At 47.0% G+C, this 140,685-nt stretch overlaps 10 protein-coding genes and 5 long non-coding RNA genes across 19 annotated transcripts; 8 read left to right on the top strand and 7 right to left on the bottom strand.

Moving 5' to 3' along the window:
• Positions 1–27,525: 27,525 nt before the first annotated feature.
• LOC135391771 (uncharacterized) lies at positions 27,526–36,938 on the bottom strand. Its single transcript, XR_010422096.1, has 4 exons — positions 36,890–36,938; positions 35,390–35,521; positions 30,674–30,870; positions 27,526–27,566 (listed from the first exon to the last, which is right to left on the bottom strand). It is a non-coding gene; the product is annotated as an uncharacterized LOC135391771 (long non-coding RNA).
• A 4,595-nt stretch (positions 36,939–41,533) lies between these two features.
• On the bottom strand, positions 41,534–43,514 carry LOC135392535 (uncharacterized). The gene is made up of 2 exons (XM_064623243.1): positions 43,488–43,514; positions 41,534–42,706 (listed from the first exon to the last, which is right to left on the bottom strand). The coding sequence occupies exons 1-2, from the start codon at positions 43,512–43,514 to the stop codon at positions 41,534–41,536; spliced, it is 1,200 nt and encodes a 399-aa protein (XP_064479313.1).
• A 1,094-nt stretch (positions 43,515–44,608) lies between these two features.
• Positions 44,609–52,666, bottom strand: LOC135391773 (uncharacterized). The gene is made up of 3 exons (XR_010422097.1): positions 52,124–52,666; positions 48,240–48,364; positions 44,609–44,775 (listed from the first exon to the last, which is right to left on the bottom strand). It is a non-coding gene; the product is annotated as an uncharacterized LOC135391773 (long non-coding RNA).
• On the top strand, positions 51,425–58,379 carry LOC135391770 (uncharacterized). 4 transcript variants are annotated; one of them, XM_064622202.1, is made up of 8 exons: positions 51,429–51,644; positions 51,761–51,929; positions 52,010–52,081; positions 53,015–53,062; positions 53,183–53,209; positions 53,312–53,347; positions 53,479–53,728; positions 58,317–58,379. In XM_064622202.1, the coding sequence occupies exons 1-7, from the start codon at positions 51,500–51,502 to the stop codon at positions 53,705–53,707; spliced, it is 726 nt and encodes a 241-aa protein (XP_064478272.1). In that variant the 5' UTR covers positions 51,429–51,499; the 3' UTR covers positions 53,708–53,728; positions 58,317–58,379. The 4 variants fall into 4 exon arrangements, with proteins under 4 accessions (XP_064478273.1, XP_064478272.1, XP_064478271.1 ...); XM_064622201.1 differs by lacking the exon at positions 58,317–58,379 and adding an exon at positions 57,054–57,147 and having other exon boundaries at positions 51,430–51,644; XM_064622200.1 differs by lacking the exon at positions 58,317–58,379 and having other exon boundaries at positions 51,430–51,644; positions 53,479–53,966.
• Positions 56,101–59,501, top strand: LOC135392534 (B9 domain-containing protein 1-like). The gene is made up of 4 exons (XM_064623242.1): positions 56,101–56,197; positions 57,054–57,150; positions 58,317–58,447; positions 59,365–59,501. The coding sequence occupies exons 1-4, from the start codon at positions 56,101–56,103 to the stop codon at positions 59,499–59,501; spliced, it is 462 nt and encodes a 153-aa protein (XP_064479312.1).
• Positions 59,502–60,328: 827 nt separating this feature from the next.
• LOC135391769 (trans-1,2-dihydrobenzene-1,2-diol dehydrogenase-like) lies at positions 60,329–66,160 on the bottom strand. Its single transcript, XM_064622199.1, has 8 exons — positions 66,005–66,160; positions 65,416–65,514; positions 65,199–65,313; positions 64,413–64,576; positions 64,085–64,337; positions 61,009–61,133; positions 60,780–60,933; positions 60,329–60,693 (listed from the first exon to the last, which is right to left on the bottom strand). Exons 2-8 carry the CDS (start codon positions 65,497–65,499, stop codon positions 60,587–60,589), a joined length of 1,002 nt encoding a protein of 333 aa, XP_064478269.1. The 5' UTR covers positions 65,500–65,514; positions 66,005–66,160; the 3' UTR covers positions 60,329–60,586.
• Positions 66,161–67,458: 1,298 nt separating this feature from the next.
• Positions 67,459–73,361, bottom strand: LOC135391768 (peroxynitrite isomerase THAP4-like). Of its 2 annotated transcripts, none has more exons than XM_064622198.1 (3): positions 72,228–72,947; positions 71,456–72,025; positions 67,459–71,281 (listed from the first exon to the last, which is right to left on the bottom strand). In XM_064622198.1, the coding sequence occupies exons 2-3, from the start codon at positions 71,990–71,992 to the stop codon at positions 71,087–71,089; spliced, it is 732 nt and encodes a 243-aa protein (XP_064478268.1). In that variant the 5' UTR covers positions 71,993–72,025; positions 72,228–72,947; the 3' UTR covers positions 67,459–71,086. The 2 variants fall into 2 exon arrangements, with proteins under 2 accessions (XP_064478268.1, XP_064478266.1); XM_064622196.1 differs by lacking the exon at positions 72,228–72,947 and adding an exon at positions 73,136–73,361 and having other exon boundaries at positions 67,466–71,281.
• Positions 73,362–74,015: 654 nt separating this feature from the next.
• On the bottom strand, positions 74,016–79,592 carry LOC135391767 (calcineurin-binding protein cabin-1-like). The gene has a single exon (XM_064622195.1). It carries the CDS (start codon positions 79,479–79,481, stop codon positions 74,199–74,201), a length of 5,283 nt encoding a protein of 1,760 aa, XP_064478265.1. The 5' UTR covers positions 79,482–79,592; the 3' UTR covers positions 74,016–74,198.
• A 258-nt stretch (positions 79,593–79,850) lies between these two features.
• Positions 79,851–81,632, top strand: LOC135393384 (uncharacterized). The gene is made up of 4 exons (XM_064623839.1): positions 79,851–80,032; positions 80,125–80,195; positions 80,259–80,328; positions 80,424–81,632. Exons 1-4 carry the CDS (start codon positions 79,904–79,906, stop codon positions 80,538–80,540), a joined length of 387 nt encoding a protein of 128 aa, XP_064479909.1. The 5' UTR covers positions 79,851–79,903; the 3' UTR covers positions 80,541–81,632.
• A 3,493-nt stretch (positions 81,633–85,125) lies between these two features.
• Positions 85,126–88,069, top strand: LOC135393383 (uncharacterized). The gene is made up of 3 exons (XR_010422604.1): positions 85,126–85,219; positions 86,302–86,427; positions 87,790–88,069. It is a non-coding gene; the product is annotated as an uncharacterized LOC135393383 (long non-coding RNA).
• Positions 88,070–89,087: 1,018 nt separating this feature from the next.
• On the top strand, positions 89,088–92,529 carry LOC135393382 (uncharacterized). The gene is made up of 3 exons (XR_010422603.1): positions 89,088–89,196; positions 90,247–90,393; positions 92,229–92,529. It is a non-coding gene; the product is annotated as an uncharacterized LOC135393382 (long non-coding RNA).
• A 7,068-nt stretch (positions 92,530–99,597) lies between these two features.
• Positions 99,598–104,469, top strand: LOC135393381 (neprilysin-1-like). The gene is made up of 3 exons (XM_064623838.1): positions 99,598–99,756; positions 100,527–100,929; positions 102,624–104,469. Exons 2-3 carry the CDS (start codon positions 100,528–100,530, stop codon positions 104,451–104,453), a joined length of 2,232 nt encoding a protein of 743 aa, XP_064479908.1. The 5' UTR covers positions 99,598–99,756; position 100,527; the 3' UTR covers positions 104,454–104,469.
• Positions 104,470–106,156: 1,687 nt separating this feature from the next.
• On the top strand, positions 106,157–112,317 carry LOC135393380 (uncharacterized). Its single transcript, XR_010422602.1, has 3 exons — positions 106,157–106,314; positions 110,148–110,288; positions 112,071–112,317. It is a non-coding gene; the product is annotated as an uncharacterized LOC135393380 (long non-coding RNA).
• Positions 112,318–120,435: 8,118 nt separating this feature from the next.
• On the top strand, positions 120,436–122,638 carry LOC135393379 (uncharacterized). Its single transcript, XM_064623837.1, has 4 exons — positions 120,436–120,451; positions 120,521–120,608; positions 122,004–122,122; positions 122,363–122,638. The coding sequence occupies exons 1-4, from the start codon at positions 120,439–120,441 to the stop codon at positions 122,554–122,556; spliced, it is 414 nt and encodes a 137-aa protein (XP_064479907.1). The 5' UTR covers positions 120,436–120,438; the 3' UTR covers positions 122,557–122,638.
• A 1,229-nt stretch (positions 122,639–123,867) lies between these two features.
• Positions 123,868–135,390, bottom strand: LOC135393378 (trypsin-1-like). The gene is made up of 8 exons (XM_064623836.1): positions 134,880–135,390; positions 133,508–133,605; positions 130,943–131,057; positions 130,092–130,162; positions 129,389–129,483; positions 127,408–127,667; positions 125,840–125,979; positions 123,868–124,188 (listed from the first exon to the last, which is right to left on the bottom strand). The coding sequence occupies exons 1-8, from the start codon at positions 134,959–134,961 to the stop codon at positions 124,027–124,029; spliced, it is 1,023 nt and encodes a 340-aa protein (XP_064479906.1). The 5' UTR covers positions 134,962–135,390; the 3' UTR covers positions 123,868–124,026.
• Between the last annotated feature and the right edge of the window lie 5,295 nt (positions 135,391–140,685).

Raw genomic sequence — 140,685 nt, 5'->3', positions numbered from 1 at the left:
TGTCCACATCTGTACGCCGCTCATAGCCACAGTTGCTTCGCGGCGCTAACACAGAATTTAAAAAAAGAGTGTAGATGAAGGGCGACGACTCCGTTTTGGATGCGAAAGAAGTATACTTGCGGGACTTTTAGCAGATCGGCAACACTCTACGGAAACGACGCGATAAAGGAAGCTGTCAAATCAAAGATCAGCAACGTGATGTAAGCCGACTGACTTATCATATTTTCCCAAGCATCATCGCTGAGAGCTTCCGATCTTCTAAAACTCGGTATTCGTTCTGGAACCGGAACGTGCCACCGTACACGGTCACCCGGACGATTCCTCATCGTCTGTGGGATCTTCAATTATAGCGATACAGATAATGGGTTTATGGATAATGTAGTAGGACATGTAGTCCACCTAGCGCACACAAACATGCACTTCTCGCGAACGCAGTCTACCGTTGTTGTTTTTTTTTATTCCGTGTTAGCGGTGCGAAGCAACTGTGGCTATGAGCGGCGTACAGACGTGGACAGATGGAGAGAGGACAGCAGGGAAGAGTGGGAGACAGGGGTGTTAGTATGCGTCCTGGGACGCCTTCAGGGGGAACAGTGCCGACATTCGTCTGGAAAGTCTTCGTAAAACCCAGGGAAAACCTCAGACAGCACAGCCTGTGGTATAGGATTCGAACCCACCACCTCCCAGTCTTCAGCACGACCTTGACTAGCACCAATGAGCGGGAGTCTACCGCCGTGCCGTGGCGTGTGGTCGGCACGTTCACATCACCCAGGATGTCCAAATTGAACGGCTCCTTCATATTGTCGACAACCAACCCATTGTTGCCGCACCTGGCGTTAATGTTAATGTCTCCACACACAAAGAGCGACACGTCGGTACAGTGCGCCGTTTTTACTTCGGGAAACTTTAGTTGCGTTTTAGGAGTTCACGATAGGAGATTCCAAGTTTGATGTCGTCTCGTTTAACATTTTGCGAGACAGCGACAATGGCGATTCTGCGACCATTGATAGTGCTGTCGATTGCCGCACATGTCTCCCGCTTCTCACCTCGTTTTGATGGCCAGATGCCATGGAAGACCGCGCCTTTCCCTTGCTTGGCGTAAAGTGCGACACCAGCACCGACACCAGCAACGACATGCGCCCGCACCCGCCTTAACCACACAGATCATCAGTCCACGTTTCCGTCAGCCAGAGCACGTGCGCCTTCGTAAGAACAGGTCCATTCTGCGTGCTCGAGAGGTCAAGTGTATGTCCGCTATGGCTATGCTCAGAGTTATACGATCATGCAAGGAGCGCTTGTTTTCGTCATTTGCGACTGACTCGAGAAATTTCTCTGCGCGTCGAGCGGTATCGAGCCTCTTGCGGTCGTGTCTTCAAAACTCTTCGTGTACATGTTTGTCTGCGTTGCACTTGGTGTGATAGAACATCAATTCTCCATCGACGGAAGTGATATACGGGCCCTGGGGGCCAGCCGCTCGCGACATGGCAACATAGACGAGGTTTTATGGTTGTGAACTGCGATAGGAGTACGCACCTTGCAATTTATGAATTGTCACGGCCAGAGGCGAGAGTTTTCATTTTCCCGGGGGGGGGGGGGGGGGGGGGGCAAGGGCGCACCGCGAAGTAAGTACTCTGGCGGGGGGAGGGGGTATGTTTATTAAGGAAAAAAAAAAGAAAGGAAAGGTACGCCAGATGGATGTCGGCTTGTTATTAAAAACAAACAAAGGTGAAAGGGGAAGACAAAAAAAAGGCAAAGAAAAGAAGAAAGCAAAAGAAAACAAAAAGAGGAAAGAAAAGGAAAATAAAAAAGAACACAAACCTAAAGCTGAAGAATCACACACTCTGGCGGGATCCTATGATGTATGCAGAACTGGTATAGAAAGAAGAGGAAGGAAAAACAGAAAAGAAAAGAACAAAATGCAGAGAGAAGGTAAACAGTGAACATGTGCACAACTGAAGGCATTACGCCTTTGAAAACTGAGTGCAAAATGCATTGAACCCTCGGTGTTTGACCCGAAATGCGCGCAATATAATGAATATGGTTAATGAAATGGAGCAGCGGGAGTTGAACCCGCTCCCAATATACCAATACCCGGATATGCGTTCCGAAGATCCTACCGTTACACCTCGCAGCTGCTGGTACCTTTTCGACTGCCTCGTTTCATTGATCTGATTGCATTGGGCGAAATTCAGGCAATGCGTTGTGTCATCCTCTGTGTTTCATCGCCTCACCTTCTACTGTGATTTCGTTTCGTTTCGTTTCGTTTTATTACCTTAAGGGCCGTAAGGCATTAAATAAGGGGGGAGGGTTACACCAAAAGAGGGCAATTGCACAGTAACAAAGGTCACTAAGAGAACAAAAAACGAACATTCTTTCATACTTACAACCTATTTCGAGAAACAACACAGCATACTTAATTATTTGTACGCACATGCGTAAATACATTAAAAGAGATACAGCTCCTCGCACATGTTAACAAATCGTGCTTGTCCGCCGCCTTGGAAAACGTCTGACGGAAGCATGTTCCAATCCCGTACACCTGACAACAGGGGCGAGTTTTTATGATACTCCGTCCGTGATAGGGGAACAAACAATGTATGGGGATGTCGTGTACGTTCAGAATAGGGCGGTGCCGCAGAAAGATAATCAGAATTTGTATCGTAAAGATTGTAAATTATTTGTAGACGATGAATCTTTCTCCTATTTGCTAGCAAGGGAATTTCTTTTTGTCGTTTAAACTCTGTTATACTGGATTCGCGATCGTATTTATTAAATATAAAGCGGACCGCCTTCGATTGCACAGATTCCAACTTTTGAACAAGATAATTTTGCCATGGGCTCCAAATCGACGAGGCATACTCTAATTTTGATCGTACAAATGAGGTATATGCCAAAAATTTGACTTCGGAAGATGCAAGATATAGTGTGGAACGCAAAAAACCAAGCGTCCTTAAGGCGGCACAACAAGTCTGTTCAATATGATATTTCCAAGAAAGATCATTACATATATGCACACCTAAGTATTTATACACAGTAACCCGATCTAGCTGTATACCGTCAACGGTATAATCACTTGCTATGATTCTTTTCGACCTTGTAAGGCTCATACATTTAGTTTTAGATACATTTATCTCCATTTGCCATCTGTTGGTAACCCTGGACACCAGTGCCGTGCACTTGGCGCTCTTCTTTCCTTCCCTCGTCATCCTTTCATGTGAACCTTTTTGGAATGGGGTAGGGTCCTGCACTCAACGCAGGGAAACATCCCACATCATCATCATCCATTCATCTATGTTGTTGTTGTTGTTGCCATCTGTTGCACCAATCGCACAAAGAAAGCAAGTCATTTTGAAGAATAACAGAATCTTCTAAACAAGTGATTTGCAGATACAATACCATGTCGTCAGCATAAAGCCGCACAGTACTATGAATGTTTAAATGAATGTCATTGACATAAATGAGAAACAAAAGAGGGCCCACGACAGATCCCTGTGGGACACCTGACAAAACCTTCGAGACGGGGGATAGTGTGCCATTCCATTTAACACATTGTGTTCTATCAGTTAGAAAACATGAAAACCACTCTGCGATATTTTTGTCGATGCCCTGATGTCTTATCTTACTTAAAAGTCGTTTATGCGGGACTCTGTCAAACGCTTTTTTAAAATCGATAAAAACTGCGTCAACTTGTTTCCCGTTATTCATACATTCAAAGACATCAGTGACGAACTCGAACAACTGTGATTCACATGAACGATATTTTCTAAACCCGTGTTGATTTCTAAACAGAATTTCATTTATGTCTAAGAACTTTCTGACATGTGAGCATATAATATGCTCCATAACTTTGCAACAAATACACGTTAACGAAATGGGCCTATATTGAGAGATGTCAGTGGGTTTCTCAGTTTTCGGAATAGGAGTAACAATTGCATGCTTCCAGTCTGAGGGCAATTCTACATAGTCCAGTGATTGTTGAAATCTTATCTGGAGTATCTTTGACGACGAGTTTTTAGTAATTTTTAATAGTTTAGAAGAAATGTGGTCACAACCAGGAGAACTAGATAGAGGCAAGAAATCTATTACTTTAGAGATGCCCTCAGCTGTAAAGACAATTGGTCCGTAGTCATTCACATGTGTAACATTTTCATCATTCAATATCAGTACACGTGGGAGAATGTCCGATTCTTGAACAAACACAGAGGAAAAATAATTATTCAAGGCAACAGAGCACTCCTCGTCGGACATAACTTCCCCATTATCGTGAAACAAGGGTCTATTTGCATTTTGCCCAGCTTGGCACCTAACTGTGTTCCAAAATCTTTTAGGGTTGTTTCGTAGCATTTCCGACAGGTCATCCCTGTAGAATTTCTTTTTTGAAATTTTTAATTTCTGTTTATACTCTGAAGCAAGAAAATGATAACGTTCCCACGCATCATGTGCGTTACTATTTCGGGCCTGCCGGTAAAGTCTTTTCTTTTTTCTTGACAAGCGTCTCAGCTCGCAACTGTACCAAGGACAATTATAACGATCATTGATTGTGATACAAGGGACATACATGTCCGCGCAGCATAAGATCGTATTTTTAAACGACAACCAATTTGAATTTACAGATCGGTCACGCCATGAAGATGCAAACTCTGAAGCATAGTTTTGCATAAACGACTGAATGCCAGACAAGTCCGCATTTTTATAATCAAAAATACGTTTAGCCGTTTTACTCTGTGGCACATAATTAATGTCCATTGAAATCGAAACCGCCTTATGATCACTGATCTCGTCAAGATAATCAACCTGCAGGACACGTTCAGGTCTATTAGTTAACAACAGATCTAAGACAGCACTTCCACGCGTGGGACAAATGACTACCTGCTGTAACAGAAATTCGCTGCAAATATCAAGAAATCCGACTAACTCTGCTCTATTCCGACTGTCATGGGCTACCTCAACTAAACTCCAGTTTATACCAGGGTAATTGAAGTCACCGCCTAACGTCAACATTTTATTTGGATATTTTGCACAGATTGTAGAAATACAGGCATGAAGCTTGTCATTAAAATCTGATGCAGCATCTGGTGGCCGATAACATACTCCGGCAATAACACTGAACGAACCACCGTCAATTTTTACAAACAGTACTTCAAGGTCAGTCTCGATATCAATAGAATATGAATTTAGCCGTTTGTGAACAGCGATCATTACACCACCACCCCGTCTCCCCAGTCTATCTTTCCTATGAATAGTAAAAGTTGAACACATGGAAAGATGACAATCATCTATATCACTTGTAAGCCATGTTTCGGTGCCTAGGATAACGTTGGCATTACACATTTCTGTTACCTCATAAACTGAGTCTTGAACAGACATAAAACTACGAAAGTTAATAACAAGCACTACAAAAGGAGAACGAGAAGCATACGAGGTCTGATTTCGTCATATACCAGTATTTGCGGGGGGAGCATTTCCCTCTGCACTGGTGAAACGGGAAGAACTACGTTTATCTTCTACAACTTTCCTCATATCTTCATCGAAGACGTATGTCAGATTGTCGACTCTTAGTTTGTCAAATGAAAGTTGGACACGCTTCCCGGCCACTCGAAACTGTTTCCCGAACTCCCACAGACATTTGCGATGTGTTCTTACTCGTGATGAAAAGTCTTCGTGTATATAAACATTCACTTCACGAGCGTCTTTCAGCTTGAAAGCACTCCTTAGAATTAAATCTTTCTGCTTAAAGTTCACAAACTTGACAATAATTGGCCTGTGATGCTGTGCATCTCGTTTGCGACCAAGCCTATGTGCCCGTTCAATCTCTTTAAGTGTTACATCAAGCTATTTGCTAACAAAGTCATTTACAGTCTTTTCAGTATCAGCCCAGGTTTCATTAGGAAGCTCAGGAATGCCCCTGAAGATCAGATTATTTCTTCGCATACGATTCTCCAAATCATCAACACTAACGACGTAATTCCTCAGTTCTCTCTCAATTCCTGGTATGTGTAATTGGACACTATTCACCTGCTCTTTTAGGGCGTCAAGATCAGTCTGAAGCTGGGACACTTTTTTCATGTCAGATTCTATATTAGCTACCCTGTCGGTCAATTCAGTTAGGCCCTTCGCTATATCACGAAGTCTGACAGAGTTTTCTTTCTGGTATTTTGTAACAGATGAGGTCAATGATTCTATTGCCGACTGTATCTTATCCAAGCGATCATGATCACTTGGGCCGGGGTTCATCTCAATATCACAAGACAGAATCAATAGCAAAAACAAGAAAGCACCAATACATCTATCATAATTGCCAGTCTTAGCAGAGGCTACAAACGATAACAACAGAAAATCGAAAACGCACACTTCACATTGTCACAAGTACAAAACGGTGAGAAAAAGCAAGCGCTGAACATTTACGTTCTTATTTGGCGACTTGTAATCGTTTCGCGATCGGGGTGGAGTAGGCAGGTACAAGAACCAACGAGGCTTTAAGGAAGGCAGCGGTATAGTACTGACCTGTATAACAAGAAGGGCGTTGAGTAACATGTCGCTGTTCGTGCCTACTCCAACTCCCGCCGGTGCGTTGACGACGGTTGACTTAAGTAGTGGAAACTGGTCATGTGATGTGTAGTGTCGTGGGACTTGAAAAGCAGCAGACGACGATAAGGAGCACGTGTCATCCAGATAGTTGTCGAGCCACAAACGTGAACTGTTTTCCCTCGAAGACATCGGACTCGCACTAGGCAGGATAAGCACCTGTATAACAAGAAGGGCGTTGAGTAACATGTCGCTGTTCGTGCCTACTCCAACTCCCCTGATAATGAGCATGGTGGGCGGATACATATTTTACAAATTGCAAGATGCATTTTTGGGGTTGGTGCCTCTTCGCTCTTTTGACCCGGGCGAGCCGAGCCCCAAAGGTTGGTGTCAGTCTCTTAGCGGGACTTCCCAGGGGAGGCGGCGCCCCCCTCCCGCCTAGTTCATGTTCCGGGGGGGGGGGGCAAGCCCCCCCCCCCCCCTGCAGTCGGCTCCTATGGTCACAGCGTTAGTAGACGAATAATTTGCAGGCGGCATCCCTTTCTTTGGGCATCATGGTGGTGACCATTCTCAGGTTGATGGGAACCCTGTCTTGACTGAGACAAGACTTGATGGCACGTAGCAAGGCGCCATATATATGGATTTTAGCGGTGCGACCCGTTACTTCACCAAGAAACCGGAGCGATTGACGGACGATGCGACCTACCCCATCGTTATCGATGAATTTAAGAGTCCCCATCGAACCGATAACGATGCCGTCGTGCACAGAGACATTTGCCCTTGATCACGTCATTTACACTGTAACTCTGTGGTGTCGAATATTGACGACATGAGGAAATCACGCAGTCACTAGACGGTTTCAGGCAGGTTGCGAGCGCTCCACGAAAATGATTCAATAAAAGAAGCCGTGAAAAGAAAGATCCGTCACATGATGCCAGCCACTTCAAAGAAATAAGGGTTTATCGTACTTTAGGAAGCGCCATCATGAAGAATTTCCAATCTGCTCAATCCCCGCCCGTCGAAACGTTTCTTATCAACCAAGGCGCCCAATAAAGAAAGGCACGACCCAGGCAGCACCATGTACTGAAAGTCGAGTGCAACAGGGGTGGACGGGTAGGTGGAAGGCCTTGAAGACACTCGTGAAACTAAAGGACATTTGAAAATGAAAGAAATTTGAAATGAAAGAAAGGGTGACATTACGCATCGCGAGAGTGAAAGTACTCTTCTCCACTGACGCTACGCTCCGAAGACCAAAAGTGTATTAAAGAAATGGAATCGTACTAAAAAAAGCAATACAAAATATGAAAAAGTAGGTAGCATTGATGCGAGCAGCTATTCCATGACGCCTGATGTGTGAAAGCATTGAGTGATTTAAAAGACTACTTCAGCACGTATTTCCTTGAAGTCTTTAGCCAGGGCACAGTTGCGCACGTTGCTGGTGCTGCTTTGGCCAGCTCCCCCAGTACCTTCTCAACACTAAAAGCTCGGTTGTCAAGTTTAGCAAGGGCGTTCTTCAACTGCTTCCCAAGCTCCCCCAATTGCTCCCAATTGCCATTGGAATTCAACATAAGACTCCTTTATTTGGAATTATTCTCCAATTCTGTGGTCGAGTCTTCTTGAGCGACACCACGCGCTCGTCGCACGGAGCCTCTGCAATGGAAAGCAAGCCGGGTACTATAAATCTTTACCGTTTCTGTCATTAGCGCAGAGAGACAAGAGAGCACTATTTGTTGATCCAGAACTAAACGGTGGAGATAGAGTGTAATCAACAATAACAATAAATGATGGAAAAGTGATTATGACATATATGGGATGTTTTCCTGTAGTAGCCAGCTTTTCAGCTTATATGATCTCCACTGCAAGTCGTTGCATAACATGTAAAGTGGCGAAACGTCACCTTGCTTTACTTTGATTATGTTCGATAAGATAATGTGCATTAACGGACCCGTCGAAAGAGAGCGAGACATATGTGTTTGTTTTTACGGGGTTTTCGACAAATCCACCTGCATGAACTGGACATACCTCGACATAGCTGGACGAATAAACTTGACATCCACAAGCGATCTTTGAGCATCATGAGTGAATCATAGCCATGAAGGCGTACCCAGTGAAGAACGACGGCGTGCGGGCCATTAGGTAGGTTTGATTCTGTTAGCATTCGATTTTGTTTTGATGATATGGACGTTATACACTCTTTAAAAAAAAAAGAGAGTGTACAGTGACTCCTTTTTGGGGAGTACACCCTTGCCACATACAGGGAGTCCCAGCTAACTGCGAACAGATTTAAAAAAAAATATATATATCACTTTTTCGAGATGAAATCAATTTCAATATAGCATATGCTGAAGGGCACTCCTTTGGAGGGCACCAGCAAACTTCTAAGGCAATGTCTTAATTAACTTTCAATAATTAACTTTTTAATTATAAAAGCTACGAAGCTGTCCCAGTGAGAACATCTGGTCCCTTCGGTCACCTGCTACCATAACCGTTTACAGAACAAAAATCCGATCGATAGATCGTCCGCAAAAAATTCGTGAAGCAACACCATTTTTTTCTTTATTTTGTTGATTGCGCATCTTCGGAGACGCGCATCATTTTTCTTTCTTTCATTCACCTCCATTGTGAGAGGGTGAAAGAGCACACTATCGACTCTTGCGTCCTGGAAAAAGATTAAAAGAAAACAGAAAATGCTACCCAAGATAAGGGCAGCTCCGATAGAGTCACCCGATACATTTGTTTTTGTTTTGTTTCTGCAAGTTAAAACTCATCTTCATGAGGCGGCACAGTGCTCCTTCACCCTCTCCTATTGAAAGTAAAGGGAAGACGCGTCTCTAGAGATGCGGAGTGAACAAAATAAAGAAAAAAAAATGGCGTTCCTTCACGAATTTCTTGTCGGCGATCTATCAAACGGATTTTTGTACTGAAAACGACAGCGGTATCAGGGGACCGAGGAGACCAGATGTTCTCATTGGGACATCCTCGTAGCTTTTACAATTAAAAAGTTAATTGTTAAAAGTTAATTAGGACATTGCCTTAGGAGTTTGCTGGTTCCCTCTTAAGGAGCGCCCTTCAGCATATGCTATATTGCAATAGATTTCATCTCGGAAAAAGTGACATACATATATATATATATTTTTTTTTTCTAAAATATCTGTTCGCATTTAGCTGGGACACCCTGTGTATCACTCCCTTCGAAGTGTACAATTACTCTCCCTGAATGGAGTGAGGAGACTCGTTTTTGAGAGTAATTGTACTCTCCAAAAGGGAGTGATCTATGTGGTGGCAGGGCAGGGAAAAGGAGTTAAAGTACACCATTTTCTTAAGAGTGATATCGCATAACAACCTTGATGCATGTTAGGGGTGCTTTTTTCTTGTTTTGCTGCCAGTTGTATAGTACTAATTAACTAGTGCCTAATTAGTACAAACTAATCTTGGAACCTTCTGTTCTGATCAGCGAAAACAGAAAGACGAATGACTCTAGTCAGAGCGGGCGGCGGACCGTCCGTTATGAAGTCATGGTTACGCCACGAATATTCAATTAGGAAGTCCCGTGCATTTCACCTCTGTGTGTATTGACACGATAATAATTGATACGTGTGGGTTGTTATAGCTCTTCTTTAACAGTGTTGCGATATGAAGAAGTTACGTTTCGATACAAATTATGAAGATAAGAGAGCGCCATGTTTTTGTGCTGCGTGTAACTTCCGTGCGCAAGTAAACGGGCACATGAAGCCTGAAAGTACATAATCTGACCAGATTAGTGGCAGATCATTAATTTCCCTAAATAGGGAAATCCCTCAGGCAGGTTTTATTGGCAAGAACAACAACTTTATTTTAAGATGATGAATGGGGAGTTTCATTGCCAGAGGCGATACTCTATACCACATTGCTGGTGGTGATGTGTATTGCAAGAGACGTCTATGTAACGCTTCAATGTTACCGTTAGCGTGGAAAGTCGCGAGTGGGGGTATTATGACATTGTGGTACCTGTATTATGTGTAATTTTTGCCGCGGAAAAGCGCGAAATTTCCGACATTTTAGCACGAAATTTAGATACTTCTAGCACGGTACGCTAGCATCAGAAAACTTACCGTGACGATGCGATGTTAGCTCTGGCATGTTGCTCTGCATTCCCTGTTACTTAAAAATTTGTTTCCAGTTTTTATCCTGGAGCAGACCAGGACGGGTTCGCAACGTCCCTTGCGACCATGAATCCCTTTATGGAAAGTCCACGTCCAGCCAGTGGTTTGTGTACACGACCTCCGTTTCACAGGCCGGTCGTTGCAACGCGCTGCATGGAGAGAAGACACGCACAGAAACGTATCAGTTTGTCTGCATTATTTTTAGTCCGTCCAACTCCAGAAATTTCGTCCTCTTCAGCTAAAAATGAGAAAACCTGGAAGGGGCGCAACTAGGTACTAACAAAAAATGAAGAATGCAGCATCACGTTTTTCTCTGTTGTCAAGCAGAGCTCGGTGTTTTGGGGCTTCGAAACTCACAATCACAGTCACCTGATAAGGCGTGAGTTCGGGCCCTGCTACGAACTCACGTGAAGGTTGAAACGGCGTATCGGTGAGCACGATCATGCCGCATATTAGTGCACTCACCAGAAAACATCCCACCTGCTCTGTTTACTGATGTTTTCCGGTGAGTGCACTAATACCCAGGCAGCACAATGTACTGAAAGTCGAGTGCAATAGGGGTGGACGGGTAGGTGGAAGGCCTTGAACACACTCGTGAAACTAAAGAACATTGATAAGACACATACCGTCCACCCCTATTGCACTCGACTTCCAGTACATTGTGCTGCTTGGGTATGCGGCATGATCGAACTCACCGATACGCCAAGGTCGGCCCTCACGTGAGCTCGTAGCAGGGCACGAACTTACGCCGTATCAGATGATCGTGATCGTGAGTTTCGAAGGCCCGAAACGCCGAGCTATGGTGTCAAGTAATTTTCTTGCTATTAGTTGCTATACTTAATTTTAATTTATTTATCTCTTCATTTCTGCTTATCATTCAAACGTAAGCAACATTCAAAAGAAAAGTGCGAATGAGCCAAAGAGAGGATAAAGGGGGAAGTGCATTGAGACATACATGCCTATGCGACAAGGCGAGAAGATAACAGGGCGAGGGAGCGGTCATTTGGGTCTTCCTCGCTGTCGCAACGAAAGGAGCTGTCATGTATTATATTTAAAATCATCAAATGGTCACAGGCCGACCTGCCGAATCCCAGTTCACCGAACGCAGCTATGCAGATTAGCTGCGTGGGTGAAGGTCGAACCCTTTCGACAGGCTGTGAAGGGAAGTAGGGCAGCAGCTTTTTGGTGAGTTGGGTATGGCGGACCGGAAACCAATCTAATATACTGGGTGTGTTTTTTTTTCTGTTCGTTACAGAATTTTTATTAAAGAAAACTAGCAGAGAAAAATAGGTGCTTCTTTTGTAGTTGAGCTATATGGCCATACGAACATTCTCTCAGTGAAGGTGTAACTGCGAGATCACTAATTACCTAAATTCATTAATTAACTCTTTAACCAGAGGATTTCGCGCAAAGGTGTGGTAACAGTACGCGAGATATTCCTCGTTGAAGGCCATTCCATGTTTGAAAAACCTTTAAACGCGCACATGTGTCGAAATAAATCGAACAACGACAATATCCATCGCTGAATTTCGCTATGCAAATTATATATATATATATATATATATACATGATGACAATGATAAGGGGGCTATGCAAATTAGCCAAAACAGGAACTACGCATTTTTCGAGCACAGAAAGAGCGAAAGAGCGACAGGCAATCCATGTGAGAGGGCCATGTGCTTTGGAGCGATGGAGCTGATTGGTGCAGGAGCTAATCTGTTGGCCAGATAGACCGCTCTCCGACCCAGATAAGGCGAAGGTGGTGTCGTTTCTGCGCTCGAACAGTGCGTACTGCTTGTTTCGGCTCATTTGTATGGCGGAATTCACACACATTGCAAGGACGTGAACATGTACGCATCTTCTAGGTTCACAACGAATTAAACTATCGCAATGCAGGATTACGAGTGCCAAAATGGAAGCTGGATTGGATGGGATTGAAAAGAAACAAAAATGTGGAGGGGTTAGTCCCGACCCAGTCAGAACTGGCTACTCCAAAACGCGTTTGTGGGTGAGAAAAAAAAAGGTGAGCTAGGAAAAAGAGATGAACAAACAAACAAACAAACAAAAACACGAAACAGGAAAGGGGTAGAGTAGGTGTAGCGGGACAGTCGACGCAGGTTTCTTCGAGGAAACTCCAGGTACGTCGACACGGACAGAGGGTGTTGGCAGGGCCCAGAGTGGGTCAGGGTGCTTCGGCAGAGGTTTGTGCTTGGGGATGATGCTTCGGTGGGCAAGAACGGCTTGGCTGTACCCAGACGCTGGACGACGAATCAAAGCGCGCACTAAGGGGTGTCGATGGTGGCAAGTAGCCAGCCTCATATAGTGGCTAAGAGTCTGATCGAGCCTCATGATGGGTACAGGTGGCTCTTTGGCTTCCGCGAAGACAAGAGCAGTTGATGCGGACTTGTGGACGCCAAGGCACGTCTTGATGCTCTTCGCAAGAATGGTCTCCAGCAGTTGCTCAGATGTGGGCAGAGATGATGAAGTACTGGAAGGTGGTAAGCCAACACATGACGTACAAGGGACCGGTGAAATACGAAAAGAGCCCTAGAAGTGAGCCCCCACCGGGTACCACAGAGGTAGCGCAGAACATTCAGTCGGGACTCTGCTCTGTCTTTCAAGCAGCGAACTTCTGCTCTCCACGATAAGCTGCGGTCGAGGATGAGACCAAGGAGCCGGTGGTGCGTAACGCTCCTCAATGGGTGCCCCACTTATGTAGAGCTGAAGGTTTCTCAAATGACGGCGTGTGAAGGGCAGAAACACAGTCTTTTCATGGGACAGGTCCATGCCTCTCTCTGCTGGAAGATGTTCGCAAGCAATTGCGCATTTGGCACTATACTCGTATGCTTGATGTGTTTTATTTGTGTGTGTGTGTGCGTGCGTGTGTGTGTGTGTGCGGGCATTGCTGTGTAACCTCCTTACCACCGCTTTCACTACCACGAAACAACACACTCATCATGAACAGCACCCGGGTTTTACCCCCCTCCCCCAAATTTGTGAAAGGCAACTAAACCCTATTTTTTTCCCGTTGGTAGCGTGCCTCGCGGGAAGTTTTTTTTTTTTTTTTTTTTGTCTACGGCTTCCAGGTAATTTTTTCTGGATTTTATCTTTCGGAAACATTGTACCCGGTTGCCTTGGCAACCGGTATGATTATACCGGCACCGAGAGTGATCCAAAATCACAAGTTTCCATCATTCATGTCTGTACTCTTTAGTTCGCGATACATATTAGGCACAACAGTATCAAAGGCAGGTGTCAGACTCTTTAGTCCTATAACTTGAGGACTTTTAGAACCCGCTCTCCTCGACGTATTTTCTTTTTCGGTGTTGTCAGACACATGTTCGAAAGGACACACAGCGTTCTGTGCAGTCGCCAGTAACGTCTTCGAATGGGCACGAAAGAGTCCACACTGCATGCCATTCGTTCCTGCACCTTTCTGTGTGTTGTGTTGATTACGCGAACAATTGTTGGGATGAAACACCTCATCCCATTGTTATTCATGTAGTAGTAGTAGTTGTTGTTGCGAACATCTGGGACAAGCTCCGGTCAAATGTACAGGCAGTGATTTCCCCAGAAATTCACTGCTGGGGGGGTGCCGAACTTTCAAAGGGGGGGGGGGGGGGTATGCTTGGTGAAGGTTCCACTTACGGAATTTTTCTTAGACACGGAAAGAATCGTGGCACAATGGTGACATATCTGCACAGCTTTCCGGTTTTATCTGTACGTGTTATTACGTTAGAACACAGAATATAGATTCATTATTAACGGCATTTCAACATTAAGGTGCATAATTGCATGACCGACAAAGAAAAGACTAGCACATTGTCTCACGAAGCTCAATGAATACCTAGCAACCAAGGGTGGAAACCTTAGACGAAAAAAGCAGAATACCTTGCTTGATTTAATTGGGATGCAAATGGTTCTTGATGATCCATGAGTTTGCGTGCCTGCACGCATTTTTGCTCGTATATGCGCGCAATATATGCGTTGAACAGTGACTTTCAAATGATTTTGGACAAATGAGTGGTACGATCATCTGCATGACTGTGGTCCTACAACATAAGTTTGACAGTATAGGATGTAATTCGCTGCGCCGGACTCACTACTAGAACGTGTTGGTGGCCGAGCTGGGTGGGGTCACCTGAGAAATTTCAGGGAGGTGTTGCAAAAATGCAGGGAGTGTGTACGCCCCCCCCCCCCCTGGGGAGGGGGTGTAGGGAAATTCCTGTGTACAGGCACCGGTGGGGACGGCGGGGGTGATGACAAACAGAAACATCAATTACTCCTCTAGCTATCTTTTTCCTTCTTGCGTACATTCTTTCTTTCTTATTGGGTGAGCCTTTTGAAAGTATCCTATATATTTATTTATTTATTTATTAAAGCTATTATTTATTACTATTTATTACTATTTATTAAAGCTATATATGCTTGATGTTATAACCTATAAAGTACTGTACAACAGATATACTCACGGTCCCTAGCTTCGTGTACGTGGATCGCGCTCACAAGAAGCAGGAAAGCGAAGAGAAGGATCGTTGACTGCATGGCTGGGACGAATGGACACCTTCGATGAAGAACGAAAAAAAAACTGACCGTTCGTCCACAGCGGTAGGCTTAAGGCTAAAGGCACGGAAACAAAACGCTGTGCTTACGCGAGTTCCACACAATTGCGTAATTAACAGTTTACGGAACCTTACGCGAGTATTTGTTAGTCTGTACAGATGTCATGTTTCCTGCTCTATAAACAATGATGCTTTTATAGCAGGTTCCTCGAAAACAGTAAGTTTCCGGTTTCCGGTTGCATGGTGAATGAGCTATTGCTTTTGGGATGATTAGTGAGACGGGTACTTGATGTTTACCACCGATCGATCAGCATTGTGCATGATCAAATTGTTAGCGGAAAAAAAGCTGTCCGTTTTGCGAGGCGAAGTAATTAACTGTGCATTACCGGAACCAATGGACCTTCTTCGCACTCGCATCGTATCCTAGCGGGTGTCAAAGCGAAACACGATCGGCGCGCGCCAAAGCAAAGCGAATATAAAGGGATCCTTCTTCGGCGCCGTCAGGGTCACAGAGCATGCGCAGAAGCGTTGTGAAAAAAGTCCATTGCCGTTTATTCGCACGCCACTTTCTGGGTTATTATTGCTATTGCGCTATTTATGAATTCACCAAATAAGGCATCCGGACAAAAGCATTTCATTGGAAATGACTCAGATTCAACATAGAACCACTGATCTCTATAGTAATAGGCTGGATAGCGGACTGAGGGTGCAACCGTACGGTCACCGGCCGCCATCTTCCGAAGCTCAAAATATTGCCGTCCGCGACTCAGCTGCATATTCTGCATACGCCTTTGCGTAGCATTTTTGTGGTGTCATGCCCGCCTGCTGTGGTTATGGGTGCGCTGCCCGTACTGGCAAGGCACCGGGGACGACATTTCACAAGTAAGTGACTTAGTTTTACAAATAAATGTTATCTATTAGTCCAGGAGCGGGGCGACAAAACGTTGCTGTTGAAGCACGTGCGCGGCACTTTGTGACTCGTATCTCAAGATCTAAACGTTAAACTTTAAGCAGTACGTTATCTGGATAGAGTCATTGTAATAGTCCAGACTTCCTGCAGTTCACGCATATGGTCTCGGCACGCAGCAGGCGTTGAAGTGCGCTTGTCAGGTGTGGGATCTACCGCTGAGTTTGTTGGTCAAGGTATCGCCGATTGCTTGCCTGGATCAGCCTTGTCATCCCTGCCGTAATTCATGGCATAAATTATTCAAAGCAGGTTCCCTCACAGCCGCCCAGAACTTTTAAAAAAGTGGGTGGTCAATGTCAGGCGAAAGGACTGGACGCCGTCGAGGACATATCAGTGGTTTGCAGCAAACATTTTAAAAACAGGTGCTTCGGCAGAACGTGGCAGACCGTTCGTTTGAGGCCTGACGCTGTGCCCACCAAGTTCGACTTCCCAGAGCACCTCCAGAAAGTAATAATGTGTAGCGGCCGCAGCGCCATTGCGCCGACCTCCCAGCGCGCGCCCCGCGGAATTTAATAACCGGCCTCCGTGCCGGTATTCTTCAGTTCGTAGCCAGACGGCTTCAAATAAATATGTTGGTTTCCGACTCCACTTTGCCCTGGCAGGAATCACCAGCCAGCTGACCCAGTTCCGCCACGTCGTCAGCGTTCTGCCTCACGACATCGCCTCCCAGATAATCGACGTACTTTCCGCTCCGCCGCCGAGCAACCCGTACGATACTGTCAAGAAGGCCATTCTTGACCGTACAACCGCGTCGGAGCGCCAAAAACTGCAGCAGCTGCTTACTGCAGAAGAGTTGGGAGACGGGCGCCCTAGCCAGCTGCTGCGTCACATGCAGAATCTTCTTGGCGAGCGAGCCTCTACGTTCGACCCTGCTCTCCTTAAGGAATTATTCCTACAACGGCTACCCTCCAGCGTGCAAATGATCCTCGCCACGGCTGCCACTCTACCGCTCCAAGATTTAGCAGCGCACGCAGACAAAATTATGGGGGTATCGTCACCTACTCCCGTCGTTTCCGCGATTCCTACCGTGACCCCGCCTCCTGCCCTTCCCGTCTGCACCGCCCCTCTTCCGCAGATGCCTGCTCCCAACACTCTTGGGCAATTGCTTGAAAGCGTCTGTCCACCATGGTGGCGTCAGCACTCGCTCCTCGAAATCCCCGACCCCGACGTTGCGATCCATCTCCACGTCGTTCCCCAGCCTACGGCGCTCCCCTCAGCGTTCTCGCGAGGCACCTCCAGGAGACCGTACAGGTTATTGTCGCTACCACAGGCGGTATGGCGTTGAAGCGCAGCACTGTATACTCCTGTGCAGCTGGCGGGGAAACCTTCCCGGAGGCCGGCAACGGGTGCGTCCGGTTCCACTCCTGACAGCAGCCGACTCTATAGATACCGGCGCAGAAGTCAGTATCCTACCAGCCGCGGCTGCCGATCGCCGCCGTAAAGCCATGTTCCATCTAACCGCTGTGAATAATACCGGCATCCCCGTCTATCGACAACAGTCCCTTACCATCGATCTGGGGCTTCGCCGATCCCTGGCTGTTTTTAGTCGCCGCCGTGGACAGACCTATCTTGGGAGCCGACTTCTTGCTGCATTTTCGTTTCCTGGTTGACGTAGGCCGCAAGCGCCTAGTCCTAGTCGACTCTTGCACCCAGCTGTCCGTCCAGGCGTTCACGGTTACCGACGCCTCGCCCGCCACAGGCACAACCTCTCCGCTTTGCTCCCCCCATATGCAGCGATATTGAAGCAATTCCCTTCCCTTACCCAGCCACCCGACTGGTCGCAACCGGTGGCCCACGACGTCGTGCATTACATCAACACGACGGGAGCCCCTGTTTTCGCCCGCCCTCGTCGACTGGCCCCAGAAAAGCTCAAGATCGCGCGTAGCGAATTCGATCACATGCTCGCGATGGGCGTCACACGGCCTTCCTCCAGCGACAGGTCATCTGCATTGCATATGGTGCCGAAGAAGACGGGGGACTGGCGCCCATGCGGCGACTACCGCGCCCTGAACCTCGTCACAGTCCCCGACCGGTACCCTCTCCCCCGTCTTCAGGATTTCATCGTCAACCTGCACGGCTCTACCATCTTCAGCAAGATAGACCTCATGAAAGCATACCATCGATTCCGGTCGCACCTGAGGATGTCAAGAAAACCGCCACCACCACCCCGTTCGGTTTGTTTGAGTTCCCGCGCATGCCCTTTGGGCTGCGCAATGCGGCTCAGACATTCCAGCGGTTCATTGACTCGGTCGTTCGCGGGCTCCGATTCGTCTTCGCCTATATAGACGACCTACTTGTTGCCAGCCCTTCCCCTGAACTGCACGAGCAACACCTGCGCCTGCTTTTCCAGCGCCTCGCAGCCCACGGTATCGTGGCTAACGTGCAAAAGTGCGAATTTGGAGTTTCCGCCACCGAGTTCCTCGGACATCAGGTCACGGCCGAGGGTATAGCTCCACTCCCCACCAAAGTGGACGCAGTTACCAACTATCCCCAGCCTCAGTCTCTGCGTCAACTGCGCCGTTTTCTCGGCCTTGTTAATTTTTATCGGAGCTTTATTCCTCACTGCGCCGAAACCCTTCACCCTCTCGAAGAACTCCTCCGTGGGAATACGGCTGCTTCGTCGGTGCTACCGTGGAACCCTGAAGCTCACGCCGCGTTCCTTCAGATCAAGGAGGACTTGTCACGGTCGACCATGCTCTACCATCTCAAGCACGACCCTCATGATCGATGCATCCGGAATAGTCGGCGGCGGTGTTCTCCAGCAGAGGGTAGACGGCGCTTGGCGACCAGTTGCTTTTTTCTCCAAAGGCCTCAAGCCTCCAGAGAAGTACAGTACCTTCGGCAGCGAACTGCTGGCCGCCTATCTCGCCGTGCGTCACTTCCGCCACTTTCTGGAGGGCCGCAGATTCACGATCCTAACGGATCATAAGCCCCTCACGTACGCGTTCACCTCGGCCAGCACACGCTACTCTCCCAGCCGAGAGATACGTCACCTATCGTTTCTTGCTGAGTTTTCCACCGACGTGCAGCATGTCAACGGCACCGAGAACGGCCCTACCGACGCTCTCAGCCGTGTGGAAGCTGTATCCGCCTCCCCACTGTCTCCCGAGGCCCTCGCCGCCGCCAAAGCCGCTGACCACGAGCTACAGCGCTTGCGTGAGCGGGGCAACTCATCTCTGAAGTTCACGGACATTCCGATTCCTGGATGTGACTTCCTACTTTGCTGTGACTCCTCGACAGCGCAGCCGAGGCCTTTTGTTCCCGAAGCGTACCGCTGACCGGTCTTTGCGGCCTTGCACGACCTGGCGCACCCAGGGATACGCGCCACCAAACGCCTTGTTGCTGAGCGCTATGTTTGGCCATCCATGCACAGAGACATTACAACTTGGGTCCGCACATGCATTCCGTGCCAACGGTCCACCGCCATACCGTGTCACCTCATGGCGAGTTCGACCTCCCGGACGCACGTTTCGACGTCGTGCACGTTGATTGTCGGCCCCCTCCCTGTCTCAGCCGGGTGTCGCTTCATCTTAACAGCCGTGGACAGGTACACCAGGTGGCCTGAGGCCACGCACATCCCTGACTCCACCGCCGAGACTGTGGCTTCAGCTTTCCTCGCTACATGGGTCGCACGTGTCGGCGTTCCTAGTCAAGTAACCACAGACCGCGGCCGCCAATTCGAGAGCAATCTCTTTTCATCCTTCACGCGGCTCATCCGCACGTCCCGCATACGTACGACGTCTTACCACCCTGCGTCCAACGGCCTTGTCGAGCGGCTGCACCGCACCCTTAAGGCTGCTCTAACGGCGTTCGAAGACGGAGCTCATTGGACAGACCATCTTCCACTCGCCCTCCTCGGCATTCGTACCTCCCTCAAGTCCGACCTCGGGTGCAGCTCGGCGGAACTGCTCTACGGACGTACCCTCCATCTGCCTGGAGAATTTGTTCCCCAGCAGTCCTGACGCGACCCGTGTCACGGCTCCGGACTTCCTACAACGCCTGCGACACAGCTTTGACCTCATCCGCCCCGTTCCGCCCCGTACCGCGTCGTCCCAGAAGCCATACGTCTCCCAAGCCCTGGACGACGCTACCCACGTTTTCATCCGTACAGACGCCGTACGCAAGCCACTCACGCCCTTCTACACCGGTCCCCACCTCGTTCTGGGCCGCGCCGGCAAGAACATTCGCGTCAGCGTGCACGGCAAGGCTCACACAGTAAGCGTCGATCGTGTGAAGCCCGCCCTCATAGAGAACCGGTCCGTCGCCGACCAGCCTGAAGTTTCCTTTTACATGTCACCCAGCAACACCACCCCGCAACCCCCCCCCCCCCCCAGCGAAAACCAGAGACAGTCACCTGGTCAGTCAGCACCAAGCTGCCTCTAGCGGGGGAGGCAATGTAGCGGCCGCAGTGCCATCGCGCCGACCTCCCAGCGCGCGGCCCGCGGAATTTAACACCCGGCTTCCGTGCCGGTATTCTTCAGTTCGTAGCCATCAAATAAACATCTTGGTTTCCGACTCGCTGTCTGCTACAAATGCATGAGTCATATGTAGAGGCCGGATTTATATGCACGAAAAGCTGGTTGAACATACATGTATGAAAAATTCACTAAACTTGCTGCAAGTATGCACCTCTAAGAATACACTTTTAACACACAAAACAAATTCGCTCGGGCAACAGTATGTTACGTTACGCAGTGTACAAAAAGCATGCAGAGTTGAAAGTAATATGTATTTGCATGGCCTCTATGAATCGTGTTCCCTAGTTTCAAGCGATGGTTGCTGATTGTACTGCATGAAGGGCACCTTAATGCTGCAGCTAGTCCAATATATGAAAACACTCCTGAATTATGCATTCATATGCAGTTAAAAGCCACTCCATATTGCATAGGACAATACTAAGATGGGCAAAGCATATAAAGAAAAAAAGGTATTGCATGAAAGTTTTGCCTTACAAACTCATATTAGTGGGATATACGAACACACCAGCCACATGTCTTTTTGCTGCGTTCCAGCATGTTTACTTAGAGACAATAAATAATTTTTCAACCTCGAATGTCTACTCTTTATTCTTCCTGCTTAAGTTTGCGACAACATATGTTTGAATGCAGCCCAAATGAAAACCATGTGATCCGTCTGATCAAAGAAGTTTCCCAGTGCTGCAGCAGGATCTGACTGTACCACCTTGCCAAAGAATATACAGAGAAGGTGACAGCCAGGCCTCACCTGCGAAAGAAATTGTCAAGGTTGCTCATATTCAACAACCAGTAATGCACTCTGCTCACTTTCCTGGTTGACTGCTTCAAACTTGCCTTTCCAACTGGACTTGTGATGCTTTGGTGTTGGAGCTTTGACCACGAGACCTCATTTTATGACATATTCACTCTACCCCTAGTCATTTTGAACTGTCGTTACCGCCATTTACCTTCGTAGTGCACATTTTTCTAGTCGATATGTTATTACCGTCATATGGCCTTTATATCACATACTTAATCTCATTCTAGTCCTTTGGAAGTGCTTTACTGCCGTTCGGCCCTTTCATGTCATACCTAGTCATATCTGAATTTCCTGTGCAAAGCATAAGGTTTATGCCCAAGCATTCATAGGCATATTAAGGTAGTTTCATAAACAAACGTGCCAAACATTGCTGAATACCACGACTAGTAGTAGTAGTAGTAATTAACTGAAAAAAAAAAATCAGGGGAAAGACTTGGAGCAGGGTGGCTGCCCTAAGGGCGCCTGCAGCTCCATCTCATTTAGGTAGTTTTGAGGGTTATGATATGTGTTCCTGTTAGTAGCGGCAGTGTATACCGCTTTCTTTTAGGTAGACACACAATGCCTTGAGTGCCTTCATGTCTTGTTCCCTTGTAGGCCATCTTCCCATTACTTTGCAGTAAGAGAATGGTCTTTTGTCCAGTGTTTGAAGTGCATGGGACAGTCTTTCCCTTGCGTCTGCTTGTTCTGGGCACTGTATAAGTACGTGTAACGTGTCCTGGGGCACTTTGCAGATGTCGCACAGTCTTGAGGCCACAATACCGAGTTGGAATTGGACTCAATCATGAGAATGCCAGCACTACCTAGCATTCCAGACCCCCGAGCAGAAAGGAAATGGGAGAAACAGAGAAGCAACACGCGCACACGCTGACAGACCACAAAGGAAACGTAACACAACAAATGCAACACCACACAAAACCAGCAAATCACATAACAGAAGTTCAAAGTACAAAATTGGAACGACACGCGCTCACACGAGTACAAAATAGAGAGGAAATAACATGTACGTGAGAGTACTTCACACAAAAAACGTAAGGAACCCAATCACGAGGGATTTCTGCAGCGACCCGTGGCAAAATTTTAGCGAAGCAGCAAGGGAAGCGCTCACAAATAGCAAAACATGTCACAGCTTACATGCATTCCTATGGGCTGTAATCGCTCTTTTGAGCACCGCAATATGGCGGCCGGTTGGCGTACCCTTTCCCGCGATTACCCTCACCCATCCACTATCCAGTGCATAGAACAAGCCGCCATCGTTACCCTGGGAACGAGGCCAACCGGAAGCTGCGCGCAGAGGTCGGAACCGTTATTTCTTTCGGTTCGGGTTCCGGTTCAGGCTTATTTGTTTGGTTCGGGTTCAGCTCCGCGGCACGGCAAAACGGTTCCAACTGGTCTAATGACATAATTTTGGGCAGATTGCCGTGGATTAAAAAGCAAGCACATCTTTACGATTCTCACATAAAATTTTTTGGTCGAAAACAGGAATTACAGTCAAAGCAGCGAGCAAATTGCGAGTTCGGCTTTGTTCCTCCTCAATTCGGGGTACTCATGAACTTTCACGACTCCCTCAAGATTCACATCCGTCCTTCGACGCTGCAATGGATGGTGACGTTTTCTTCGCAGGAGTTAATGATGCGTCAAATGTCTCCGCCGTACTTTCTGTTGGTGCACAGCTTATAGTTTGCATAAATCTACATTTGTATAGATAAATAGAATGCTAACTTACTTTGACGTGTGGCGAATTCGAGAAGTCATTTCGTGGCAACTTTTTTTTTCTTTCTCTTTTTTTGCCAGATCCCGCATGTTCTTGGCAGTTTTGTCGGATATCGCATGTTCGCGTGGCGCTTTCCGAGCGCCAGGAATTTGCCAGCCAACACTTCTTCCGCCCCGTACGGGGACACGTAGACAAAACGGAGAAATGTTCTTCATGTTGTCTATACGTGTCCCGTGTCTCTCGGTTATTCCTTCTTTTAATCATCATGCACCAGTTAGTCTGCGCTCTCTCCCTTTTGCATATCCGGTGTCGTTGAACTGCAACAAGCGAAGACTAAAGGCAACGTCACCGGTGCAGTTTTTCTCGACGTATGTAGAGAAAGTGTATGACAACGTGTTTCACAGTGCCATCGTAGCGACGCTACAAGGAGCGGAAGTATAGGAGGTTGCGCAGTCTCATGGATCTAAGACTTTCTCTCTGACCGACGCATCTTCGTCAACACCACGGAAGGTGACACCGCTTTCCACCCCGTCCGTCGATCGTGATGTTCCACAAGGAAGTGTATTGAGCCCTCTCCTCTTAAATGTTATAATGGCTTCGCTTGCCGCCCATCTTCGTGATCATACAAGCATCACTCTGTACGCAGACGACATCTGCATACGGACCTTCGCCACCCGTCGAGACGCTGTCCAACGCCGGTTACAATGCTCCTTGGATTCTATTGTAGAATATACTACCTTGCCGATCGAGGCTTATCGGTCTCCCATCTTAAAACCGTTGCCATGGCATTCACACGGTGCTCATTCCGAAAGTATCCATGGTTCGTCAGTGGGGCACCGTTGGACTTTGTGCCTCGTCGCAAGTACCTTGGCGCGACATGAGGTATGACGTGGTCCCGGCACGTAAAAGAATAGCCGCCAATACAAAGCGGTTTTGTAAATGGTCTACGTTGCATTGCTGGATCGTCGTGGGGCCCTTCATGCGCTGACCTCCGTCACGTGCACACAGCGTTGATTCTGGCCACATAGCGGTATACAGCCTGCCTATTCTACACGGCCTCAGCGTATCCGGAGAGCGTGCGAACTTCTCAATATTCAGGTCCGAAGACTCCGCGTTCGTTTGGGAGTTCACAGAACGACAGGGGACCTACTTTGTCCTGGCAGAGGCACGCGAAACGCCGGCAGGCGTCCTACGAGACGTGGAAACACTCCGGATTTATGCGCGGTATCTCACACAGCACCTCTACCATTATCTTCGGTTCATCGATATTGATTGTCCGGACTCTAGCTTTGGTATTGCTGTTGACCCGCTGAAAGGGTGCCTCCCCGCCACACCGTCAGTACGCTCCTACGCCCCGCCAATGTGGACTCTTCGCAGGCCTCCTATGTGTGACCACGTTCCTGGTCTTCTCAAGAAAAACTCTGTACCTCCCGTTGTTGCTCATCAACTTACGCTGGAGCACCTCAGCTCAACTTACTCTCTCACTGTGTACACAGGCGGATCAGTGCCTCAAGGCGGATCAACGGCAGCCTTTTATATCCCACATGCAAACCTTGAAGTGGCGCAGAAACTCCCCTACGAAACATAATCTACCGAGTCCGAGCTCTTCGCCATACTAACTGCGTTGAGCCACATTGCGGGATCAGTGCCTGGCGCGTGGACGGTGTTCACGGACAGTAAGGCGGCTCTAGAAGTTCAGGCAAATTATTGCACCAGAACAATCGGCGACCTAGACACCGTGATGCACGCAACATACAACTGACTTCTATCCTCAGGTCATAGCCTGTGTTTCCAATGGGTACCCAATCACAGCCGGGCTTGCACGGAAACACCCGCGCAGACGCCTCAGCACGTCGGGCACATGGGGACATCACCTTCGATAATTGTTTACTACCACTTTCAGCCTCAGCGTGTCCATTACAGATCCGCCGGATCCGCCACAGCGGCACTCGACAGTTTCAAGAGGACGCTGTCCGATTGAACGACCATCTCCGGTTCATCGACCCGTCGATGGATTTCGTTGCCACACACCACTGCTCGCGTCGAGAAGCGTCCAATCTACACCGACTACGGCTTAATGTCGCCAGGACACCTCCGCTTCTCCATAAAATGAGTCTTCTCCACTCGCCCATATGCCCCACTTGAGCTGTTGAAGCTGATATTCCACATCTTCGATTCGACACCCCTCGGGCCACGCTCAGACGACGCCTACTCGAGCTGCGGTGCACGGGGCTTTCATCTAGCCACTGTGCGCGGCCAAGTACGAGATCACACACAGCGGTCTGTTGCACCGGCGAAAAACTACCCATAACAACCCTTTTGCGAATCTTCTCTTTTTTTTTTTTTTTTCCGCGATGGTGTTGACACCGTGTTACCGTGTTTGTTTCAGATTCAATTTCAACTGAATACAAATTGTCAACTCCCAAGGTTCCCTTGAAGACGTATACAACGGTCAGTGACAGGACACATAGGCATGGGGGGGAGTCCCGCTAAGAGAATGACACGGCCCTTATTCTGCCAAAAATGCATTTTGCTCTTCTTCTATATTCTTTATTTCAGCAGTTCCTCATACATCAGAGTATTCCAGCCACCCTAAAATGTTGCTCTGGCCGCATTGTTCGCCAATCCCGCCGGAGTACGTTATTCCACCCCACCCCCCACCCCCACCCACTGGAAAACGAAAACACTTTTCGCCCCTATTAAGGAATGTACAAGTCCAAACAGCACAATAAATGTTGTTCTGAGGCTGTACCGAAAGTGAGAGTGCGTAGGGGTGGACGGGTGCATCACGGTCGTCGTCTTCCTGCAATGTCAAGCACTGCAATTGGTAAGCCACCCACCGACCTCCCCCATGCACCTAAACTTTCCATACATCGTGATCCTTGGGCGTTGCAAAATACCCTACTGGAAATAAATGTTATCCGACTATATAAAACGCCCAGTCGCGCGCATGAAAATGCCACTGCGAACTTGGACAAACCTGGATACAAAAATGTGAACACCGAAGTTGGACTAACCTAATAATAAACTAACCAACACGCTGCTCAGTCGTGTCCGCCCTGCTAAGCCTAACGACCGTGAGGCTCTTGTTCACTAACACGACTTGGACAGCAATCGAAAACCCATGAATTTTGGTGGTTATCTTATACGAAGCAATCAAACATTTTCATTGTTTCGAGATCGTAAAATCGGGAGCTCCGGAATTTAAAGTCGCCGTGAGGATATGAACTCGATCTGACGGGGAGCGAAAATGTTTAGTACGAACAAAAAGCACACAAAAGGGAATAGTCAGTAGTACGCAAAAAAGAAAAAAAAAACTGTCCACCAAGACTGTTCTCCTGAAATACGGCTCTGTGCAATGAGGTCATACGAGAAGGGCATTTCGAGGGAGGTAGATCCGATACGGGATAAAACCAGAAAGTCCTTTTGATCAAGGTCATTTGAAGAAGGACATTGCGAGAAGGGAGAATTGAGAACGGGTAGTTTCGATAACCACCCCTCCAGGCAGGAACTGAATTTTCTCTCTCTCTCTCTCTCTCTCATGGTATGGGCCACTCACGCAAATTCCAAAATCAAATAGATCGAACGCGTAGAGACACCTCTCGGTAAAGTGTGGTGTTCATCTGGCCGTGCGTTTCTGAAACGCGTGTCATCAAAACGACACAAGTCTCATTCAATCTTGTTACTAGTATTTTACTCATTTCAATGTAGCACGCCGACATACCGTTTGGATGACCTTTCTTCCCTTTTTTTTTGCTTTGTTCCAATAAATATGCCCCCCCCCCCCCCCCCCCCGAAATCACCATCAGACTCTGCCCAAGCAGCAAAATGTACTGAAAGTCGAGTGCAATAAGGGTGGACGGTATGTGTCTTATTAATGTTCCTTCGTTTCACGAGGTTGTTAAAGGAATTCCACATACCCGTCCACCCCTATTGCACTCGACTTTCAGTACATTGTGCTGCTCGGGTGCTCCCGGTCTGCCAATACAACAGAATTGCTCCAGGCAGAACGGCAGGACTCGTTCCGGATTAGATTAGATTAGATGTAGAAAGAAAAAAAAATGGTAACGTATCTGTCCCATGACGCTCTATGTATGTAAGCATGCAGTGATATAAAAGATTACTACGGAACTTTGAGGTATTCACTGCAGTCCTTTAGGTATTTCGCAGGGCACACATCTCAGGTTGTTAATGCTCCTTGGGCCAAGTCCCCAGTACCTCTTAACACTAAGAGGTCGGTTTTCAAGCTTAGCGAGGGCGTTCTTCAACTTGCTCCGGAAGTGCTCCGTATTGCCATTTGAGTTCAACATAAGACTACTTTATTCGGAATTATTCTTCAATTCTGTGGTCGAGTCTTCTTAGCCGACCGCGCTTGTCGCACGGAGCCTCTGCAATGGAAAGGAAGTCGAGTACTATAAATCTTTACCATTCCTGTCATTAGCGCAAAGAGATAAGAGAGCACTATTTGTTGTTCCAGAACTAAACGGCGGAGATAGATTGTTGTCAACAATAACAATAACTGCTGAAAAAATGATGATATGGGATGTTTTCCCGTGGTACCCAGCTTTTCAGCTTATATGGTCTCCAATGCAAGACGTTGCATAACATGTAAAGTGGCGAATCGTCACCTTGTTTTAGCTCGATTCTGTTAGGTATGATAATGCATATTAACGTTATAGCTGTGTCTGATGCACTAGGCATTCGTACACTGCCACCCGTCGAAAGAGAGCGAAACATGTGTCTGATTTTACGGGGTTTTCGACAAATCCACCTGCATGAACCGGACATACGTCAACATAGCTTAACAAAACTGGACATCCCCAAACGATCTTTGAGCATCATGAGTGAATCAGAGCCACGAAGGCGTACCCAATGAAGAACGACTGTGTGCGGGCTATTAGTTAGGTTTGATTCTGTTAGCATTCGCTTTTGTTTTGATGATATAGACGTTATACACTCTTTAAAACGGGGAGTATATTCTATATACAGTAACTTCTTCACATATATCACTCCGTTTGGAGTGTACAAGGGAGTTAAAAGGTTTCCTCACTCCCTGAATGGTCTGAGGAGACTCCTTTTTGAGAGTAATTGCACTCTCCAAAAGGGAGTGATCTATGCGGTGGCGAAGAAAACGAGTCAAAGTACACCCTTGTTTTTAAGAGTGATATTGCATGACAACCTTGATCCATGTTGTGGGTACTTTTTCTTATTTTGCTACAAGTTCTATAATACTTACTTAATTAATACTAACTAGTCTTAGAACCTACTGTCCTGATCAGAGAAAACAGAAAGACGAATGACTGTGCTCTGAGACTAGAACCGTCAGTTATGAAGTCATTGTTATGCCACAAATATTCAGTTATGAAGGCCCGTGCATTTCACCTCTATGTGTATCGACACGGGGATAATTGACACTTGTGGGTTTTTATAGCTCTTCTTTAGCAGTGTTGCGATATGGAGAAGTGACGTTTCGATACAAATTGTGAGAACAAGAGAGCGCCATCTTTTTGTGCTGTGTGTCCGTGCGCAAGTAAACGGAAACATGGAGCCTGAAAATATACTCTGACATACTCTGACCGAATTCGTGGCAGTTTAGTAATTTCGCTTAAAGGTACTGTAAGGCAGCAGGCATACAATCTTATATTGTTGACTCATTTGACAGCCTAGGTGCTCAGCATACACAAACGCCACAAATTTCGTTCAAATCCACCCCATAGTTTTTTAGAAAATGAAGTTTCAATATTACGGGCAACTCTGTGTCTAAGCTAAAACCCGACACGAACTCCACAGTTCCCGTCATGTAGGGCGGCTGACATAAACATGCAAATAACAATGGAGTGTACAGCGACATGTGTTGACCGCTACCATCACCACAGCGGCTTGCCGGACGTGGTGCATTTTTGCGTAGGCGGCTTTCATGGTGATTCTGCTGGCAGGTTGTTACTCATTTACACGATGTACCAATGTTCTTGCATTTTGAAAGACAGCAACTACCTGAACAAGCTTATAAAAGAAAGTTCATGAAGCCGGCTACTTGGCCTATGACTTAGCCGACAGAGGGTTGGATACATGTAACACTGTTGCTCGATGAATAGGCGATTGTTTCCCACCAGGCGTCGCACCGCGTCCTTTCACCGCAATAGACCTCTACCTGTTTGAAAACAAATGACGTCATAATGTTCGACAGCGCCACGAGTTTGGTAGAGTTGAACTACGTTCAATGCTACTGGCGAACAAGGTCGCGCCCGAAAGCCACGGTCTTGAGGGGATTACGATGGGTCTCTGAAAAGGACTCAACCTTCGGTCCTACTTTTCTTTCAATAGGAGGCAGCGAACAAATGCCAATTCGTGGAAGCCAGCTCTCCCCTTCCGATCTGTTTTGGTTTCGGTGTGTCTACCAACGTCATGATGACGTTTCTCGGGTAGAGGTTTATTTCGAAAGTGATAAAAAAATATTTAGGATTCTCTGTCGCACATAAAATTTGCACTGTGGGTTTCTTTCGGCATAAGGTTTCAAATGCCGCTGCCAATATTAACACCTTGCCTGCTTGATTGATTAACACCTTGCCTGCTTGAAGATTCACCACTGTTGGTGAAGAGTGCAAATAAGTCTGGCCATCTAAGGCTGTAAGGCATTTGGTCATTCCATGAGTTGCCCTCGAACATTGTTTTTGCCGATTATCATAATTGATTATGTAAAGCGCAGTCACTCACGGCCATTGATGTTCTGTGCGCATTGCCAGTGCCACTGATTGTGATCACTGTTGTTTCGCGAATCATAAAATGTATAACACAATCATAAAATGTAGTTAATTAAAACCCCCATGGTGTGGGAAACACGTTGCAATAGAAGTATTGTGGAGTTCTGCCACCCAAAATAGTAAATGTGCAATAAATGATTATTGGTTTCATTGCTGTAGCGCAGGTGAAGTCTCCATTTTTTCAGACATCAAACGCGATTGAAACACTTACAGTAAAGCGTGTCGATGAGATAACTGCCTACACACAGCGTTTTTAAGTGACAAAGCGCAACTCCAAATTTGCGATCAGTCCCATTTGGACGTCGGTATGTGAAAGCCATTTCTCGCTGAAAGTTCTCCTGCGTCCGCAGCCGATTATACTGCTCAGAGAGCTATATATCGCTGCACACCCGTGCACGTGTAAAATAAAACAAAATTCAAATACGTTGAACAATCTTATTTGGTTTGTTGCGCTCAAAACCACCCAAAACGGCCAGCTCAGCCCACGCGCCAACATACGGATACCATGCGCCAGACGCGACTGTCACGGCTCTGCTGCAGCTTATGCACGCGCCGCCGCACGGCAGCGCCGGTCCCTAGGCTAACTTTCCGGCGGAGTTTCGTGACCAGAGAGTATCAAAGGACCGTGCCTGTGTTATGTGTAATTTTTGTCCTGGACAAGCGCGAGATTTCCGACACTTTTATCACTGAATTTCGATGCTTTCGGCGCGTAAGCTAGCCGTCAGATAACTTACCGTGACGATGCGAAATTATTAGCGTATGCATGCTTTGACGCATTCATTCGAACTTGAGAATCTGTTTCCAGTGTTCACCCCGGGGCAGTCCGGGACGTAACTGCAACGTCTACCACCGTCTCTCACATTACGGAAGGTCCACACCTTGGTGGTTCCTGCACACGGGGTCCTCCATGGAGGCGGTTGGTTGCAACGCGCTGCATGGAGAAAAGACGCACACACACACACATTTCAGTTTGTTTGATGCCGTAGAAATTTCGTCCACACTCGCTAAACATGAGACAACCCAAAAGTGACGCAACTAGATATTAAAGAGAAAAAAAAAAAAAAAACACGGAAAACAACATCACGTTTTTTCCCGTGCCAAGAAATTGTGGGTTTTATTGCGCCATGTTCAACTTAAGCAGGAAAAGAAATCTACGTGTCTTTGTATGTCCTGCTCAACCACACCCCCTCCTCTTTTCCAAAGAAGTGAAACTAGCCGCCTGATCAGAGCAGGCTGACCTCACTTCTCTACTTCTCTTCCCTTGTACTTTATCCCCCCTCCCCTGTACTATACTCTTTTATAGCTTAACTATAACTTCTAACTACCTCTTGCGATTGTAGTTTAACTACTAGTGTAACTACATCGTAGCACCAATAGTTAAAACTACTTTGTAACTACTCTGACGTAGTTTCACTACTTTTTAAACTACCTTTTTGCGTTTTTGTGCACATCGAAAGCTTTTAGCCTCGTCTCCTCCCATCTTTCTGATGGAAATAAAGACGTATGTATGTACGTACGACGTATGTATCGTTATACAGAGAAGGCAGGGTTAAGCGTAACTACCGGGTATAGCATTCAGAGCCCTGTATTTTAGTAACAATTTTTTTTCTCTCTCTCTCGTTTAATTACGCAGGCATTTTTATTGCTTCATATACTTACATTGCAAGCTTTTCTTATTTACCCGAGGTGTAAATTATAAATTTGTAAAGCGTGCCAGGAAACAGCAACTACATACGCCGTTGTAGGTATAAGGGGAAGCAATACCGTGATAGGAGGGGGGGGATGGAGGTGAAAGGCCGTTGTCGGCCTCACAGAGGTGAGCCTCACTGACGCCCTGGGGAAAGTGCGTCCTGGGCCGACTTCTAAGTGAACGGTGCCGACATATGTCTGAAAGCGTCTGAGGAAAACCAAGGAAAAACCTCAGACAGCATAGCCGGCACCGGGTTTCGAACACGGGTACCCCCCAGTCCCGACGTGACATGGCCAGCACGCTAACCAGGTGAAACTGTGCAGCGCCAACACGCAGTGTATAGTGTCACGTGGCCAATCTTGACAGCCAATACGGAATCAGAGTGACTATGATGGACTACGTTATCTGGCGGAGGAACCAGCGTGACCTCTCTGTGTCCAGCATCCCATTTGCAGTGAAGTAATAGTATGAGAGCTGACGGACTATATTTCTTTTCCTTCTTAAGTCGAACACGAGTATAGTTGCTATTCTTAATTTTAATTAAGTATTTTTTATATCATTTCATCTCCTGGTTTGTTTTTATCATTCAAACGTAAGCAACATTTCGATGTAAAAGTGTGAATGAGCTGAAGAGCATGTGAATGAGCATGAAGAAAGGATAACGGGGAAATGAGTGCACTGAGAGTCTCAGACATACCAGGGATGGGCATAAATACATTTTTTTTAAATTTAAATATGAGTACAAATTTAAATATAAATACTTTTTTGAATTGCGTATTTAAATACTCACCATAAACACTTTTCAATATGAGTATTTAAATACAAACTATAAATACAGTATTTAAATACCGTAAGTACTACTAGTGTATAAATACTGTGAGGACCATGTCATCTGGAATTAGAGATGACCATGAGAACAAATCAGCAAGGAATGATAGCATTTATTTGTTAGATTATCATGGCAAGTTTAATATTAGAAGTTTCTGGAAGACTGCGTCTTTAGGCGTCTTCTGTTCGGCTGTACAATCAGATTCGCAAAGGAGAACAGCATCCCCACAGGTGCCGATGAACACAGCTGCGACCATTGTCCGCAACAACATTGAAAAACTCGCCGTGTAAAATGGTTTGTTGCATGCATGCTAGATCAACAACTGCGCCCCAAACTAGCCCATCTTCCCGAAAGGTAAAATGAGTCAGTATATTCTGTATCGCGTTGTAATAATAACGAGGGGCCTTTACAGAGGACCTCCATTGGCAGCAAACCGTGCCCCAGAAAAATGGTCACAAAGTAAGGATGTCATACTAACGAGTGTCATATTAACGCGGGTTCACTGTATTTAGTGACTCTAGTAATATTATATTCAAGACCATCAACTTGTCACAGCACGGACTGCCGAGTCCCAGTTCGTCGAACACAGGTAAGCGGATTAGCTGCGAAAGGTCTAACCCTTTCGGCAAGCTTTCGGTAAGACAACAGCTTTTTGGGAATTTCGGTATGGCGGAAACCAATCTACTATACAGGGTATTTTTTTATTCGTTACAGAATTTTTATTTAAAAAACTAGCAGAGAAAAATTGATTTTTTTGTAGTTGAGTTATATGGCCAAGCGAACATTCACTCGGTGAAAGTATGTAACTGCGAGGTCACTAATTACCTAAAATTCATTATTGAACTTTTTAATCGGGGGATTTCGCGCGAAAGTGAGGTAACAGAACGCGAGATATTCCTTGTTGAAAGCCATTCGATGTTTTAAAAGCCCTTAAACGTGTGTTGAAATATCCATTGCTGAATTTCGCTATGCAAATTCGCCGAAACAAGAACTACGCACTTTTCCAGCGCAGAAAGAGCAATGGGCAACCCATGTGAACCCAAGCAGCACAATGTACTGAAAGTGGAGTGCAATAGGGGTGGACGGGTAGCTGGAAGACCTTGAGCAGACTCATGAAGCTAAAGAACATTGATAACACACATACCGTCCACCCCTATTGCACTCGACTTTCAGTACATTGTGCTGCTTGGGAAAGGGCCCCGTGCTTTGGAGCGATGAAGCTGATTGGTGTAGGAGCTAATCTGTTGGCCAGATAGACCGCTCTCCGACCCGACTCGAACAGTGCGTACTTCTTGTTTCGGAGCGAAATTCACACACATTGTAAGGACGTGCTCTCAAGCGGTGAATCACCCCAGGCCATAGTCACGATTTATTTGTTGTTGTTTGAACGCATCTTGTAGGTTCACAACAAATCAAACTATCGCAATGCAGGACTACGAGTGCCAAGTGGAAGCTGTTCGCAAAACAACTGTGCATTTGGCACTACATACTCGTATGCTATACGTTTCTTTTGTGTGTGTGTGTGTGTGTGCTCCTTACCACAGATATCTCCACCACGAAAGAACACATTCATTATGAGCAACCCTTGGGTTACCCCTCCCCGTTCCCCCAAATTTGTGAAAGGCATTTAACATGTATCAACTATGCCCTATTTTTGTTCCGTTGGTAGCGTGCTTCGCGGGAACATTTTGCCCACCTATGGCTTATGGGTAATTTTTTTTCTGGGAATGTTTTTCTCTTTCTTTTTTAGAAACATTGTATCCGGTTGCCCTGGCTGTCGGCATGATTTTACCAGCACCAAGAGTGATTGAAAATCACGTTTCCCTCACTCATCTCTGTTCACTTCAGTTCGCCACACATGTCACCCATTCATTAGACATAGCAGTATCAAAGCCAGGACCACACTCTTCAGTCCTATAACTTGAGGACCTTTAAAGTCAGCTGTCATTGACGTACTTTTGTTTTTACGTTTTGTGAGACACATTTTCGAAAAGACACGCAGCGTTCTGTGCAGTGGCCACTAACGTCTTCGAATGGGCACCGCCATTCGTTCCTTCACATCAGGGGTGACACAAGCATGCCATTGTTGTAACTACCCCCAAGCGGGTGCTTTTGGCAAAACTGCCATCATGTCCTGGTGGCACGTCAAGGATAACGTCATTTTGAGGTCATGTGACTTTGTTTACATGTCGTTTTGCCGCTTACCGATATATTTCCGTCGTCATAACGCCAAAAGATGGACGTATTTTGCCAGAGTAAACTATGCGGTGCTTCTTCCGCAACATGGTAGCCCATTTCCCATTAGTTTAAGTACATCGCATCGGCCCAGTGAGTCTTAACGCGTGCTCGCTCGTCATCACATCCTTGGAAGTCGTCAACAGTAGGAGGCCTTATGCGCAAAGCTGCGCGTTTTACCGCGAGATTATCGCATAAAAATAATTACCGTGATCGAAAGACATCCAAAAACGTTGCGCAGCGACAACAACCGCATTGTTTACAAACGGTTTGGCCGCCGATCACGGGCGCCGCCATCTTTAAAGTCACGTGCGCCTTGACGTTTGTTGAGACGTGCGACCAGGACCCGTCCATGATGCATTGCGTTCGCCCAACACGCTTTCGTCTACGGAGCAATACATTGGATGCCACCCCTTATTCCTTCATCTCCCTGTGTGTTGTGTTGATTGCGCGAACAATCGTTGAAACACCTCATCTCATCGTAATTCGTGTAGTTGTTGTTGTTGTTGTTGCGAACATCTGGGACAAGCTCCGGTCAAATGTATAGCCACCGGTGGGGACGGTGGGGTTGATGACAAACCAAAACATCCATTTCTCCTCTAGCTATTTCTGTCTTTCTTACTGGGCGAGGCTTGGAAAGTATCCTGTGTGCCTAATCTTATAATTTATAAAGTACTGTACAGCAGATATACTCACGATCCTTAGCTTCGTGTACGTGGATCGCGCACACAAGAAGCAGAAAAGCGAAGAGAAGGATCTTTGACTGCATGGCTGGGACGAATGGACACCTTCGATGAAGAACGAAAAAGAACTGACGGCTGAAAAGAACTGATGGCGATAAGGTTAAGGCGCGGAAACAAAACGCTCTGCTAACGCGAGTTCTACAATACTGCGTAACTGACAGTTCACAGAACTTCACGTGAGCATTTGTTAGATTACTGCACAGATGTCATGTTTCCTGTTCTATGAACAATGATGCTTTTATAGCATGTTCCTTGAAAACTACGTTTCCGGATGCATGGTGAATGAGCTATTGCTTTTGGGATGATTAGTGAGAAGGGCACTTGATGTTTACCACCGATCGATCAACATTGTGTACCTTCAAATAGTTAGCGGAAGAAAGGTTTTCGTTTTGCGAGGCGAAGTAATCAACTGAGCTTTACCGGAAACAATTGACCTTTTTCACACCCGCGTCGTATCCTAGCGGCTGTCCAGCGAAACACAATCGGCGCGCGCCAAAGCACAGCCGGAGCCATATTGAGAACGCCGAAGAAGGACCCCTATATATTGAATAGATGGCGCCATATATTCGATATATAGGGGTCCTTCTTCGGCGCCGTCAGGGTCACAGAGCATGCGCAGGAGCGTTGTGAAAAAAATCCATTGCCGTTTATTCGCACGCTACTTTCTGGGTTATTATTGCTATTGCGCTATTTATGAATTAACCAAATTAGGCACCGGGACAAAAACGTTTAATTGGAAATGACTCTGAATCAACATAGAACAAGCCGCCATATTGACACTGGGAACGAGGCCAACCGGGAGTCGCGCGCAGGGATCGGAACCATTATTTCTTTCGGTTCGGGTTCAGGTTCAGGCTTATTGGTTTAGTTCGGGTTCAGCTCCGCAGCAGCGCAAAATGTCGGTTCGAACCGGTCTAGGGACGTGAATTTTGAGCAGACTGCCGTGAGTGAAAAGCAAGCACATCCTTACGCTTCTCAAAGTTTTGTCGGGTCGAAAACAGGAATTCCAGTTAAATCAGCCAGCAGATTGCAGAGTTCGGCTTTGTTCCTCTTCAATAAACCTCTACCTGAGAAACGTCATCACGACGTTGGTAGACAGATTGAAACCGAAACAAATCGGAAGGGGAGGGCTGGGTTCCTCAAGACCGTGGCTTTCGTGCGCGACCTTGTTCGCTTCTAGCTTCCAGCGTAGTTCGACTCTACCAAATTGGTGGCGCTATCGAATACTATGACGTCATTTGTTTACAAACAGGGAGAGGTCTATTGGGGATTATCACGAATTTTCACGACTTCCTCATGATTCAGATCCATCCTTCGACGCTGCGATGGATGGTGACGTGTTCTTCGCAGGAGTTAATGATGCGCCAAATGTATCCGCCGTACTTTCTGTTGGTGCACAGCTTATAGTTTGCATAAATCTAGGTTTGTACAGATAAATAGAATGCTAACTTACTTTGACATATGGCGAATTCGGGGGGTCATTTCGTAGCAACTTTTTTGCTTTTTGCCAGATCCCGCATGTCCTTGCCAGCTTTGTCGGATCTCGCATGTTCGCGTCGCTGCACTTTCCGAGCGCCAGGAATTTGCCAGCTAGCACTTTTTCCGCCCCGTTTCGAAGCGACTGTGCAGCGGATTGCCCAACTATATCCCGCGATTAAAAGAACGAATAACCGAGAGGCACGGGATATATAGACTTCGTGTTGTCTACGTGTCCCGTGTCTCTCGGTTATTCGTTCTTTTAATCATCATGCACCAGTCAGTCTGCGCCCTCTCCCTTTTGTATATCCGGTGTCGCTGAAGTGCAACAAGCGAATGCTGAAGGTTTCGGTGCAGTTTTTCTCAACGTGTATAGAGAAAGCGAATGACAACGTGTTGCACAGTGCCATCGTCGCGACGCTACAAGAAGCTGAAATAGGAGGATCGTTCGTGTTCGTCCGGCAACGGTCACGTGATCCAGCGCGGACGCCGACCTACCAATGCCCGAGCGCTAGGCCGTGTTCAGGCGAAATGACCTCCCGAATTCGCCCATAGTAAACTCGCGCGCCTTTTTGGTGAGTGATGATCACCTCCAGGCAGGAACAGAATTTGCTTTATTCTCTCTCTCTCACGGCATGCACCATGGCATACGCCAGTTTCAAAATCAAATAGAGGGAACACGTAAAGACACCTCTCAGTAAAATGTGCTGTTCATCAGGCTGTGCGCTTCTGAAACGCGTGGCATCACAGGGAAAGAAGTCTCATTCTATCTTGTTACTAGTGTTTTACCCATTGAAATGTTAGCTTGTTCGAATCTACACCAGCTTGCTTGCATTCTACTTTTACGTTCAGCAAAAATAAACCGCGTCACCCGAACTTACCGCTTGGGTTCTGAGCACAAGAAAAAGTGCTAAAAGTTTATTTTATTTCTTTTTTTTTTCCTTTCTTCCTGTTTCCCGTGTTTGTCAGCAAGAATAGACCGCCGACATACCGTCTGGATGACCTTTCTTCCCTTTTTTGCTTCCTTCTAATAAATATATCCCCCCTCCCCGAAATCACCATCAGACTCTGCTCCCAGTCTGCCAATAGAACAGAATTGCTCCAGGTAAAGCGGCCAGACTCGTTCCGGAGTAGATTAGATTAGATGTAGAAAGAAAGAAAAAAAAATGGTAACCTATCTGTTCCATGACGCTCGATGTGTGAAAGCATCCAGTGGTATAAAAGATTACTTCAGGACTTTGAGGTATTCACAGCAGTCCTCGAGGTATTTCGCCAGGGCACACAGCGCTGGTTGTTGGTGCTGCTTTGGCCAAGTCCCCCAGTACCTTCTCAACACTAAGATGTCGGTTGTCAAGCTTCGCAAGGGCGTTCTTCAACTTGCTCCGGAAGTGCTCCGAATTGCCGTTTGAGTTCAACATAAGACTCCTTTATTCGGAATTATGCTCCAATTCTGTGGTCGAATCTTCTTAGCCGACCGCGCTTGTAGTCCCCAGTACCTTCTCAATGCTAAGAGGTCGGTTGTCAAGCTTAGCAAGGGCGATGAAAGGTGAAAGTCACTGAAAAGATTAGCCAGCTAAGCTAACACACCTCCCCAGCGACTTTCAAAGGTGCGTCATCTGAAAGGACAAACCAGCCACTCTCTCTCACTCATCCTCCTTGAACTCTTACATTTTTGATCACTCATACACACATTCATACGACGGCAAGAGGACGAGAGTGGCGCAGGCAGAGACGCAAGTGGCAACTGTTGAACATGAGAGAACTGATGTTCTGAGGCTGGAACAACATAGAAAGGACAAGCACATACAAAGCCTCGAATTGCCTAAGAAATTAACGAAAGTGTCAATTTCTTAGGCAATTCGAGGCTTTGTACGTGTTTGTCCTTTTCATGTTGTTCCAGCCTCAGAACATCAGTTCTCTCATGTTAGCAAGGGCGTTCTTCAACTTGCTCCGGAAGGGCTCCGAATTGCCATTGGAATTCAACATAAGGCTCCTTTATTCGGAATAATCCTCCGATTCCGTGGACGAGTCTTCTTGACTGATCGGGCTTATTGTGGTACGGCGCCTCTGCAATGGGAAGCAAATCGATTACTATAAATCTTTACCATTCCTGTCATTAGCGTAAAAAGGGTAAGAGAGCAGTATTTGTTGTTCCAGAACTAAACGGTGTAGTCAACAATAACAATAAATTGAAGGAAACAGGCGACAACCTTCACGTTACGTGATATCGAAGAAGTGATTTATTCCAGCGGAGATCGCGCCGGCAACGACTCGGCACGAGGGGATAGCGATGGCGCTGTATGCCGATGGTGCTGGATCCGCTACAGCTGCCCCCCTCCTAGTGAATGGGCGAAGTTCATGAATGGTGCGTGCAGAGTACCGGCGTACCGGCGCACAGGACACCGGCGGCGCGGCGGGAGCTGGCGGGCGGAGGCTGTAAGGCAGTGACTTGCGGGCGCTTGGAGTTGAGTAATTGTGTAGCCTTCCCGCAGCTAGGCTACACAATTGAGGCTTGAGCCGGTCAATAGAAACTTTGTCGTCCTTCCCGTTGATGCGCAGCGTGAAGTGCTTCGGTGTACGGCTGATGACGGGGTAGGGTCCGTTGTAGGGCGGTTGAAGGGGCTTGCGTACAACGTCGATACGCACAAAAACCTGTGTGCACGTGAGCAGGTCCCGATGAGCGTAGAACTCCGCGCCAGAGGTGCGACGCGGGGGCGTCGGACGCAGGTCGGCGAAAACGGCTCGCAGCCGAGAAACGTGGCCTGCGGGGTCGGGAACGGTGTTGGCGGACGTAGGCGCGAAGTACTCGCCCGGAAGGCGATAGGGTCGTGCCGTACACCAGCTGCGCGGTAGTGCATCTCAAGTTTGGCTTGAAAACCGACCACAGGCCGAGAAGGATGATTGGTAAGGCTTTAGTCCAGACTGAGGGGTTGGAGTGGGCTCGCAAGGCAGCTTTAAGGTGACGATGAAACCGCTCCACCAGGCCGTTAGATGCGGGGTGGTAGGCGGTGGTGCGAGTGCGGTGGGTGCCAAGGAGCGCAGTAAGCGCGGCAAAGATGGACGATTCAAATTGCCGTCCCCGGTCGGTAGTCATGGTGGAGGGGACCCCGAAACGGAACACCTATGTCAATACCAACGTTTATAGATAGGGTCAGTTGGGAAAGCGCGCGGCCTCCCCGTAGAGACGCGGCGGCCCGTTGCTATTGGCTCCCGTTGGATGGCGCTGCCATAGCTTCAGGATCGACTCTCCGCATGTCGTCTGCTCGCTCCGTGTGTTCGAATGGCGCGGATCGCGACATTTCCGAATGCAAAGTACACGCATAGCGAGCAATTATTGCCGGAGTAGGCCTTTTCAAGCAATACATTGCTCGGATGGAATACGTACCAGATCGCGGTCATGAAATTTTCATTAAATTATAGCGGGAATGAAGCGCTCGTACCTCCCGGAAGATGGCAAGTGCGCATATGCTCCTGTGCGTGCGCACGCATAGAGAGCGAACATCTGCCGCTCATGCCTGCTCCTACCAAGTAATAGTTCGCAAACATTTTAATTTTCCTTCTTTCTTACATGAGTTTTACCTTCTTTCTCACAGACGAAACCTTTCCGGGCGCGCTCAACTTTTTTGTGGCATCCTTTGCTGCAAAGTGCATTCTCAGCATAACATACGACTGCAGCAGCTCTGATCTGAGCATATCGCTGTGCTCACTGCATCCTACGCGACGTATATTGCAGTCCCTTATCGCGTCCAAAAGAGTCCAAAAGGTATCCCCACAGAGGCTTCTCTCGTCCAGCAATGTTGACACATTATTCTCAATAGTTCTGAACATTGTGAAGAGCGCCCAAGAGGGATGCGTTAGGCTTCCACGTTCAAACTCCCTCTCCAACGTGAGGAATGCCTCAGGGCACTGCGGACTATCAGACTGAATGTCAGTTGTGCACAGTGAGCACGCCACGTGCTTCAAGAAGGTGTGAACAAGGTAGCCGCACCGGTAGTACACCACACAATCTTGGGCAGCTGGGAGGGCGTATGCGTGTTCTGGTCCACGTGCATGTGCTACTCCTGTACCTTCTTTTTCATTGCATGTTGTAGCACAGAGCTCGGCCATTTTTACGCGTAAATTCTCCTGGATTCTCCTTTCTACCCAATTTCATTGTGTTCTGCACGGCGGCAAGGACCGTTGTCGGCTGTGCTTCAACATTGCCTGTGATGGAGGCCTTTATGGGAGTGTACAAGCTAAGAAGCCTGTATATGTGGGTCAGCCAAGACGTACATCACAGATGTACGTCTTGGCTGTAACCTTCAAATTCTTGCGTGGAATGGCACATTCCCACGCTTTGAGAACGTCGGGCTCGCTTGTGCCGTGGCATAGAAGTTTCCCCTGCTGACTTGTAGCCGCTTTTGCAACCGGGAGCACAGCATGTCGGCATGGTACTTCACCACCGTTACCTTAATACAGGAAGAAATCTCAACTGCCGAAACAAAACTCGCTCCATACGACGCAGCTCCGTAAGCAGCGAATACGATAAGCCGGCGACCTCGATCTCAAAGCGCTGTCAGCGCCATCCCGCGGAGAGCCAATGAAAAGGGGCCGCCGCGGGCGCCGAGTTTCCCAACTGACTCTATCTATAAACGTTGGTCAATACGAAGGCAGCGGCGACAGTGCTGGCGGTGATGTCAGGAATAGGGGCGGCCTCGGGCCATCTCGTGAACCTGTCAATGAAAGTAAGCAGGTAGCGGTGCCCTTGCGAAGGCGGCAGAGGGCCCACGATGTCGAGGTGCACCTTGTCAAAACGCTGATCTGGCGGAAGGAAACTTGCGACAGGTGCGGAAGTGTGGCGGTGTATTTTGGCCCGTTGGCATGCAGTGCAAGCAGGAACGTGTCCACTGCTTGATCTGGGCATGCATGCGAGGCCAGACGTATCGCGAGGCGAGCAACTTCTGCGTTGCCCGTATGCCAGGATGAGACAACGCGTGGAGGGTGTTGAAAACTTGCCGGCGGAGAGCGACCGGTACGAAAGGCCGAGGGTTGCCAAGAGAGGTGTCACAAAAGATAGTCGACGTGGCTCCTGGGAGTAGCAGGTCCTCAAAACGGAGCGCCGAATTGGGATCCGCGCGGAGCGTGGCCAATTCTTCGTCTGAAGCCTGGTGACTGGCCAACATTTCGAGGGAGAAAGGTTGTCGGGGACAAGACGCGGGTCTCGTGACAAGGCGTTGATACGGCTGAGGGTATCCGCTACAGTATTGTCCGTGACGCTGATATGTCTGATATCAGTGGAGAATTCAGAAACGAATGAGAGTTGGCGGATTTCTCGAGGGGTGTAGTTGGTGCCGGATGACACGAAGGCGTAGGTTAGCGGCTTGTGATCGGTGTAGATGGTGAAAAGCCGACCCTCGAGAAAATGGCGAAAGTGTTTCACGGCTAGGAAGACGGCGAGGAGTTCACGCGAAAACGTGCTATAGCGCACCTCCCTGTCCTTGAGCTTGCGCGAAAAGAAAGATAGGAGCTGCCATTGGTTGGAAACTTGCTGCTGCAGGACAGCGCCGACGGCCGAGGCGGACGCATCTACCATGAGGACAGTGGGCGCATCGGGTACCGGATGCGCCAGAAGAGTGGTCGACTGCGGCCAGTTGATAGTGGCAGAGCGACTCTTGGCTGAGGCGAGTAATGCTTCTAAAGGCTGAAGAGTTGATGCGCAGCCGGGTATGAACCGGCGATAAAAGTTGACAAGGCCCAGAAATTCCCGCAGCTTGCGTGCCAAAGGCGGCTGGGGAAAGTCTCGGATGGCTTGAACCTTGAATTGATGAGTACCATCAGATTCCGGTCGCGCCCGAGGATGTCGTCAAAACGGCAATCACCACGCCGTTCGGATTGTTTGAGTTTCTGCGGATGCCGTTTGGCCTGCAAAACGCAGCACAAACCTTCCAACGGTTCGTCGACTCAGTCATCAGAGGCCTCCCGTTTGTGTTTGCATACATCGACGATCTACTCATCGCAAGTTCTACGCCGCAGGAGCATGTCGAACATCTCCATGCACTTTTCACCCGGCTCAGCGACTTCGGCATTGTAATCAATGCCGCTAAGTCCGAATTTGGCGTAGAGCGGCTCGAATTCCTTGGCCACCTTATCACGTCCGGGTCACCAAATGAAGGAAACAGGCGAGACAACCTTCATGCTGCGTGATATTGAAGGAGTGATTTATACCAGCGGAGATCGCGCCGGCAATGACTCGGTACGAGAGGATAGCGATGACGCTGTATGGCGACGGTGCTGGAACCGCTACAAGATGATGAAAAAGTGATGATGACATATGGGATGTTTTCCCGTGGTTGTCAGCTTTTCAGCTTATATGGTCTCCAATGCAAGACGTTGCATAACATGTAAAGTGGCGAAACGTCACCTTGCTTTACTTCGATTCTGTTAGATAAGATAATGCGCATTAACGATATATATAACTGTGTCTGATGCACTTTCTTTGACGAAGGCATTCGCACACTCACACGCGTCGAAAGAGAGCGAAACATGTGTTTCTTTTTACGGGGTTTTCGACAAATTCGACAAATCCACCTGCATACCTGCATGAACTGGACATACGTCGACATAGCAGAACAAAACTTGACATCCCCAAGCGGTCTTTGAACGTCACAGCACCATTGCATAACAGAGCCATGAAGGCGTACCCAATGAAGAACCACGGTGTGCGGGCCATTAGTTAGATTTGATTCTGTTAGCATTCGCTTTTGTTTTGATGATATGGACGTTATACCCTCTTTAAAAAGGGGTGTACTATACAGTAACTTCTTTTTGGGGAGTACAACCTTGTCACAGATATCACTCCCTTTGGAGTGCACAATAACTCTCCAGTAGGCAGTTAAAGGGTCTCCTCACTCCCTGAATGGAGTAAGGAGACTCTTTTTTTAGAGTAATTGCACTCTCCAAAAGGGAGTGAAATAGATATGATGATAGATCACTCCCCAAAAGGGAGCGATCGATGTGGTGGCGAAGAAAAGTAGTTAAAGTACACCCTTGTTTTTAAGAGTGATATTGCACAACAACCTTGATCCATGTTAGGGGTGCTTTTTCTTGTTGCTAGCAGTTCTATAATACTTACTTAATGAATTAATACGAACTAATCTTGGAACCTTCTGTCCTGATCAGCGAAAACAGAAAGACGACGGCGGCAAACCGTCAGTTATGAAGTCATTGTACGCCACAAATATTCAATTATGAAGTTCCGTGCATTTCACCTCTATGTGTATTGACACGAGGATAATTGACACTAACAGTGTTGCGATATGGAGAAGTTACGTTTCCATACAAATTATGAAGATAAGAGAGCGCCATGTTTTTGTGCTGTGTGTCACTTCCGTGCGCAAGTAACCAGGCACACGAAGCCTGAAAGTACATAATCTGACCAGATCGGTGGCTGATCATTAATTTTCCCTAATAGGGAAATCCCTGAGGCAGATTTTATTGCGAAAGACGTCTATGTAAGGGTTCGTTTTCACGCTAACGTTACCGTTAGCGTGGAAAGTCGCGACTGGGGGTATTATGATAGCGTCCTACCTGCATTATGTGCAATCTTTGTCCTCGCGAAGCGCGAAATTTCCGACATTTTATCACGGAATTTGGATACTTTGGTCACGATGAGCTAGCCATCTTAACTTACCGTAACGTTGCTATATTCTGGCCGGCATGTCTGGCGACATTCCAGCTGACTTGAGAATTTGTTTTTAGTTTCTGTCCCGGGGCAGAGCTCGACGATAAAGCAACGTCCCCTGCAACCACTTGTCGCATTATGGAAAGCCCACGCGAAGTCCTTGGTTTCTGCGCAATACTCCGGAGGCGGTTCGTTGCAACGCTCTGCACAGAGAGAAAACACGCACACACACACGTATCAGTTTGTGTGGCGTAGAAATTTCGTCCACTCTTGCTGAAAATGAGACAACTTGAAGAAACGCAACTAGGTATTAACAAAAAATAAAGGAAAACAACATAACGATTTTTTCTCGTGCCAAGTAATTTTCTTGGTATTAGTTACTATTCTTAATTTTAATTACGTAACTTTTATATCATTCCATCTCTTCATTTCTTTTTCTCATTCAAACGTAAGCAACATTCAAAAGAAAAGTCTGAATGAGCCAAAAGAAAGGATAAAGGGGGGAATGAGTGCACTGAGACATATATACCTACGCGACAAGATGGCGGGGCGAGGGAGCGATCATTTTTGGTCCTCCTCGCTTTTGCAACCAAAGGCGTGTCATGCTAAAGAACATTGATTCTACTCAGTTTATAAAACCTGTCGCTTTTCTTAACCCCACGGGGCTGCTCCGAGTGGTAATATTTAGAGTCACCAAGTAATTACTTTATTAAAACCATCAAATGGTCACAGCCCGGCCTGCCGAATCCCAGTTCGCAGAACAGCTAAGCGGTCTAGATGCGAGGAAGGGGGATGGTCGAACCCTTTGACAAGCTGTGAAGGGATGTAAGACAACAACTTTTTGGTGATTTGTGACGGCGGATTGCAAAACAATCTACTATACAATGTGTTTTTTTTTAATTCGTTACAAAATTTTTATTAAAAAACTAGCAGTGAAAGAATGTAACTGAGAGATCACTAATTACCTAGAATTCATTAGTTAACTCTTTAATCAGGGAATTTCGCGCAAAAGCGTGGTAATCGAACGCGAGATATTCCTTGTTTCTTCGACTTTTCAAGCCAGCTCTCCCATTTAAAAGTGAAGTGCCTTGCCCTTGGTCCGCACGCGGTTTTTCAGGGTCTCCAAGATCAGAAGCATCCACCTCGGGGCCTAAAAGCTCTTCTGTTGGGGCCCGACATTCGTTTATTATTTTTGTTTTCTGTGTTCTCCGTCATTGCAACGGTATTCAATGCGATTCTGCTGCTAAATCTCCGCAATATCTACAAGCGATTGAGCGGAATTTTAAATTATCCCTGTAATTTCTGTTCAGTGTACTTTCGTTTTCCGTGTTGTCAGACACATTTTCGAAGGGGCAGTCATGGTTCTGTGCAGTCGCCACTAACGTCTTCGAATGGACACGAAAAAGTCTACACTGCCATTCGTATTCCTTCACCTTTCTGTGTGTTGTGTTGATTGCGCGAGCAATGGACTTTTTTTCACAACAGCTTACGCACATGCACATGACCTTGAGGCGCCAGAGAGGGTTATCTCCGTCTACATTAGATGGCGCGGTATGCGGACGACAGAAGTGGGGACTAGTGGGGAGACCGCACGAACGGCGCCAACTCGTCGGTCCCACTCCGGATCGGTTTGGGTCCTTTGTGCTACCCACGTGGATTTGTTTTGACGCGCTCCGAGCGTGGTTCGCTGGACAGCCGCTAGGATACGACGCGTACGTGAAAAAGGTCCATTGTTGCGGTGAAACATCTCATCCCATCATCATTAATGTAGTACTAGTAGTAGTTGTTGCGAATATCTGGGACAAGCTCCGGTCAAGTGTACAGCCACCGGTGGAGACGGTACGGATGATGGCAAACAAAAACATCTCCTCTTCGTTCCTTCTTGCTTGTCTTCTTTCTGGGCGCGCTTAGAAAGTACCCTGTTTATGCCTGATCTTATAAAGCACTGTACAACAGATATACTCACTGTCCTTAGCTCCGTGTACGTGGATCGCGCTCACAAGAAGCAGAAAAGCGAAGAGAAGGATCTTTGACTGCATGGCTGGGACGAATGGACACCTTCGACGAAGAACGAAAATGAACTGACCGCTCGTCCACAGCGGTAAGGTTAAGGTTAATGGCGCATTAACAAAACGCTCCGCTAACGCGAGTTCTACACAATTGCGTCATGAACAGTTCACGGAACTTTACGCGAGTATTTGTTAGATTACTGTACAGATCTCATCTTTCCTGCTCTTTAAACAATGCAGCTTTTATAACAGGTTCTTTGAAAACAGCAAGTTTCCGGACGCACGGTGAATGAGGTATTGCTTTTGGGATGATTAGTGAGACGGGTACTTGATGTTTACCACCGATCGGTCAGCATTGTGTATGACCAAATTGTTAGCAGAAAAAAAAAAAAATTAAAAATCGCTTCGCTGAAGCGAACTTTAGAATGGAATAAACGGTAAAGTGCAACCTGGTGGTTTCAGACAACTGCAACGATATGCTGCTTCTGGTCTCCCACTTCGAAACTTAGTTGTTCTTACCGGAACGACTTGCATCAACTCAAATCTCATTGCTCAAATCTTCACCTGAGACTTCGCAAACGCGGACGACGCAACATCCGAGGCGATTTACAAAGCCGTCGAAGAGGAACGACAGATCACAAAGTCAAGTGGCTGTGCACTTCGTCCCTGACAAAAACGTCTCTTCTAGGAAACGAACGAGCCAGCAAGCTATACAAAGACTCATCCGCGTCACCGCATATGGGTTCCAAGATTCACGTGAAACTGCTGCAACGCAGCCGGCACCAGGAATCGAGGCCCTATGGACATGTCTGAGTTACACAGGAGGTCGTAGAGCGTGAAGAAAAACAATGTACAAGTTTCCGGGGATGCAGAATCAAAAATCGTCTTTGTTACACAGGAGGCTGAGAAGTTTTGAAAAAAAAAAAAGAAGAAGAAGAAGAAACGGGGAAGAAGGGAAAGGTCAGCCAGACGGAGGTCGGCTCGCTATTCCAAAAAAAAAGGGAAAGGGGGAAGGAAAAGGAGAAAAGGAGAAGAAAAGAAAAGCAAAGGGGAAAAACGAAAAGGAACGAAACGGGCTGAACTGAACATGAGGCATATTTTGAGGTCATTTATGTGGTTCGCGAAAATAAGCCATTAAATAAGTACAAGACATCGTCACTCGGGCTGCGACTCGAGAGAAGACAGCACTTTTCATCAAAGTTGCAGAATGAGTCTCACACGCTGTCTCCTGCGCAATTCCTCATTGGAAGAATTACCGCACTACCGCTGAAGTCAACTGAAGTGAACAGACCGGTCTTGCGAGAAGATAGAAACATCCTCAGGGGCTTGTTGATATGTCTTTGGGATCGCTGGCGGAGAGACTATCTTTTGCAACTTCGGTCGGCTTCTGCTATTTTTTACCTGGGTCTCTTCGTCAGCTGGACTCTCGCCCTTTCTCCCTATCGAAATTGCTTGGTCCCTGGCCCAATCCATCCCATCAACGCTCTGCGCTCAAAGCTCTTCTGATATTTCTGGACACCATCGGACTTCGATCGTTATTGTGAAGGGGCTCGTTATTTTATTCCCCCCATTCCATCCAGCAATGGGGTAGAGTATCGCCTGTGGCGATGAAGCTCCCCATTCTCCAAGGTCGAAAATAAAGTTGTTGTTGTTGTTACCTGGGATAGTAACCGAGGGCTTCAAAATGGCAGCTTGGTAGCGTTCGCTTCTGCAATATTGCAATACTTCTGCAAAGTGCCCGAGAGACGTAGGGTTCCTGGAGGGACGCATCTCGCAGCGACACCTGCGAACACCTAGATGTTCTATTTTTCCCAAGCGAAAGTAAGAATGTAAGCGAAAGTAAGCGCAGAATGCTCATGTCAGCGCATCCAAAAGGCATTAGAAAACCGCCATATGTGATACTGTTGCACTGGCGCTTATGGCTGGTTCCCACCAGGGATTTCCCTCCAGCCCTCCAGAAAGAGTGTACACTTCCCCTGGTTTCTTGCACCCACTCCCGCAAAAGTTTTGAGGTTCGTATCCCCCTCCCTCAGGGGCCAATTCCTGGGGAAACTGGTGGTTCCCACATACAATGCTTTGCTCTATAGCGCTGGAAAACAGCGCTGTGGTTTCCTGCTCGCACTGCTAAAAAGCGATGGAAGATAGCGCTTGCCGATGTTGAGCTCCTGCAAACTTTTTCAGCGCTATTTCTAGCGTTAGTTTTCTGTTGGCCAGTCAAAAGGCGCCGTTTGCTATGACATCATCACCACCACCACATGTTTAAGTAGCTGTGGGATTCTTTTCTGGAGCTCACTTTTGGCATTCCATCATCGGAGCACCACGTGACTCGCTGAAGCGTACCGAGTCGGAGCGCCCTGAGAATGAGGCTGGAACGCAGTCGTTTACATGAGCCCATCCAAACGCGAGGGAATGGGGAGAGGAGAATAGCGATGAGGATCCGGTAGAAGGAAGCGACGCTCACGCTACAGCACTGTACGGGACTGAATTTAGCGACCCGACACGGCCCGTACCCGAAGGCGTACACGACCCTAGTCCGATCCGGCTGCTCATACCTCCTCGACACATAACAAGCAAGCAAGCTCAGCCCGGCAGAGGCCCGGCTCGCAGCTGCATTGGGGGATGTGTAACACGACTCGCCTAACAGGCCCTATCTACACTGCACACAGCAAACAGGTGTAAACCACACATACTTGGAAAATGCAATCGCAGCCTTTTATGCGATTTGTGCTTGGGAACCGTAAAAAATGTCCCCGGAAGAAATGTCCCCGGAAAAAATGTCCCCTCGAGAAACATCCACTTTTGCTACGCGTGGAATTTTTGCGAAATCCCCGGTTGCGATATTGCAGGTCTTGAAGTCCTCGGGCTAAAAATTAATACTAAAATTCCTAACCACTTACTAAGTGTTTTTACTTGGAAAGCTTGACCTACTTTCACTTACGATTTCTAGTAGCGAATACACTGCAATCAATTGTCACGTTCGTTGATACAATGTGCACACTTGGCTGGGATATTCTTATTTTGTTTCTTTCTTCTTATACTGAGAAGTATATACTGCGTGACGTCGTACTGACTGATGTGCAATCAGAACGCCGGGATTTTGAGACTAGATTTTAGGCCTGATGACAAAGCTATCCTTTCAGGTTTGAGGGAATTAACGTCTCCCTAGTATTTTTCTCCATCAACATCAACATAAGAGCGGGACGTACTTTTTTCTGTACCGGCTCGCGTGGAGTAGCGGTTTGGATGATCGCCTTTCACGTCGAGACTGGGAGGTGACACGGGTTCGAATCCTGTCCCCAGGTGTGCCCTCTGAGGTTTTCCCTGGGTTTTCCGTCGGACTTTCCTGACGAATATCGGCACACTTAGCCCTGAAGTCGGCCCAGGACGCATACTAACCCCCTGTCATCCTCCCTCCTGCTGTCCTCTGTCCACGCCTGTACACCGCGTACAGCAACAGTTGCTTCGCGGCGCTAACACGGAAAAACATTTTCTCTGCTAATTAGCACAAATGTGAAGTGTCACACAAAGTAGTACGCCGTCCAGTTTCAACAAATCAGGAGAGAAGATGTCATTCGGAATGGGCAGGAGCATGTCAAGTTCTGTTTTAGAAGAGCGCAGATCGACGTGCAGGGTGACGTGTAAAAAGGAAAATAAAATGCGGGGGGACAACAAGATTGACAGGCAAAAATGTATTTCAATATGTCTAGCGGTGTCACATCTCCGGAGCCCCATGACTGTACAGGCCGCTTTGTTGCAAGACACAACGAAGTAAATTCACCAAAACTGACCAACAGCCACTCCCTAGGCAAAGAAATGCTATGTGTGAGTAGTCATTTTAAAATGAAATTTAATACGAATAAATTAAGCGACTCGTTGCATAACCGTAATTGGATACATATACAACATATATTGGAATACAAACATGTACGGTATATGTATGCTTAAGTATAGCGCTTACTCTTTTTTCCCTACATGTGCCGGGGGGGGGGGGGTATATGTTTATTCACACAAAAAGGAGATGCCGGCCTTACATGTGCAGCTTCGGGACTATTCAAATATATTCAATTTAGTAGAAGCATCAATTCGATTTGGAACTAAAACATTGAATTCCATATTTGATTCGGAAATGGAATAGGATATACGATTACTCGCTTTGGTGCTCAAAAATCCAAACGTTCACACTGTCCTAGTAAAAAATCAACGTCCGAAGTCAACCAGTCCACGCGTACCAAAAGTGAATTTTCCTCAGGGGACATTTTTTCCGGGGACATTTCTTCCAGGGAACATTTTTTCCGGAAACAATTTTTCCGGGGGTATTTCTTCCGGGGACATTTTTTCCGGGGACATTTCTTCCTGGACCCGCCTGCACTACACTCTTAAAAATGGACTTCACCGCATAGCACGCTCCTATATGCCAACCACCATCTCGAGTGACATATCGTTCTGCCCTGATTTGTTGAAATCAGGAAGGCGAACGCCTTTTTTGTAACAATTATGAAGAGTGCAAGTGTCACAAGAAAGGTGCACGCCTCCCGTTTTCAACAGGACCGTTAGGAGCGTGCTATGCGGTGAAGTTCATTTCTAAGAGTGTAGACAAGCGCAAGGTGCCTAGTGTCTGCGTCCGTGGTGTCCTCCGGACACCTGCCCTGTTGTAAAAAGGGACAAGGCGAAACTGAACTTGGATAGCGCTTCTAGGGGCTTTCATGGGCCAAGCGAACCGTACCGGCTCTGAGCTGAACGTGTCGGGGCGCGTTTGAAAGCGCAAGAGCGAACTTGGTTCAGAGCCCGACCGCCCACTTAGGATCACGTGGTAGAGCCGAGTCACGTGGGGCTTCGCGCGCCACTCCGAAAACGGAGTGCGAAAAGGCGAAAAGAGTGAGCCTCTTGTTTTCTTCCACATTCGGGTAGCAGCGTGGAAATGGCTAGCAATTTTCCCTTTCGGCTGCTAATTGAACTTGTCCGGCCACACAGGTTTCTTTATGATAAATCCTCGCCCCAATTCAAAGACACCTTAATGAAGGAGAACAGATGGGCAGAAATTGGCCAAGAATTGGGAGTGACGGGTAAGTTGAAAGAGTCTCTATGGTGCCTGAGCGTAGCCGCTCTTTGGGGCAATTTTTGTTTAATTGTGACGTCGTGGTTAAGAGGTTATTTCTCAGTTAGTCGTCTGCTCTACCAGGAACGGTTGCAGCGCAAAAATTTGCGACAATGAAGGCCAAGTATTCGGCTATAAAGAAGAAATATATGGAATTAAAACGAAGAAGTAGCGGGACGGATGCTGCCAGGCAGCCGAAATGGGCCTTCTTTGAAGTGCTTGACAGCATGATGGGAGATAGGCACAACAACTCGTAAGTATACCACACAGTTTATCTTCTTTCAGTGTTGCGGCCGCGATGATCGGAACCGATGCTTATTACTTCCTTACCAGAGCTGCAACGTTGCCTAATGTATACAACAGCCTTGCAATACAAGCGGAGGAAAGCCCTGCAGAGCACTTGCTGTGAGTACCCACGTACTTTACATCGTGTCAATTCATACTTACGTAGACATACGATGGTGCATGCTCCAGCAGAATTGGAAGATGATGATGATACGTTTGCAAGGTAATCATTAGCTGCGTTCTTTTCACAGCAAAAAGTGCTGCCCCGTTTTGTCCTTTTTACCGATGGTACATACCACTGGTGCAGTCATCTCTCTGCCTGAAAAGAATGTGAGAGTTCAGATGGGGAATGCAGTGTGCCATGCTGTCTGTTAATTGACCCGGTTGAATTTCAGGTCATCCGTTTCTTGCACACTAATTGCAGTCCTTATGACAACATGTGCCAAAGGTGCCACGCTATCGGTCTTAAATTTCGATTGAGAAGATGCAACATTGCTTGTCGTTGAAGAACTGCAGTTGCAGTGCGTCGTGAACAGACTGGCACCGAAAGCACGGTTCCAGACTGCTTGATTCGAATACGAGTGCATGTTTCGTTTGCCGTCCCCAAAAGAATTTTCAACAATGTCTGACCGTGTACTCTTGAGAGAAAGCAAATAATGCGACAATGAAACTGCGGCCAAAATTTTGCGGAATTGGGAACTGCGCCGGCTACGAACCACATGAAGAATAGCGACGTTGCTGAAAAGGCTTTCGTTGTTTTGTGACACACGTGTTGTAATACTTTCTGTTGTGTACTTTCAACTTTTAGTAATGGGAAATGTGGATTTTCCATTACTAAAAGTTGAAAGTACGACGTTCACCGTGTCTCTTTTGTAGCTCACTGTACCTCTATTTGTGATGGTACGGACGTGCGGGTGGATATAGTCGTATACGGCAACCTGGTGATAGCTGCAATAAGATCCCATCCCAGGATCCACGTTTAGAAATCCCGGGATTGTAAAAACTGCCCAGGATGCAGAACCCTAATAGACACCCCCTGCTCTTGTTTTGCAGCCACTGCCCATTGACTCCGTTGGCAGGAGAGTCATCAACCTCATCCAGGTAGAAATATATGTGCATTTCTAGTTTGCACACAACACTCATATATATGGAAATCTTTGCATCTGTACCTAAGTAAAATTTTTCTCTTACTCTCGTTATATTTTACATCACACATCACAGGTCACAAGAGCAGTCGTCTTCACAGAGGTGAGTTACAACGCCCATTGATATGGCCTTTAGTGATTTTGCCACCAACCGCAGACTGCAATGCTGTGCCAATGTTTACAGTCACGCTCTTCTCTCTTCTAGCTCTACTTTGGCAACCCCTTCTTCAACTCTCAGGAAGTAAGTAACACACACACACACACAAAAACTTATCATGATTCACGATAAAAAAAAACTCAACGTAATTGATTCCCTGCTGCTGTGATTTATCGTGCTCGCTGTCAACTAGGTGTTCTTTTCATCATGTCTAGGAGGAAGTGCAGCGGAGACGAAATTGTGAACTGCATCCGCGAAAACATGCAGCTGCTGAACGATTGGAAGGAGCCCCAGCAGCAGGATTACATATACCACTTTGCCATGATGATGGCCGAGAGGATAAGGCTTCTCTCACCGATGAAGCGTCTACGCTTTATGACGAAGATGCAAAATGACTTACTGGATGTGGAAATTGAGGACAGGCAGGACCTCCATGATTGCTGACGAACTCTTCTCATTCCTTATGTATGTTCATTACTTGAAAGCCACAGAGCGCACTGAGAGCATGAACGAAAGAACGGGGCAGGTCATGCGCCGACCCGCAACTACGAGGACTTTAATGTAAATATAAATCCGTCAATCTCGACTACCCACAGTTGCTAGCCAGTGCATGTCCCGTCCGTCCGTTGATGTTCTATGCCAGCTTGCCCGTATGGAAGTACTTGTAGTGTACGAACATTCACAAAAAGCTGTGTTCATTCAACCTTCTCTGCTTACAATTCTTTCTTGCAATGGCACACTTTCATCAGTCACAAAATGCTGGGTACATCATACTGGGTACATGCCACCCTGATTTGAGTGCTCCTCTCTGCTGTATGTGTTTGAGTTTGGTCGATGGTCCATACTGTCCATTCCCAGTCCTTCTGCCCTACAACCACAATCTGTAATGTTGTGCGTGACATCATCATTGTCAACAAGACGTGGTGGTGGTGGTGCATGTGATACCCGGCTTTAACCCGATGCTTCCCCGAATTTGCACCCTGAATTGAAGGTTGCCTCTTTAGGGTGAAACCCTATTTTTACCCGGCAAATTGCCCTCACTGAGACGTCTGTAGGAATGCACACTAACTTGTTTGGCAAGAAATGCAGTTACGTCACTTTTTGTACCAAACCAGTACAGTTAATTTCAGTAACTGAGCCCAATTTCTTCCCGAATTTGACATGCTGGAGGTTTTCCCACACAAATTTGCATGAATTTGGAGCAAATGTTTATTTACCCGATATCTAGCCCCCAAATTTAGAACAAAATATTTCCTGAAAACTTCAGGCTCAACTCACGAAGAAGTTGTGCCTTAGTGTTTTCTGGGAACAACTTATAAGGCCTTCTCAGGACCCTCCATCTGCTTGCTAGAATCCCAAGCGTGTTTTCTTGCTCGGCTTAGCCTGTAGTTGAAAACCTTCTTTGGGGTAATTCAGGCCAGACAGTCTTGGATACGGTCGCATAAGGTATGGCTTTAAAGGGAACGCTTCATCCTCGTCCAGTAGATATGTAGAGCCTGAAGTTTTAGGGTTTTACCCGATTCTTCCCCAAATTTGCACCGCGAATTGAAGGCTGCCTCTTTAGGGTGAAACCCGATTTTTACCCGGTAAATTGCCTTCGCTGGGATGTCTGTAGGAATGCACTAACTTACTTGTTCGGCAGAAAAGCGCAGTTACATCACCGTTTGTACCAAACCGCTACAGTTAGTTTGAATAACTGAGCCCGATTTCTCCCCGAATTTAGCGTACTGGAAGTTTTTTCACCCGAATTTGCGTGAATTTAGTGCACATGTTTATTTACCCGATTTTTACCCCCCGAATGTAGGAAAAAATATTTCCCGAAAACTTCAGGCTCTATACATATGGCATCCCCTGTTGCCCGTGCTTCAACGGCTCTGGCGTAGGGATGTTCGCTGGGTTATTTTCAAACCACCAGCTCCTCTCCCTTCTCGAAAACTCACCACCATCGCTCTCACTCCGTGGCTTTCCAATATCGACACAGAGGAATCAGTACTGTGCGTCACATACAGCCATCAGCACCTGTAAGTTGAAACATGAGCTGCTTAGTGAAGGTGGCTTTAAAAATGATTAAAAGCGCTAAAACCCCAGTGCCGGGGAGCTAAAAAGACAGACACAGACACATTGCACTGTCTTTTTAGCTCCCCGGCACTGGGGATTTAGTGTTTTTAATCGTATCCACCGAACAGCCCATTTTTAACCCTCTTTGGCTTTAAAACTTGCGAGTGTTCAGTAGTGTTTGGGTTCAAAGCAGATTGGAAAGATGAGTACAACAACAAAAGATGTACGAGTATAAACACATGTAGTATCATTAATCATTATTGTATTTTATGTAATTAATCGAAGTAATCGTTCAGAATCTTGATCTCACAGTGCTGGAGGAGCCTTCATAGTTGTAGTGGGTAGAACGACTGTTTGGTGGACACACTTCGACGACGTGCTTGCAGTGTATGGCACCTATGCAGCTTGGAAAGTTCCAAGGCACGTTGAACTCATACACAATCTTTCACCATGCTTCTCGACTACGGGAGCATCTAACGTACACAGGTGGAAGATGTTCCCACAGTGCCTTGCAGGTCATGGTGATTACTGTGCGGGCTGTATGTTAGAACAGGCCTTTATGCACATCTACCACCATTTCTTCTGCGAGCCCCATACAGAGCAGCCGATCGTAACATACAGGACGTCGACTTGGATTGGATTGCGTACCAGGAATGCTGACGGTTTTATTTTTCGTTTTATTTACCCGTAAATGCAAAGAGCATTACAGAGGGAACTGGGGGTAAAGATACACAAAAGCACAGAAATGAAGTACAAAAGAACAAACAGCCGAAAATCAAATGAAGAAGGGTGCTCGAGACGCAAAACATGCCGACTGCACGGCAAAAAGAGCTGTGACAATACACTTTGGCAGTTCATCTTTGCGCAGGGGAGAAGGTAAAGCTCGGAGAAACCGTGTGACAAAGTACCTGTCCAATCACAAGGCACTAATGAGGAGGTATTCGCAGACTGCCATGGGTCCACAGAACCATTCACCTTGAACATCACGTGCATCTCATCTTTAGATTTTGCCCCCCTCCTCCTTATTTGGGACAGAGACCAATGAGGTTGCTCCACGGGCAAAATGGGAGAGAGGGAGACTGGGGAGCTGCACAGACAGCTGACCTACTTGCATAGCGCAAAACAATTCTGGGTTACTGAGGGACACGGTATCAGCACTTGATGGATGTGCGTGAAATGAGAGAAGGAAAAAAAAAGGGGAGACTGCTACAGGTGGCAATATGGACTTTACAACAATGATCTGTGTTTGATGAAAATCTAAGAATATGCTGTTGCCCCGAGAACTGTGATCAAGGATCACGTGGAGGGAATGCGTAAGCGAGATCACAGCTGGGTTTCACAGAAATAAGATTTCCTAAAGCTGTGCTGCACAGGGGTGAAGAATGAATTAGACGGCACCATTGGCATTGACTGTTTCTCACAACATCCCAGACCAGATCACCGTTTCCGAAAGGGTGCCGCAACGTCTGGATGGTCAAGTCCTGCATGACCATTGGGGCAAATTCACTAGTGACTGCGGCGTTCTCATTGTGGGCTACATTACATGAACAAGCCCTATTCCTTTCTCACTAACTTGCTTCCTTACGATTTCCATGTAATAACCGTGGAGGTTCACACCGCAATCTCACATAAAACGGATGAATAGTGGTGAACAATGGTTCACAGCGCCACACAGTACTGTTTGCAAGATGAGGCATACGACTAGACTTCATCGTCCTTTTTCCCTACGCAGGGCCACAACTTGTAGTTGCTGTCTACGGACTGGATTCCTTCGGCAATGACGTGGTTAGAGGCTACGGTGCAGTGCACGTACCGCCCATTCCGGGAACGTGAGTCAACTGTGTAACATGCCTATCGATTTACGGGCATTTATTTCGGACATGTCGCCTCGGCCATTATGTCATACTAATCCTTACTAATCACGGTTCTCTGGCATCACCAATTAAGATGAAGCGATGTTATGCCAGACCTGCATATGTTGCTCATGCAGAATCTCTTTTTTTTTTTTCAAGAATAAAATGTCGCCGATTAATTACGTGACTTTACCGCGAAAACACGCACAAAAAAAAGGTACTAAGAACTCACCGAAGTCAGAGTAGTAGGAGTCTCACCCCACTGCATTTTGACATTAAGCACCTTAAGTAGACCTTAAGTAGAACAGTGGATTCGACAAAAAACGAAAACAAACTAATCGTCGTATAGAAGCAGTGAAGGCCTCCTTCATAAGTCTCGTACTGGCATCCTGCCCTCACTTCGAACACCAACGCCAACAGTATTTCACCGCATTCTACAGATACCATGTCCCACTCCACCCAGCCCTTCTACTGGGTGACACTCCTCTTGTGCCGTTTGATAACGTCATTAAATTTCTGACCACATGTGGGTTTCTTAGTCAGATGTAGATGATAAGCATTGCTCCGCTTTTATCCAATATCACTGAACTCATGTAAATATCTCATTCAATCAATCAATAAGTCTCGTTAACGAAGATCATCCTACAAACTCTAGAAATCCCTCCCCTCCTTCAGAAAGGCAGTAAGCGAATGAGCGATACGGAAGTCACGCTGTGACACTGGGATGAATGTTCCCAGCACTCCGATGTATGCACGCATTGTATTCAATACATGGTGGTCATACTGTGTACCCAGAAGAACCCAACCCAAACCGAGAACCTTACCCGAGACAAATGTACCCAGTATTTTATGGCGTGTGCAGCTTCCATAAACAACATATCGTGTAATCAAAGCGACAGAAAATCTTGAAGACAAAAAAAAAGAACAGAAATGTCTACTTAGGCCTACAATGTCCAATGAGAGCGACAGCTTCCCCGTGATCTTTGGTTCTGGCTAAACAAACCTCAACATTCATGTATATATCGCAGTAAAATTACTAATAATGTAAGTAATTTAGAGCACTTGCTGGAAAATGTGTTCTGAAGTGGGATTTGCATGTGTATGTTGTGCTTGTGCCTTAAAACAGCATTTTCTGCCTTCAGGCACAAGAAGGCATTGCACATGTTTGTGCCCGAATCTTCATCCTTCCTTCAAAAGCTCACGAGCTGGGTCACCGGCCGGAGGCCCGAATTCATTGACTTCAAAACTGCAGCCCGCGGAGAAGGACGTGAAGGTAGGGGCTTTAAGGTGGAAATGTTTTCAATGGGTGCGTTAAGTAGGTGCCCCACTTTTGGCGCACTAAAATGGGGGGTATGACACACCTGGAGCGCTACACCCTACACTGCTCGCTCGCCCGATGCCGCTTCCGGTTGTCTGCTCACGCAGTGCACAGACGACGGCTTAGTGTGAACCTATAGTAATGTTGGAAGAGATGACTGCGGTTGTGAAGACTTCTCCTTGCAACAGCGAATGAAACAGAAAAGATTGGATTTCGTAGCAGACATCTTAGGAGCCGTTTACTGTGAAGATGGCTGCATTAAAGCACCACATTTCCCGCGAATAACCGCCGATATCCGTGTAGATGTAGCCCACTAATAGAAAAGCATGATAACAGTTATAGAAATATTACGGTTTCTCGAAAAGGGAGCATCAGATAACATAGTGGGTCAGCACTTTGCTCCCGAGCTCGCACTTCGGTGGCTGGTGTGCCAGCGCTCAACAGTAAGTACGTCATGGAAAGCTTCATGCACCTGGGCGTTTGTCGTCTGCTACCATGCACCCAAATTAAACGGGAGCGCGAAAAGCGGCTCGGAGTCACGCACTCCCGTGTGTGCGAGTGGCAAGAAGATGTGGTGCTCCTACAGAGAGAGAACAGCAGGAAGGTGTGGGGGATAGTATGCTTCCTGGGCCGACTTCAGGGGGAACTGTGCCAACATTCGTCTGGAAAGTCTGCCGGAAAAACCAGGGAAAACCCCAGACAGCACAGCCGGTGTGGCGATTGTCGCGTTAAGTGAGTCACGTCTAAACACTCACGGTCCAGGGCGCCTAATTAACGCACCCAATGTTCATTTTTTTCGTTTCTTATATCTGTCCAAGTGAACAGCATTTTTTATCCTGGAATAATAAAATTTCTTTCCAAATGACACGCAGTGACGAGGACATCCTCAAATGGAGTCGTTAACGTTGTCTTCAATGTGGTCTCAAAAGACATGAAAAAGTATGGCTACAACGTCGGAACTGTCGATGGCCATAGTGGACGTGTTATTGATGTTCCAGTGCCGTTCTGAGATGTGGCAGCATCCCTCATATTCTTTTTTGAATAAAACTAGAATAAAACCTTGTGTGACATTATGGTGGTATAAATAAATAAAATAACAATGCAGCAGTGTTTTTACAGTCGACCCCAGTTTTATCCAGACTTGACCGTTCCGATGGAAAATGTCCGGATAGCTGTCTACGAGGCCCGGATTTATTTCGTACCACATATTATTAAACTATCCATACTCATTTGTGCAACATTAGTAAAGCACCAAGTTCTCCTAAGCTCTTAGTTATGACACTAAACTCAGGAACATTACTCTTTTGCTCAAAGAACACCAGAGCAGCGTTGAGTGCATTTCGGGCCTCTGGGAGTGTCACCGCACATGCTTCTTCAGTGTCGTCGTCTGATTCGCGGCTGTCGTCATTGCAAGTGACGATATCAACGCCGTCTTCATCAGAAATAATGGCACATGTTTCATCATAGCCGTCCACATCGAGGTACTCGAAATCTGCTGGCGAACTTTTTCACTGACTTTCGTACTTTCGGACTGAAGGTCTTTCCTTCCTCTGCAGCTTCAAACGACTGGTCTGGTCATCACCCCGCGTAGGTACAATGGGAAAGAGGGAAATCATTGAAGTATAGTGTGGAGCAGTTCACTGTACTCTGAAGGTCGTCGCTCCCGCTGGCGAAAATGTATTTCGCACAGTGACTCTGACAAAAAAAACGGATAAATGAAGCTAAAATGCATGGAGTGAAATCTGTCCCCATGATTTTAATCTGGATAACTGAAGCCCGGATAAATGGGAGTCGACTGTACAAACAACCTATTCAAACAAGAGAAACTCAATTCAAAAAGATTATTCTACACATTTATTTTGGTACTATCAACAGTATTTGGCAGCGAGCACTGTTTTCTGCATTTCCTGAATAAAGTCTCTCAAAATCGAGTATTTGGCACACTTCAAATACTGCAGTGTTCACAAACTGTAATTCCACAGACAAAAGTCATAAAACAAGTAGTACAGTGCAAAAACAAACAACAACAGTGTTCTTGTCCAGTCAAGATGTAACAAGGTGGCACATGTTATACAAATCATCTCTGTGATCGCGTCAGCTCTCTTGAGGATAGAACACCCCGATCTGTTCCCGGATTCCGTACATCATGTCCGACAAAAGTTGCGTCTCTGAATGGGGCATGATGGGGCTTTGTAACAATCCTGTCCCGAGAGAAATTAAGAGAAATCTTACGGCCGTATTGCCGTAATATTGAAGGAGCATCTGTTGGACTTTGACTCTCGCTTACCTTCCTTAAGGCACCTGGAAACCTCTTCAGCTTCGTACCGCAGTCCAGAACTGTTGTCGTAATTGCACGGAAGCACAGTTTCGGGAAACGGAAACTCGTGCGTTACTCCGTCCGGAGTTATCACCTTGGGGGAGCACCACATCATGCTAGGAATCTGTCATTAACCCATAAATTATTATAGAACTAGTCCTTTACTCCATACAAGTGTGCAGCACTCAGATTGCATCACCTCTATTTTGCCCTTGGTTCCAACGACCATGACATTGCATGGGAGCGCCGTTTCTGTCGATGCTGTAAGGTTGGCGAGACGACCGTTACTATACTGGAGCACGACGCAAGTAGTCTCGTCTACGCCTGGAAGTGAAAGATATCTGAGGAAAAGTCGTTTGATACATCTTTGCTCTAACCAGTCGGGTTGACATTTGTGTTTGAAGTGCTTTGTTAGTAACCAAGAGGAAAGAGCTATTGTACAGTCGACCCCCGTTTATCCAGACTTCATTTATCCGGATCCCACGGTATCCGGACAAAAGGCACGGGAACGGATTTTCCTCCATGTATTTTTTTCTCGTTTATCCGGATTTAAGTTTCCGGACTCGGACAAGAATTCCAGGGAACGAAAGTCGAAAATTCTTGTAATCCAGCTTCCGTTAAAGGGACTACCGTGAGTAAGAGGAGACGCTGACCCCGCTTCGTCACCCTTTTCGCTGTTTTGGGGTTATTCCCGTCACACGTCAGCGACCTACATTCTTCCGAAGGGGAGAAAACCGTGCAGGATGGCCCCCTTATCTATTTGTGCGCGTTGGGTCATGTTGACCAGTCAAGTCATTTGGAAATATCTCGAGCAACTGTCCGGTTCTAGAGGGGAAAACTCCGAGGGCCTGCTGTTTACGACCCTTTGGCCGATGAAGACATTCCCCTAGCTGAGCTGTGATCCCTGATGCAGAAGCTCACTGCGACTGCCGTAGATGATGCTGCGGTTTCTGACTACGTTGACGTTGATAAGGATGATGAGGCGTGTGCAGCTACGACTGATGACGATGTGATTGCTGCTGTTGCCTCCGATGATGTGCAGCAAGACGGTGCCGAGGATGCCAGTGAGAAACAAGGCTCCGACATTGACACTTTGCGTCCGCTCTGACATTTTTTCGAGCAGCGCAACAACGTGGCTCAAGTCTATGCAATTAGCAAAAGTTTGCAGCAATTGAGTGCCTACACTACTATGAAACAACTGTCATTCACGAGCTTTCTGTGTTTTAATTAAACCTTGCTCTGTAGGACGTTTCCATTCGGTCGTTTCATTTATCCGGATGCCCCTGTATCCGGACGATTTCGCCGGGAATGGCACCATCCGGATAAACGGGGGTCGACTGTACTACTGTACCTTTACTTCAGATGTATTCATTTTATCTGCCCTTGCAGAACGGGGTTAGATCCCCATTGAGGGAGGGGGGGAGGATGTTACATATTAGCACATTACACATAGAGCCTGAAGATTCCGGGAAATACTTTTTTTTTCTAAATTCGGGGGGTAAAAATCGTTTAAAAAAAAACATGCGCACTAAATTCGTGCGAATTTGGGTGAAAAGGCTTCCAGTACGGTAAATTCGTGAAGAAGTCGGGCTCAGTTATTCAAACTAACTGCAGCAGCTTGGTACAAATGGTGGTGTAACTGCATTTTCCTGCCAAACAAGTAAGTTAATGCATTCCTGCAGATATCTCAGTGAAGGCAATTTGCCGTGTAAAAATCGGGTTTCACCCTAAAGAGCCAACCTTCAACTCGGGGTGCAAATTCGGGGAAGAATCGGGTAAGACCCCAAAAACTTCAGGCTCTAATTATACATTATAGCACAATAATAGAAAATAAAACATCAAAACGTAAGGTAGTCTATATATTTTTCAATATACTTATGCACTAAGGTAGGACACAAAATAAATTGTTGAATAGAAAAAATAAAATAAAAATAAAGGAGAGGAAAATGACAAGTGGCAGCTCTATGCAGGAAACACTATGCAAGTCACACGTTTGGTACCGTGTAAACTTGAAGAGTGATATAAGCAGAACAGATGAGGTCGTGATAGACACTGAAAAGCATCACCACTAAACAAACTCACGCTCAGGTGTCACACAGAACCATGTCAAGTGAAATGCTCATACCCAAGAACACTAAGAGAAATAACCAGGTTCATTGAAACATGACAGTTTTCAAAAAAAGAAAAAAAGAAAGCTAGTTGGCAGCAGGAATCAAACCCGCACTTGTTGAAGTGTGAAGTCAAGTGTGTCATCATGTTACACTGGCACGCTATACTGACGACTTGCTGAGGCGTCTCAATACTCTAGACTCGACTAGATGCGTCAATGGAGCCCAGAAAGTCATCCAAAAGATTTTCCGTTTCTGGCGAATTACCGAAGGACGTAACTTGACGTGACTAAGACAAAAAAATTATCTGTATGCAGTATTTTTCTTGAAATAAACATCCCCGAACATCGACGCATGTGTTCTCGCTCTGCAGGCCGAAACGAGGAGGAGGATTGTGATGTCATTGCGGCTACAAGAGAGACCGCGCTCCATTCGGGGTAGGCGCTTTTCGCGCTTTTTTTAAATTTTTCGTTTCCACTCCCAGCTCTCTCTGTGTGTAGCAGACGACGCTTCTCCCAACAAGCAAACCAGGTAGTGGGTTGCACCTAGGGTTGCCACCAGGCCGGTATTATACGGGCACGGCCGGTTATTTGCTCGCTCTGCCGGTTGCCGGTAGGAAGGTGATACCGGCAGCCTTTTGCCGGTATTTGTGGCTCAACACCTTGCATATGGGCTTTTACGGGGTTTTCCTTTCAACATTCCACTACAGCTTGAATAAATCTGGAGCACAGAACCTACTCCGTAGTCACCATCCGCTTTCTTAGTTATTCATTATTATCATCATTGTTGTCTTGAGCGAGTATGCTCGTTCTTTTCTTTCTTTCACTCTGTATACTCTCTTCACCTCACCCACTTTCCCTTTCCTGTGAACATTTCCTCTTTCCCTCTATTCCACTTCCTCTCCCTCAGCCGGTATTTTTCACTACGAAAGGTGGCAACCCTAGTTGCACCGCGATGACGTCAAAGCGACTCTGGCAGCTAGTGGCGGGCATTGCCACCGTTGCGCGCGGTCACGATTTTCAAAATCGAATTCCGCAATATGTACGCGTCTGTCGAGCGAATCACTTCGCATGGTGCGTTTTAGCAGTCAGGTTAACGGCTTGGTTTGAAAAAAAAAATGGTCGTGACTGAAGCGTCTTCTGCGCTCCTTTAATCGTGAGGACGTACCTTCAGCATTGAGGTGCCCAACCGCCACGACTTTAGTCGGCCGTTCCGAGCCAAACGCGATGCTACAAACATTGCAGAGGTAGATGCCGAATTCCAGAACGGCTCCTCCGCCGACAGCCAGCTTCTTGTTCCTGCAGTCCGGCTCCAAAGCCAGGCCGAAATTGGCACAGACGTACTTCACTTCGCCAACCTGGCCAGACGAAATACAGTCTGCCATCTTGCGGTAGGCAGGCAGGAAACGAGTCCACATGGCCTGCGAGAAGTTCACGAAGTTCACCAGGATGACATCACGCGAGACGTAAAAAAAGAAGAGACGCGATGGGTGTACCTCCATCATAAAGCACTTCTTTTGGGCAGCCAGTTCAATCAGTTCTCGCGTGAACTGAGGGTTCAGCGTGAACGGTTTTTCCATCAGCATTGGTTTGCCTCGGTTTAAGACCACCTTGCCGACCGTGTGGTGATACGGCTGAATCACGGCCACGTACACGACATCTGGAAGGATGCATTCGTGAGCACCGTGTGTTTGCAAGGATTGGCATGCTGAGAGTGTTACTTGAACCATGTTCGCATAGTGCCGGAGTGTTGAGTACACGCACACAGAAAAAAAAAAAAAAAAAGTATGTGCTTTGTTCACAATTGGTAGATGAAGAAACCAAAAATAAAGTGACCTAACTTTACCAGTTTTGAACATTTTCCCCAAGTCTGGTGGGATATGTGCAAATACACGTTAGAACACACCAAGAATGGACACTTTCTTGGTGTTGTGCACACGTTTAAAGACGCCGATTAAATAATGTTGCCCGCACCCATAACAGAGAAATATGCACTAGGTGTCACCATCAGTTCACATACTTTTGCAACCATTCTTACATTGCTAAACACTGTAAGACTGAAACTCAGTGTGGATGTGACACATGATCCTGAAGGTCTGACGGAAACAGACAGGCTTGGGAATTGCAAAAGTATGGTGATTGAGAGGCGATGATCCTTAATGAAGTTATGAGATGGTCCAACATGATGCCACGACAAATTTAAAAAGAGCATATTCAGATGAAAAGGGTTAAAACACAAAATATTCAGGTGATTTTCTATGAAACATCCGCTCCCCACATACCAATATTTACGTCAGATGCAAGCTCGTCGTACGTGGTATGAATTGTCGGTATATTGTGAAGTTTCGAAAGATCTTTCGCGTTCTGAGGAAAGTATTCATCTGCTACAGCTACAACCTAAAAAAAAAAACAGACAAGGAGATAAGGGGTTAAAAAAGTTCCTTTGAAGCACGGTGAACACCATGTTGAAGCATAAGTATAATATGTGGACCCATTTACTTCATGATGTTGCATGCTCCGCAATGTAGACACAAAGTCATGAGCAATTTTTCCTGCACCAGCAATTCCCCAACGAGTAGCCATGACTGCGACGGCTCTCTAAAGCAAGAGGAAAACAAATTAGAGATGTAAGTTCAAGCATGCCAAGACCTTCTGCTACATTGCGATGAAATATATCTGATGAAAGGTCACTTTGTGGCGCAAGTGTACAAGGAGCTGCAGAACAGGTAAAGTACAGCTTTGGGGCAAACCACTGAACGAAACGAATAGACCAGCTGACAGCAACGGTTCCAGCGAAACTGCCGAAAACAAAACCAACCAAAGTGGCGTACAGGCAGGTTAACACGAACGCGATTTTATAAAAAAAATATATATATATATATATATATATATATATATATATATATATAACGAACATATATTCGAATGCATTAACAAACATTAAGGTCGAACTTGAGAGAGCTCATGAGGACTAACTAAAGGGACGACAACCCTTTCGTTGTGTGACCCGCGTTTTCAAGTTCGACCTACTCGCGTGTGCTCAGAAAATACACTTTGTTCCATTCTCATTGCGACTTACGAGCCTTACCTTCTCCTAGAAACCTTTCAAATATAGCAGTTAATTATAATCATTTCACACGCACAGCAAGAAAGTGACAATTCTGAAGTATCTGGAAGTATCAGCGGTGAGCACCACGATACCTGTGCCCGAGGGCTCAATATGTACAGAGGAAGTCGTGCAGACGACGGAAGTAGACTTAAAAAAAGAAAAAAAGAGCGACAACACATTTTTGCCACACACACTTTATAAAATCTGCAACTATAAACCCTGCACTCTTTTTTTTCATCAATACTGCAGAAGGTGGTGTGCAAAATTATTCAGACAACCGGCGACAATGGAAACCGAAACTGCCGAAATGTTGGCGATTAGCACTGTGAAAGGAGGGCTTCTTCAGGGGGCCGCACGTATAAGGTAGCACGATTGGTAGACTGGTAGCACCAGAAGACAACGGCGGGGGCGGGGGGCAGTATTTATCCAGAATCATCCCCGGGGCGGATTCAGACCCTTGTTTATTTTTGGCTTTGTCGGAGCGCATAGTGGGGGAGTGGAGAGGGGGGGCGACCCCCCCCAAAATGTGAGTTATTTGGTGCAATTATTTGTTGGGCCTGACTTTTTTTAGTTATATATTTAGTAAACACAGAGGTTAAATATATTGGATTATCGGTTGCATATAATTGAATTGCACCTGATTTAACCCAATTTGGGTCGAACAATCGTAGACAACATGTGCAATATTCTGAATTATGAAATACAGCTTATGAAACTACATACATGCAAAAGCTAGTTTTTTAATTGCTCAATGTCATGGCAATACACGGCAGAAATGCAGAAGTAATACAAAACTATGCAGGCAATTTCATACGTCCTAACAACAGCACTTTATCCCAGACAACACGAAACCTCACTGGGACGTCCGAAAAAGATCCCCACATCCCACGTCCCGCGTGGGCAATCCCTTAGACGTCCCAGGAACAGCCGCGGAGGGCAACCACCATGAAGTCCATCATGAGTACTTCGGCGGTCGTAATGGGGACTTCCCTCCCGCTCTCCCACTTTCCTTCTTCTACTCTCTCGCAAACGCTCTCAAACTGCGAGGCCGAATTGGCGTCCGTTAGCAACCAGATGGCGCTAATCATTTTTAATTTCTCACTAGCTTTGTAATGTTGCTCACAGCATCGTTTGAGTAACGCAAAGCTGCTAACGTAGACAATAGAGAGTAACGTACCGCGGATAACTGCATGTCATGGTTTTGAAATTGGTCACAAGCAAACGGTCATACGGTACTGCGGCTGAGTGAAACTGAACGCTAAAATTGGCGGGCGGGAGCAGGACGGTTGTCCGTTCGGTCCGTTCTTTGTCTTTATGGCTTCCATGATGGCGGCGTGCGTCCGTGCGTATTGCTGCAGTTTGATGTACAAGTGAGAGACATGGACGGCAGTATAGGTATGTTTGCTCTTTTTTAGATAACGATAGTTTGTCACGGGTTCTGTTTTTCATAATGCAGTGAAGTTTTGCATCGTACGGGACATAATTTTCTGGCAGTTCAGAGCGAACACGTTTGACAACGTAAAGAGCGTTTAGTGTGTTTTTCCACAGTTTCAGGGTTCGTTATGAAGATGTTTGACAAGTTGCTAAGTTGAGAAGTTGTTTGAGAAATCGCTACCAATGGCCGAGTCCAGAACAACACTGTAAGTTAGACTGACACTGAGTTTTATTATCAAATACAAATAGTATGAAAACACTGGCTTGTAACAAACATGTATCGTGCACCGTAACACGTTGAATGTCATTACAGGGGATCAGTCAATGAAGGATTTGCCAAGTTACAGCAGCCTGCTATCCATCACAAGCTTTTGGCCTGAACGCACACACGGTAAGCTGTAGTACTCTTTCTCTAATTTCAGGTAAACCAGAGCCAGTGCATTCATTGCGTGGGAATCAGCATGTACACATGGATAGCGTAAGCTAGCTTCCAGTACGACAAAAAGGATGCTATGCCAGGGGTAACTGACTCTCCTCTGTCCTATGCACTTTAAGATTGCTCTCAGCAGAAGATTACTCACTTCCATCTTCTCAGTTCAGAGGAACAAGTCAGCGTCATCTACAAGGTGTCCCGCTTTTTCATTTCTATCCCAAGCAGAGCACCCAGTGATGCAATTCTTAACATTTTCCTATCTATATAGGTAACCACAACAGTTCTTTCACAGCGGCCTGTCCTGGAGCATCCCAATGAACAACTACTGTACGACCCGTATGGGAATTTTTTTCATGAGCAGATCAACAATGCCAAGGTAATTAAATTTGTGATAGGATTCCAAATGTGTCCCTGCTTGCAGGAGCTCCATTTGGCATGCCACTGACCTGTATTACCACGTGAGGCTTGCAAACTGGGCATGTTTACCTCCTGTACTGTTTCAGAGCAATCTGTATAAGCTAAATAATGAAATATATTTATTTTCTGTGTGTATATGCATACTATGTGGACAGTATAAGTACAGCTTGGGACAAAAGTTTACGGAACACAGCACCTGCGTATTTCTTCATCGGAGCGCTTTCCTGCTAGCTATCACGAAGCGGTCGAATAGGGACAGGTGGCGAGCTATTCTACCCATCTCTCAGTATGTATGTCCACTCCTTTTTGCTGCTAAGTTGTCGCTCCATTGGAGAAACGCGACACCCTGGTGTTCCGTGAACTTTTGTTTTAAGCTGTACATACAGGTTTTCGCCCCAAGCGGTATCTAAGTAGCTCTTCTTTTTTTCTTTTTTTTAAATTGTATTCTCAATAACAAAACATTTTGTATATCGCCCTGGAACGAAAAAAAACTATGAAGTATATGATCTAAATATTTAATTACGTCTCGGTTTTGTTTGTTGTCAGGTTACCTCACGAAGATCCCGGTGCCTCTAGCGTCGCTACCTTCATGGGAGGGAAATGAAATAGACAACTATGTTGTGACTGCACCACGCATCGCGAACTCAGGAAAGTCACAAATCAGGAGCAGCACATGGAAGCAACAAAGAGGACATTTAAACTGTGTGTACTCAGATACATAGCTTTGTTTCGGTTACTTAGTTGAAAACTGCACCACTCGCTTATGAGACAAGCATATGTTGCCTTGCGCGTTAGAAAAATCTATTAAAATTGCCTTTGTAGTAAGCTGTGTATTTTTATAGGGACACGCTATATCAGACATCAGCTCTGGATTCATGGTGTAAAAATCTGATACTAACACGGCAAATTTTGAACTGTAATTTTGAAAATTTAATTTCTCAGCACGAGAAAATTATTAAATTGCTTGTAATTTGTGACAAAAGTTATAGATAAAACTTCACATTTCAAGCGAAAATGTGCTGTGGATGTGCAAGCTATCGTTCCTATCTTTTTTTAGTGTGGAAGCTGACAGAACTTGTGCGTACAAAAATTCTCTATGGATCTTTGTGGCAATCTCAGAAACGGCATTATATTAATTTGCTTGTATCTGTATGTCGATATACGCATAGTTTGCTACAAGTGCTCTTATTTGGGCATACCAGTGCCACACCTTACCTTTTTGGCTTCAACTTCTGAATTCAATTCGACTTGCCTTTTAACATAACCGGTGTCCCGTCTCTGTCTAGTGATTCACTGTGCCGTAATGAGGCTGACCGGGGAACGAATCACTGGCTGTGACAAGCCAAACTGTTCTCTTTACGCAAATGTGATGTCATGCTTACGGTGTTGCACATGTCATTTTCGTCTGTGCAATGTTCCAAGTAAATGTGATTTGTAGGATTTTGGATTGCTATAGGAACTGTGCAGTGTGATATTTTGTTCCTTTGAAGCTCAAATATATTTGAAACCAATAAACTGACAGTTTTTCCCTGTATAAAAGCGAATGTGGTTTCCTTATAGCGTACACACTAACAGTGTGGAGTTCGTAAATACGCGCACCGGATACCGATGACCCTAGAGAACAATCAGCAGATGAGGCTAGCACCTCTGCAGAGCAAATATGCTATGCTGTGAAGCCTTCTACCAGCGTGGGCTTGAGGTACCGGAGAAGTCCCTCAGAAATCCTTTAGAGATCTCGAGGGACGTCTATGGGACCGTCACTGTTACGTACTTTGGAGTTTCATTCAGATCTCCCAGTGACGTGTATGGAACCAACTGCGGTCCTCTCTGGGATGTCTGCAACATCCGCATGGAGGCATACCTGGGACGTCCCTGGTACGCATCTGTGTTGTCTGGGATTGTACTCAGTAACATCATCAGTCAGTACCCGGAGAGGTCATGTGTTTTTTTTTTTATAGTACTCTAGCAATATTTAGTTTGAAGATGGACAAGTTGCACAGCCTTGTATCAGCTAGAAATTTCAGACAGCAGAAACCAAAGGCTCAATGATTTCGGCAACCATGTTCTCTCCTTTACCTATAGAGTGTCTCTCCCACTAAACAGTCTCCCGAGCAATCGTTTGTTCACGTTTAAATTCGAGGGTTTTGAAAATTTGTCAGGACTGCTGCTACGGTCCAAATCTGATTAATAAATGGAGCCAAGGTAAGAGGTATCGGTCTGTCAAAAATGCGATACCCTTTGATTCTTTGTATCCTTCGTTCCACTTGCATTAGTAACGAAGCAATCTCTTTCATTTGCTGCACTTCACCCCTAGAAAACGTGCCACTTCTTAGAGGTGGAGGCACAACGTTTAGCTTTACGCCCTTTTCCTCCAAGAGATCCGCAATGAGGAAACGTTTCTCGGCCACTACAGCATCGCCTTTCTCAAAGTCCAGGTCCAGGAGACCACTCATTAATACACACTCTCGATCTGAAGTGGAACCTGCAAAGAGTTCAGGGACAAATGTCACAAGACCACTAGGAGGCACTCCAATGAGACCCTTGTACATTGAACGTGTGCTGTTCTGTAGTGCCCAAGATAACCCTCGTCGACGCATATTTTTCAGCGAACTCCACGGGCATCGTTGCACGTATGACATCACTCGATGCCCAGAGAGGCAAAGCGCCGAGCCTGACGTACATGAAGTTTATCCACGATTCGCATATTCTGGATACCATGGACCGTGTGATGAAGAACCGCTGAGCAAGGTCTGCCTCAAACAAACCCAGGCGCAGTCTCACCAGCACCAAGAAGAGTTCATTTTCAGCGCTGAGCTCTCCTTTGCGACCCTATCCTGGAGGATCACTCTCTGCACGGGAGACACTGGACCGTTTCTTCCCCGGATCCAGAAAATCGAGCGAGACCTTGAAGCGTCCGTATCCTGGCAACCCAGTGTACAGCATGATGTCGTCGTCGGACTCCTTAAAGCGTTCTACAGAGAAATTTGACTCTTTGAAAGTTGACACGCAAGACGTTTGTTTTCTATTCCGAGCTCGTGCAACGCACTCTTTGCTGTTGTGAGTTGCTCTTTTAGGGCACTGCATTCATCGTGAAGTTTCGATATTTCACTCTCCCTTTCTTTGAGCTTTTCTGCGAGACATCTCACCTTATGAGCACTCGAGGTGTCGGAGCTTGTTTCTTCCGCTGGCGTTCCAGCAGCTGTGTCAAAGCTAGCTGAGGCATTCACATCAACGTAGTTCTCAGTGCTGTCAGAGCATGCTCCAGACCCCTGACATTTTACCTTTTGAGCACTCAAGGTGTCGGAGCTTGTTTCTTCCGCTGGCCTTCCAGCATCCGTGTCAAAGCTAGCTGAGGCATTCACATCAACGTAGTTCTTAGTGCCGTCAGACCAGGCTCCAGACTCCTGTGTCTGAAGAGTCTGATCACTTCTTTCGATCTGATCTTGTGCCTTGGCACTGCATGGTGGCCGGGCACGATGCTTTGGTGGCTTGCGAGTGCTACGCCTTTTCGTGAACGCAAACACGGAAGGGACAGCTGTCTCTCGAAGGAGGCTGTGGCCACTAGCAACAGCGGGAACGAAATCGCAGTCGCAAAAGTGCTTGGAGCACACCTTGGTGAATTTCGTTACCTGGAAGTCCTTGCCCTCGTCTCTCCTAATGGCAATGATCCACTTCTTGTGCATCGTGCGGTCCCTCGGGAAACGATGAAAGGAAACCTGCATGTAAGAGCCCCAAAAATAACCTCGGGTGTTCATGGTAACAGTTCCAAACACACTGTAAGCCGAACGCCATAGCTGTTTCTTTGAAGCGGGTGATGTCACATTGCTAAGCATTTGGATTTGGTAATTTCCTGCGTCTTATTGTTTCGACAGGAAGCATCGACATAACTGAAACACCACAGCTTCAAAATTCACTCACGGTACATTTCGCACACCCTGCAACAAAGTTCCGTTCTGTGGACACATGGCGTAGAAATTACTGTTTCGATGGCGAATGAGCCGATAGTAAACTTCTCTCGACAGGTCCCGATCTTGCCAAAACGATTTACGCTGTGTCTGCTGTGCCATCTGACAGTGCGGAAGGCTCACAGCGTTCTCATACCGCTGATTGGCTCACGATCATTGGACCTCGATAAAATTGTTTTGGCTGCTGTGGCAATTCCACAAATTGGCTTCACCTCTGTATCGAAATGTTATTGTTATTTTATTTTGTTTGGAAAAGGGGTGAGGGGAGAGACGACGCTAGCTACCACAGCCGCACTAAAATAAGCCTATGTCAGCCTACCTCACAAAGGAAATGCATTTTGGGGGCAGGCAAGCTGCACTAAACTAGCTGAACTTACCACTAAACGAACTTAACACATCATACACTAAGGTTTAGTTGAGTGATAAGGTTAGCTTAGCATATGGTTGTGGAGACCTCCCCCCCCTTTGGATCCGCCCCTGCGGTCCATTGTGTGGTGCGCAAGCAGACTGAGATTACATTAGTGATCACTTCGGTTAGTTTAGTGCGGCAGCTGGCGTCTATCCCTCCCTAAAACAAACATAACACATGCATATAATGAGCTATAATTTGAAGCCAACACAGCAATCTAATTGAATTTTTGCACTACGGTGGTGTGCATTTCGGTACACAGCGATCCTACAGCCACTGTAGCGATCCAGTGGTTGCTGAGCCGGCCGACGGTGCGGGAACTTCGAGCGCTTTCCGCACCCTCGGACGGCGTGTTTCTTACAAGTGAAAAAAAAGGAAGCCTAGAAGCCGCATTACATGACAATCATTTGTACCATTTGTACTATGTTGCCTAAAAGCAGACGTGTATGTACCTTGTTGCCATCGCTGTCGCGAAGTCCACGCTGCTTGCACAACGGAACGCAGCAGTGAGGGGGCATTTCACATTCCGCGGACAACCAGCACGTGCTGTCACAACCCACAACCTCATACAATCTCTTTCTCTTCACGGATTGAGATCGAGCTACTTGAGGTGGCTTGAGCCTCCTTTGCAGCTCCCACTGCCTGAGCTCCCGCTACAGAGTCTTGACATAACCAAGATGGCCGACGTAGTCGCAGCTGTGTCCGTGAGATGGCGACTTACATAAGTCTTTTTTTAATTACGTGTTGGCGCCGCGGGGCAACTGTGGCTACAAGCGGCGTACAGACGTGGACAGATGGAAAGAGTTGGGGATGGGGGTTCGTGTTTGATAAAATAGAATAGGCAAGCTGGTAGATGAAATCCATCGTAGAAAAGCCTGATCTTGAGCAAGGAAACGAACAATATCGTTCTCTCTGTTCGTTTGTTTGCCCAAGCTCAGGATTTTCCTCTATGGGGGCGAGTATGCATCCTGGGCAGACTTCAGGGAGAACTGTGCCCCCATTTGTCTGTAAAGTCTGCTGAAAAACCCAGAAAAACCGCAGACAGCACGGTGAAAAGTAATGTGTAAACTACGAGACTGTGGACATTAATGACATTCACCGCCATGTGCTGCAATCTCAGTACATGGCACACCGTATCAGTTTATTTTCAGGTTATACTCTTGCAGCGAGGCAATAATGAACATTATGGTGTCCATCTGACATATTTTAAAATCTCCGGCTTTACAGTGATGCTTTACGTAGCATTTCTGAGCTAAGCAAGAAAACCCTGCGCTTCTCCACGAACAGTCAAATCTATAATGTCCCACAATGAATAATGACACACTACGAACATCCAGTTATGAAATACTTCCATGTATTTACAATGAGATCAAACAACAGGAGGGACACAATGCCTCACAACAACAATTGAGAAGATATGTTACAACATGCACTCCACAATTCCTCCATTTCAGTCCTATAAACAACCATCCGTGTAAATCTGAATCACCATTCGCCGTGTAGTTCGTCAACCTTTCAACAGAAGTTTCCAAACATGCCAAAACCTTCCGGTGTCATCCACTCCTTGGGCATCATCGATTCCTGGCTCTTCGCAATGGCATCCCTGGCCATGTGGCGGGAGCAGAAAGCCAACGCTTGCTCCAAGATTGGAGGCGAAGAATCCACCTCGCCGAGTTTGAACGTCTTGTAGGCCTCGGACAAAACGTCCCCCGCTTCTTCGACAAAGACGCCAGCCTTCTGGAAGGACTGCCATGCTTTGTAGACGTCCAAGAGGCCTGATATGAGAACAGATTCGTCCGGTGGAGGTTCCTCGTTCATTAGGTCATTCAGTTCCTTCTGGGCTATCGCCATTGCTTGCTTGAAGCATTTCTTTGCCAAGTAGATCCGGTCAGTGTCCCTGAGGTACTTCTTGTCCAGATCCGGGTTGCGGCTGAGCTGAACCGTGACGTACACCATCTTGTCGACGTCCCGTCTCAGCCTGAGGACTTCCATGAGCAGCACGACGGACCGTTTCATGTGCGTCGCGAAGCTGCCCGGCCTGTCGATCTCGTCACCCGGTGTGTGCCAGATTCCGGTGAAAAAATTTGTGTTCTTCCTCTCCGCAAACAGTCCGGGCGAAGAGATGTCAGACTTCCCCTGGCCCGAGTGCATGAGGTACTCGTAGCTCAGCTGCAGGTTGCGAGCATGCTTCGAGTGGCAGTGGTACCGGGCGAGGTAGTACAGGCTCTTGAAGTGCTGCGGAAAACGGCTGAGACAGTCTCTCATTGCTCGCACGCACATCTTGAGGAGGACCTGCTTGAGTTCGCTTTCGGAGACGTCTGCGGGTCTCGCCTGTTTCGTGACGTCTGCGGTTGCCGCCGTGCTGGCAGCTGCAGCGGGGTTCTCGTTCTTTGCACCGTGGGTGATCACCGAAGCGCGTCTACCGTCGATCAGTCGCTGGAGCTCGGCTCTGCTGTCGGACGCAGTCAGGTCGATACAAATCACTTCGTTCGTTGGGGCGGGCCGCTTACGTATAGGCGAGTCGCCCAGCACGATTGTTGTCACCGCACTTCCTTGCGACGCGGAAGGCTGGCCTCTCTTTTCTTCCGCCATGAGTTTTTCGGTGACCACCGTGACCAAGGAGTCGAGTATTTCCTTGACGACTGTGACTTCCTCTGGCTCTGTCATCGACTCGGTCGAGGCCCTGTGTCGCGACTGATAGGATGACACCTTTCCCGAATTCGCGCCCTCCAGGTAGTCGTGGTCGCCGGTTACCGCGCGCTTCTTCGCTCGCTTCTTCATCAGCGGAAGCATCTCCCAGTCCTCGTAATCCGACATCGCGCCGGACGAACGCTCCTGGAACAACGCTATCGGGCTCTTGGACGTTTTCTCGAGGTACATCCTCACCGCTTCCAAGTCTTCCTTCGGAGCGGTCTTCTCCTCGTACTTCAACAGAAATTTGAAACACAACGCATGAATCTTGTAGTAGAGCTCGAGAGATTCGATGGACAGGAAAGGTGGGCTGTGGTAGAGAATCTTCCTCGGATATTTCGCGTTCATCCTGTGCAGGTACTGCAGGGACAAGTACAGGTGATTCAGATAGATGGCAGGTGGCTCTTTCGCCTTGTGCGTAATCTTTCCGAGGAGATAGTGATTGAGCCACATTTCGTTGTTCCCCAACCCGTCGGCTTCGCACTGGTTTGCGGACTCGTAGCAAGTCTTCGCGAGGGACAAGTACTCCTTTTTCTTCTTGCTGTGCGACTCGATTGTCTCCTCGCTCAACCCGAGCTGTTTGGACCGCTTCAGCTGTCGCGAAATGTGCGACAGCAACATGTAAGTGGCGGACCCGTACTCGATCCAGAGAGCCGCGTTTGCCGGGTCGACGTCCAACGCCCGCTTGAAACAGCGGAGCGACGAGGTGCCACGACGCAGAATCGTGGCCTCGTTCTTTGGCTCGCAAGAGTTTATTCTCTGTTCCAGTTGCGAACTTCGAGAAAGGGCGAGCCCCGCCCACGAATCCTTCCTCGACGGATTAATTGCGACGTCTAACGTGTAGAATCTGATTGCCTTGACAAACTCCTTGTTCTTGAAGTAGTAGTCGCCGAGGAGGTAGTACAGGTTTTTGACTATGTGGTGCACGGAACCTGGTGGTTCGGGAAGACTGTCCGCCGCTCCTTCGATGTACGCCACCACGGCGTCGGCCATCTTGCTCGGATCATACTCTGGAGGCACCTGCACTGCGATGCGCTTCAACAGCACTTCCAGCTCCGACGACACTGTGCTCGTTTTCAAACTGTCAAACTCTGGCAGCACCGCGGGCTTGAAGAAATTAAATACCACCGCCGACCTCTCCCAGGTGAGGTTGACCGGCGTTGCGTTGTGCTCCTGAAGGTGCTTCACTTTGCCGCGACGGGTGGGGTGGCCGTAGAGGCAGTAGAAGCACTGCTCCAGTCCCATGACGATGTCTTCGTAGAACGGATGAGGCGACGGCTTTTTTATTTCGTTTATCATGACGTCGACGCACAGGAAGAGCAGCACGCCGTCAGAACTCGTGCACCAGGAACGTCGACCAAGGTACTCGTGCGCCGTGAACAGCAGCATCAACGAGGAGGGCATGGTACCGCTCAAACTCGCGCAATCTTCTGCCTTCTCCGCGCCGTCGAGTTTGTTGCACGTGGCTAGGGAGCGTATCTTGTCTTCCTCGTGCTTCAATACGTAATACAGGATGTTCCACGGCAGTACTGTCGGAATTGGCATGTCCGTACACGTATCGCTGACCTCCATTTGAATGTTGATTAATTTAATTATGTTGTGAGCCATTCGTGTGAGCTTCACAGTGTCAAGCGAACCGAGCAAGGATGCCTCCTGCTTGATACACCTGTGAACATCTGAGAGAATGATGACGATCGTGTTTGACCAGTCCTGCTTTGTGAGAGCTGTGGTGGCAGTCAGGTACTCGTGAAGAGCTTCGTTAAGTGAGGCTTCGCCCCAGTACAAACATCCTCGGAAGTCCTTCAGGTTCCACAGGGATTCCTGGAGCAGCACGAGCTGAGCGTGCCGCTCCGGAATGTTGGTTTTCGCTTGTACTCTCCGTCCTCTCGCTGCTGGCTTACGGAAGGTTTGGATCAGCAGGTCTGCCACCGCTTGATGTCTTCCAAGCTCGTACAAGCGGTGGACCTCCTCGAGGGACTGACATCTCTGCAACGATTCTAGCTGTTCTTGAATCACTTCTTTCGTAATTACATTGTTCATCTTGCAGTTTGTCATGACGAGCCTTACCGCTTCGCTGCCATTCTCCTGTTCAATTCGGCCGAGCATGTCCTCGAGGATTTTTACAGCAGCCTCCGTCTCACCGTTGAACGTCACAAATCGAGCTTCAGCCCAAGCAGATCGTAGCACAACGGAAAGCCACCGTTCCTTGAAAACCGTCCACCTAACGGACATCTGCCGCAGAAATTCCAAATCCGACTGAAACTCAGCAACCGGAAACTCCGGACTCAGGTGGTTTGCCGGACTTCGCGGCGAAAGCGCAGGCGAGACAGCGAGCTGGGCTTTCATTTCAGCTACTTTATCGAGCATGAACTCGCAATACAGAAGCGTCGATAACGTGTGGTGAAGAATATCGTCCGCCTCATCTTCTTCCGCAAAAATCGAAGGGCGCGCAATATGCGTTCGTAAATTGTTGTACATGTTGATGTAGATGTCACTTAGGCCCTCGGTCCATAACAAGTCATCCAAGACTGAGAGTTTGTACAAGTAGTCGTACATGACATCAAACAACGCGCAACGTTTCCCGTGTTGCTCGATGAATTTCCTCACATCACCGGGTTCCGTCGTGTTGAGGCCCTTCCTCGCCGCACGCTCCGCTTCGCCCTGACGGCTATTATTCGGCGTCATTCCGTACGTGTGATCGCTGTTCAGGTCGGTCAACGTCGGGTTGCTGTCTTCCCTGTCGTCTTCCTTCCCGTCGTTCTGGAGGCTGGACGGCAGGAACGGCATCAGAAGTTCCTGGAAGTTCACGCTTTCCTGCGTCTTCCTGAGAGTATTGCGGACGCGAGCCGACCGCCTCTTCAGGGACGGATCCAGGTACTCTAGCGACAGCTTCCTGCGTTTTCCGCCTCGTCCCCTGCCGCCCGATGCCACCTGAGTCCCTGTGACTTCTTCAGGGATCAGAAACTCCTGAGTGATGATGGTCAACTGGTCCGCCAACGAGGGCGCCGGATTCAGGTTCGCCGGAGGAGGAGGGTCGCTCGCGGCACTCTGACTCGGGACGGCATCCGATTCGCCTTGCGACGTGGGGTCGCTCGGCGTGTCGGTGTTGATCACCAAGTCACCGCTCGAGTTACCGCTCGTCAACTGCGAGCTGTCCGCCTCTTTCATGTCGGTGTCATCTTCTTTGACGGGGTCGTCCAACGCGTCCGTCAAGTCCACTCGACAGGCGAGCGAGATGTCGGTCTCCGGTGACGCTGTAGACATATACTTGTACTGCTTAATAATAGCTTCACCTAAAGATTTCCACGTAATCTCTGAAAGTTTGCTCGTGAACGGTACGACCGGCAGAGGCTTCAGGGCGTACTGTTCCCGTCGTTTGTCCCTGAGCGAAACCGCTTCTTGCATGACATTTTCTTCGTCTTCTTTGCTGTACAATTGGGAGTTCGTCGATATATCACAGTCACCAAACAGTGAACCACAGTAAGTCCTAAACGAAGGTTGTTCTCTGAAAATTGCGTCCCGTAACACCAAAGCTTTTATGTATTTCGGTTCGAGCTGCAGCACTTTCGCTATGAGCTGCAGGCACCCTGCGTAGTCGTTGAGCACGTACAGCACTGTCATGAGGTTGCTCAAACACGGCCAGTGCCTCGGACTACACTTCAAGCCTTCTTGAAAAGCTACCCGCGCTAACGGGTACAGGTACAAAGTCAATGCTAATGTTCCTATTTTGTGCCAAACCGTAACGTCGGTGGAGTCGATTTCCACAGCGTCCAAGTAGGCTTCCACGCCAGCACGAACATTTCCAAGCGTCACTTCGATGCCACCGAGGTTTTTGAGAGCCAGATACTTTAGTAGCAGTCCCGAGGATATGGGAATGTGTGACTTCTCGGCGTCTTCCGGTTTGCAGGAGGCGACGAACGGCTGGGCAAGAAGTTCACGGAAGGTCTCTCGAGCCTCTTCGTGTTGACCGGCTTGCAGAGACGCTAATGCTTTGCGGTACAGTTCCGAAGCAGCTTCCTCTTGGGCTTCTCGAGTGATCACCGGGGAAGCATCGTCGTTAGGCGTTGACGATGTGTCGAGTGAGTTTAGGGCACTGAACTTGATCATTTTTTTCCTGCGTTGTCACATGATTACGAAGTATTTGACAGGTATAAAGGCTCTATCTTACAGATTGCCCGGCGCGTCTGCCGAACAAAAACAAACATCAGCGCGCGTCGCGTTGGAGCTGTCTTTTTGCAACAAGAAACGTTATTGAAGGTGTCGCCACTGATAAGCCAGTATTAAATTCCGCATTTGCGAATGCAGCTATTTTTTTTTTTTTTTACGATCTAGTAAGACTCAACGATGTGTATTAAGGTGGAATAATATTAAAAGAGCAACAAGCGGGCAATGAAAACTAGTTAGAACGGGTAACAGAAGTTTCGTTCGTATGTTTTCTTTCTGTTTTAGGAACTTGGAGGAAAGTTGAGTCGTAGGCCAATCCTTGTTCTAGAAAGGGGATTGTTGCCTAGCAGCTTGATGGCGTTGCAATGGAAAACATTCCTGCCAGTAACGGTGTTGGAATGAACAATGCACAACCGTCACCTGCTTCCAGTAAGGCCGATCCATACTGCGAAAAATATTACTGCCTCCTGAGACGGTACAACGCCATTCAGCAGGTGAGAATTTTGTGCCTCAATGCGGAGCACAGTCGTACAGGGTAAGGAAACAATTATTGATGATATGCTCATGTTTACATTTGCTCCTGCAGCAAAATTACCACCTCATGTATAGAATACAACGGGTTAAGAAGCTTACAGCGAGGCTTAACAGGGAAAAAAGGTACACATTGCTTCTTTGCTGCAACATGCAGGACGTTGAAACGGCGCTTTTTGTATCTTGCAGGTTCCTAGTAGAGAGGCTAAATAACTACAAGCAGGAAAACAGCACCGTGCATTTGCCTCAGTACCAAATGGTGTGTCATGCTGAAGAATTGAAGCCATGTGAAGGAAATTAAGCCTCTTCATCTTACTAGCTTTACTAACCTTCGTGTTATGTGTATTTTCGTAGGAGGAGCGGCAGTACACAAGAATGATCAAGCAAGAACCCATGGAAGCTGCTACCTTCCAGGCGAATGTCGACTGCTTCTCTAGAAAAAGAAAAGACAAGGGTGGAAAGCCAAGCTGAGTTGGACAAGGAGGACGACAGACTGAGGATAACCTGTGGACGCGACACTGACAATGTTTACAGAACGTGTTGAGTTCTTCGACAGTTGGACGCACTTTACAAAGGTTGTATATGTACAGTACTCGCATGCAAGAAGGCAATGTGTATGTCACAATTGTTGCTATTCATTTTGATGTCTGTGTAAAATATGGACCTCTGCAGTATACACATGTTATGTCATAATGATTGTGATATATTGTCATGGACAGCTCAACTGAATCATGAAGGACATCAGAAAAAGTTGTGCAATTTGTTATAGCACCTCCTGTTTCTGACCAATAGCAGCACTTTTTTTGTGTGTGTCTGTATGTTTCTTTTTTTTTTTAGGTTCCTTACTGTGTGCGTTGAGATGTTTGCTAATACTGCAGTCTGTGCACTGTAGAAACTTTGTGTCCACAAACTGCTTTAACTAAATGAAAGCGAGACTGACAAATCCACTGTGACCAGTCAATGATAAAAGAAAATTCACTAAAACTGTCATTCTGACTTGTTTGTTTTGTATACTCATACTAAACAAAAAAAGGAACATAAATACAGAGGAGACAAACCAGCCACAAAGCACATTGTGCCTCGTTTGTTCATCGTGTGCTTGTGTTCCTCTTTTAACGCTTTTGTGTGAGTATGCAATACTAAAAAGCCCGAATCACAGATTTTAGTAGACTTCCTCTCTAGTTATGTGGGCATCATAAGTACGAATTTTATATGTGACGTGCCAATGGATGATACTTTTGTAATGTGGGCATTCATGGGACATACATCATCAAACGAAACAGGAGGAATGAAAATCTGTATCAGCACATGAGAACCGTGAATCGGGAAATGAAAAGTTAGCTAGCTGCCCGTGTTTTTCAATAAATTATTTTAGCAAATAATTCCAGATGCCTTAAAAAGGTGACTGATGTAAAAAAAAAGACGACCTCCAAGTAAGTTTCAGTCTTAGGGAGCCACCTGCAAGACTCCCATGTAGGACGATGCATCCTGAATAAATCATGTTTGAGAATTATGACTAATTCACATGAAAAAGAGTTCAAATAAAGACATTGTACAAATATTTATTGCTTTTAGTGACTGTACTTTGGTGCTTAAAGGTTTGAAGTGTCAGTGGAACATTCAAACTACCCAATGTCTTCTACAATTGTTTCCATTGGATGGTAAGTGAGGTCTCTTCTATGAGAGTCACCTTTATTGACTTTTGTATAAGAAGCTCACATATACATTCATTCTTGTTACGTTTATTTACAAATCGGCTTCCCTCGGTTACCGGTCTATGACGTCATGTCTTCTACTCACCAGTGAGGCGCGCGCCTTCCTTTTTTCTGTCTTTCGTTTTGAAGCTGTATTTTGCGACTCCCGTCCTGCGTCTCGAAGGGTCGTTCTGGCTAGCTGGCTGGCTAGCTCTGGCTGGTTGTCGTTCTAGCTAGCAGACGATCCTCGGCAGCCAATGGAAAGTGCTCCGCTCACCTGGTACGCGAAGAGTGGCTTGGCGAGATCGCCGCCGCTGAGCACATTCTTGTAAACAGTGGCACAGTTCCCATAGAAGTCGGCCCTGGACGCACATTCGCCCAGGGCGTCAGTCGTGGCGTTGCCCACCGCTGTGAGGCCAAAAACGGCAAGCCCTATCACCACCACCACCAGCTTGTAAACTAATGGCAAAATTAGGTGGTCGTGGCCACATGGCATAGCGCTCGGATATTGCTAGGTCGGTGCCCGCGCGGGATCCGTGCCACCCGAACATGACTGCCAGGAACAGGCCACTTTCCCAAATCCCTATTGAGCGGCTGTCCGGTGAGCCTCCTCGGCCTTTCTTCCTCTCACCAGTGAAACGTCCGCTTGGTGCGCTGCCCACGTTCCCTAAAACAGCGGGACGCCGCATTGGGACATGTGACGACAGGGTGTTCGTATTGACTCGTGTACATCTTTTCGACGTGTATATTGATTTGTGATGTACAATATCGACTGCTGTACTCGTTTTGTCGGGGCATACTTCACAGGGATGCTGTTTATTTTGTTTTCTCGTTCTATGGTACAGGCACAAGTATATGCAGTGCGTGACACGAGCGCATATCGTGTTGGTACACAGCACAAGGTACACAAGGTACTTGACTTGATACCACGCTGTGCCTGCAAAACAAGTTCCCCCATACCTGGTCGAACCATGGAGGTACCCGGGTTCGAGTCCCGGAGCCGGCTGTGCTATCTGAATTTTTCCCGGGTTTTCGTCAAACGCTTTCAGACATATGTCGGCAAAGTTCCCTTAGAAGTTAGCCCTTTCCCCCCTATCACCACCACCCCCATACAGGTATCGCTGTAAAGACTCAATCAGTTCATTGGCGATCCAGCAGCGGAACCAATCATGATCTGTCACGTGGAAGTGCGCGCATGGACTGAAACCGGGACGGAACCGAAGACCGCTTGGAACCCAATTTTTTTCCAACATGTGATTTCAGCTGCCGGATGATAAGAATCTGTTCAAGCGTGAACGCGATCAACTTTGGATGCGATCTCTGTATTGCTTTACAACTCTAATTACTGGTGTTGAATGTGCTTCTGTTGTACTAGATCTCTTTGTCATATAATGGCTACACTTCTCCTCAAAGTAAAGGGGAAACAGTTCAAGACGGTTAGCCATGCAAGGAGCCGGCTAAGCTTTTCGAATAAAATTCCCATGCACCCACATGGTCCCACGGGGTGTGTCCTCCTCGTCGTTCACAGTTGGATGAGAGAATTGGATGGCGATGACGTAAGCCCGCTTCGAAGGCATATATCTACGGTCACGCCCTGCTATTTTTGTCTGATAACTGCGCCCCCGTTGTACTGAATACGGTTAAAAGTCGATGTGTGTACGATAGTGATGGATCATGAGAACGGTTTCCTGCAGAGTACTCGGAATTCGCGAAAATCATTTCATGGTCCCTTTAACATTTGAACCGAGACAGGAAGTTACTGTCACTGGAATAGTCATCAGATGACGCAACCCTGGATATTAGTCCAAAGCTAAGCACCGTTGGTGAAAGCGGGCCATAGGCTAACAGCAGTTCCTGTTGCTCTTCCTGTGGCGATACGCTTCTATAAGCCGTTATTTAAATTTAAAATGAATTTGAAGTTGGTGCCATCATTGTACAAGTGGGTCTGACTCGTCGTCTCCAAAGTGAACTGTTGTTGCAAATCTTTCTTACTTGCTCAAAACGAAAAGGAAATAATGTTAACAATATTTTAAGGGGTAACATAAAAGTCATCGCATTTGGACTGTAAGCTTTTAGAGAAATATCTCACATGACAGCACACTTTTTCGCTTTTCGCGCGAGGAGGCATCTTGCCTTGCAAAAAGGGCACTACGGAATAAACCATGCCCATGTGAGCTGACGGTCTTCGTGACGGCTTGGTGCGTAAAGATTGCGACATGTTTGTCAAAAAAAGGGCACAAATAGCTCAGGCGGATGCGAAGAAATCCGTAGGAAAGCTACCGCATAAGCACTACAACCTCACTGAAGTAGGTAATATCGCTAGCGCCACCAATGCTCCTGGTGAAAACATGTGAAACAAAAAAAGCCGGCGCTGGGACGGGGGTCAAGTGAACAGGTCGCTCTCTTATTAAGTAGGTCGTGGCCAGGAATCCAGCGGTTCGCTTGGACCACGCTAGGGGCAACGCGGTCGCTCGTCTTCGAGTTTTGTCGTCTGATAACCCACGTGAACTTCGACGTGCGGGCCAATGAGGGCGCTCGCCATCCTCGCAGTGCAGATGTGACGGCTGGCACCGGATATAGTTAAAAAGTGCTAGTTGTGCTAGCTTGCAAATGCCTGTCGCTCAGAAAGCGCCACGAGAACGTGCGATATTGTTGCGCTTTGACCAAGCGAGCATGTCTGCTCAAAATCTGGAAAAAAAAAAAAGAAAAAAAAAACTGTTGCCACGAAGTGACGACCCGCGTTTTCTCAGCAACTAACTCGCAGTTTCCAAAGGAAACATTCTGTGTGAGTGAAGATGGGAAGAGTAAATTGCGGTGTCTTTCGCACGTCAGTTACGAACGACGCGACCGCGATGAATCCCGTTGGTTTCGTATTGTTGTCAAGACAACGGTGTATCTTTGGGTAGGTGTCCCGGATGTTTGCTCATCGTATTACTTACTTATGTCACTTCTGATCATGGTATTCGGATGCATTCCGAAACGTCAAACTCACTGCTGTTTTTAATTGTTGTGTACACTGGTGTGTGTAGATTAGTCAGTTTCAACTAAAACATGCTTCTTTTATCATCATTCAACTACATCACTTCTGCGCAATGTACATTTGGAAGAACACTGACTGAGGTTTACAATGTATTGCATCATTGATATCAATTTTGTACTTCAAGAGTTGTACTGATGCTATACACTCATCGCAACTGGATGCCATAATTATGCAAAAGGCTCCAGGTTTCCGCGATATGTCCAGACAGAGAGACACTTATGTTGGTCAAGATTTAAGGCTTCATTCAGACGGCGGATGCTTTATGGAGGACAATAAATTAGACGTTTGGACAGCCTTTCATAATGGTGGGATTTACCCGCAAAGCAGCAACAGCCGCCGTGTTCATTTCAGCCACTGATTAAACGGGCGTTTGAAGTTCATTTTCCGTTGACGTAGGACAGCAGAGAGTTCCGGAGGTGAGTTGATATTGTACAAAGAGAAATTTGCAACACTCGCGGTTCTATATTACATAGTGGACAGCTGATATGGGTATGTGTATAAGATAAGGAATATACGTTGGTACATGTGCAGGGTAAATTATTTCGGTTACACCATTGTTTAAAAGGTAGTGAGTTCAAATACTCGTCTGAGCATAGTCTCAAAAGTGACAATGTAGGTGCCCATACTTCGGAACAACCTATCTCCTACAGGTCAAACCAGCCTACACCACCTAGATAGAGAAAGCCTGCTTACTCGTCGATATGTCGTAACAAATAATAGTCAGCCAATCAGGATCGTGATTTCTACAGGGGTAGCCAATCACGAACGAGCTTTCAGCGGTCGTTGCCATGGGGACGAACAACCGTCGTCTGCGAGCAGTGATGGAACATCCCCGCGAACTAAACGGGAAAACCTTAAAATAAAGGTCAAAATGGTCCCATCTCCTTCTGATGACTGATTTTCTGGAAAGCGTGTCGGACTTTTTGTCTACAGATTCATGCCTACGGGTTCCAAGTTAGCTGCAATCATTTCCGAGTTCTTGAACTTCGCACTACGCACTCGCACGCATTCGCACTACGGCGAATCGCAATAGCAGACGAATTCTGACTATATATGTCCACATTGCGAAGGAGGGAGAGGAGGCAATAAGCAGGCCTTCTGTATCTAGGTGGCGTTGATCCAGCCCACAAATCTAAAGACGTCTGTGATTGGCTTAGGCGGGGGCATGACGACATCGAGTCGCAACATATAGTACGCCCGCATGGTTCCACCTGTTGCTTGTGTAGGTCATGATGCGAAAGCACTCTGAGACGACGTACTTAGAACACATTTGAATGCTTTTAAAGGAAACACGTAAAATCCCGACGTTAACAAAAACACGAAAATCGACTTCCCCGTCTGTGTGGTGTCCGTGTCCGCCATCTTCTCGTATGCCGCACTCTCAATATGCGGACTACATTCTCCGCCGGCGGAGTAATACCTTTGTGACTGTAGTGCTTTTGATAATAGGTGCTAATAATGCTAATAATACTGACACCACTGTTTCCCCTGCTTGTAGGTCGAAAAATTAAGGACATCATGCTCTCATATGCGCTGGCTGTTGCTGCTGTAGTAATTATGGCAACCGTCATGGGTGCTGTGGATGCCAATGTCGACGTTCAAAATAGTGTGGAGGTAAAAAACGGTGGGTACGTTCTGCGTTGGATATAGTTTTCGGGTGCAGACGACGTTGGGAAGGAGCTATATATGATGTTGATTTCCTTAGAGAGAGAGAGACATTATTTTATAATCTGTAAAGTCATCGTTCCACCCATGGGCAGGCTCGTTGTCGATATGTGATGAAAGCGCCACAGGAACAGTTCCTTTTTTTTTGTGCCGGATGTTCGTTTGAGGTACCAATGAACCTCTTTTCACATACGTGTCGTACCCTAACGGCTCTCCAGCGAACCACGCTCGGAGCTCGTCAAAACAAATTCACGTGGGTAGCACAATCAGTGGCGTAGGGGGGCCCGACGTAGGGGGGCCCGATACCAAAGCAGGACCCGCTCCCCCTCCCATCCGCTAACCCTGGGTGCGCAAACGCACACATACCTGTGCATTCAGCGAGATCGGACATACAGTATTTGAACGTAAAAAATGCGATTATATATGGGCTGTCATAACCGGTGAGTCCGCGTCACGAGATTGGAAGTTGTTTGAAAGACTCCTAATTTCAAAACTATGTAAGGATGGCGATCGTCACACGGCGTATGGTCATACACCGCATGCATACGGTAAGACGTCGACAGGTCTTGCATTTTGAAGTTGGTACGGAGTGATGGGTTTTGGAGTCGCGTGATGGGTTTTGAGGTCGAGTGACGGGTTTTAAAGTCGAGGGACAGGCTTTGAGGATGAGTGACAGGTTTTGATGCCAAGAGACGGGTTTTGAAGTTGAGGGACGGGTTCTGAACCGGAGTGACGGGTGTTGGAGTCGCGTGATCAATTTTGAAGTCGAGTCACGGGTTTCGAGGTCGGGTGACGGGATTTAAAGCCGATCTAAAGTGTGGTTCATGTTTACTTTGAAACGGAACATCCAGATATGCGCATGTCATCAAATGCATTTGGTGCATTGCTTCGGTGCCAAGAATAACGATAAACATTGCATATATATTGAGGATTTTTATTGCATGTTTCGAAAAAGTTTAGTTCATAGTTGCATGCATATCCGGTAGTTTTTAGCGCGTTATTTATCCGCGCTCTACAGTGATATCACTCCCACCCTGGGCAGCATCGTCTTTGGGAGCTGTCACGTGCCCCTAAGGACCAATAGGAACAATGGAGGCTCTCGCTCCTCTGGCGTCGTCGCACGGTGCGGCACTGTACCCAAGCTGCTGCACCTTGTGAACTACGTCTAATAGATGATAATTGTATAAAAAAAAGCTCGGTTCTGTGGTACCGTCAGTGCAAAACTCATCACCAATTTCAAAGTGTACCAAAACATTTAAGCTAGTTAAACAACATCTACCCCATCTTTTTTCGTACTTAATGTCCTTATTTTTGTTATCAGGTAAGTGCTTGCACAAGGGTAAGTTCTTTGAACCTGGAACTCCCACGCACCTGGACCCCAAGAAATGCGAGGCTGTTATGTGCGACCCAACGCTGGGTATTTTACACGTTGCTGGTTGTTACCTGAAAGATGTTCCCGAGGGATGCACCAGGGAGTCCGGAGGTGGTTCCTATCCTTACTGCTGTGGCACCTTGGTCAGTTGTCCTGCAAAGTATAAGCTCTTATAAGCAGGACCACATTCTTGAGGTGCCCCAAGGCTATTAATAAAGAAGCACACATATTTGTTCGTCTCGCTCGCTTCATTGTAAGGCCAACTCCACGACTTCACATGATTAGCAGAGAACCATTTTAAGACTTTTTAATACCTGGTAGTCACCTGCCTTTTTGGTATCTACACTCTTAAACATGAGGGGGGGGGGGGCTTTCCGACGGGAAGCGTACGCTTTTTTTGTGACACTTACGCTGTTCATAATTGTCACAAAAAAGGCGGACGCCTCCCGTTTTCAACAAATCAGGGAAGATAACGATATCATTCGAGATGATGGTTGGCTAGGAGCGTGTTATGCGGTGAAGTTCATTTTTAAGAGTGTAGCGTAGACGTCACACCACCTCTCACAGTCACCACCGCCTCTCTTTTCACCGATCTCGTCACGACCACCTCCACCATCTGCTTTAATAGTGCCCAACAGCACGGTATACACCTGTCGTCAAAAACTGCTTGTGGACGCACCACGCTGAGTTCCGCCCAACGGGAGGATGACCGGACATGGAGCTGGCGAAGTAATTCTACCCGGAGAGCTGCGCTGGATCGTTCGATACAACTTCATTCAATTTTTCAATTACGTTTGGTTTTTGTATCGTTTAGTGCACCCGTAATGGTGGCTCGGACACCCAGTAGAAAACTAGAGTTAGGATTCCCTGCCATACATTCCCATTACGTGCACCGTATACAGTAGGGCCTTGCTGCATGCAGTAGCGCAAGTCGGCACTTTTGAAAGGTTTGGGAAATATTTCACGAAACGCCTTTTGTAGTTCCTGTGAATGCCCCGGAGGAATAAGAAGCATATACAGCGGAGTTCTGTATAGGTTATATCGTGCGCAGGCACATAAAATGAGAACTGAAAGCACTGAGTGCATTATGTCGGGACGTCTATGGACTGGGACGTCATAAAGACATGCATTCACTCGTTCTATTTCATGCAAGCGTGAGGTAGGTAGGTAATAAAAAGAAAAATATGGATATGTATGCAAGCGTGAAGCGACTCGTTTTGTCTTTACTTTTTTATTTTGCTATCTTTACTTACTGTCTTTTACTTTGCTGACGTGGTTGAATACTGGCGACGGTTACATAGAAACAAAATGGCCTCGCCGTAGAAGCAGCGAAAGGGACAACAGGAGCGATTCAGGGTAAGCAGTCATGTTTCCAACAAAGCCTTATCAGGAACGTTTGAAGAGGAGGGGACGGTGTAGTGGCCCAGGGTGGTGGTGTTTGCGGTGTCGGAATCTCCATGACTAGGAATGCCTCATGTCCATTCACATGTGCCTATCATATGTTTCAAATATTATGAAATTACATTACAATTACAACGAAAAAGTAATAACATTATAAAGTCATTACTGCGAGCCTAATCGTAACGATATTGAGGATGTTGAAATTCAACGTCAGACATCGTTTGTGGGTGCCCTAACTAAGGCGACTGGCTCGTCGAAGGGAACAGACCTTCCACGTGCCGATTGAGTAAGTCACCGTTCATAGTGGGCGTTGGAATTCTTTGAACTCACCAGTCGCCGACTCTTTCTGCCAACTGCCAACACAGAACACACACTCGATTCTTTTGCAAAAAGTAATCAGTAATGTCCTTAAAATTACTGCTCAAATGTAATTAAATTACATTATAAATTACATAACGTCAAAAGTAATGCATTGCACTACAAATTACCAGAAAAAGTAATGTCATTACCGTAATGAAATTACAGTGATGACATTACGACCCGGGTATGGCCAGGTGGCACGGCTGAGAGGAAAGGGGACATAGGCCCTTTTGCTCTGATTCAGCGTGTACACAAATGGACATGAGATACGTACATGGGTGTTTAAAACAAAAAATATGCCAGCACGCCATGTATCGTGTTTATTATTATTATTTTTTTACAGTCACAAGTAGAACTGCGGAGCAGATTGTAGACAAAGCCATAAACTGCCAAGTAGTTGTAGCCCTCATTGTGGCCTAACTATTGTAGTTACCTACAGAAAAATGTAGATTAGCTACTAGCTGTAATTACATTCCCAACGATAGTTTCTAACTACTACGCAGTAGTTTAACTATATGTAATGAACTACTTCCCACTGCCTATAAGCCGTTCCCCTTGTTCAAAACGGAGCAACATGTTCTTTGTGGGGAAGTTGTGGAATGCTTTTTAATCTGTTTTTTTTTAAAGAATAATCGTATTTTCCAGTTCATTTAACAACAACAGGGTGTGCACCGACTTTAACCGAAGCAAAAGGAGCCATGTACTTGTCCATGATGTTGCTTGCCCTACTGGTAGCGTATAACTGCGCAGACATGGAAAAGGTCTCGTACGAGAGAGCTCTCATCGTTCATGGTGAGTATCCTATAGTCATGAGTGAGACACCCTGCACAGTATGCACGGTACTCCGTCGCAACGCAGAAGTGTAGTGGAAGTGAAGTCAGAAGTGACGTTATTTACCATAATCCGACCAACAGAATTCAATGCAGCTTCACGAGATTGGTTGCACTCAGCGCGGGCGTAGTTAACGCAAAAAAAAAAAAAAGAGAAAAAAAAATCGCAGTCGCTCGACAGCGCCCCTACTTGCAGCGTGTTGTTTTTTACTCTGTACTTTAGGTATTTTTCTTCGGTGCTTTCTTTTCAAGTACTCAAGTACCCACTTGGGAATACAAACGCAAAACTTGGTCGTCAAATCATTTCTTCCGCTTTATATATTAATGATTCAGCTGTAAACTGTCCATGCTTTCTAACTAGCTCTTGTAAAAGATGCTTGCTGAGGGCTTTCTAAAGATAGCAATCGAAATATAATTACCTCACGTTTTATCACTGCCAAGTGGTGAAACGTTCGGCGATACAATCTAAATTTGTAACATGCTTGATTAGTAATTTAGACTACTTGACTAACGACTTTGTACTGTATTTTAAGTGTATACCTTTGCAGTATGGTACTTTGCACTGTACTTAAAGTACAACAAGTGCTGGGTACTTGGTACTTCATTTCAGGTGCAATTTTGAGGTACTTTGCCTATCACTGCGAGGTAGCAGTAGCACCGAGTCGGCGCGCCAGCGGGGAATGACACCTGCTTGTGACGTCATGTCTGGTTTCTCCGTAGCGCTGGCAACGGTCGGGTCGCAGCAGTCGCTTTTTTGACCGTGGTTTTGAATTAATATCTCCGTTATTCTAGACAATGTTTGGTTCATGCCCCGCACGGTGAATGTATTAGCGTCCAGGAGTGAATTATATATGGTATGGTTGCAGAGGTTTTGAGGATCCCCACCCCCAGTCATGGTCCCAGTCTCCTCTTCTACCAACCTTTCCGACTGCAGATCATCGTACCCGTAAGGAAATATTGGCCGCACTTTTTCGCACGCTGCCAAACGTGTTTAAACGCAGTAGCTTTACACCTGTCGATCTTGATCCTTGGGCACCAGAACCTCCATTCGGTGCCCCATTGCAACTTCTCTCTCCACAACTGTTACGGACTGACCTACACGGCCGTCGACATTGGAGCGGGGTATATAAAGATATCACTTTAAAGCTTGCGCTGTCGTATATATATATATATATATATATAGGGAGTGACTTTTTCGGGTTAAATGCCTTTCTAAAATGCGGAGGTAAAAATCGGGCTCAATATTTTTCAATCTATAATTCCGGGAGAAATCGGCGATAGTTGTGCCTTCGGGTGTTATCGGATCTTTTGTATCTCTCCTCTTGCCTGTTAAGTCGTTCCGTAATCTTTTTCTTTTCTTTCTCTTTTTTTGGGGGGTGGGGGGGGGGTGAGAGTGACCTACCAGCGCTAATTCCCGAAGGTATAGAGAGTGCTGACACATACGTGCAATACGTGCAATACGAGCAATACACCCACGTGTGGGTGTATTGCTGGGAATGTAAGTGACTGTCTTCGGTGGAAAGGTCACTTGAGGATTTCATAGTAACTGGAATTTGAGGATGAATCGGGCTTAACGCGAATAGGTCTTGAGGTCAGTTCGGCGGGGAGGGGAAATAACCGGGCAGGATCGGGTTTATCCCGAAAAAGTCACACCGTACATATATAGCAGCCAGATGTTGCGGGCCTTATCAAAGTGCTACCACTTGCGTACTTTGTGTGACAAAACAAATGTCTCGATAGTCATATCTTTGAAATATAACATTTTGCCTACAGCCTTATGCGTCTCTCGTGTTTCAGGAAACTGTGTGTACGACAATGCGTACATTCCCGACGGCGGAATATACCAGAAGCGTGTGGAACGCTGCGCACTCGTTCGGTGCATGGCCAAGAGTGCTCTTGTAGAGGTCACGGAGTGCGGCATCAAAGAGGGATGTTCGTCGCCCAAGGGAGGTGTATACCCCAACTGTTGCTCTAACTACACTTGCTCGTGATGTGAGCCACTGAGGTCGAACATCTGCGAGAAGGGCTGGTCCTCGTCGGCATTGTCACACTTGCTCCGTCCATGTTCAGACCAGTAGCGTTAGTAAAGTAAGGTTCTGTAAAATGGTCGTTCTCATTACGTATTTGGGTAATGTTTTGGGTCAAGTAACACTAGTATAGGTAGGGGAACGGTTTTTACAATAAAATGGCTGTGTTTTGGGGCATTGTTCAAAGCGAGAAAAACCGAGTACACAGGGTACACAAATGGCGGGTGCGGCACACGACGACTGTGTATTCTGAACTGAGATCATGCACTGGGATCATGATCTGAACTGGGCATGGGGTTTTTCATCGCATTTAACGGTGCATTACCGGCCAAAGCAGATCTTGACACCTTTCAGCGTATATTGGGAAACTCTGCCAAAGGCTTTTAAGTGTGACTGAGGTGACCGGAAGGTTTGTTTTGTTTTTCGCTGCGGCGTGCTCTGCAACGAATAAAATGAGCTCCTGTGGTAGGAACGACGAGTTCAGGTGAGCCATAGAGCGACGCGTGAGGGCTCTGTTGAAAGAGCATATCGGAGAACGAGGGAGCGTCGTGAGGTACCTTGGTCCCCGCGAACGTGACTCGTGAAGTAGGCACAAGCGTGATCATAAGGGATTGTTGGTAAACGTCCATGTGGAATAGCAGCCAGGTTAGATACGAAGACAAAACACACAGACGTGACAACTGCTAACTCACAACTGATGGTTATTAGGCCAAGGAAATAAGTTTTAAACACAATCATGAAAGAAGTATGTGCATGATAACTTTCAGAGAAGCAGGGCGCTCAGGTTCCTATTTTATCAGAGCACTCGACCACGGAGCCTGTTCATTATTTACGACTGATTACTCAATCCCTGATAAAGAATATTTCTGGGTTAAGGAGTCTGACTGAATGCGCGCTGGCACACAAGTCCGAACCGTGTTTTTCTATGAGGATAGCCTCCCAGACTTCCCTGGATTTCTCTGGTTCCCGATAGGTTTCTTCAACAGCGCTACCTATAAACACCGTTTGCATCCGCATACAGGGCAATGCAATGACAGATGCCCCGACAGCGTGTCACTCTGGACCAGCGCACAGTGGTCCCGAAGCCCGGTATTTACGCATGCATATATGCATGCATGCAACGTAGGGCAGCACAACTCAAGCAGGTATAAGCGGCGCGTTAGTTGAGAAGAAAGAACAAAAAAGCAAAAAAAAAAAAAAGAGCACCGGGACATCCCTACTTCACGCGAGGATCGCGGCGACCGTGCATTTGATTGTGCAGTTAAGATACACCCCAAACCGAAACTATTTTGCAAGGTGGTTCCTTATGGGGAGCTTGACGAACGAGACAGGATTTCGAGCCTTGTTAAGTATCACTTCATTGCCCCTTTAAATGCGATGGACTTATAGTATGGCGGCCATACTTATAGGGCCAACTTCCGATTCCGATCTTCGGACGCCCGCTCTTCCTCTTCTACCTCGCATATACTGGCCGTGACCTCGCTTTCGTTTCAGCGCCATTGTAACTCATCTCTTCTTTTCTCTCGACAACTGTTACCCGTCTGACCTACGTGGCTGTCGACGTTGGTGGTCCCTATAAAGGTATCGCTTGAAAACTTGAAAGCTTGAAAACTTCAAAGCTTGAAAGCTTGAACGATTGAAAGGTATCGCTTCGCGTGCTGGGCGAACACAATGTGTTCACGACAGGTCCTGGTCACACGTCACAGCAAACGTCAACATACACGTGACCTTTAAAGGAGCACGGAAAGACTCGAGGACAAATAACAAAGAAATCAGGATAAGAAACCCTGGGACACACATTAGCACAAAAACTACGAGTGCAGCGTGTAATCGTAGAGCGCAAGAGAGCTTTCAGTCTCGCGGGTCAGAAAACCTGCTCCCCTCAGCTGCCAGTCTGCAACGCCATGTGCATCGCCAATACGGAGGCGAGCGCCTTCATTCTTTCTTTTTCCAGCGCCGCACGTCCCGGGTCTTGACTGGACGCTCTCGCTACCAGATGATTCTCGATGGCCAATGAAAAGCGCTCCGCCACCTGACGTCACGAGACGGGAGAAGCCGCTGGGCGAGGCTGTCGCCCCTGCGTTCTCTCTTGCAACGCAATTTTCTCAGTAGATACGCACGTCCCAAAGGAAATGTATTTTGCGTGATGGTTTCTGAAGGTAATATGCTCATATGACGCAGTAAAAAGTTATATGTTCCAAGTGCCTTCCATGCTCCTTTAAAGATGGCCGCGACCATGATCGGCGACCAAACCGTTTGTTATCAACGCGCTTGCTCTTTCTGTGTACCGTTCTAGATGTCTTTTGAACACGGCAATTGTTTTTAACCGATAATCTCGCAGTAAAACGCGCAGTTTTCTACTTAAAGCCTCGTACTGTTGACCACTTTCAAAGATGTGATGACGACCCTGCGTTCAGACGCACTAAACCGATGCGATATACTTAACCTAAGGAGAAATGGGCTACCACGTCGCGGAGGAAGCACCGTACAGTTCACTCTGGCAAAATACGTTCATCTCTTGGCTTTGCCGACGTGACGTGTAACCTTCTATGACGTGTGACCAGGGACCAGGACAAGATGGCTGTTTTGTGAAAAGCACCCGCTTGGGGGTAGTTACAAAAATGGCGGGTTTCTGTCACCCCTGTTGTACGCGCAGTGATCTGCAGGCGACCGCCATGTTATTTGGAAGAAATCGTTGGCTTCAAGGTTAAAGGGACTATGAAACGATTTTTTCTTCGTTTCGTTCGAAAGAAGACATTTTTCTGAGTCTAGAACCGAAATTTTACTTTCGTCGCGCGAGCGGATTTCTCGGGAGCGAATTTAAACGGAGCGGCGAAGGGAGGACAGCTAGCGCCGCGCCGTGGCGAGCTGCCGAGCGGAGACACAACGGGCAACTTGACGCGACCACGGCCGGCTCAGCAACACGTCATCGTGACGTGTTGCCGAGCCGAGGAATCCCGCCAGGAGCATGCGCCGTAGGATCCCGCGTATGCGTTCATCGGGAGTGGAAATCTCCATGACAGCAGCTTTCGCGCGGCAGATTTCGGCAGTGGCGGCAGCCACAGCGCGAGCTCGCGGCATTACTTGCCATTGTGCAACACCGGTGACGTAACGGGGAACCGAAGTGCGGTCCGTACAGTTACACCATCGGCAGGGAAATATGCGCGGGAGAGGAGGAACGCGGAAGAGATTTCCAGTGCGCGCTCCTCGTAGAGTGGAGCGATTTCGTCTGGAAAAATTTGTGGCATATTAGTTTCTCTGTGGGAAGAACAGTTTCCATCGAAAAAAAGTATGGGGGTTCGGGAAATTTCATAGTCCCTTTAACGCTGACGTTTGGGGCCGAGACTTCACTACGCTTTGTACTCGTAATGACAAAAATGCGCTTTCACTCTTTCCGCATTCTTCCTGTAGTCTTGTTTTGCTACTCTGCTAGGCGACGTGCCAGTCCGTATATGAGCACCGAAAGGGAGACCGAAAGGGAAACACGACATTGTACATTCCGCTGCCAGTAGCGACGCGAATATGGAAATGGTACTTTACCGCAGGTAGAACACGTACCGTGTGTCGCAGGAAACAAATGAGTTGTCAAACGATTCACCTTGAGCAGCTCTCACTACACATGCACATAACATAAAAAGTGATCGCTTCTACAAGCAGTTTTACAGCAAATGGTGCACTGATGCGTGAATGTTGTCACATATATGCGACGAATAGACGATCAAAATCAGAGACTCTAAGGAATGTGAAACGGTGCCACTCACGGCTGCAGGGCGTCGTAAACTTAATAGACAGGGAAAGAGAAAATAAAAGAAAAATGAAGGTCGCTCGCGCTAGCAGCGCCGTAGCATCACCAAGACAATCGACGTTGGGCGTTACAGCTACAAAATGAGCCAAAATAACTTCAAGCATAATCAATAACAAGGCCATAGCTCTAATTCAAACCCCAACGGTGCGACCCCGAGCAGAACCACCTCCAGCGTTTTTGTTGGCTTAATAGACCACCACACGAGAAACGTCATCATGACGTTGGTAGACATACTGAAACCGAAACAAATAGGAAAGACAGGGCTGGGTTCCCTGAATGGGCACTTGTTCGCTGCCCCCTATAGACATGTCCCTGTTTGTAAACAGATGACGTCATACTGTTCGACAGCGCCACCAATTTGATAGACTTGAACTACGCTCGAAGCTAGGGGGCGAACAAGGCCGCGCCCGAAAGCCACGGTCTTGCGGGGATTACGATGGTCCCTGAAAGGGTTGCGACCTTCGGTCCTACTTTTCTTTCAATAGGAGGCAGCGAAGAAGTGCCCATTCATGGAACCCAGCCCTTCCCTTCCGATTTGTTTCGGTTTCAGTCTGTCTGTCAACGTCATGATGACGTTTCTCGGGTAGATGTTTATTGAAAGAAAAGTAGGACCGAAGGTCGCGTCCCTTTCAGGGACTATCGTAATCCCTTCAAGACCGTGGCTTTCGCGCGCGACCTTGTTCGCCCTCCAGCTTCGAACGTATTTCAACTCTACCAAATTGGTGGCGCTGTCGAACGCTATGACATCATTTGTTTACAAACAGGGAGAGGTCCATTCTGTGAGTCGTACGGACACTAAATTCAGCGTGCGCGTCATAGCGATATGCACACCGCTCAGTAAGGAAACACCGTCACGAGCATGTTGCATGTCTTAAATGGACGAGTTAATAAGAGCTACCGCTCATTGGTGGTATGGGCCAGGTCGCGCTGAAGACTGGGAGATGGTGGGTTCGAATCCTAGGACTGTCTGTACTTCTCAGGTTTTCCCTGGACTTTCCAGAAGGTTTCCGAGACTAAATGTCGGCACAGTTCCTCCTGAAGTCGGCCCTGGATGCACACTAGCCCCCCCCCCCCCAGTCTCCCACTCTTTCCTGGTGTCCTCTCTTCATCTGCCCACATCTGTACGCCGTTCATAGCCACAGTTGCTTCGCGGTGCAGAGAAAACTGTGCGCCTGTTTACCTTTTCATAATACACGACTTATACACTCTTAAACCCGTACCTTTTATTGTAACTTTTAGAAACATGTAACTTCTGTATAGACGTAGATTTCGAGATTTCTTATAGGTTACACCACTGTAACGTATATTTAGAGGTTAAAAGCGACCAAGGTCATGTCTTTACAACACGAATAGAAGTTACATCTCGGAAAAAACAAAAACAGCTTGTTGTAACTTATAAATGTACCCTCTACTCCGACACTGTAACTTCTAAGCGAAATCTCCAACGATAATCTCTTTGTTAGTTTCTTATCGTTTGTTTTCCTTTTGTTTTTCAGCATAATGCCGCGTTTCAGCCTCCCATTCGAGACGACAGTTGCGAATCTACGCTGTTATTTTTTATCTGTTTCAGCGTCACCTATACGTCAACTACATGTTATCAATGCTGTATGAACACAGATTATAAGTTCGCAGTCTGGTATACTGATAGTATGTTTCTTTCTAAAGGGTGGAAAACAACTGTCAATGCCGCAACCACCAAGATTTCCGATTTCGCTGCGTAGCCGAGCCTGGTCTAGGTCTATCCACACTGAGAGCGGTTTCCTTGAAACGCTTAACGCTCGTCGTCCGTCCGTTAACAAGTGTAATCTGTTTTAATCAGTGGTTTTCCTCGCGTTTATCATAGTGTCGTCAGGAACAACGGAAAAGCTTGATGTCGCTAGCAAACAAGTATATTTTCGGTGTTCTCAGTGGAAAGTGTAGTGAGTGCGAAGATTGCAAAGAATATATAACCGAAAACGAACGTCACCACCGCAGCCCTAATTCACACACTTTATACACTGGGTAAGTGTACATTTTGTGCTAGGTACGTGCGTTATTTTGATAGCAAGAGCTCTTAGCGCAGGTTTGTTGTGATTATGGCAAGCGTTTTGCGGTCCTGCATATGAACGCCACTTACGCTTGCTACTTTTCTGCTCTTACTTGGTCGCCAAGTCAATACACCGGCGTGCATTTTGCGAGCTGCGGATATATGCATCGAGATATATAATTCGCAGCTTCCTACTTGTTGTATTCTTACGATATTCTAAGACTCAATCACGGAGTCAACGCCTTCCCGCATTTATGCTTCTTTGTACCTTGTGCTTTGTACGGATTTGAATGGTTCCGTAAATGTTACTCTCATTGCCCAAACTTTTGTTCCCAGGATCCCACATGCAGGTTCACATACCGTCACCAGCGCAATGCAGTACCTCACAAACTCGTCCCAGAGCGCCTCCAACGCTGATAACGCAGTAATGTAGTCTCTCCTGCGTTACTGTACACTCATATTCCTCAAGGTTGTGTGCGTTTTATGTAATACTGTATTGCCATTTGCGCTCGCTTCTGCAACACGAATGTGGAATACATTTTTTTCTGCTGCAGTTCTCCATTTCGTTGGGTGTGTTCAGCTTAGCAAACATAGGTCAGTTGTTTTGACTCGCTAGCTTCCTCGCACTTTTATGCATTGCTTCTCACTTAGAAGATAGTTCTTTTTTCCACATACATGATAAAGCGACCATGGTTTCTCCTCACACCAGAATCGCACTTGTGCACAATGTGTCACCTCTCGACAGACTTCTGTTTTTGTAATATACATATGTTCAAGATCTCCTTTTCTGCTGGTTCATTTTGGTACATTGGTGTGTTCTGTAAATGTCTGTCCATATCCCACGCACAGGGTGTTTGTTTTTATTCGCATCACAGCAGCGCTCATTTGACAGGTGGGTTATGTTAATTTTCGCAAATTAACCCATCCGTAGTTACAAACATTTCCGACATTTCCTGACGCATGTGTTTGTAACTACGGATCGACTAATTAGCAAAGATTCACATAACCCACCTGCCAAATGAGCGCTACTCTGTTGCGAATAAAAATGAACATCCTGTATAAAAAGCCGCACGTTGGCGTAACCTTTACGGGCAGGTGCTGGATTGAAGGCCGTAACCTCTACTTAGTGGGTTTCCTTGTAACTTTTATAAAAGGGGTCACTCAGAGGGTACCTGGTAGCTTCTGAAGTAGAGGGTAAAATATTGCGATTTTTTACCCTTTACTAAAGGGTACGGAGTTAAGAGTGTATAGCGCATCATCATCGTCATTATCATGTACCTGTTGTTGTTATTAGAAGATGAATTTCACGGAATGAAAGACGCGCACGCTATAAACATGCGTTTCACGCGCTATAAGACCCCGTTCCAACTGCATCTCAGGACCTGTTCAACCGTCTCAACTGATTCAGCGGCGGGTTTTTGAGTGTGCTTCTGTTGGGTGCGGACCCACTGGAGTGCAACGACGGACGTAAGCTGCCTTCTTCATCTGTTTTACATAACAGTCACTATAACATCGCGTCTCTTAACGCCAAGGACACTGTCCTTAGCGCGAAGTGTCTTAAGCTACTGCTCTGGAGCCCTGCTGCCGAGCTCTGCTACTTACAAGAGGAACACCCTCTCGCATATGTAGAAACTGTCTAGCTCTTTAAAAATATGGTGGGTCTTGGTCAGCATTACCACGACCAACGACTGCAATGAATCGAAACTGGTATTGCACAAAAACTGGAGGTATTTGCACATCTTTTTTCGAGTTTACTGAAAAAGTGCAGCAACACTGGGAGGTGAACTCCAGCCATGTGGTAGCGGTGAAGCCTATAGACCTGCCTTCGCGTAACTTATGTGGCCAGCGTCACGACTATTTTTTTTTTCCACTGAAGTATGTTTTCAACCTATTGTTGACACCGTAAGGGGTAAGAGTCGTAGCACCCCTCACGTATGAAAGAGGACCCTTGGAAGAACGACTAGGCTATGGACCCTTATTCCTCAATCAGAAAGTTGTAGTGCACACTGTATGGGATGTCCCTATGGACAAGTGGCGGACCCCTTTCATCTTTGTTCTTACTCCAGTTGCAAGGAATGGGTGGCTCGTTCGTTCGTTTCATTATCTTCACAGGTGCATTGTACATAGGAATAATTCGCGAATGGGAGCTGTAACGTCTTCGGCAGCACAATTAGAGCGTGCAATTTGTAGATCAAGGCACGATGTACAAGAGACTCTGCTTTCTTTCGACGCTGCAGAATGTCCGCCGAAAATGACGCTCACGACCCGGCCCAGGCAGGAGAGGAGGACCAGCCAGCTCGGGTTTCACAGCTTCTGCGCTGCCCAAAGACCATTGTGGCCATCGTAGTGCTCATCAGCTTGCTTATCTCTACCGCAATCGCTATCAAACCATCATCGCCTAAGGTGGCTTATGTGAAAGCTCACCCGGCCTGCAAGTCCACCGAGTGTAGTGCCTTGAGCACGGCCATCACATCCACTGTCAACTCTAACATTTCGCCTTGTCAGAACTTTTATCGCTTTGTTTGCGACGGTTGGATCAAGTCGCACCAGACTCGTGAAGGGGAACTGCGGAGACTCATCTTCCAGGAGTTCAACGACGAAGTTGCTAATCTGCAGAAGAAGTCTCTTATCTCCATTCAGGTGAACGTACATTTCTATCTTTTGATATCGCAATATTTGGTTGGGACTTAAAGGGACCATGAAATGATTTTCGAGAATTCCGAGTACTCTGCAGGAAACCGTTCTCATGATCCCTCACTATCGTACATACATAGACTTTTAACCGTATTCAGTACAACTGGGGCGCAGTTATCAGACAAAAATAGCAGGCGTGACCGCTGGATATATGCCTTCGAAGCGGGCTTACGTCATCGGCATCCAATTCTCTCAGCCAACTGTGAACGACGAGGAGAACGCACCCCGCGGGACCACATGGGTGCATGGTTTCGGTTCGGACAACAACGACGTCGTATATCTGCCGTCGAAATCACTTGAAATATGGCGAAAGGCAAATTGTCAGCAATGGAGGAAGAGATTATGCGACACACACAGCGTCTAGGGATCGTTCGGTACTCAGCAGCTCGTAAAATGTCACCGACGGAGGTATGTTCTGACGAAGTAGTAGTTCAAAGAGGAAAACGTGCTCCGGTAACCATGCTGACAGTCAACGGCTATATTACATTTCTCGTAGGATTCTGTGTCAACGGTTAAATACAATCTTGTCTCCAGGCCAAATTAAAACATATTTCATGGCGAAGTATGCAAGCGTGTTTGCAAATTTTGCAGTTTCCTCGCAAAACCCCGTCAACGAATCGGCAACGTGTTCTGTGTATGATGTCACGGCCAGTTTGCCTCGGAGGCGGGCCGTAGCAGCTGCCGTTCACACCCGCGGTTAATATAGAATATCTTCGCTATTTGTACCATTCTCAACTTCATATTTCACAGAGTGAATATTTATAGTACAGAGGAGCAAATTAAAAATGATCGTGCGCTTGTCAAATATCCTTTCATGGTCCCTTTAACAGTGCATTGCAAGACGAGTGTCCCTACAAGCGCTTCCTCACAAGAGAAGACAAAAATGAACGCTTTTTCACCCAAATTTAGCATCAGAAACTGTAACGAAATTGGAAGAACATCAATACCTGGGGGCTTAATCGCTTCATCGTCGTTACGGTCGTTACAAGCTAACGAGTGGCGGGAAATTCAAAAAGGCGGTCGGGAAATTTAAAAAGGTGGGCACGTGATAAAACACGTGCACGGCGCTCTTCGCGCGATACGTGGAGGCCGTGGTACACGTCACGCGCAATGTGTCACGTGCCCACCTTTTTGAATTTCCCGCCACTCGTTAGCTTGTAACGACCGTAGCGACGATGAAGCGATTGAGCCCCCAGCTGGAGCGGCTTTATTTCGACAGAGTGGCTAAAGAGCAACTCGAAGTAGTGGATGCTACTTCGATGCATTTCTAAAGTTCGAGCACAGATGGACGGCAATATGTTTTTAACGTAGGGGGCTCTGGTTGGTATAGGACCGCCTGTTGGTACATGACATATGAAAGTTCAAAACCAGCGGAACGGACGCGAACACAGAGGAGAATTAAAACCATACAAGCATTGTTATAATTCGTGGCTTTACGTCGCGAGAGATCTGCGACCACGAGTGACGCCACAGTGGTCGGTCTGCGGATTAATTTCGACCACCTGGTTATTGTTATTGCGTGCAATTGTTTTAATATATGGCTGGCTTTTGTTTGTGACGTTTGTGATCAAAGCAGTTTAGACTGTTGAAACGTGCAAAGGGGCCACCAAAACTGTCTGAAATGTTACTGAATATTTCAGGTTCCCGTAAGGGGACAAGACTCATTTCAAAAGCTCGCCTACGTGTACCAGTCCTGCGTCCGTGTCGAGAAAGCAGACCAGGACGGCATCCGCGTCTTCAGGGAATTCATGGGCTTCATCGGTTTGGAGTGGCCGCAAGTATCAAGGACCCGATCCTTCAACGTCCTTGATGCCGCAGTGCGACTGTCCTTCCAATGGGACGTACCTACCCTGCTCTACGTCACCGTCAAGCCTAGTCCTTACGACCGTACCCGTCTCCTCGTCGCCATAGACCGTGGAACGAGCACCGTCGGCAGCGGCAAAAAGAGTCCTGCCCTGCGAAAGTACATCTCTTCCGTTGCCGACGTCTTGAACGAGAACGCTCACGTGGAGAAAATCGAAGCCGGTGTCACCCTCGCCGAGAAGTACCTCAAGGATCAGATAAGTGCCGTGCGAAAGAGCGTGCGCAAGCGGAGTATCGACTTCAAGCGAGTCGTTTCCTTCCGCGAACTCGAGGCCTTGACCTTCGTTGACGATTCGACTTACTGGCTCGATGCCGTCAACTCGCACATGCCAGCTGGACACAAGATGACACCCAGCGACCCTATCCTCCTTGAGCACCCTGAACATGTCATCGCTGTGTCCCGCCTCATTCGCAAGCCCGAGATGCTCCAGAGCTTGCTCTACTACTTAGGCTGGCTGCTAGTGCAGGCACTGGGACCTAAGGCTGCCATGGCTATTCGGAAGGCCAAGTTTGCCTACGAAAAGGCTTCAAGTAAAACCGGCGGAGAGATGGGGGAGCTGAACCTCTGGCGGGTGTGCATGAAAGAGTCTGAAGACTTGATGCCCACGGTTTATAGTGCTCTGTACGTTCACGGTCATGCATCTGAGAAGCCAAAGTTCGACGTCAAAGCTATTGTAGACCATGTCCTGTGGGTGACGACAGAGACCGTTCGACGAGTGCGATGGATTGATGACCGCACCAAGGCAAAGGCACTGACGAAGGTGAAAAAGATGCGTGGATTGATCGCTTTCCCACAGTGGATGCGCAATACAAGCGTCGTCAAAGGACTTGATTCGGAAATTCCGGACCTCAGCGAACATTACCTGGCTAGCTGGCTCAGAGTGAAGGAAATCAAAGGAACTCGAGTACGCAGAACGATCAAAGACGTTCACTCCGACGATCAAACGTACCACTACAAAATATCCGACACTTGCATCCGTTACTTCACCGACGAGAACCGTTTAATTGTGCATCCGGCGGTGCTGACCGTACCGCTTTATGCTTACGGAGCACCAGTGGCTATCAACTACGGTTCGCTCGGGACTTTGATAGCACGTGAGGTTTTATCGGCGTTTGACCTCAAAGGCTGTGACTACGACGAAATGGGCAATGAAGACCACTGGTGTTCTTCAGAGTACCGCGAAGAATACAGACATTCTCTCAGCTGCTACTCGGACCAGTTCGACGAAGCCAGCGCTAGAGTTCCTGGACTGTCAGCGGCTAACGACACCTGGACGAGAGCTCAATTGGTGGCCGACACGGAGGGTCTGCGGCAGAGTTATCGGGCTTACAGGTTGCTCGTGAAAAATCTTGGAGGCGATCGCTATGACGAGGCTCTCTCCGGTGTGAGTTATACGCCGGAGCAGCTGTTCTTCATCAACAGAGGGATGTTGTTCTGCGCCAACATGAACATGCGTCTCTTGCGTGAGAGGAACAGGGAAGACATGCTCGCGGCGCATGAGTACCGCTGCAACATTCCTTTGACGAATATGCGCGAGTTCACTAAAGCGTTTCGTTGCAAGCCTTTAGACTTGATGTATGCCAAGAATAAGTGCGCCATCTGGTAATGGCTTTTAAACTTTACTTGTTGTGTTGTTGTTGCATTGTTATTGTTTGTTTCTAAGGGTATCTAGCTGTTGTTTTCATAATTTCGGGTACTCGCGGGCCCCTTTTTGTTACATGGGCTTTTTGTACAGACACATGAATGTGGGAAAGTTTGTATAGTACGGCATAAGTTTGTCTTCAGGCTTTGGACGGTGTTGAGTCGCTGGGTAGCCATAGTGCCGGGGTAGGGTGTCACGCCGCTGGTATGTAGCGAGCGTCTGTTGTGGTATTTAAATAAACTCTCTCGGGACGAGGAATGCAACTGAACATGCATCAACTGCAGTCAGCAGAATGGTACGTAATTGCATACCTGCCTACCTGACTCGAATTCGGGAGACTGCACGCAGCGCGACGGGGGGAGGGGGGACACATTAGTTTTGGTCGCCAGTGTATTGAGATCGCCACTGTCTGGTGGGGCTGCGACGCACTGTCGTCGCTTCTGTGAACCGCAGTTGCGAATACTCGTCGTCTGAGGCTCTCCAAAATGGCATTTTGCGCGGCCGCAGCCATTTCACCGATGATGGCAGTCGTTTCGTCCGTCCACATCGGTGGCGCTTCGTTTCTTCACATTGTGGGAGCATCTTCCAGAACAGCAGTCACACGTGGTCGCTTATACGTTCCGCGGCAGATTGTGTTCAACCAGAAACCCCGTGCAAAGGCACATGGCATGTATGGCAGGAACACGTGCAGGGATTCCTTCTGTTTGGAGAGCACCATCGGAGGAGACGAAACTATCGTAGTTACGATAGGACGATATAACGCGTCTTCTCGAGAAACACGGACACAATGAAACACGTGATCTGCCGCGACCTCCAGCCATGGATGGTCATGCCGCGAAACACGCTTTACGGTCTGTCTAATTCTTCAGGAATTCTGTTGCGAAGCGTTTAAAGCAAACTGAGAGAAGAAAATCCCAAGGCCGCAAGTTTACGGGAGATTGGAGGGCGCGTCCGTGTACAGTGGGGAGACTGAACGAAATTCGGGAGTCTCCCGGATAGTCCGGGAGAGTTGGCAGTCTATGTGGTTGGGAATAGTCTTGCACGAAAGGCCAGTTAGTTCGTACTCAACGGACACTGCACTAAGTACTCTGCACTGTAAGGACGCCGTAGCAGCATGTCGTCAACACAAAAGCTCGGTAAATAGTGTCATTACCACCACTACCACCGTCTCCCCCTGCATTTGAAGCTCCAGTACGTTTCCAGAACGCATCCGGGGCATGATCCGTATCAGGAGGTGGCCTTTATTTTGCCCGTACATCTTTTTGCTTTGAATCGGACGCCTCGATGCTTATCGTGGCGGCCATTCCGAATCTTCACGTCGCACCATGAACCACGCAGGTGTCTCCAGAGCAATACACACGTTTCGTGAGAACCGTAAAAAAAAAGAGGAGAATCACGCGCATAACGTCTCACAGTGTGCTTACGAATGTAAGCTTTCCCGATGCAAACAAAAGATTAAACGATTCATCTGCCCAAGATACGCCTGCAGTGAGCTACTACTTCAGAGACACGTATAGTCATGAATGGGGGTATAACACGACGTCCAAACAGTAAAAGCATTCACGCGTGTGGATACACCTGCACTTGTGCCAATGCAAAATGCAGCACAAAGGATGCAGTCGCGGAGAATATAAGCTGAGGCTCCGCACATCCAAAAATATTCATTGATATAGCCCTCAATGGCATAAAAGTGGTGTATTTGTTAGACCCGGATTTTATAGCTTAGTTTTATGAAAGCATAAAGATACGCTGTGGCAGTTGTCGTATTCACTTTACCAGTCTACAAAGCAGAAGGGCTACAAGACGTACCTCTCTACGACTCCAGGTATGGAATCACTCTATCTTGTACACGCAGTACCAAACTATACGTCCGAACAAAATATAAATACGAGCTGAGAAATTCCAGGTTCCTCTTAGCCAGGACTTTCGCGAACGTCGCGGGCTCGATCTGGTAATGGGAAAGGTACCATAAATCAGCAGACATACAGTTTATGGTGGGAAATAATCCCAAATTGGTTAAACAACAGTGATCTATGTTCCCGACTAGATTTGCTACAACTATGGTGAGCTAGAAGGACTTCTAGCTCACCATACTACAACGGCGAGCACTTTCACCAGCCCCACCACCGACTAGATTTGCTGCTCCTGATGGCTATGTAGCCGGCTGTAGCCGTTTTAGACCCAGTGTTATACGCAAGCAATGCCGTTTTGACCTTGCACTTTACTAGCGATGCGCGGTTGGTGGTTAGTTATTTCGACACAGTGCTACCCATAATTTTGAATTTTAATTTTTCATAGAAACTATGTGTGTAATTGGGACGTAAGCGTACTGAGGACTCAGGCTATAGAATAGATAACTTTTCTGAGCTTGCCAGGAACCGTAAACTTTCTTCAGTTCTATTATTCTTGCAAGTAGCCAGTAGGACGACTGAAGAGCATGCCATATAGCAGCAGAATAAGTGATAGATAACTGGGATCCTTGGCCTAACTTAAACCAAAACATAGGAAGCGTATTAAAATAGCCGACAAAACCATTTCGGAACAGGTCTCAACATGGTTTCTCCTGCACAGCACGAGGTGCTTCAGAAGTGCTCCTCGCAGTTGTTCGGAATAGAATAGTAAGTAGTGTCATCAAGTAGGGAACCTACGTGTGGAGATTGGCACATAACCATGCATTCCAACTCGTGCACGCATACTGCAGCTTTTCTCAACAGAAAGTTCATAACGTTTCAAAAAGGTTCTCATAAGGTTAGAATTGCTTGTAACTTATAATTACAATTGCAATCACAATATCATATTGAATAATGTGGAATAAACCAGTGGGCAATGTCTGACCACATGAGTTACAAATATCGCGCTACACTCGCCCAACAGCGGAAGGAAATTACAACGTTAGTGGTGTTCTATACAGACTGTACACTCTAAAAACCGAACTTCACCGCATAGCACGCTGTGCGCCAACCATTGCCAAGAATGATAGGGTTATTGCTTCTGATTCGAAGAGAGGTGGGGCCGTACGCCCTTTCGTGGCAATTTTCATATATCCAAATTGCCACAAAAAGGCGTACGCCCACCTCTCTCTTCGAATCAGACGCGATAACCATATCATTCGTGGCAATGGTTGGCGCACAGCGTGCTATGCGGTGAAGTTCGGTTTTTAGAGTGTAGGTACGAAATCTTTCCTATAACATACAGGGTGTTTCACCATAACAGGATAAAAAATTCTACTGGCGACGTACTCGCCGGAGGATTGTGGGACGCAGGAGGAAGTGTTCCCACCTCTTGTTTTACCTTTCTTTCCCCCGCTTTAACCTTGATGCTGGGGACAACTGACTTATCACAAAAAAGGCAAAACAAATGAAGGCGGGAACACTTCCTCCTCTACACTCTAAAAACAGATGGTGGTGGTGGTGATGGTGAAAGGGCTTGCCGTCTCTAAAAACAGAGCTTCACCGCAGAGCACGCTGTGTGCCAACCACTGCCACGAATGATACTGTCATCGCTGGTGATTGGAAGACAGAGGGGGACGTACGCCTTTTTGTGTCACTTTACCCGGTACCCGGGTTCGAATCCCGGTGCCGGCTGTGCTGTCTGGGGTTTTTCCTGGGTTTTCCTCAGACGCTTTCAGACATATGTCGGCACAGTTCCCTTAGAAGTCGGCCCAGGACGCACATTCCCCCAGGGCGTGAGTCGTGCGTTGCCCACATACGTGAGGCCGACAACGGCAAGCCCTATCACCACCACCACCACCACCACCTTGTGTCACTTTTCATATATCCAAATTGCCACAAAGAGGCGTACGCCCCCCTCTCTTTTCGAATCAGAAGCCATAACCCTACACTCTTAAAAATGAACTTCACCGCATAGCACGCTCCTAGCCAACCGCCATCTCGAATGATATCGTTATCTGCCCTAATTTGTTAAAAAGAGGAGGCGTACGCCCTTTTTGTGACACTTTTGCTGTTCATAATTGTCACAGAAAAGGCGTACGAATCCCGTTTTTAACAAATCAGGGCAGATAAGGATATCATTCCTGATGATGGTTGGCTAGGAGCGTGCTATACGATGAAGTTCATTTCTAAGAGTGTATCATTCGTGGCAATGGTTGGCGCACAGCGTGCTATGCGGTGAAGCTCTGTTTTTAGAGTGTAGACGCACATTTCGAGCACGCTTCTTTGCGAAAATCAAGCAGGCGGGGCCAAAGCGTAATTTTTACATTTTTTTGCTCGACTATTTCTGTTGCGATACCGTGAATAGTTTTTGTAGGGTCTGCGGTTATTCCGTGGAGGACTCCATATTTCTGGAAAGAGAAGTGAGGTCCACTCGGCAATTTTCAATGTTCAACTGACAGAAATAAATTTCTCACAATTAAAAATTGTCCAAATCCTTTCTTAATGGTGTCAAAAGTTTCCAGAAGGTAATTGCCGAAAGTCCCACAATCCTCTGGCTGTTAGAATTTTTTCTCTCTTTAGGTGAAACACCCTGTATATGCTCGCATGGTTGTGCGTTTCTGTGGATTCGCTGAGCATTTCCGGTATCGTCCTCTTCGTATCGATTGCTATCCTAGTATTCAGGCACCGTAATTTCGAGCGTTAAGCAGATGTCCTAGTCGGGCTCGGCAGTGCTACTCGCTCTGGAGCGCAGGCGGCGTTGTTTGATGTCGTGTCCCTCGGCTCTCTCGTCTTTCCGCTGGAGTATTCCGAGGAAAGTCACTTCTGAGAATACCTCAAATGATGCGCTTTGCATTTCTTCCATTTTATTCGTTCACATTTAACTATCGTGCTCTCGTCCGGAGCTGCCGAGTCCAGTTTTTTTAAACGGCTGTCTCCCTTTGCTCTTTCCACTTTCAAACATTTTGTCTCTTCCCTTTCAAACATATTCGTGAAGATGAAAAGAATAAGAGAGAAACAGAAAATCTGGCAAGGATTCTGGTGTAGCCTTATGAACCTAAAGACCTCTTCTGATTTCGTAGGAGTTTGAATGCCACTCGGGGGCTGATCTCGGCCACGGCTTGCAGGGCTCACATGAGTCAGCACCTAAACTGTTTGTCATGTGGTTAGGTTTCAGGTTGCAAATGATATTTTTTTTCGGTGAAGGGATACTTGAAACCAAAAGTCACTCCATACCGCCTGGTATTCATTGTCAAGAAAGCCGAAAATTATCATGCCAAACATGAAATTATGCCGAAATCCCGGGATTTCGGGATCCTGATCCTAGTATACGGTCGACCTTCTGAAATTGGTCCACGGTCACTATGTTTCGCACATGGTGTTCTGACCTGGATGTTGAGATAGAATGTGGTCCCGATTTTCATGTCACTGACCACATAGAGCCTATAAAAAGAGGAAATAAATAAATAAAAATAAATAAAAAATAAATAAAGAACGCGTTATTAACGAATAACATGAACCCGTTTCTTTTCGCTTTTGAGTAACGAGTAACGTATTTAGTTCCTTTTTTTCTTCCCGGTAACGTGTACAAGTCTGCGTGTGATATTGTGTTATAATTATTAGACAGTAGTAGTACGATCCAGGGACTTCAAACGACACCTCTCCAGGTTAAATAAATTTCAGTTTCAGCGCTCGGAACCCTCTGGTACTATTAACGGTTGTGGAAAGCAATTGATCCTACAATTGCTGCAATTGATCTTCATTTCAGGTTTCCGCTTGATCTGCAAGACCCTAAGCGAGCTGTTATCTACCATGTATTCTACCTTCCTTCTTTTCGCCTTGCTCGCGGTACTACCCGCCATCTACCGTTGTGAAGATATTTCCTACCAGCCAGTGGATGTTGTTCACGGTGAGTTGGTCTCTAAAACATACAATCGTTAGACAGTACTGCATACAATGCATCATTGCATGCTAGCACCAACTGAGGGGAGGGGGGATAGTTGGCAGAAAAAAAAAAGAAAAAGAAAAAAAGAAAGGGGAAAGGTCAGCCATGCAGCATGCCAGCTTGCTATTCCCTAAACAAAAACAAACTGGTTTATGGCAATGGTCAATGTCAACGAGGTATAAGATATGGTTTGTAATTCTAACTTCACTGTAACGACAGACAGGCGGCATTTGATTTGGCACCAGTTAAAAAGGTGGTGACACATTGGTACATGTGGTTCATTACATGATAGTACTGCGCACCAGAGTATTAAAGTATTAAAGTAAGTAGTATTAAAGAACTTTCAAGCACATCCCGACGTCCACTCCTGACGTCCAACGAGCGAGAGCCTTTGTCATGTCTATTGGCTCTTGTAAGCGCATGACCTCTCCCGCGGTTGTCTCACTGACGTAGATACGTACCATGATGTCAGAGGGTGATGAGTCTCGGTAGTTGCGGTTAGTCCGTAAGCATTTGCTGTAAAACATGAAATTTCGGTTCACTTCTATACAAATACCATTTTCTTACATGTATCCGGCATAAGTATGGTGATGTCCTTCATCATCAGTGTGGTCGCACACTCGTATAATCAACTGTAGTCGCACAATAGCTAGATATTGCAACTACAAACACCTCCGGAGTATGGCTGCCAGCGGCCCGTTATAAGGGCAGATCGTTTGTGCTGAAGCAGCAAAGATATAATTGCGGATAGTTGTGACTGTATAGAAGGTAAGACATTAGTACTAACCCTGAATGAAACTCCACAGTGCTTCCTTTCAAATGTTCTAATACATTCACTGTGCCGTTTATCGTTGTCTCACACTTTCTCACGTTGTCCCTGTCGTGCAGACCAGGAATGGGTGCACGCACACGTGCACAACAGGCGCTGAGAAGATGGTTTAATAGACTGATGGGAGTATTGCAACGTAGATATATATCACTTTCATATATCACTTCATATACCACTTCATATATCACTTTCCAAAAGGTGGCACGCTGTAATCAGAGCTAATTGGTATAAATTTCAATCATGGTGCATCCGCTGGCCCGATGCAAGAAACATACTCGAAAATTTCAATCCTACACGTTCGCAAGAGCGGTCAACACTCTGCCGCAGGAACGCCTCTTAGTGACCATCAGAAACGTACGCTGATTGTAATCAGTCAATCAGTCAATGCATAGCCTTTTCCCCTTTCTACTAACACAGCGAAATGGGCCTGTTGGCACAAATGTATTTTGTAAGTACATAGGAGCCACAGGAATACGGACAACACAAAATTGGCACACAGAGTAGCTCCACTATCAACACGTTTATCGTACACTATCAACATTACTCCCTCACCGTGAACTACTGTGTGTATCAATTGTGTACTGTCCATATTCCTGCAGCTCCTTTTCTTACAAGACATGTTTCATTTGCCACTGTGACCTTTTCCTGATATGTGATCGAGGCAGGCGTCCCGACTTTTAAGTCGGTGCAAGTGCTCTGCTCCAGCTCCACGATATCTGTCAGCACGCATTATAAGAAGCATCTTCACGTGGCAATATGCATACCAGCTGGATAACGGACAAAAAGCTTTTAAGTACGCGTTTATCTAGTGTGGACTTCTCTCTGAATTTTGGGAACCGAAACAAGGTACCACGCGAGTCGTGTGTTTGAAGCAGTGTGCAGTTTTGATGGTATAACCTAAGAGGCGTTCCTTTCAGGCAACTGCGTCTACAAGCACACCTCCATACCAGACAGTCAAGCGCATCAGATGACGTTCGACGAGTGCGCACTGGTTACATGCACCGCCAAGTTAAGGCGCGTTGAAATCAAGAAATGCTCCGTCCGTGCTGGCTGCTACCCACCCGCAGGCGGGCTCTACCCTCAATGCTGCACCAGCGTCATTTGTAGCCGATAGCATAGCGTGGCAGTTATGTGAGAAATAAAAGGACATCGCATACAAGCAAATCTTGTCTACCACGCTGACCTCTATCATCCTCGCTTGCTAAACTTGACAACGACAACACATATATCGCGGTCGACGCTTTTGCGTATAAGAGCAGGGTTACCCTGCTGCGGAATCATGTCCACTTCGTTGAAAACAGGGAGCCCAAAGTACGCTCAGAGTTTTCATCGAAGGAAACAAACAACTGCCAGCTCTCGAGCCTGGACACGTACTAAAAGCTATTTACAGGACAAAGCGACATATCACATACGCAAAACCTGTCATAATCATAATAGTCATAATCATAATTTATCTCTCGTTGTTGTATCGTGCAGTCAGGTCACAGTTCCACGCTGCTCTAGTGGGTATCGTATTTGGAGATCCACTTGCTCGTAGCTAAACACTCGTTTCCACTTTTTTTCTTGCTTCGTGAAGGCCCGTACACATTTTTCTTTTCTTATTTTTTATTAGCGGGTCTTCGTATCCTATAGCCCGGAGTGGCGCTTTAGCGTATATTCAGCAATAAAGATGACGCGGTGGGTGTCATCAGGTTAATTTGTAGGTAACATTTCCTTGAGCACGAGGAAAAGATACAAGGCTCATTACACCAGCTTGCTTGCCTGTTCCCTTTTTGCTCATCAGATCAATGTTCGATCTCGCAGATTTAAGCCCACGTCATGACTTCTCTAGGACTCCTAATGTCTGATCCAAAACCCCATAGCAGTGTTGTCATTGTGCAGATGTCGACGTTAGAGTTAGCGTCATCCCATTCTGCACTGTGTACAGACGGTTAGCGTGTGTATATACAGATGAGCTGGTAGGTAGTATTCATCGTCGGTGACCTGCCACGGGCCGACCCACGAAAATCGTGCAAATGCGAGGAAATATATATATATCTTTATATATATTTTTAAGTCAAACGTCGCCATGCCAGTACTGGACAGCTGTTTCGGCCTTCTTGGGCCTCACCAGCAGTACGCAGGCAGGCAACGTTTGAGTGGATGGCGTCAGAAGGTCACGTGGCACGTGATGCCTCTCGTCAGGGTGTCCTAAGACACCTCTGAAAGCCCAGTGCAAAGCCAGTCAAGTGTATAAGGGAAGAAAAAAATAGCAGGAGCGCTTTGGCTGCACGTATAGCTTATGTTTGTAAGTCAAACGTCGCCAAGCCAGTACTGGACAGCTGTTTCGGCCTTCTTGGGCCTCATCAGCAGTACGCAGGCAGGCAACGTTTGAGTGGATGGCGTCAGAAGGTCACGTGGCACGTGATGCCTCTCGTCAGGGTGTCCTAAGACACCTGTGAAAGCCCAGTGGAAAGCCAGTCAAGTGCATAAGGGGGGAAAATAGCAGGAGCTTTTTGGCTGCACGTATAGCATATGTTTGTAAGTCAAACGTCGCCATGCCAGTACTGGACAGGTGTTTCGGCCGTCTTGGGCCTCATCAGCAGTACGCAGGCAGGCAACGTTTGAGCGGGTGGCGGAGGTACAAGAACAACATTCCCGGTGAGCGCAGCTGGAGCGTCAGCCGTGACAAACCATAACTGAAGCAGACGACGGAGCAGTGTCCCTTAAAGTTCCCATGCTGCTTTGCGTGGCGCGCTTGGTGGCGCGCGCATCTTTGTAAAATTGTCTATTTCAGGACGTCCAGGGAAACTTCTTCCTCTGTAAGCTTGTAGGTGGTGCACGTTGTAATAGCTTGCCGTTGTTGCATACCCCCCCCCCCACACACACACACCCATTGGCCCCCGTTGCTGGCCTCACAGCTGTGGGCATCATCAAAGACCGTAACTGGAGACGATGACCAGACGATGACGAGACGATGACGAGACGATGATGACCAAAAGATGGGGGAGCGTAGTAGGCGGTTTTGGCTCGGTGGTTTTGTGTGTCGTCCAATTAAAAACTGGAGTTGGGCACGCTGTAAGCTTGTAAGCTTAGCATGAGAACTTGGACGTGCCCATCGTAGTCCTCACGTTAGCTGCAGTGTTAGGTAAGTGCTGTGTCGCACCAGGTTGCTGTTCAGGTTCATGAGCCACACGAAGTGCCCACATACGTATGCGCTGCCTTACATGGACAGGACGCTACGCAAGGCAGGTAAAAACAATAAATGCAATTGTGATTAATTAAATTTTTCGGGAGGGCAGCCTTCTTCTGTTCGGTGGTTAAGGCTCCTCAGGCTTGAAAGGCTGTGTCTCAGGAGACAGGACAGCCTCAAGCCCAATCGGAAGCACACCATTTGTGACCAGTACTTGGTAACTTCCTGCGTACAAGAAAACGGCACAACATGACGTTTGGGAAACGTCTAAAATGTGCAGGTTTCTGATCACAAATATAGCTTGAGTGAAGGTCATGTGCTGGAAGGCGGGCCACACCTCCAAATCCCTGCTACTGAAGCGTAGGCAGTGATACAGAAGACAGGCCGGTAACAATTTCCGTAGATGAGTGTGGTACACTGCACATGTAGCTGCTAATCAGGTAATGAGACATATGTACTTACCGAATGAATGAGCAGTATGTGGTTACATAATCTACGTGTTCCTTCCAGGTGCTTGCCTCTATCTGTTCTCCACAATTAGGGACGGCAGCCACCGACAGATGGTTTTCAGTCAGTGCGCCCTTGTCACGTGCGATGCCAAGGAGAGAAACGTGAAGATCGTAACATGCGACGCCCCACCTCCTGGCTGTTTCCCCCCAGCTGGGGGAATTTATCCTGACTGCTGCACAAAGCACACCTGCGGATAGGATTTCCCAGCGATAAGTACACGAGAAAATAAACGAAATAGGTTGATTTACGCATAAATAGCGAAAAAATAAAATAAAATAAAGTACTTGGCGCGTTTTACCGTCGTTGGTGCCGTGGGTAAGAAATGCGTTTCTAATCAGGGAAGCGCTCCAGGATGAGATCCGCCGACATTTCGAACAAAGACAGTCTTCTTATAGGCCTAAAAGAACAGTATCTCTGCTCGAAATATCGGCGCCTCTCGTGATGTGATGTAATAGAAAAAAAAAAAAAAAAAAAATAAAAAAAAAAGGTCGTCACGACGAAGTCAGACTGGCTACCCCAGACCACTTAGCCGCATTTAGTCGAAATGAACAAAAAGAAAGAGAAAACGCAGTAGTTGGCCGCAGGGATACAAACATCCCGAACTAGTGGGAACAATTGTCACAAACGAGGGACCAGAAAGTCTCACAAAATGTCAGTTGGATGAGTTTCTTCGAGGAAACGTGCGGTCCTCGCCCTGAGGCACTTTCCTTAAAGTGCCACTACGGACTAAATCTCGTGTCTTCAGAATCCTACCGAGGTTATGTTACTGGAATCTTCTTGTCCCAGTTTACATTCTTAGAAAATATTTTGGCTCTACGTGACGCGAAAGCTGGAGAAGATTAATTTTATTTTTTGAGAACTGTGACGTCTTGTTGGGCTTTGACAGAGCGCCCGTCTCTCATCTGGCAACGTTGTTCCCCTTCACGTCTTCCGGGGAGCTCACTTTTTGCACTCCGTTAGTGGAGCCCCACGTGACATATCATCCGACTGCTCCGATCTTCGAGAGAACACAAAGGGCGGTAAACACATCTATCCCATTTTCCCTTTTTCGACCAACGTCACGTAGCTACACCACCACGTGACGCTCCCCGGACGCCGGCGTGGTTGCTAGGTGACGAGTGCCCTCTCCAGAACATGACATCATTGCAATTTGTGGGCTTGTAATTACGTCACCCCCTCCTCGCGTCATGGAAACTTGTGGAGGCTCAGAAGATCTTCAAGAATTGACAGAAATGCACAGCTTTCGTAAACAGGATTGAACTTTCGAGTATACAATCCTTGAGGCACCTTCTTTTTGTGGACTAAACAAAATAAACGCTGTTTTCCCGAGTCCGGAGTACATCACACCGGCTTGGTGTCTTAACGCGGGGTCGTCATCACATATTTGGACATGGTCAACAGTACGAGCCCTCATGTACAAAACTGCGCGTTTTACTGCGAGATTACCGGATAAAAATAATTACCGGGGCCGGCACACACATACATTGGATGATGATTGGATGATGATGAGGTGGGCGATTCACCGCCGCTGAGGCGGTACGCTGCCCTATTGCGCATTAGGAACGGATGAGGGGATGATGATGGGGGGAGCACTTTCAGAGAGCCGTTACCAGACTGGTGGAGCGCAAGTACTCCGCAAGAAGACGAATGCCTTGGTGGGTAGCGTTCGACCACGGTCCGATGATGTTCGCGAGGTTGAACGGCCGCTCGTCAATACGTTGCATAGAAACTTCTATCAGCGCACGCTCGTGGTGATATTGCCCACAAACCAGGATGACGTGGCAGAGGTCGCCGTGCACTCCACAAGTGCATGGGGCAGAGGAAGACGAGGTGGAGCCGTGACGGTGTTGAAAAGCATGTCTAAAGGCAACGTTGAGCCTCATGCGGTGGAAGAGTGCAGCAAAGGGCCGCGGTAGTCGCAGAGGAAGTACAAGAGAAAGCTTGGGGTTTGCATCCGAAAAAAGTGAGCTATGTCGTGTTGTTAGTGATCCTGCATCTTGGGGCCGGTGAGTGTCGAAAGGAGGTGTCTTCGATTGCGCGAAGACATCATTATCGGGAAAAAAGCTGCGTGCTAATGGGTGCTCAAGGTGATTTTGTCTGCTTCTTCATTGTCGCTGACGGAAAACCGAAACCGAGGCCGAAAGACGTCCAAAACAACGCACAGAAAGAGCAAACGCTTTGTTTACAAACAGTTTGGCCGCCGATCACGGGCGGGACCATCTTTAAGGTCACGTGTTCGGTGACGTTTGCTGTGACGTGTGACCATGATCGGTCAAGAATGTATTGCGTTCGCCCGGAACGGTTTCGTCTATGGAGCAATACATATAAGATGCCACCCCTGTGTCATCCACGGCTCGCGCTGTACGGCCACGGCCGTGTGTACGGCCGAGCTTGAGGACGTGCGCGCGTGTGAAGGCTTTGCACGATCGGATGCGGAGGAGGGAAGCCTCGGGCCTGGAGAGGCCACAGGTAGCACAGAGTGGTGGTGCAGATCCGTCTCTCGTTTGTTTGCCTCCACATATGTTCCCTGATTGTATTCGTGTAGCAAAAATTGCTTCGGGGTAGCTTTGACTTTCGGCCGTGTTTTCGCAGCTGTTTTAGCCAGAGCGTAAGAGCGAGGTCATTGCCTGCTATGCTCTTATGGGAAGCTGTCCACTGTAGCGTTACCGCTATCCTGGGATTCAAGCCACGCTATGTGCAACCGCGCCTTTCGCGCTTAGTAGCATATTTCGTAGTGATGTTGGATACGAGAAATAGCACAAGTTACATGCATTACCGGATATATCAACATGGGCTCTATACAGCCTCCTGACGTAAGAGTTAATGTGCCTGGACTTCTGGGAAAGAAGGACAAACCAACTAATGTTCTTCGCCAGTTCAGTCTTGAGTTACTAAACAGCAGCACTGGCAGAATACAGATTTTCACGGATGCATCTAAGACGTCATTCGGCTCCTCGTGTGCGTTTGTTATCCCGGAGACGAATATCGAAAGAGCGGTGCGGCTGTCTTACGTCACCTCTGTTTCGGCCGCTGAACTTCATGAGTCCTCTTGGCAATAAGTTTTATCCACTCGCGATCTTCAGTTGCTCGCTGGATCGTCTATAGCGACTCAAAATGTGTGTATCAGGCTCTCCTTCCATGTTCACTACTGGATCTCTGGCATCAGAAGCACAAGATGTCATGCACACATAGCATGAGGCAGTTTTAAAAGGCCATGACACACAAATGGAGTGGAGCAACGAGGCTGTGGACGCTGCTGCACGCCGGGCTCGGACTGAGACGCGTCCAAGTCATGCCCATTTATTTCACCAAGGGTGACGCGGGGCGAATGCCGAACGAGCTCAAGGAACAAATGTCCAGCACCTCCTGGCTAACAGGATCTGCTCGGGATTTGCTTCTGAACAAGGTCGTTCCAGAGTTACGCTTTCGAGTACGACCTTCCTTCACGCGACAAACGACGACTGTCCTATATACATAGGCTACGGCTCAATGTACCGTACAGCGCACGTCTTCTCTTCAAACTGGGAAAGCGAGACTCCCCGAACTGTAGTGAGTGTGGCGTTGTAGAGGACGTAGAATTCATCCTTCTCAGGTGTCGTTTTAGCACACCAGACGTCGCCCCGAGCAGTTTCAGCGCAATTTTTGCAAAAAAAAAAAAGAAAGGTCAGTTTATTTTTAACGACATATCACGTGTGCGCTGTGTTGCACTGCGTTTATGAGCGAGAGATGATATCAAACCTGTAAGCAACTCCAAAGTATCTTTAAAGCACATTTACAGTGACGCTGCGAACTCAGAGTCAATACGCAAGTCCCGTCAGTAAACAAATCCCCGCGCTTCCATTAAAAGAAGCCGCAGAAGAATTTTGGAGAGAAGGTGGAAGAATAATTGGGATAGATTCGGATTCTCCAAGGCTAGGTGACGTTATCGAGAGCTATCGTCCTTCTTCTAGGAACAGCGCGAGCGTCTTCGCTCTTCACTCAACGTTGGAAGTCTGCCAGCAGCTGAAGTAAGAAGACGGACCGCTCTTTCACACCCTTATTTGCACACAGGACATGACGTTCAAAGAAGCATGGAAGACATTTTAGACCCACTTCTATTTGTAAACAAGAGGGCGCATCTGCGCATGCGCATAAAGCAGACGTCGCTGGTGGGCAAAAGGGAATGGGAAGCCACATGGTGTGTTCGGCGTATTTGGCCTTTCTGTACCACGTAGCACACAAGAGCGACACCACTCTGCGGAATGCCTTTAATAACGACAGAAAACACCCAGTGATTCCAAGATCGTGCTTTTTTTGCACACCAAACAGGACAGCAGCGCCACCGCATCACTATGACGTCACGAAGCGAAGTGAGTCTATAGACGCACCATCTTCACCGTCACGGAAAATACATCATTTGGGAAGTACGAATTTCCTGAGAAAGTTAGCTTATAAGAATGCGCGCAGCATCGACGAACTTGCCTACGCTACCCCTGGCGTGTGGTGACATCAAAGCTGAGATCACTGAGAGGATGGCAGCTAGCTGGTGAACGCTCCTCAAGCTCAAGGTTTTCTCGCACTATGGTGACGTCAAGTCAGTCAACCTTTTTATTGGCCAGCGACCACTCGTGAAGCAGGAGGAGCCCCGCGAAAAGCAGAAATGACGAAAGAAAAAAAAAGAAGGCTCCGTATTGGCTGACTGGCATGACGTCACAGATTGGCAGCCGAGGCAACTCTCTGGCGCACAAGGATTGGGCGCTGTTCTCGTTTTTTTACTGTGTGAGTATACAGGGCGGCTTCATCTGAAAGTTTACCCATACCGCTGCGCCGTGCCAGCACCACCTAGATAGAGAAAGCCTGCTTATTCGTCGACGTGACGTAACAACTTGCAGTCAACCAATCGGGAACGTGTCTTCAACGGCGGTCACCAATCACGAACGCGTTTTCAGCGGTCGCAGCCATGGAAACGAGCCACCGTCGTCTGAGTAGCGATTAAACGTCCCTGCGTACTAAATGTGAAATCTTTAAAATAAAGCGCAAAACAGTCCCATATCTTTATCCCGACTGATTTTCTGGAAAGTGTGTTCCCATTTTTGTGTACCGATTCAGGTCTACAGGTTCCAGCTTAGCTGCAATCATATGCGAGTTCTTGAATTCACGAAACAATCGAGATGGAATCCATGTTGGTAAACCTTTAATGGCAGCTGTCCTGTATATCCCAGAGCGTCCAGTCTTCATTTCAACCTCTCCTGACATATTTTTTCAAGCTCTTTCATGCTTCTTTGAGGAAGTGTTTGCGTGGAAAGTTAGTGGAAGTTCAACGCGATAACTTCTAGTTCAAACGCAAGCCTGTAAACAGAACTCTGAGATAAACTTCGTACTTATGACTAGGATCACGTTGCAGGAAAAACTTGTAAAGCGAAAGAAGAAGCAGACAGGAGTTATTTGGAAGAGAGAGAGAGCGAAAGAGTGAGAGGAGAGCCCAATCATTGTATGTCACGTGTCGCTTGTGGCTTATTGATGTTATGGCAGCGATCAATCTATGACCGACGACTGACTTCTTCACGGTACGCAGCTGTGTTTCAAAGGTCTTTTATCGTGATGCACACGTATATTGTCATTTTATGCTGCGTACTGGTACGTTTTTTACTGCTCGACTGTCTACGCTCACGAAGACACACATTAAGTGCCATTTCATAAATGTAGAGTCGTACGGACGATGTCTTCTGACTTTTCACAACGACCATCGTCAGACGCGTCAAGTGTCGTTTCACTTGGACTCCGACGTTGTAAGGTAAGTTACTTTCTAAAAACAAAATATTTTAAAAAGCAAATTTAAAATTCATTTGTGCTATTTGGCGTTCAGAACCCTTTAGTTGTGAGTGTGATAACTGTGTCACCGTTTGGAAATGGACACAAAGTACAGAGTCGCTCAAGAACGATTTTGAAAACTGCATGTGCCTTCGGGAATCAAACACAAGTCAACCTAAAACGCGACATTCGGCCACAAATTGCCTAAGTCACTTATGAGCTCGACTAGCCTACCCATTTTTTCCTTCTGTCTGTCATCATCCTCACGAGTTCTGCCTTTCTGCTCTGTATGGTATGTTTAATGCTCATCGAGTTTAGCGACGAATGATCAACGGGGTTCACTTCATTCACCGTCAGCTAACTGATCCCGACCTTCCGGTTTCGAACCATGCCGAGAACGCCGGCAATTTGGTGGTAGGGAACAAGTTGCTTGGTCACGCCGTCTGGAACCCCGAAGAGCCCTCACTTGGGCAGAGGGAATCTACAAACCTCAGTGGCGTCATTTATGATCACAGACGTCTCAAGACGTAAGGCCACGAATTATCAGTATTAACGACGCGGCAGCATTTTTTCCCCCCTCATCATGTTGGGCTATTGACCGCAGACCACAAGCAGCAGCGTACGTGTTTGCCGGCCTATTTTCTAAAGGGCCAGCACCTCAGGCGTGGCCTGGAATTCCGTCGGTGCTTCATATCATAGATGTGAACGACGAATCATAGACGACTGTGCAGGGATGAGACGTACCAGGGTTCTCTGAGCCGAAGACGTGGTGTGCTGTATAGGTACAACACTCTCGAACTGCTGCAGACTGAAATGCACGACTTGTCGTCTCCAGGCGGTGCTAACGGAGAACGCGTTTAAACTAACAGTGTGAGAACTCTTTTTGACATGTTGAAATAATTATATGTCATCATTGACTTATAGCTGAAATTCTGCTGGAAAACCCATTAGACAGCGCAGTCGGTGGTAGGATTCAAACTGCAGAGCCTTGTTGAGTAACGTTGAGACCTTTACAGACGTGTTGCAGACCATCTAACCTTACAGACGACCTTGGCTACCACCCTTATACTATAGAGTTGATTTTTGTTGAATGCCCTGCGGGTAGCTGACGTGCAGACCTGCAGGAATGTGCTGACGTGCAACGGTGGTATACTAGACCTGTTAACAAGAATTAGAAGGGAAGAAAGAAGGAAAAAGGAAGGGAAGAAGAAGAAATTTCATCTGTTTCTTTTCATTTGTTTCATTTCTTTTGTCCTTCCGTGTCTCCGGTTGCACTCCTCAATGAGAAGGGCCTGATCATGCCTGTGACTTGATTGCATATACCTGTACAAAACTTCACGATCATCACATTTCACTAACGAGGGTACTGTTTTTTCAGGGTGCAGCCAGTGAAAGCAGAAATGTACCCCACTGTCTTCTCACTGCTCCTAGTTTTTGGCACAATCTACCATGCTGCTGGGGCAAAGATCACCCATCACAGCGTCCCTATTGTCAACGGTAAGTTGACCTTCACCATTCTACAATTTCTGGACCCGCTAGCAGGCTTTGTCAGTTGCCTTTACAAAGCACGTTTCAGGAACAAGAGCTTTGCTATTTAAGAATTTCTCACATACAATACTATGGAGATAGCGAAAATTTCGAATAAGAAGGACTAAAATGAATTCTTTGAAATTAGAGCAGGTGTCGAAGAAGTCTGTTTTGAAACGAATAACGAATGATATGCAACGTTCTTTTCAGGGGCTTGCAAGTTCCATGGCTACACAATTAAGGAAGGAGTGATTATGCCTCTGATCATCAACGAATGTGCGTTGGCGAGATGCAATGCTACGTTGCAGATTGTGTTCCGGGAGACATGCGACGACCCGCCACCTAACTGCTTCAGTCCATTCGGAGGCACATATCCTGAATGCTGTGAACACTACATTTGTTGAGACTGCCAGTGTCAGGGATACGCACCTGTCAGCTGCAATAAATCTTCGGCGGTATCACGGAATGGAAGCGATGTAATGAAAAGAGCGTCAGATTTGTCATTTCGACTGTAACGGAAGTTCCACTGCAGTTCCACTGCACCGGAAGTTCCACTGCACCGGAACGGAATGGGAATGGTGTTAAGTCACCAGCTGTTGGGAATCGAATTTGAATGGAATTAGGCCTGTTTGGGGCCGGAATGGAATGGCCAGCGAATGCCTCCAGCACGCTGGGTTTCGAGCGGAGGCCACTCAAAGTACGTGTCTGGCAACCATTCAGCCGAAGGTCGTCTTTAGTTTCGGATTACAACGCAAGAAAAACGTCCGCACATCGGACGCTATATGTGCAGGCAATCTGCTCGTAAACGCTCGTCGCGGCGCTGGTTCTTGTTTTAAGATGTTATTGTTGGAAACAGAGGAACATAAAATTCATCAAAATTATGCAGTATACGATTTTTTGTCCGTTGGCGGGATATCTAGTACCCCGTTACATGTTTCTTTCTTCTTCTTTTTTTCACTTACCAGTGCACCAGTTAATAACTTATAGTGCATCACTTTAGTCCCGGAGTGGGAATGGGAATGTCTTTTTCTTGGGTGGAATGAAAATGAGCCTCACGTCTTCATTCCGAGGAATTAAGAGGAATGGAACTTCGACTCGCGATCACTCCTCGAAATGGAATTGGAATTGAATGGATCGACCCATTCCTCAGCACTGGTAAGAACACCTATCTGCAGGTACTTAGCTACGCGTGCAATAGGTATGATGTTGTTCTTCTACGCTTCGTAATTCCATTCTCCAATTTAGTGTTCGATATTTCTCCTTCATAACGTGTGCATCGTTCATACAAAAACGCACTTTTTCTGGATACTGGCGAGCAGGCGTACCGCCATCCAGGTACCTCTACCCATTGTTACGTCATCTGAAGAACTGTAGCACCCAATCAGACGCAAACGCGGAGGTACACATAACGTACAGCTCTACACGCTTAAAACGGATGGTGCTGGTGAAAGGCACGGCTTTCTCGGCCTCACAGAGGTGGGCAACGTCACGACTACCGCCCTTGGGGAATGTGCGTCCTGGGCCGACTTCTAAGGGAACTGTGCCGACATATGTCTGAAGGCGACAGCACAGCCGGCACACCAACAGATAAATGGATGATGATGGATAGGTAAATTCGCAAGACGCTTCGTAACACGCTGGATTTGTGTAACCACAACAATAATAAAAATAATAAAAAAAAGCATACGATTTCACAAATCATTAAGAGGCTTACATAAAAAAACGTTATTTGATTTCAAGTGGGTTTCGGCACATCTTTCTGGTGAGCGTTCGCCGAATGTCCACGTGTGCTGTCTTCTGCTGTCCACCGCAAGATAGTCGTGCTTCTGGTGTAACACGAAATACCCGCTAATGGGTGCATGGACGTTGGCCTATTAAATAGCATGCTGATAAATGTAGTCGAGAAACTCTGTGATCCTAGTGTAGACGCCAGGTACTCCGGGCCTTCCGCATCCTACGCCCCAGGACACTACACCGACAAGGAACCACTGCTTCCTATGTTGTGATCGGACTGTCAAGGGCCCTCCAGAGTCTCCCTGGAACAGAACACGCAGTGCATGAAGACGATCGTAGTATAATATAAGACACAAACACACAATGAGTTATTCATTTGCCACTTAAGTCCCATTTGCCGTGGCACTTGCAGTGATTCAAAACTCATTCGGAATATGTTCGGACCATTGTTCAGATATGTTCCCTCAGCAGGTACCTTATCCTGTAATACGTGGGCCGCAAGGCGCATATGAACTACGCAAGAACTGCACGGTATGAAGAACAACAACAACAACTTTATTTTCGGCCTTGGAGAGTGGGGAGTTTCATCGCAACAGGCGATACTCTACCCCAGTGCTTGGTGGAATGGGGGGAATAAAATAACGTGCCCCTTTACAATAACGATCGAAGTCCGATGGTGTCCAGAAATGTCAGAAGACCTTTGAGCGCAGAGCGTTGCTGGGCTGGATTGGGCCAGGGACCAAGCAATTTCGGTAGGGAGAAAGGGATTCGGAGAGTGTGGTTCGGGAAGGTTCGTAGTGAGGGCAATGAAGAAGAATGTGCTCCAGATCCTCAAGAGCACCACAGTGGCAGCAGGTGGGAGAATCAATTTGTCTCAAGCGGTAACGCCACTGAGCTGTAAAGGCCACATCGAGGCGGATGCGGTGGATTAATGCAGCATCCTGACGAGATGTGTTTCGTGGCATGCGGAAAGCGAGCGTGGGATCAACTCTGTTCAACATAGAGGGGGGAAGAATGTCGGTTGTCCGTTGGCGGGAAGCCAGGGGTGTCACTAGACGTCGCAGAATTGAACGGCGGTCTCCTCTGAGCAGAACAATACGGGTCCGGTTCCGAGACGAGAGTGCTGCTTCTGCGGCGCTGTCGGCCTGCTCGTTCCCCACGACACCACAATGGGCTGGAACCCACTGGAGAACTAGCCTGTGGCCTGCGGCGTAGATAGTGTGGTAAGCCATAGGTGCACGGTATGGATTACAGTAATGCCTTTCAATTCTTCGATTACAAGACCGCTCACGATCTGTAGGACAGGAACGTAGGACTAAAAACAGCATTCGTGGCAGCGACGTTTGTGTGACGACGTGGCCACGTTTCGTGTGTTTGTATATCAGGTGGTAAAGCATGCCAGTAATGAAACTTGTACAACAACGGAGGAACTCAAATGAATCTGCAGCTGTAGCACAGCTTCAGCTTGCAAAGGAACGATTCAAGATGACTCTCTCGCAGGCAGGGGTACGAAACAACCGATCAAGTACGTACTTACGAATGAAACGTTATTCCCGTGACAGAGCTGCTTTCTGTTGAACGACAGCCGCAACCGTGGTAAGGGCACGTTAACGAAACGTTGTTTCCGCAATGGTGCTCACATTCTAAGAGTAAATGACCTTGGAAAGACATAAAAGCACGGAAAGCAGCGCGAGCAACAACGCATTGCTAAACCGAAACTTTAGAGAGGATCACGTGGTGGACAGGAAGTAATGGCCCGAGCAATTTGGCACGAGCGACCGCCAGAGGGGTCCCACAGAAATGGCCGCTCCTGTGTATTCTTCCTCCGTGACTACGTCAGGTTTTCGATTTCACCTATTTTTTAACTTAAAATGTACCCGCATACTCTCAGCCCTTATCTTGTCTGGCAGAAGAAGAGATTTCCTTCAGCTCCCAAGCTTTGCTTCAACTTACCTTACAGGAATCAACTCCTCCTTTTCTGTCTCCCGCACACAGGAAGACGTCTGTTATTGGCTGAGGAAAAGCTCCTTGGCACTCCGTATTGTTCCAAATTCTTACTTCAGCTTCCTGTAACGTTGGACTCGAAGGTCCTCCTGCAATGATAATGTAACGAGGCTTTGAAAAAAAAGCTGCCATATCGTAGCTAAGAACAGCACTTACTGGCTTTTCTCGGCAAACACAACGTTTGTTACAGCAAGAACGAACAAACAAATTGATAATATTTTTTCTTACAAACAATCAAATAAATGAATGGGGAAAACCAGGGGCATGGCCGAGTGAATATAGACTTTTAGTGCGTCGTACGTTATCGCCTTTGAGTACGCAAGGGATAGCGTTGGTGGTTCAGCGCGCGCGCAAAACGTAAAGAGAGCTTCGCGCATTGCGCAGAAACGCCACGCTATTCCTTACGCACGCAAAAGCGATAGCGTACGATGTACAAAACTCTCTAATGAAAACATCCGCTGGTTGGTTGTAGCCAAAGCCGTATACTTAAGACTGGAAGGTGACGGAGATGGAATTCTACCTCAGTCTGCGCTGTCTGAGGTTTTCCTTGGCCAAACTTTCCAAAACGAATGTGGGCACAGTTCCCCCTGAAGTCAGCCCGCGCCGCATACTAACCCTCATGCAGGAATTAATCCCCTATGCATAATAATCCCCCTATCCCTCACTTCTTCCTGCTATCCTCTCTTCGTCTGTCCACATGTGTATGCTGCCCATAGCCACAGTTGCTTCGCGGCGCTACCACGTGATAAAACAAACAATAAAAACAACAAAGAATGAAGAAATTTGCCACACTGTAAGAAAAAAGGAGTATTTTACTCCTTTTAGGGACTAAATGCAGTGCCATAAAAAATAGTCCCTTTCGGGAGTAAATGCATGGGAGTAAATGAATGTCACAGAGCGGAGACTGCATATCACGCTCTGTTCTAAGAGTCCCGGGTACATAATTCGTCTCCATGCATGAAAATACTTTGAATCAAACCGTCAACCGCGATATATCGAGTGATATAAAGTCTTGCGACATACATAGGGCACAATTTGCGAAGAAAGAAGCTCTACCTGTTTCGTATTCTGCGTGGGTGGGAAATTTATGCCTTCAAATTGACCAAGAGCACACGTAGACTGTGGCATTTGGACGACCATTTGCGAAGTTCAGTGAAAATTTGCATTCCTGGGGAGTAAATGTCGGGGTTAGGGGACTAAAATAGGGAGGAACTGCAATCTAGGGAACTAGAAGCTGCAATTACTCCCTATTTTACTGCTTTCGGTTTTAGGGTGCACTTAATTTGTGGCTCATCACCTCAGGGCTCACTGTCATTTGTCGCAGCAAATGATTAATTGGCGGATCTTTTTGCCCGTCAGTTGGAGCACCCTGAATATAAGTGTGCTGATTATTAGTACCCAAGAGTGAGACGCCACACAATATCGCTGTAATTGTAAGTCAATCGTAATAGAATTCGTTTACAGCATGTTATGAGCGGTACCCATAGCGCTAAACTTGCATTGAAACGCTTCCTTACCGAAAAAGAGATGTCCCCACCCAGCTACATTGGCCATTTTGCCAAAGAATGTTTCGTCTCTGCTGGTTGGCAGGCAAATGGGACGAATATTCTCGTTGAATCTGGCCGGCCATTTCAGTCGTAGAATAGCGATGTCGTTCTCAAGGGTGTCCCTCTTGAAGCCCCTGTGTTGTCGTAGCCGTGAAACATTAAAAATTTTACCCATAGGGCTGTTAAGGTCGCTGCTGCCCAGTAAGACTTTCATGTCGGAGATCCCCAACCTGCGATTGAAAAAAAAAAAAAAAAAGGGGGGAAAAAATGGTACATGTAATATTCTGAGAGCATCGACATGCAATTACGGAGAATATTTCGTTGCGAATAAAATGAGCATCAATAAAAGGTAAAATAAGAGGCAAAATAAAAAAATAAAAAACGACACAGTTAGTCTGAATCTAATCGGGGCTGGCTACTCCAGGACGCCTTCTATTTAGGGCTCATTATGTGTAAATCAACTGAAGGGAAAGGAGGGTGGGGAAAAAGAAGAATGGGCAAACTGTACAAATCTATACACTTCGTGACGCACACGTGTCCAGACACGAGTGCAAAAAACTCAATGCACTAAAAACAAACAAAGAGCATCACAAAGTGTCAAAGAGATCCGTCGAGACGTGGAAGTGCACAAGGGCTCGCATGGCAGGTATGAGCTGATTTCCGGGCACGCCAGCACCCAAAGACCTTTGACACATGACATCTTGACACATGTCATTGCTGCAGTCGCAAGCTACAAACGGGGATTTTATGCTGCTATTTTGGTACAAATCTTTTACAAGTTGATACTGCGTTTCAAAGAGTGCACACTAGGGAGTTGCACCAGCTGGCTCAGAATCAATAAATGGCAAGCGAGTACACCGACACCTCGCCGCCAAATCTTCAGCTCAGACGAAGGCTCACTGCGAATAACCCTATTTATTTATGTATGTATTTGTGTGTTTACCAATTCTTCTGCCAGTCACGTACCTGCCCGGGGGTGGCGTGAACTGTGAACTACACAGTGATATACGGGGTGTCCCACCGAAAAAGGGCCAGGGGCTAAAGAAAAAACGGAGTGCTCTACACAAATGGAACAAACTGTACGTGCTTGGCAGTTGTGTGGTCTATCCAAAAATATTTTTTCCATCGCCCCTTGTCAATTAATTAACGGTAATTCATTTTCTAACTTTTTAATTATCGGTTTTAGCTCTCAGATGTCAATGAGGAAGTTGTAGTACATGTAGAAAAAGACACAACTGAAGTGGTTCGAGGTCGCTATGGCTTGTGGTTTCGTTTTTTCCCGGGTCTAAAAGTTGGTTTCAGATGCCGGGCGGACCGCAAATCGCTGCCCACAATCCGGCACCCGCGCGCGACGATTGCAGTGCACTCTGATAGGTGTGCCGTGAAACAGGTGAAATATCTTCCTCTTGTGTGACGTGGCCCAAGGATGGTCTCCAAGCGTTAATCTCAAGGTCAATGTACGCCGGAGGGCGCTGGAATCATCGCGCGCAGGTGCCGGATTGTGGGCACCGATCTGCGGTCAGCCGGCATCTGAAACCAACTTTTCAACCTGGGAAAAAACGAAACCACAAGCCATAGCGACCTCGAACCACTTCTGTTGTGTCTTTTTCGACATGTACTACAACTTCCTCATTGACATCTGAGAGCTAAAACCAATAATTAAAAAGTTAGAAAATGAATTACCGCTAATTAATTGACAAGGGGCGATGAAAAAAATATTTTTGAATAGACCACACAACTGCCAAGCACGTACAGTTGGTTCCATTTGTGTAGAGCACTCCGTTTTTCCTTTAGCCCCTGGCCCTTTTTCGGTGGGACACCCTGTATACCTCTGCAACATTGTTCCTTTAATTCGACCCTTCTAACTGCAGATAAATTTTAAATAACGTCGAAGCCCAGTTTTTGTTGAACGGTATCAGTAAGTGATCATGCACCGCACGAATAATCTTACCCGTCAGTGCAGTGTGCTGCTGTAATAACGTATCGGTTACTGATGAGGGCTCCACCACAGAACTGCTCGTTTGTGGTGCTGTAAAGGATTCCCGCCTGCGTAGAAACCAAAGAAGAGGAAGTAGAGAGGGGTTTGTATATTCCTTGTGGTTATATTGATATGGACAATAGACGACTTTAGAAAGACGCGCGCGGTTATGGTTTACCCCGGCAGACGCTTCCACCGCGCACACCCGGAATGTTGTTGCTGTTCTTCTCCCTCCGCTTCTGGCCGTCCAGCAATGCTGCAGGAAGGTCTAAGCTCCCATGAGTCCTCGCGTGCACCAGGTGGCGCCTGCCTTTCTAAAAAGGCACGCTAACGCTTGTCCCATCCTGCAGTGGGCGATACAAGGTCTAACTGTAGGATGGGACATATATATATATATATATATATTGGCATCATCGTGGAGGCCCAGCCATACATGCGTTAGCTTGCCCACATCATGGGAACTTATAGCGCCTTAAAGGATTACGAGACGGTGAGAGGCGGGGGTAGAAGAAGAACAACAAAATTCCCGGTTTGCGGAGCAGCAGCGCCAGCCGGGGTAAGCAGACGACGGAACAGTGTCGCTCAAAGTTCCCATGCTGCTTTGCGCCGCGCGCTTGGTGGCGCGCGCAAATTTGTAAAATCGTCTGTTGATATTTGGTAAACGATATTCGCTTACGATCCAGCCCCAGCGCATCAAGGTGGCATTTCGTCCTCCTGCAATCCGTGTTTGGGATTCGATGCCGCAAGCTGCGAAGGGATTCAATAAATCATGTTGGGGAGAGTGGCGCAACAAAAACAAAAACACAGCGAGAGATGTGAGCGAGACAGAGCGGGGCTTTAAAGGAGCACTGAGGTGATCCACAATTTTTTTTTTCGTTTTTAGGTGCAGTGTGTTCTCCAACGAATAAAAGAACGATGAGCGCAGGTGACCTACAGAGCGAGTGCGCAATGTGTATTCGCAATGTGCTGGGTGTCTAGACCCAGCTATAGCACCATCATTAAATATTGGTTGAGGGACTCCTAACCAACGTTCTCGGCCATCATAACTTCCTATGACCGTTGCCGCGATGCAGCCACTCCGTGTAATAATGGAAGGTGTCAGTAACGATCTCTCAAAGACAGTCAAGGTCAAGCTCTAGAGGACCCCTATCGAGATTCGGTTAAAATTGCAAGGTGATAATGTTCTAGAATTTGCTGTTCCCACGAAAACGAGAGATCGAGAATTACACTAAAGAAATTGTGGCGGGCTTCCCGAGCCATGGCGCACGCGCACTTTTGCAGCTTTATAAGCGCGATGACCCGTTTCCAACTTTTCTTGTAGGATCATTCAGTCATCGCTGCATCAACTCAGAAATCGCTGAAATCGCAGCATCATTACAGTAAGACGGAAGCAACATAGAAGTCAATTGCAGCTGTGAGTACTCGTTCCTGGAAACAAACAGTTTTTTCTACGCATTAGTAAATCGAAGTTAAGTGTTGTAACTGTACTTTGTGAAGTATTAGATGCATAAGTATAATAGCGCTTACTCCTTCTCAGTCTGACGAGATCGGGCGGCATGAGATTCCCGGACAACGAACTTGCACTCGTTCTCGGCCTGCTATTCTTTGCATGTCTTTTGGACCTTCCATTGACCATTGCAGTCTAATCACATAAGAACAGAAATAATAAGTAAGTTGTTTGACGTAGTATATACTACGCTGTACTGGACGTCACAGTGATTTTCCACCCAACGCAGTCGTCTGAGCGGTCTTCCAACAGCATACCACATATCATTTTGCAGTACTCGCATTGAACAGCCAATGCACCATCCCCATATCATCATCATCATGTATCTCTCTCTCTCACTCCCCATGCACTGTTTTAGAGACAACCTCCAGTATTGCTTCCAGCACCATACCCCAAAAATATTGTTGTTATGAGAAATGAGGTGGTGGTGGGCCTGGTGAAGGGCCATGCGATGAAGTTCATTTCTCAGAAATGAACTTCACCGCATAGCACGCTCATAGCCAACCATCATCTCTAACGACATCGCTATCTGAAAATGGCAGGTGTGCGCCTTTTTCATTACTATTATGAATATAATCTGTGTAACAAAAAAGGCGTACGCGTCCAGTTTTAAACAAATCAGGGCAGATAACCGTATCGTTCAAGATGATGGTCGGCTAGGAGCGCGCAATGTGGTGAACTTCATTTTTAAGAGTGTACGCGCACACAGGGGCCATTGGATTGTTCCACGAAGAACTGAACAAAGTGACAATTTATCGCCACTGGGCGGACACACCTCGCGCGTAGACACTCACCTTACGCGCTGGTTCTGTTCCTGATGCTACCTTATGTCGCGGTATTAGCGATAGCTTCCGCTACTACAGAATATGCTCATGATATGCGTCCCGGCGTGGTGGGTCCCTACAGGTACATCCCTACGCGTTACAGCCAAGAGACCTCTCCCTGTATGTAAACAAATGACGACATATTGTTCGACAGCGCCACCAATTTGGTAGAGTTGAACTACGCTCGAAGTATAGGAAGGTCGCGCTCGAAAGCCACGATCTTGAGGTTATTAGGATGGTACATGAAAGGGACGCGACCTTCGGTCCTACTTTTCTTTCAATACGAGGCAGCGAACAAGTACCCATTCGTGGAACCCAGCCCTCCCCTTTCGATTTCTCTCGGTTTCAGTCTGTCTACCAACGTCATCATGACGTTTCTCGGGTAGAAGTCTAGTCGGAGCGCCTCTCGCATCGCGTTGATTGGACACAGAAATGCGGGAAGGGTCAGTTGCCGCAATATATTTCCTCTGACAATCGGATGCGCTGGGGGTCACGTACACTTAACGTTCTGCGTTGATTCGGAGGAAGAAAAGAGAATCCTACAAATTGGCACCTTTATTGGCCTTTTTAATTACAAACAGCACCGGGTGAACGTTTCGTTCCTTTTGCATTATTCTCATGATGACGTAATCTTTCATACGGTGAAAATAAATTTTTGCACTTAGTGCCTCTTTAAAGAAGGGGAGCAGCAATACCGCGAGACGCACTCTAAAAACCGAACTTCAAAGCATAGAATACTTTGCAGCAAGCATTGCCACGAGTGATAGGGTTACCGCTTCTGATTCTAAGAGAGAGTGGACGTACACCTTTAACGCATTAAAATTGAATACAAATACAAAATTATTTGAGATATTTCTCCTTAAAATGAAGTAAGAAACGCGGACGCTACGTTGACGGTGAGTTAATGCTCCAAGCAATTCCTCACTTCAGTATTGTTTATATCCCTAATCGAATTAAACAACTTTGGCGACTAACAGGCAAAAATGGGAAAAGCCACTCGTAGCACTCGTAGCACTAGCATACGGTACGTATTTAAAGAGATTGGAACATTCAAATAGTTCATTTTTGATATATGAACATTTTTGATTTTTAAATGCTATTTTGAAGTTTTAACCGGAACTTGCAGAATCTCACAAGACAAGCTAATAGTATCTGTTTTCTCTTGGGAAAAACAGAGCTTCTTTGGACTTAATGGTTCCGCGAGCTCTTATGCTTCTCTCTCTCACTCACTCTCCCCCTCTATCTTTGTTAACCCCTCGTCCATATTGATTGGAAGTCAGCATTTCTCTTTATGCCATTGTTTTTTAACTCGGCCACCACACATTTCATTTCCTGTTTCTCCTGTTTGTTCCATTATATTTTTTCCGTCCTATTTTCGTTTGCGATAAAAGACGTGCGCTCGCTTCTTAATAATCTGCTTGACCGAATTGTGGTGTTGTGGTGGTGGTTAACTGACTATAAATCAGTTAATAGTGTCAACATCATCACCTGTACAACATACATATCACATATACAACGTACAATATCATACATAGTATATGTACTGGCAACGTACGTCCGTGTCAGTACACACGTATACGTGGGACGGACAAAACGTGGCCGCTTGGATGTCCGTTGGACCTCTGTGGCAATGTCTTTCGCCCACAAAGATCCCGTTTGTTGTGGAGGGATCTCATGCGGATCTCCGCTGAACGATCGCTACTTGCTACTTGGAGAGCGCACAATGTGAAATATTTCAGCCAATATTACGTCCTTACATACCTGACGGTTCCAGCTGCCATATCTGGTGAGATCTTCCGTGCTTGGACGGCTGATAAGTTTCCCGTTTCCATCTTCAAGATCACCGCTTTGCCATGAGCCTTAATAATGTTTAAAAGGATTTTAAAAGGATTTTACTCTAAAGCGTGCGTGTAACAAAATGATACCATTTATTATTGTAGGCACATGCAGAGCGTAGTTCTTTGGTACCGTAATCTCACTTGCGCTCTCTCATTTATTTGGCCCCGAAATGAAACTTTCATGGTACAGCTCTATCTTCTTCTGATTAGTTGCGTTTAAAAACTAATTCAGACAGCTACATAGTGCACATTGCGCGAATTCGAAATTTCAAATGCAACTGCAATAATGTCTGCGTTTGATCAGTCGATATTTTCTACATGCTTGAGTATAAACTTCTATCCATTTACATCTATTTCTGCAAGATCCTCGGCTTCGACTTCAACAACATTTTGTAACATTATTACTACAAAATGTGCAGCAGCGTAGTTGCATTAAGTTCGGTAGATTTAATTTGGTCAACTTCTAGTACCACGTATTGGTGATTCCCCAGAAAAATAACACCGGCAGAACAGACGTCTAGCATAAAGCGCGAATAACTCATTTTCTTTGAATATTTAATCTTTTGTAAACGTCTAGAGTGATACGGCTGATATCGTAACTCTCGACCATACACGCTGTCCTTCAAACTTCGAGTCACATTTTAATTCAGTTCAGTATCCTTTTCCTGTACGAGGGAAAGCTAAAATGACTTGTTCTGGCATTCTGGCATCTACAGTATAGCCGCTTACGTAAGAAAACCTTTATTCTGCATCTGCACAAACTAGACATGGCAGATATCTATCGGAAAAACAAATTGGAAATAGGAAATTTCGCTGCACACCCGTAGCCCAGGACAGGGGGCACCGGCTGATGGATCCTAGGCTTTCCATGGTGACTCAACTGGTAACAGACTACTCAGAGCACAGACTTTTTCTTTTGCTGGGTGAGCAGGACGAGTACTTGCGACAGTGGTCCTGCCGCCATGTTGCTCTTCACAACGTTCATGTACGGTTCACGGGCCGCATCTATACATAGTCTAATTCTCCTAGTTGGCTAGCTACAAGTTAATGCACTTATAGCACGTACCTTGTATTTCTTGTATACTTGGACTGGGGAAGTTAAATGACATCGTTTTGTTTCTAAAGGACAGCGGCCGTGTGGCATACCAGCCCAAGACTTTTCAGCAGTGTCGGAGGATGTCACGGGCCCATAGATATGGCCGTGTGTTCGGTCAGGTTTTGTCACATTGTGAACATTTCGTAGACAAGCGAAATAGATATTCTGTTCGGAAAAACAAAAAAAGCAGCTTACTTACCAAAATCAGGAGGAGGACGCTGGCTTCCGTTTCCACAGCTTAGGAAGGTCCATAACAATGCGCACACTAACTTTTTCCACATTGTTACGCGTGAGATGCAGTACGACAGGTCACTTTGCGCGCTACATGCGTTGCTATTTGACTCGAGGCCATACTCTTCGTTGCACGTACGGAGAGAATCCTACGCAATCCACGTGTCGCTGACGTATTGCCGCCTATCTTAGGTGGGAAAACACTGCGAACCCTTCTGAACTAACGGGCGTCTGGCTGCTTCCCGCTCCGTACACCGAAGGAAACGAAACGATGAAAAAGTTAAAAGAAAAGAGTTCCCGGACGCCAGAAAGAATTCCGTTTTGCTCCTCTTTTTGGACTTCCTTAAAGGAGACGTCACGGAGCTGCATGATACCGTAAGTTCTCGGCAAACATCTATTTCCATATCAAAGATTAATTTCATGTCGCCTTCAAACTACGGAAGAATCGTTCGAATTGGACGTACATTTCTTCATGTAGAAAAATTAGTAACAAAAACGGATCATTGTACACCGCGAACCCGCCCTCCACCAGACCTTCCTTTTTCTCTTCTTTTTTTTTACCCATATCATCTCCCCGCTCCTTACAGGGACTTCTGGAGTGTCACAGGGGGAGGGGGGCGAGCTGGGGTTCAAAGGACTGATACAGAAGGACAGACAGAAGAAAAGTCTCTCAGCTCGAAACATCGGCGGCTGTCTTCCTGAGGTACTCCCTTCACGGTAGATTGTCTCGAAGGGTGGAGTGGGGGACAGGGGGATGGTGTGCGCAATGGTTTTCGAAGAGCGCCTTCCGATGTGCTAGAACTCCCTAAAGTGTGTGATTCCGTTTCAGCGCCATGAGGCAACCATGAGCATGAACGCACCTCGCACAGACGCGGACAAATGAAGAGAGGCAGCAGGAAGGAGTGGGGGACAGGGCGGGTCCTGGGCCGACTTCAGGGGAACTGTGTTCGTCCGGAAAACACAGGGAAGACCTTATACAGCACGGCCGGTGGTAGGATTTGAAGCCACCACTCCCTGATCTTCTGCACGACCTTTGCTTCTACCACCGAGCAGACGCTTTGACACAGTCACCCTGCCGTTGGACGCCCAGAGTTCCTGCACAGCGCGTCTGACATCATATCGTTCGCGTCGTCTGGAAACGCGAACGCCCGGAGTTAGGACGTAGGCGGCGTGCTGCGGAGCATTCGCGCAAGTATAGACTTGACAGATGAGCCGAAGATGCTGCTGCGACAGCTCCATGCGCCTTGACCACTTAGCTGACCACCAAAGAGCACAGTGACTTTAAGAACAAAACATTAAAAGGCTTACCGCAGAAGAAATGCAACTTCATTTAAAAACAGTTTCCGCAAATCTTTCTGGTGAACGTTTGGCAAGCGTGCTGTCTTCTGCTGTCCACCGCAAGATAATCATGGGGGGGTAATGGCAGGATAGGCTCGTCGTTGTTGGCCGCAGAGAAGTGGGCGTCGTCACGACTATAGCCAAAAAAATAAAAAAAGAACGCAAAGCAAAACAAAACACAAAGGAAGGACGGACGGATGGAGGATAGAGGAGGTTGAAGGATACGCACATAACTGCAGTCGAGAAACTCTGCGACTGTAGTGTAGACGCCAGGTATTCCGGGCCTTCCGCATCCTACACCCCCAGATGCAGCCTGTCATCAGGAGCGGACCCCGCTAAAGCCTGTGGATGGTGGTTTCATATTTTGTACATTAATAGTATTTTTTTAAATGTGCTGTCGTTATAGTCTTCTGCTTTCAATAACGATTTTGTGCACGCTCTTTTACGTCTCCAGGTGTCGATGTCTGTATCAACTTCACCTTTTCGCTATGGGTGCCCGACTATTTCTGTCTCTTTACGAAGCCAGTCGCATTTTTTACGTACGACAGACAGGATACGTTCAGTGATTTATGTGAGTATAGTACTGAGCGCGAGTCAAGTGGACATCAACACGCTTCTCTTTCATAACGACCACGTAAAGTCGGTTCAAGCTGCGTCCCGTACAGACGCCTGAGGATTCAAGGTAAGAGGAATGTACGGGAAGACGTTCTATGGCATCCACACACATATGTGTGCCTAGCCGGCCGTGTCGGTTAAATAACGGCCGGGTTTTCAGGCAACCCTATAGAAGCAACCACAGGAACAACCATATAGCAACTTGAAATGATTTGAAGTCGATAAAAGTAGTTAGGCGAACTATAGGCAGCATTGCAAGAAAACAAATATCAGTCTTCAGTACAAAAGGAAGATTCACTTGACTGAAAGAAAAAGACAAAGAAGCCCTGATTGACTTTAGGTTGTAAGGTTCTAACATTGTGCTGAGAGTGGAGTCAACGACACCACTAATATGAATGTGACTCGAGCGAAAATGCCAGCGACGCTCCACCATGCTCCACGGACTGGTGGCAGAGTTTTACGCCAAGTGCAAATTCTAATGACTTCATTTTTTATGAGCATAAAGCTATAACAAATTCTGGCTTAATTGTACCTGAAATCATTCTTGTTTTTTTTTTCTTTCTAGAAACAAGGTGCAAGCAGGCGCAGCATTGAAATGCGGCGGTTTCAAATTGAGGACATGACCCGATAAAGCTGTGCAATATCCCCCAAACACACACACACACGATGATGAGATGGGGCTGATGCCGGCCAGCAGGCTGGGCGCTGCCCCAGTGCCACTTGTACGTGATGAGAGATGATGATGATTATGATAAGGGGTCCGGTAATCAAAGCAGGGTGGAGAGGCCTGTTGATGACAAGAAGTCCCAGAGGTGACGCATACCTTGGCGTGTATGAGCTGGACTGGACCATGGGCCCAGCACCTTGCCTATGGTAAAGGGGCGATGATCGATCGCATGCAGTTCGTGCTGCAATATCGCACGCTCCCGCTGGTAGTCCGGGCAGTCCATAAGTAGGTGGTGCAGGTCTGCACGCACACTGCATGCTGCACAAAGGTCCGAGGGCGCACGGCCAAGACGCTGCCTCATAACTGGTGTAAATGCAACATTCAGCCGCATGCGGTGAAGCAGGGATGCGTAGTGTCGCGGAAGGCGATGAGGAAGCGACAGTGAAAGAGAAGGATCCACTGCGTGGAGCAGAGAGTAGGGTGTAATGTCATGCAGCCACTGTGATCTTGTCTTGTCTGCAGAGAGAGCACGGACGAGGGCCTGACGATCACCTTTGGGCAAGATGATAGAGTGGGCTGAAGCTATATGATGACCCCGCAGGGCCGCCCGGTCGGCCTCTTCATTGCCGGGTACGCCGACATGACCAGGTACCCACTGTAATACTACGCAGTGGCCCAGGTCTAGCAGCTCCTTGTAAGATATCCCCCAAACCAATACACACTGCTTCGCATTTTCAATGCATACCAGCAGGGAACAGGATGGTTCTATGCTTAGCTTTCTTGACCGTGGCCGTTCTTTTTGCCACGAGTTCCTACACTGTCGAGACCAAATCTACCCATCACGTCGTACCCATCGTACACGGTAAGTTACGTGCACAGAGCAGGGTATATCATTGTAATGATGCCCGTGTAAATAGCAACGTAAAAGGAGAAGGTCGCACAGAGTTAGATATGTCAATAACTGATATGGGGGAAGGTATGGTCAGTCTGTTCTGGAGTGGCGGCTTGGAGCACCCAGGGGAAGGAGAAGTGGGGAGGGTGAAAGAGGGAGGAGAGAGGCGATAATGGCACGGGAGAGGCAGGGGTGTGCTAACGCTCTTGCTCAGGGACTTGGGTATTCCAAGAGAACTGTTTACCACAGAACACATGCGAGCATCCCTCAGTAGTGTTCAATGGGATGCTCCCTGTACCACGGCAACCACCAGGATTATTGGCGGAGTTACCACATGCTCTTCGCCGTACTAACCGTAGCCAAGTGTGCAATGACACCGCTGTGCACTAGTAAATGAGTGTAAGCCATAGTAAATATTCTATGGCAAAACACGTTTCGTTTCAGGTTCGTGTAAGTTCCACGGATATACAATCAAGGACGGCCAATATATGCCTCTAACCATCAACGAATGTGCGATAGCCAAGTGCAACGCCACATTACGCGTTGTGTTTCGTGAGACCTGCGACGACCCACCGCACGTTTGCAACCCACCAAATGGAGGAACCTTTCCTGATTGTTGCCAGGAGTACATTTGCTGACGCTACCACTGTCAAGCACTCAGTTTTTAAAGAAAAAAAATAGAAGAGAAGAGATTTTCCAATCATGCTGTGAACTCCACGAAATCGCATTGAACCTGAAACCGTTATGGTGAATTAAATTGAAAATTTCCCCGTTACCCGAACCGTGGCAATGTCACTGACAGCTTTGAAGATACCGCTATCCGTTTAGTGTCTGACGACGCGACAGTCGTGTGCCTAGAAGCCAACACAGTGTTTGGAACGCTGTATGTTGAACTTCTTTGGGTCATATCTATTTACTTTCGACGAAGGTTACTTTCACATTAAATGTAATTAGTAATATATTATAAAGCTCTATTTCAGCGCCGGAGATGCTGTTCTTAGGTTGCACGCGACTATAGCTGGACTACTACTAGTACTACTATAGTAGTAGTGGAGCACTACTCCTAGCGTACAAGGTCGAGCATTGTCCTCCTGTATATTTACCGATCTTACTGCTAGGCCGATACACTATGCATGTAGGTCAGCTGTCTTCGCGCAGCTCTCTAGTTTCTCTCTCTCCCCTATTACCCGAGGAGCGACGTCGCTGGTCGCTCTCGCAAACGAAGCGGTAACATTTCAAAGTTGAGTTGTACGTGGTTTCTTCCATGGACGTATGTTGGTCTAGGAATAACCTTATTCTGAGACCCTGTGGGTAGACAGACACTTTGGCACGAGGTGTCTCCAAACTGGCCCTTTCACTAATAGGTACTTTCGACCGCCATCTCCTATCATATCTTCTCATCTCATCCTGGCTACAGTCGTGAAGCCGGCCACATGACTGACAACAGGAAGTCGTTATCGGCCCCACCACCAAACTTCACCGTCTCCCTTGTGCAGAGACAGACCGTCGTAGCGGATTGGGCCTTTCAGGATAAAAATCCAACTAGGGCTAATGGAGCCCTCTCCCATAGCAGCGGCAGATTTCATGCAAACATTTGCTCTTGGAACGCAGCCATTCAATATCAGCGGTCCTGCTCACAGAATCCGTGAGACGGTCTCACTGGACATTTATAGCTTATTATTCCTGCGAAATGATTTACGGGAGTGATTGTCGAAAAGGTTGTCTATGTTTCCTCTGCCTGAGAGTCCACGCAGACGACACATGCTATCGGAAAGAAGCTTGGTCGAGTGTCATACAAAAGGCTGGAGGTAAGAATATTGTTAGCTTTTTCACTTAGGTTGCATCTGCTGCTATGATGCTTATGCAGAACATACTCGCTGGTCAAATCAACGAGGTGTTCTCGCTTCAAGGGGCCTGTAAAATGAATGGTAGAGCTGTAGGAACAGTGTGCTTTTCTGGAAGCCTGTAATTTAGACGCTTTAGATACGAAATAGCTTTTACGTACATTGAGCATCTCATCGTCATCATCCATTATTGTCATCAATTGTTGTTGTAGTTGTGAGCATCTTTCAGCAATCTAATTTCAAAGATTGCTGCCCCAAGCACGAACTCAAGACGTGGCAGCCCTGAGCCTGAGTTGGGGTCGACATATGCGACTCCGTCTTTAGGGTGGTGACATCCACAGTCGAGGTCCTTCAGGCGGCCGCCATTTGGTCCCCTAGTTTAACAGAATCGCGAAGGGTGTTGTAGAAATGAACTTCG

The sequence above is a fragment of the Ornithodoros turicata genome, chromosome 4 (genome assembly GCF_037126465.1).
Source record: "Ornithodoros turicata isolate Travis chromosome 4, ASM3712646v1, whole genome shotgun sequence".
NCBI classification, from domain to species: Eukaryota; Metazoa; Arthropoda; class Arachnida; order Ixodida; family Argasidae; genus Ornithodoros; species Ornithodoros turicata.
The sequence above is the reverse complement of the archived record's forward strand: the minus strand, read 5'-3'. Positions and strand labels throughout refer to the sequence as shown.

Bases quoted from the DNA above. Each gene is read 5' to 3' on its own strand.
- LOC135392535 (XM_064623243.1), bottom strand. From the start codon at position 43,514: ATGTCGACGTATGTCCAGTTCATGCAG. The intron at 42,707-43,487 runs GTATGCAGGTGG...CATCAATTCAAG, and splicing joins CGTATGTCCAGTTCATGCAG to GTTCAAGCCATCCGAGACTT.
- LOC135391770 (XM_064622202.1), top strand. From the start codon at position 51,500: ATGGCTAGCAATTTTCCCTTTCGGCTGCTAATTGAACTTGTCCGGCCA. The intron at 51,645-51,760 runs GTAAGTTGAAAG...CTGCTCTACCAG, and splicing joins CCAAGAATTGGGAGTGACGG to GAACGGTTGCAGCGCAAAAA. The intron at 53,063-53,182 runs GTAGAAATATAT...CACACATCACAG, and splicing joins GAGTCATCAACCTCATCCAG to GTCACAAGAGCAGTCGTCTT.
- LOC135392534 (XM_064623242.1), top strand. From the start codon at position 56,101: ATGAAGAAGGGTGCTCGAGACGCAAAACATGCCGACTGCACGGCAAAA. The intron at 56,198-57,053 runs GTAAAGCTCGGA...TTCCCTACGCAG, and splicing joins ATCTTTGCGCAGGGGAGAAG to GGCCACAACTTGTAGTTGCT. The intron at 58,448-59,364 runs GTAGGGGCTTTA...AATGACACGCAG, and splicing joins CCGCGGAGAAGGACGTGAAG to TGACGAGGACATCCTCAAAT.
- LOC135391769 (XM_064622199.1), bottom strand. From the start codon at position 65,499: ATGGCTACTCGTTGGGGAATTGCTGGTGCAGGAAAAATTGCTCATGAC. The intron at 60,934-61,008 runs GTGATGCAATCT...GGTTAATGACAG, and splicing joins GAACCAAGGGCAAAATAGAG to ATTCCTAGCATGATGTGGTG. The intron at 60,694-60,779 runs GTAAGCGAGAGT...CTCTCGGGACAG, and splicing joins TTCCAGGTGCCTTAAGGAAG to GATTGTTACAAAGCCCCATC.
- LOC135391768 (XM_064622196.1), bottom strand. From the start codon at position 73,201: ATGCCCCCTCACTGCTGCGTTCCGTTGTGCAAGCAGCGTGGACTTCGC. The intron at 72,026-73,135 runs GTACATACACGT...TCTTACATGCAG, and splicing joins GCGACAGCGATGGCAACAAG to GTTTCCTTTCATCGTTTCCC. The intron at 71,282-71,455 runs GTGAGATGTCTC...ATTTCTCTGTAG, and splicing joins ACACCTCGAGTGCTCATAAG to AACGCTTTAAGGAGTCCGAC.
- LOC135391767 (XM_064622195.1), bottom strand. From the start codon at position 79,481: ATGATCAAGTTCAGTGCCCTAAACTCACTCGACACATCGTCAACGCCT.
- LOC135393384 (XM_064623839.1), top strand. From the start codon at position 79,904: ATGGAAAACATTCCTGCCAGTAACGGTGTTGGAATGAACAATGCACAA. The intron at 80,196-80,258 runs GTACACATTGCT...TGTATCTTGCAG, and splicing joins AGGCTTAACAGGGAAAAAAG to GTTCCTAGTAGAGAGGCTAA. The intron at 80,329-80,423 runs GTGTGTCATGCT...GTATTTTCGTAG, and splicing joins ATTTGCCTCAGTACCAAATG to GAGGAGCGGCAGTACACAAG.
- LOC135393381 (XM_064623838.1), top strand. From the start codon at position 100,528: ATGTCCGCCGAAAATGACGCTCACGACCCGGCCCAGGCAGGAGAGGAG. The intron at 100,930-102,623 runs GTGAACGTACAT...TGAATATTTCAG, and splicing joins AGTCTCTTATCTCCATTCAG to GTTCCCGTAAGGGGACAAGA.
- LOC135393379 (XM_064623837.1), top strand. The intron at 120,609-122,003 runs GTAAGTTACTTT...CTGTTTTTTCAG, and splicing joins TTGGACTCCGACGTTGTAAG to GGTGCAGCCAGTGAAAGCAG. The intron at 122,123-122,362 runs GTAAGTTGACCT...CGTTCTTTTCAG, and splicing joins CAGCGTCCCTATTGTCAACG to GGGCTTGCAAGTTCCATGGC.
- LOC135393378 (XM_064623836.1), bottom strand. From the start codon at position 134,961: ATGTGGAAAAAGTTAGTGTGCGCATTGTTATGGACCTTCCTAAGCTGT. The intron at 130,163-130,942 runs GTAAGCGCTATT...ATCCCTTCGCAG, and splicing joins TCTCGTCAGACTGAGAAGGA to CTTGCGGCATCGAATCCCAA. The intron at 124,189-125,839 runs GTAAGTTGAAGC...GTTCTGTTCCAG, and splicing joins GAGGAGTTGATTCCTGTAAG to GGAGACTCTGGAGGGCCCTT.